Source organism: Phyllobates terribilis, unplaced genomic scaffold (genome assembly GCF_046119375.1).
Source record: "Phyllobates terribilis strain yellow unplaced genomic scaffold, ASM4611937v1 Scaffold_75__1_contigs__length_6962009, whole genome shotgun sequence".
Lineage (NCBI taxonomy): Eukaryota > Metazoa > Chordata > Amphibia > Anura > Dendrobatidae > Phyllobates > Phyllobates terribilis.
This window is the reverse complement of record NW_027362835.1, coordinates 4,053,749-4,197,927: the sequence shown is the minus strand read 5'-3', so window position 1 is coordinate 4,197,927 and position 144,179 is coordinate 4,053,749.

Sequence of the window (144,179 nt, the reverse complement as noted above, 5' to 3'; positions counted from 1 at the left end):
ACATCACCGTTGCCAAGACGACCATTATGACAACATCGTCGTCATGATAACCATTATGACATCATCGTCGCCATGACGACCATTATGACATCATCGTCGCCATGACGACCATTATGACATAACCATTGCCATGACGACCAATATGACTTCACCGTTGCCATGACGACCATTATGACTTCATCGTTGCCATTACCACCATTATAACATCATCGTCACCAAGACGACCAATATGACATCATCATCGCCATGAGGACCATTATGACATGATCGTCGCCATGACAACTGTTATGACATCACCGTTTCCATGACGACTATTATGACATCATCGTCGCCATGATGACCATTATGACATCATCGTCGCCATCACATCCTTTATGACATCATCGTCGCCATGATGACCCTATGACATCACCGTCGCCATGACGTCCATTATGACATCATCGTCGCCATTTCGAGTTTATGATGTCACCGTCGCCATGACGACAATTATGACATCATCGTCGCCATTTCGAGTCTATGATGTCACTGTCGCCATGACGACCATTATGACATCATCGTCGCCATGACGACTATTATGACATCATCATTGCCATGACGACCATTTTGACAACACCGTTGCCATAACGACCGTTATGACATCGCCGTTGCCATGACGACCATTATGACATCGCCGTTGCCATGATGACCATTATGACATCATCGTCACCATGATGACCATTATGACATCATCGTCGCCATGATGACCATCATAACATCTTCGTCGCCATGATGACAATTATGACATCATCGTAGTCATGACGACCAATATGACATCATCATTGCCATGACGACAATTATGACATGACCGTCACCATGACGACCATTATGAAATCACCATCACCATGACAACCATTATGAAATCACCGTCGCCATGACGACCAATATGACATCACCGTCGTCATGACGACCATTATGACATCATTGTTGCCATGGCAACCATTATGACATCACCGTCGCCTTGGCGAGCATTATGACATCACCATTACCATGACGACCATTATGACATCACCGTCGCCATGACGACCATTATGACATAACCATTGCCATGACGACCAATATGACTTCACCGTTGCCATGACGACCATTATGACTTCATCGTTGCCATTACCACCATTATAACATCATCGTCACCAAGACGACCAATATGACATCATCATCGCCATGAGGACCATTATGACATGATCGTCGCCATGACAACTGTTATGACATCACCGTTTCCATGACGACTATTATGACATCATCGTCGCCATGATGACCATTATGACATCATCGTCGCCATCACATCCTATATGACATCATCGTCGCCATGATGACCCTATGACATCACCGTCGCCATGACGTCCATTATGACATCATCGTCGCCATTTCGAGTTTATGATGTCACCGTCGCCATGACGACAATTATGACATCATCGTCGCCATTTCGAGTCTATGATGTCACTGTCGCCATGACGACCATTATGACATCATAGTCGCCATGACGACTATTATGACATCATCATTGCCATGACGACCATTTTGACAACACCGTTGCCATAACGACCGTTATGACATCGCCGTTGCCATGACGACCATTATGACATCGCCGTTGCCATGATGACCATTATGACATCATCGTCACCATGATGACCATTATGACATCATCGTCGCCATGATGACCATCATAACATCTTCGTCGCCATGATGACAATTATGACATCATCGTAGCCATGACGACCAATATGACATCATCATTGCCATGATGACAATTATGACATGACCGTCACCATGACGACCATTATGAAATCACCATCACCATGACAACCATTATGAAATCACCGTCGCCATGACGACCAATATGACATCACCATCGTCATGACGACCATTATGACATCATTGTTGCCATGGCAACCATTATGACATCACCGTCGCAATGATGACCATTATGACATCATCGTCACCATGATGACCAATATGACTTCACCGTTGCCATGACGACCATTATGACATCATCGTCGCAATGATGACCATTATGACATCACCGTCGCCATGACGAGCATTATTACATCACCATTGCCATGACGACCATTATGACATCACCGTTGCCAAGACGACCATTATGACATCATCGTCGCCATGACGAACATTATGACATGACTGTCGCCATGACGACCATTATGACATAATCGTCGCCATGACGACCATTATGACATCACCGTTGCAATGACGAACATTATGACAACATCGTCATCATGATAACCATTATGACATCATCGTCACCATGATGACCAATATGACATCACCGTCGCCATGACGAACATTATGATATCATCGTCGCCATGATGACCATTATGACATCACCGTCGCCATGACGACCATTATGACATCACTGTCGCCATGACGACCATTATGACATCACCATCACCATGACGACCATTATGACATCATCGTCGCCATGACGACAATATGACTTCACCGTTGCCATGATGACCATTATGACTTCATCGTTGCCATTACCACCATTATAACATCATCGTCACCAAGACGACCAATATGACATCATCAGCGCCATGAGGACCATTATGACATCATCGTCACCATTTCAAGTCTATGACATCACCGTCGACATTACAACCATGACGACCATTATGACATCATCGTCGCCATGACAACCATTATGACATAACCATCGCCATGACGACCATTATGACATAACCGTTGCCATGATGACCAATATGACTTCACCGTTGTCATGACGACCATTATGACATCACCGCCGCCATGATGACCATTATGACATCATCGTCGCCATGACGACCATTATGACATAACCGTTGCCATGATGACCAATACGACTTCACCGTTGCCATGACGAACATTATGACATCACCATTGCCATGGCGACCCATTTGATGTTGCAGTTGCCATGACGACAATTATGACATCGTCGTCGCCATCACGACCATTATGACATCACCGTCACAATGACGACCAATATGACATCATCATCGCCATGAGGACCATTATGACATCATTGTCGCCATGACGACCATTATGACATCATCGTCGCCATGACGACTATTATGACATCAACGTTTCCATTTCGACCATTATGACATCATCGTCGCCATGATGACCATTATGACATCATCGTCGCAATCACATCCTTTATGACATCATCGTCGCCATGATGACCCTATGACATCACCGTCGCCATGACGACCATTATGACATCATCGTCGCCATTTCGAGTTTATGATGTCACCGTCGCCATAACGACCATTATGACATCATCGTCGCCATTTCGAGTCTATGATGTCACTGTCGCCATGAGGACCAGTATGACATCATCATCGCCATGACTACTATTATGACATCATCTTTGCCATGACGACCATTTTGACAACACCGTTGCTATGACGACCATTATGACATCGCCGTTGCCATGACGACCATTATGACTTCATTGTAGCCATGATGACCATTATGACATCATCGTCGCCATGACGACCATTATGAAATCGCCGTCGCCATGACAACCATTATGAAATCACCGTCGCCATGACGACCAATATGACATCACAATCGCCATGATGACCATTATGACATCATGACATCATCATCGTCGCCATGACAACCATTATGACATCATCGTCGCCATGACGACCATTATGACATCATCGTCGCCATGACGAACATTATGACATCATCGTCGCCATTTCGAGTGTATGATGTCACTGTCGCCATGACGACCATTATGACATCATCATCGCCATGACGACCATTATGACTTCACCGTTGCCATGACGACCATTATGACATCATCGTTGCCATGACGACTATTATGACATCACCGTTTCCATGACGACCATTATGACATCATCGTCGATATGATGACCATTATGACATCATCGTCGCCATCACACCCTTTATGACATCATCGCCGCCATTATGACCCTATGACATCACCGTCGCCATGACAACCATTATGACATCATCGTCACCATGACGACCATTATGACATCATCGTCACCATGACGACCATTAGGATCTCACCGTCGCCATGACTACCATTATGACATCTTCGTCGCCATGACCACCATTAAGATATCATCGTCGCCATGACGACCATTATGACATCATCGTCGCCATTTCGAGTTTATGATGTCACCGTCGAAATGACGACCATTATGACATCATCGTCGCCATTTCGAGTCTATGATGTCACTGTCGCCATGACGGCCATTATGACATCATCGTCGCCATGACGACCATTATGACATCGCCGTTGCCATGGCGACCATTATGACATCATCGTCGCCATGATGACATTATGATTTTGTCGTCGCCATGACGACCATTATAACATCTTCGTTGCCATGATGACCATTATGACATCATCGTCGCCATGATAACCATTATGACATCATCGTTGCCATGGCAACCATTATGACATCACCGTCGCCATGCCAAGCATTATGACATCACCGTCGCCATGACGAGCATTATGACATCACCGTCGCCATGACGAGCATTATGACATCACCATTGCCATGACGACCATTATGACATCATCGTCGCCATGACGACCATTATGACATCATCGTCACCATGACGACCATTATGAAATCATCGTCGCCATGACAACCGTTATGACATCACCATCGCAATGATGACCATTATGACATCATTGTCGCCATAACGACCATTATGACATAACCGTCGCCATGACGACCAATATGACTTCACCGTTGCCATGACGACCATTATGACATCACCGTTGCCAAGACGACCATTATGACATCATCATCGCCATGACGACAATTATGACATGACCGTCGCCATGATGACCATTATGACATTATCGTCGCCATGACGACCATTATGACATCACCGTTGCCAAGACGACCATTATGACATCATCGTCGCCATGACGACCATTATGACATGACCGTCGCCATGACGACCATTATGACATGACCGTCGCCATGACGACCATTATGACATCACCGTTGCCAAGACGAACATTATGACATCATCGTCACCATGATGACCAAGATGACATCACCGTCGCCATGACGACCATTATGACATCATCGTCGCCATGATGACCATTATGACATCACCGTCGCCATGACGACCATTATGACATCAACGTCGCCATGACGACCATTATGACATCACCGTTGCCATGACGACCATTATGACACCACTGTCGGCATGACGACCATTATGACATCACCGTCGCCATGACGACCATTATGACTTCACCGTTGCCATGACGACCATTATGACTTCATCGTTGCCATTAACACCATTATAACATCATCTTCACCAAGACGACCAATATGACATCATCATCGCCATGAGGACCATTATGACATCATCGCCACCATTTCAAGTCTATGACATGACCGTCGACATTACAACCATGACGACCATTATGACATCATCGTCGCCATGACAACCATTATGAAATAACCGTTGCCATGATGACCAATATGACTTCACCGTTGCCATGACGACCATTATGACATAACCGTTGCCATGATGACCAATATGACTTCACCGCTGCCATGACGACCATTATGACAACACCATTGCCATGACGACCCATATGACATCGCAGTTGCCATGACGACAATTATGACATAGTCGTCGCCATCACGACCATTATGACATCGTCGTTGCCATGACAACCATTATGACATCATCATCGCCATGACGACAATTATGACATGACCGTCGCCATGACGACCATTATGAAATCGCCGTCGCCATGACAACCATTATGAAATCGCCGTCGCCATGACGACCATTATGACATCACTGTCGCCATGACGACTATTATGACATCACCGTCGCCATGATGACCATTATGACACCACCGTCGCCATGACGACCATTATGACATCATCGTCGCCATGACGACCAATATGACTTCACCGTTGCCATGACGACCATTATGACTTCATCGTTGCCATTACCACCATTATAACATCATCGTCACCAAGAAGACCAATATGACATCATCATCGCCATGAGGACCATTATGACATCATCGTCGCAATGATGACTATTATGACATCACCGTTTCCATGACGACCATTATGACATCATCGTCGCCATGATGACCATTATGACATAATCGTCGCCATCACATCCTTTATGACATCACCGTCGCCATGTGGACCATTATGACATCATCATCGCCATGACGACCATTATGACATAACCGTCGCCATGACGACCAATATGACTTCACCATTGCCATGACGACCATTAAGACATCATCGTTGCCATTACCACCATTATAACATCATTGTCACCAAGACGACCAATACGACATCATCATCGCTATGAGGACCATTATGACATCATCGTCGCCATGACGACCATTATGACATCATCGTCGCCATGACGACTATTATGACATCACGTTTCCATTTCGACCATTATGACATCATCGTCGCCATGATGACCATTATGACATCATCGTCGCCATCACATCCTTTATGACATCCTCGTCGCCATGATGACCCTATGACATAACCGTCGCCATGACGCCCATATGACATCATCGTCGCCATTTCGAGTTTATGATGTCACCGTCGCCATGACGACCATTATGACATCATCGTCGCCATTTCGAGTCTATGATGTCACTGTCGCAATGAGGACCATTATAACATCATCATCGCCATGACGACTATTATGACATCATCATTGCCATGACGACCATTTTGACAACACTGTTGCCATGACGACCATTATGACATCGCCGTTGCCATGACGACCATTATGACATCATCAACGCCATGATGACTATTATGAAATCATCGTCGCCATGATGACCATTATAACATCTTCGTCGCCATGATGACCATTATGACATCATCGTTGCAATGACGACCAATATGACATCATCATTGCCTCGACGACCATTATGACATGACCGTCGCCATGACGACCATTATGAAATTGCCGTCGCCATGACAACCATTATGAAATCGCCGTCGCCATGACGACCATTATGACATCACTGTCGCCATGACGACCATTATGACATCACCGTCGCCATGATGACCATTATGACACCACCGTTGCCATGACGACCATTTTGACATCATCGGCGCTATGACGACCAATATGACTTCACCGTCACCATGATGACCAATATGACTTCACCGTTGCCATGATGACCATTATGACTTCATCGTTGCCATTACCACCATTATAACATCATCGTCACCAAGAAGACCAATATGACATCATCATCGCCATGAGGACCATTATGACATCATCGTCGCCATGACGACTATTATGACATCACCGTTTCCATGACGACCATTATGACATCATCGTCGCCATGATGACCATTATGACATAATCGTCGCCATCACATCCTTTATGACATCATCGTCGCCATGATGACCCTATGACATCACCGTCGCCATGACGTCCATTATGACATCATCGTCGCCATTTCGAGTTTATGATGTCACTGTCGCCATGACGACCATAATGACATCATCGTCGCCATTTCGAGTCTATGATGTCACTGACGCCATGACGACCATTATGACATCATTGTTGCCATGGCAACCATTATGACATCACCTTCGCCATGACGAGCATTATGACATCACCATTGCCATGACGAACCTTATGACATCATTGTCGCCATGACGACCATTATAACATCACCGTCGCCATGACGAGCATTATGACATCACCATTGCCATGACGACCATTATGACATCATCGTCGCCATGACGACCATTATGACATCATCGTCACCATGACGACCATTATGAAATCATCGTCGCCAAGGCAACCGTTATGACATCACCGTCGCAATGATGACCATTATGACATCATCGTCGCCATAACGACCATTATGACATAACTGTCGCCATGACGACCAATATGACTTCACCGTTGCCATGACGACCATTATGACATCACCGTTGCCAAGACGACCATTATGACATCATCGTCGCCATGACGACCATTATGACATGACCGTCGCTATGACGACCATTATGACATTATCGTCGCTATGACGACCATTATGACATTATCGTCGCCATGACGACCATTATGACGTCACCGTTGCCAAGACGACCATTATGACATCATCGTCGCCATGACGACCATTATGACATCATCGTCGCCATGACGACCATTATGACATTATTTTCGCCATGACGACCATTATGACATCATCGTCACCATGACGACCATTATGAAATCATCGTAGCCAAGGCAACCGTTATGACATCACCGTCGCAATGATGACCATTATGACATCATCGTCGCCATAACGACCATTATGACATAACTGTTGCCATGACGACCAATATGACTTCACCGTTGCCATGACGACCATTAGGACATCACCGTTGCCAAGACGACCATTATGACATCATCGTCGCCATGACGACCATTATGACATGACCGTCGCTATGACGACCATTATGACATTATCGTCGCTATGACGACCATTATGACATTATCGTCGCCATGACGACCATTATGACGTCACCGTTGCCAAGACGACCATTATGACATCATCGTCGCCATGACGACCATTATGACATCATCGTCGCCATGACGACCATTATGACATTATTTTCGCCATGACGACCATTATGACATCATCGTCACCATGACGACCATTATGAAATCATCGTAGCCAAGGCAACCGTTATGACATCACCGTCGCAATGATGACCATTATGACATCATCGTCGCCATAACGACCATTATGACATAACTGTTGCCATGACGACCAATATGACTTCACCGTTGCCATGACGACCATTAGGACATCACCGTTGCCAAGACGACCATTATGACATCATCGTCGCCATGACGACCATTATGACATGACCGTCGCTATGACGACCATTATGAAATTATCGTCGCTATGACGACCATTATGACATTATCTTCGCGATGACGACCATTATGACGTCACCGTTGCCAAGACGACCATTATGACATCATCGTCGCCATGACGACCATTATGACATGATCGTCGCCATGACGACCATTATGACATTATCGTCGCCATGATGACCATTATGACATCACCGTTGCCAAGACGAACATTATGACAACATCGTCACCATGATGACCAATATGACATCACCGTCGCCATGACGACCATTATGACATCTTCGTCGCCATGATGACCAATATGACATCACCGTCGCCATGACGACCATTATGACATCAACGTCGCCATGACGACCATTATGACATCACCGTTGCCATGACGACCAATATGACTTCACCATTGCTGTGACGAACATTATGACATCACCATTGCCATGACGACCCATATGACATTGCAATTGCCATGACGATCATTATGACATCATCGTCGCCATGACGACCATTATGACATCACTGTCGCCATGACGACCATTATGACATCACTGTCGGCATGACGACCATTATGACATCACCGTCGCCATGACGACCATTATGACATCATCGTCGCCATGACGACCAATATGACTTCACCGTCGCCATGAGGACCAATATGACTTCACCGTTGCCATGACGACCGTTATGACTTCATCGTTGCCATTACCACCATTATGATATCACCTTCGCCATGACGACCATTATGACATCATCGTCACCATGACGACCATTAGGATCTCACCGTCGCCATGACTACCATTATGACATCTTCGTCGCCATGACCACCATTAAGATATCATCGTCGCCATGACGACCATTATGACATCATCGTCGCCATTTCGAGTTTATGATGTCACCGTCGAAATGACGACCATTATGACATCATCGTCGCCATTTCGAGTCTATGATGTCACTGTCGCCATGACGGCCATTATGACATCATCGTCGCCATGACGACCATTATGACATCGCCGTTGCCATGGCGACCATTATGACATCATCGTCGCCATGATGACATTATGATTTTGTCGTCGCCATGACGACCATTATAACATCTTCGTTGCCATGATGACCATTATGACATCATCGTCGCCATGATAACCATTATGACATCATCGTTGCCATGGCAACCATTATGACATCACCGTCGCCATGCCAAGCATTATGACATCACCGTCGCCATGACGAGCATTATGACATCACCGTCGCCATGACGAGCATTATGACATCACCATTGCCATGACGACCATTATGACATCATCGTCGCCATGACGACCATTATGACATCATCGTCACCATGACGACCATTATGAAATCATCGTCGCCATGACAACCGTTATGACATCACCATCGCAATGATGACCATTATGACATCATTGTCGCCATAACGACCATTATGACATAACCGTCGCCATGACGACCAACATGACTTCACCGTTGCCATGACGACCATTATGACATCACCGTTGCCAAGACGACCATTATGACATCATCGCCATGACGACAATTATGACATGACCGTCGCCATGATGACCATTATGACATTATCGTCGCCATGACGACCATTATGACATCACCGTTGCCAAGACGACCATTATGACATCATCGTCGCCATGACGACCATTATGACATGACCGTCGCCATGACGACCATTATGACATGACCGTCGCCATGACGACCATTATGACATCACCGTTGCCAAGACGAACATTATGACATCATCGTCACCATGATGACCAAGATGACATCACCGTCGCCATGACGACCATTATGACATCATCGTCGCCATGATGACCATTATGACATCACCGTCGCCATGACGACCATTATGACATCAACATCGCCATGACGACCATTATGACATCACCGTTGCCATGACGACCATTATGACACCACTGTCGGCATGACGACCATTATGACATCACCGTCGCCATGACGACCATTATGACTTCACCGTTGCCATGACGACCATTATGACTTCATCGTTGCCATTAACACCATTATAACATCATCTTCACCAAGACGACCAATATGACATCATCATCGCCATGAGGACCATTATGACATCATCGCCACCATTTCAAGTCTATGACATGACCGTCGACATTACAACCATGACGACCATTATGACATCATCGTCGCCATGACAACCATTATGAAATAACCGTTGCCATGATGACCAATATGACTTCACCGTTGCCATGACGACCATTATGACATAACCGTTGCCATGATGACCAATATGACTTCACCGCTGCCATGACGACCATTATGACAACACCATTGCCATGACGACCCATATGACATCGCAGTTGCCATGACGACAATTATGACATAGTCGTCGCCATCACGACCATTATGACATCGTCGTTGCCATGACAACCATTATGACATCATCATCGCCATGACGACAATTATGACATGACCGTCGCCATGACGACCATTATGAAATCGCCGTCGCCATGACAACCATTATGAAATCGCCGTCGCCATGACGACCATTATGACATCACTGTCGCCATGACGACTATTATGACATCACCGTCGCCATGATGACCATTATGACACCACCGTCGCCATGACGACCATTATGACATCATCGTCGCCATGACGACCAATATGACTTCACCGTTGCCATGACGACCATTATGACTTCATCGTTGCCATTACCACCATTATAACATCATCGTCACCAAGAAGACCAATATGACATCATCATCGCCATGAGGACCATTATGACATCATCGTCGCAATGACGACTATTATGACATCACCGTTTCCATGACGACCATTATGACATCATCGTCGCCATGATGACCATTATGACATAATCGTCGCCATCACATCCTTTATGACATCACCGTCGCCATGTGGACCATTATGACATCATCATCGCCATGACGACCATTATGACATAACCGTCGCCATGACGACCAATATGACTTCACCATTGCCATGACGACCATTAAGACATCATCGTTGCCATTACCACCATTATAACATCATTGTCACCAAGACGACCAATACGACATCATCATCGCTATGAGGACCATTATGACATCATCGTCGCCATGACGACCATTATGACATCATCGTCGCCATGACGACTATTATGACATCACGTTTCCATTTCGACCATTATGACATCATCGTCGCCATGATGACCATTATGACATCATCGTCGCCATCACATCCTTTATGACATCCTCGTCGCCATGATGACCCTATGACATAACCGTCGCCATGACGCCCATATGACATCATCGTCGCCATTTCGAGTTTATGATGTCACCGTCGCCATGACGACCATTATGACATCATCGTCGCCATTTCGAGTCTATGATGTCACTGTCGCAATGAGGACCATTATAACATCATCATCGCCATGACGACTATTATGACATCATCATTGCCATGACGACCATTTTGACAACACTGTTGCCATGACGACCATTATGACATCGCCGTTGCCATGACGACCATTATGACATCATCAACGCCATGATGACTATTATGAAATCATCGTCGCCATGATGACCATTATAACATCTTCGTCGCCATGATGACCATTATGACATCATCGTTGCAATGACGACCAATATGACATCATCATTGCCTCGACGACCATTATGACATGACCGTCGCCATGACGACCATTATGAAATTGCCGTCGCCATGACAACCATTATGAAATCGCCGTCGCCATGACGACCATTATGACATCACTGTCGCCATGACGACCATTATGACATCACCGTCGCCATGATGACCATTATGACACCACCGTTGCCATGACGACCATTATGACATCATCGGCGCTATGACGACCAATATGACTTCACCGTCACCATGATGACCAATATGACTTCACCGTTGCCATGATGACCATTATGACTTCATCGTTGCCATTACCACCATTATAACATCATCGTCACCAAGAAGACCAATATGACATCATCATCGCCATGAGGACCATTATGACATCATCGTCGCCATGACGACTATTATGACATCACCGTTTCCATGACGACCATTATGACATCATCGTCGCCATGATGACCATTATGACATAATCGTCGCCATCACATCCTTTATGACATCATCGTCGCCATGATGACCCTATGACATCACCGTCGCCATGACGTCCATTATGACATCATCGTCGCCATTTCGAGTTTATGATGTCACTGTCGCCATGACGACCATAATGACATCATCGTCGCCATTTCGAGTCTATGATGTCACTGACGCCATGACGACCATTATGACATCATTGTTGCCATGGCAACCATTATGACATCACCTTCGCCATGACGAGCATTATGACATCACCATTGCCATGACGAACCTTATGACATCATTGTCGCCATGACGACCATTATAACATCACCGTCGCCATGACGAGCATTATGACATCACCATTGCCATGACGACCATTATGACATCATCGTCGCCATGACGACCATTATGACATCATCGTCACCATGACGACCATTATGAAATCATCGTCGCCAAGGCAACCGTTATGACATCACCGTCGCAATGATGACCATTATGACATCATCGTCGCCATAACGACCATTATGACATAACTGTCGCCATGACGACCAATATGACTTCACCGTTGCCATGACGACCATTATGACATCACCGTTGCCAAGACGACCATTATGACATCATCGTCGCCATGACGACCATTATGACATGACCGTCGCTATGACGACCATTATGACATTATCGTCGCTATGACGACCATTATGACATTATCGTCGCCATGACGACCATTATGACGTCACCGTTGCCAAGACGACCATTATGACATCATCGTCGCCATGACGACCATTATGACATCATCGTCGCCATGACGACCATTATGACATTATTGTCGCCATGACGACCATTATGACATCATCGTCACCATGACGACCATTATGAAATCATCGTCGCCAAGGCAACCGTTATGACATCACCGTCGCAATGATGACCATTATGACATCATCGTCGCCATAACGACCATTATGACATAACTGTTGCCATGACGACCAATATGACTTCACCGTTGCCATGACGACCATTAGGACATCACCGTTGCCAAGACGACCATTATGACATCATCGTCGCCATGACGACCATTATGACATGACCGTCGCTATGACGACCATTATGAAATTATCGTCGCTATGACGACCATTATGACATTATCTTCGCGATGACGACCATTATGACGTCACCGTTGCCAAGACGACCATTATGACATCATCGTCGCCATGACGACCATTATGACATGATCGTCGCCATGACGACCATTATGACATTATCGTCGCCATGATGACCATTATGACATCACCGTTGCCAAGACGAACATTATGACAACATCGTCACCATGATGACCAATATGACATCACCGTCGCCATGACGACCATTATGACATCTTCGTCGCCATGATGACCAATATGACATCACCGTCGCCATGACGACCATTATGACATCAACGTCGCCATGACGACCATTATGACATCACCGTTGCCATGACGACCAATATGACTTCACCATTGCTGTGACGAACATTATGACATCACCATTGCCATGACGACCCATATGACATTGCAATTGCCATGACGATCATTATGACATCATCGTCGCCATGACGACCATTATGACATCACTGTCGCCATGACGACCATTATGACATCACTGTCGGCATGACGACCATTATGACATCACCGTCGCCATGACGACCATTATGACATCATCGTCGCCATGACGACCAATATGACTTCACCGTCGCCATGACGACCAATATGACTTCACCGTTGCCATGACGACCGTTATGACTTCATCGTTGCCATTACCACCATTATGATATCACCTTCGCCATGACGACCATTATGACATCATCGTCACCATTTCAAGTCTATGACATCACCGTCGACATTTCAACCATGATGACCATTATGACATCATCATCGCCATGACAACCATTATGACATTACCGTCGCCATGACGACCATTATGAAATAACCGTTGCCATGATGACAAATATGACTTCACCGTTGCCATGACGACCATTATGACATCACCGCCGCCATGACGACCATTATGACATCATCGTCGCCATGACGACCATTATGACATAACCGTTGCCATGACGAACATTATGACATCACCGTCGCCATGACAACCATTATGACATCATCGTCACCATGACGACCATTATGACATCATCGTCACCATGACGACCATTAGGATCTCACCGTCGCCATGACTACCATTATGACATCTTCGTCGCCATGACGACCATTAAGATATCATCGTCGCCATGACGACCATTATGACATCATCGTCGCAATTTCGAGTTTATGATGTCACCGTTGCCATGACGACCATGATGACATCATCGTCGCCATTTCGAGTCTATGATGTCACTGTCGCCATGATGACCATTATGACATCATCGTCGCCATGACGACCATTATGACATCGCCGTTGTCATGACGACCATTATGACATCATCGTCGCCATGATGACCATTATGATATTGTCGTCGCCATGACGACCATTATAACATCTTCGTTGCCATGATGACCATTATGACATCATCGTCGCCATGACGACCATTATAACATCTTCGTCGCCATGATAACCATTATGACATCATTGTTGCCATGACGTCAACTATGACATGACAGTCACCATGACGACCATTATAAAATCACCGTCGTCATGACAACTATTATGAAATCACTGTCGCCATGATGACCAATATGACATCATCATCGCCATGAGGACCATTAAGACATCATCTTCGCATTGACGACCATTATAATTTCAGCGTCGCCATGGCGACTATTATGACATCATCGTCACCATTTCAAGATTATGACATCACCGTCGACATGACAATTATGAAGACCGTTATGACATCATCGTCGCCCTGACAACCATTATGACATAACCGTCGCCATGACGACCAATATGAATTCACCGTTGAAATGACGACCATTATGACATCATCATTGCCATGACGACCCATATGACATCGCAGTTGCCATGACGACCATTATGACATCATCGTCGCCATCACGACCATTATGACATCACCGTTGCCAAGACGACCATTATGACAACATCGTCGCCATGATAAACATTATGACATCATCGTCTCCACGATGACCAATATGACATTACCGTCGCCATGATGACCATTATGACATCATCGTCTTCCCATGACGGCCAGTATAACATCACCGTCGCCATGACAACCATTATGACATCATCGTCGCCATGACGACCATTATGACATAACCGTTGCCATGACGACCAATATGACTTCACCGTTGCCATGACAAACATTATGACATCACGATTGCCATGCCGACCCATATGACATCGCAGTTGCCATGACGACCATTATGACATCACATTCGCCATGACGACCATTATGACGTCACCATCGCAATGACGACCATTATGACATCATCGTCGCCATGACGACCAATATGACTTCACCGTCGCCAAGACGACCAATATGACTTCACCGTTGCCATGACGACAATTATGAATTCATTGTTACCATTACCACCATTATAACATCATCGTCACCAAGACGACCAATATGACATCATAATCGCAATGAGGACCATTGTGACATCATCGTTGCCATGACGACTATAATGACATCACCGTTTCCATGACGACCATTATGACATCATCGTCGCCATGATGACCATTATGACATCATCGTCGACATCACATCCTTTATGACATCATCGTCGCCATGATGACCCTATGACATCACCGTCGCCATGACGACCATTTTGACATCATCGTCGCCATTTCGAGTTTATGATGTCACTGTCGCCATGACGACCATTATGACATCATCGTCGCCATTTCGAGTCTATGATGTCACTGTCGCCATGATGACTATTATGACATCATCATTGCCATGACGACCATTTTGACAACACCTTTGCCATGACGACCATTATTACATCGCCGTTGCCATGATGACCATTATGACATCATCGTCGCCATGATGACCATTATGACATCATCGTCGCCATGACGACCATTATAACATCTTCGTCGCCATGATGACCATTATGACATCATCGTTGCCATGACGACCAATATGACTTCACCGTTGCCATGACGAATATTATGACATCACCATTGCCATATGATATCACAGTTGCCATGACGACCATTATGAAATCACCGTCGCCATGACAACCATTACGAAATCACCGTCGCCATGACATCCAATATGACATCACCATCGCCATGACGACCATTATGACATCATTGTTGCCATGGCGACCATTATGACATCACCGTCGCCATGACGACCATTATGACATCACCGTCGCCATGACGACCATTATGACATCACCATTTCCATGACGACCATTGTGACATCATCGTCGCCATGATGACCATTATGACATCATCATCGCCATCACATCCTTTATGACATCATCGTCGCCATGATGACCCTATGACATCACCGTCGACATGACGACCATTATGACATCATCGTCGCCATTTCGAGTTTATGATGTCTCCGTCGCCATGACGACCATTATGACATCATCGTCGCCATTTCGAGTCTATGATGTCACTGTCGCCATGATGACCATTATGACATCATCGTCGCCATGACGACTACTATGACATCCTCATTGCCATGTCGACCATTTTGACAACGCCGTTGCCATGACGACCATTATGACATCGCCGTTGCCATGACGACCATTATGACATTGCTGTTGCCATGACGACCATTATGACATCATCGTCACCATGATGACCATTATGACATCATCGTCGCCATGACGACCATTATGACATCATCATCGCCATGACGACCATTATGACATCACCGTCACCATGACGACCAATATGACATCACCTTCGCCATGACGACCATTATGAAATCACCATCGCCATGACGACCATTATGACATCATTGTCGCCATGACGACCATTATTACATAACCGTCGCCATGACGACCAATATGACTTCACCGTTGCCATGACGACCATTATGACATCATCGTTGCCATTATCACCATTATAACATCATGGTCACCAAGACGACCATTATGACATCACTGTCACCATGACGACCAATATGACATCACCTTCGCCATGACGACCATTATGAAATCACCATCGCCATGACGACCATTATGACATCATTGTCGCCATGGCGACCATTATGACTTAACCGTCGCCATGAGGAGCAATATGACTTCACCGTTGCCATGACGACCATTATGACATCATCGTCGCCATGACGACTATTATGACATCACCGTTTCCATGACGACCATTATGACTTCATCGTCGACATGATGACCATTATGACATCATCGTCGCCATCACATCCTTTATGACATCATCGTCGCCATTATGACCCTATGACATCACCGTCGCCATGACGACCATTATGACATCATCGTCGCCATTTCGAGTTTATGATGTCACCGTCGCCATGACGACCATTATGACATCATCGTCGCCATTTCAAGTCTATGATGTCACTGTCGCCATGACGACCATTATGACATCATCGTTGCCATGACGACCAATATGACATCATCATTGCCATGACGACCATTATGACATGAACATTAAGAAATCACCGTCGCCATGACAACCATTATGAAATCACCGTCGCCATGACGACCAATATGACATCACCATCGCCATGACGACCATTATGATATCATTGTTGCCATGACAACCATTATGACATCACCGTCGCCATGACGAGCATTATGACATCACCGTTGCCAAGACGACCATCATGACAACATCGTCACCATGATAACCATTATGACATCATCGTCACCATGATGACCAATATGACATTACCGTCGCCATGACGACCATTATGACATCACCATTGCCATGACGACCCATATGACATCGCAGTTGCCATGACGAACATTATGATAGCATCGTCGCCATGACGACCATTATGACATAACCGTCGCCATGATGACCAATATGACTTCACCGTTGCCATGACGAATATTATGACATCACCATTGCCATATGATATCACAGTTGCCATGACGACCATTTTGACATCATCGTCGCCATTACGACCAATATGACATCATCGTCACCATGACGACCATTATGACATCACCGTTGCCAAGACGACCATCATGACAACATCGTCGCCATGATAACCATTATGACATCATCGTCACCATGATGACCAATATGACATTACCGTCGCCATGACGACCATTATGACATCATCGTCGTCATGACGACCATTATGATATCACCATTGCCATGACGACCCATATGACATCGCAGTTGCCATGTTGACCATTATGACATCAACGTCGCCATGACGACCATTATGACATCACCGTCGCCATGACGACCATTATGACATCACCGTCGCCATGACGACCATTATGAAATCATCGTCGCTATGACGACCATTATGACATCATCGTCGCAATGACAGCCATTATGACATCACCGTCGCCATGACGACCATTATGACATCATCGTCGCCGTAACGACCATTATGACATAACCGTCGCCATGACGACCAATATAACTTCACCGTTGCCATGACGACCATCATGACATCACCGTTGCCAAGACGACTATTATGACATCATCGTCGCCATGACGACCATTATGACATCACCGTCGCCATGACGACCATTATGACATCATCGTCGCCATGACGACCATTATGACATCACCGTCGCCATGACGACCATTATTACATCACCGTCGCCATGACGACCATTATGACATCACCGTTGCCAAGACGACCATTATGACAACATCGTCGCCATGATAAACATTATGACATCATCGTCTCCACGATGACCAATATGACATTACCGTCGCCATGATGACCATTATGACATCATCGTCTTCCCATGACGGCCAGTATAACATCACCGTCGCCATGACAACCATTATGACATCATCGTCGCCATGACGACCATTATGACATAACCGTTGCCATGACGACCAATATGACTTCACCGTTGCCATGACAAACATTATGACATCACGATTGCCATGCCGACCCATATGACATCGCAGTTGCCATGACGACCATTTTGACATCACATTCGCCATGACGACCATTATGACGTCACCATCGCAATGACGACCATTATGACATCATCGTCGCCATGACGACCAATATGACTTCACCGTCGCCAAGACGACCAATATGACTTCACCGTTGCCATGACGACAATTATGACTTCATTGTTACCATTACCACCATTATAACATCATCGTCACCAAGACGACCAATATGACATCATAATCGCAATGAGGACCATTGTGACATCATCGTTGCCATGACGACTATAATGACATCACCGTTTCCATGACGACCATTATGACATCATCGTCGCCATGATGACCATTATGACATCATCGTCGACATCACATCCTTTATGACATCATCGTCGCCATGATGACCCTATGACATCACCGTCGCCATGACGACCATTTTGACATCATCGTCGCCATTTCGAGTTTATGATGTCACCGTCGCCATGACGACCATTATGACATCATCGTCGCCATTTCGAGTCTATGATGTCACTGTCGCCATGATGACTATTATGACATCATCATTGCCATGACGACCATTTTGACAACACCTTTGCCATGACGACCATTATTACATCGCCGTTGCCATGACGACCATTATGACATCATCGTCGCCATGATGACCATTATGACATCATCGTCGCCATGACGACCATTATAACATCTTCGTCGCCATGATGACCATTATGACATCATCGTTGCCATGACGACCAATATGACATCATCATTGCCATGACGAGCATTATGACATGGCCGTCGCCATGATGACCATTATGACATGACCGTCACAATGACAACCATTATGAAATCACCGTCGCCATGACAACCATTATGAAATCACCGTCGCCATGACAACCAATATGACATCACCATCGCCATGACGACCATTATGACATCATTGTTGCCATGGCGACCATTATGACATCACCGTCGCCATGACGACCATTATGACATCACCGTCGCCATGACGACCATTATGACATCACCATTTCCATGACGACCATTGTGACATCATCGTCGCCATGATGACCATTATGACATCATCATCGCCATCACATCCTTTATGACATCATCGTCGCCAAGATGACCCTATGACATCACCGTCGACATGACGACCATTATGACATCATCGTCGCCATTTCGAGTCTATGATGTCACTGTCGCCATGATGACCATTATGACATCATCGTCGCCATGACGACTACTTTGACATCCTCATTGCCATGTCGACCATTTTGACAACGCCGTTGCCATGACGACCATTATGACATCGCCGTTGCCATGACGACCATTATGACATTGCTGTTGCCATGACGACCATTATGACATCATCGTCACCATGATGACCATTATGACATCATCGTCGCCATGACGACCATTATGACATCATCATCGCCATGACGACCATTATGACATCACCGTCACCATGACGACCAATATGACATCACCTTCGCCATGACGACCATTATGAAATCACCATCGCCATGACGACCATTATGACATCATTGTCGCCATGACGACCATTATTACATAACCGTCGCCATGACGACCAATATGACTTCACCGTTGCCATGACGACCATTATGACATCATCGTTGCCATTACCACCATTATAACATCATCGTCACCAAGACGACCATTATGACATCACTGTCACCATGACGACCAATATGACATCACCTTCGCCATGACGACCATTATGAAATCACCATCGCCATGACGACCATTATGACATCATTGTCGCCATGGCGACCATTATGACTTAACCGTCGCCATGAGGAGCAATATGACTTCACCGTTGCCATGACGACCATTATGACATCATCGTCGCCATGACGACTATTATGACATCACCGTTTCCATGACGACCATCATGACATCATCGTCGACATGATGACCATTATGACATCATCGTCGCCATCACATCCTTTATGACATCATCGTCGCCATTATGACCCTATGACATCACCGTCGCCATGACGACCATTATGACATCATCGTCGCCATTTCGAGTTTATGATGTCACCGTCGCCATGACGACCATTATGACATCATCGTCGCCATTTCAAGTCTATGATGTCACTGTCGACATGACGACCATTATGACATCATCGTCGCCATGACGACTATTATGACATCATCATTGCCATGACGACCATTTTGACAACACCTTTGCCATGACGACCATTATGACATCGCCGTTGCCATGACGACCATTATGACATCATCGTCGCCATGATGACCATTATGACATCGTCGTCACCATGACGATCATTATAACATCTTCGTCATCATGATGACCATTATGTCATCATCGTCGCCATGACGACCATTATAACATCTTTGTCGCCATGATGACCATTATGACATCATCGTTGCCATGACGACCAATATGACATGACAGTCGCCATGACGACCATTATGAAATCACCGTCGCCATGACAACCATTATGAAATCACCGTCGCCATGACGACCAATATGACATCACTATCGCCATGACGACTATTATGACATCATAATTGCCATGACGACCATTTTGACAACACCGTTACCATGACGACCATTATGACTTTGCCGTTGCCGTGACGACCATTATGACATCATCGTCGACATGACGACCATTATGACATCATCATCGTCATGACGACCATTATGACATCACCGTCACAATGACGACCAATATGACATCACCGTCGTCATGACGACCATTATGACATCATCGTCGCCATGACGAACATTATGACATCACTGTCGCCATGACGACCATTATGACATAACCGTCGCCATGACGACCAATATGACTTCACCATTGCCATGACAACCATTATGACATCATCGTTGCCATTACCACCATTATAACATCATCGTCACCAAGACGACCAATATGACATCATAATCGCCATGAGGACCATTATGACATCATCGTCGCCATGACGGCCATTATGACATCATCGTCGCCATGACGACCATTATGACATCATCGTCGCCATGACGACTATAATGTCATCACCTTTTCCATGATGACCATTATGACATCATCGTCGCCATGATGACCATTATGACATCATCGTCGCCATGACATCCTTTATGACATCATAGTCGCCATGATGACCCTATGACATCACCGTCGCCATGATGACCATTATGACATCATCGTCGCCATTTCGAGTTTATGATGTCACCGTCGCCATGACGACCATTATGACATCGTCGTCACCATGACGACCATTATAACATCTTCGTCGCTATGATGACCATTATGACATCATCGTCGCCATGACGACCATTATAACATCTTTGTCGCCATGATGACCATTATGACATCATCGTTGCCATGACGACCAATATGACATCATCATTGCCATGACGAGCATTATGACATGACCGTCGCCATGACAACCATTATGACATGACCGTCGCAATGACGACCATTATGAAATCACCATCGCCTTGACAACCATTATGAAATCACCGTCGCCATGACAACCAATATGACATCACCATCGCCATGACGACCATTATGACATCATTGTTGCCATGGCAACCATTATGACACCACCGTCACCATGACGACCATTATGACATCACCGTCGCCATGACGACCATTATGACATCACCGTTTCCATGACGACCATTATGACATCATCATCGCCACCACATCCTTTATGACATCATCATCGCCATGACGACCATTATGACATCACCGTCACCATGACGACCAATATGACATCACCTTCTTCATGACGACCATTGTGAAATCACCATCGCCATGACGACCATTATGACATCAGTGTCGCCATGACGACCATTATGACATAACCGTCGCCATGACGACCAATATGTCTTCACCCTTGCCATGACGACCATTATGACATCATCGTTGCCATTACCACCATAATAACATCATCGTCACCAAGACGACCAATATGACATCATCATCGCCATGAGGACCATTATGACATCATCGTCGCCATGACGACCATTATGACATCATCGTCGCCATGACGACTATTATGACATCACCGTTTCCATGACTACCATTATGACATCATCGTCGATATGATGACCATTATGACATCATCGTCGCCATCACATCCTTTATGACATCATCGTCGCCACTATCACCCTATGACATCACGGTCGCCATGACGACCATTATGACATCATCGTCGCCATTTCGAGTTTATGATGTCACCGTCGCCATGACGACCATTATGACATCATCGTCGCCATTTCAAGTCTATGATGTCACTGTCGCCATGACGACCATTATGACATCATCGTCGCCATGACGACTATTATGACATCATCGTTGCCATGACGACCAATATGACATCATCATTGCCATGACGACCATTTTGACAACACCGTTGCCATGACGACCATTATGACATCGCTATTGCCATGACGACCATTATGACATCATTGTCGCCATGATGACCATTATGACATCGTCGTCACCATGACGACAATTATAACATCTTCGTCGCCATGATGACCATTATGACATCATCGTCGCCATGACGACCATTATTACATCTTTGTCGCCATGATGACCATTATGACATCATCGTTGCCATGACGACCAATATGACATCATCATTGCCATGATGACCAATATGACATCATCATGGCCATGACGACCATTATGACATGACAGTCGCCATGACGACCATTATGAAATCACCGTCGCCATGACAACCATTATGAAACCACCGTCGCCATGACGACCAATATGACATCACCATCGCCATGACGACTATTATGACATCATCATTGCCATGACGACCATTTTGACAACACCGTTACCATGACGACCATTATGACTTTGCCGTTACCATGACGACCATTATGACATCATCGTCGCCATGACGACCATTATGACATCATCATCGTCATGACGACCATTATGACATCACCGTCACAATGACGACCAATATGACATCACCGTCATCATGACGACCATTATGAAATCATCGTCGCCATGACGACCAGTATGACATCACCGTCGCCATGACGACCATTATGACATAACCGTCGCCATGACGACCAATATGACTTCACCATTGCCATGACGACCATTATGACATCATCGTTGCCATTACCACCATTATAACATCATCGTCACCAAGACGACCAATATGACATCATCATCGCCATGAGGACCATTATGACATCATCGTCGCCATGACGGCCATTATGACATCATCGTCGCCATGACGACCATTATGACATCATCGTCGCCATGATGACTATTATGTCATCATCGTTTCCATGACGACCCTTATGACATCATCGTCGCCATGATGACCATTAAGACATCATTGTCGCCATCACATCCTTTATGACATCATAGTCGCCATCATGTCCCTATGACATCACCGTCGCCATGATGACCATTATGACATCATCATCGCCATTTCGAATTTATGATGTCACCGTCGCCATGACGACCATTATGACATCGTCGTCACCATGACGACCATTATAACATCTTCGTCGCCATGATGACCATTATGACATCATCGTCGCCATGATGACCATTATAACATCTTTGTCGCCATGATGACCATTATGACATCATCGTTGCCATGACGACCAATATGACATCATCATTGCCATGACGACCATTATGACATGACAGTCGCCATGACGACCATCATGAAATCACCGTCGCCATGACAACCATTATGAAATCACCGTCGCCATGACGACCAATATGACATCACCATCGCCATAACGACTATTATGACATCATCATTGCCATGACGACCATTTTGACAACACCGTTACCATGACGACCATTATGACTTCGCCGTTGCCATGACGACCATTATGACATCATCGTCGCCATGACGACCATTATGACCTCACCGTCACAATGACGACCAATATGACATCACCGTCGTCATGACGACCATTATGACATCATCGTCGCCATGACGACCATTATGACATCACCGTCGCCATGACGACCATTATGACATAAGCGTCGCCATGACGACCAATATGACTTCACCATTGCCATGACGACCATTATGACATCATCGTTGCCATTACCACCATTATAATATCATCGTCACCAAGACGACCAATATGATATCATCATCGTCATGAGGACCATTATGACATCATCGTCGCCATAACGGCCATTATGACATCATCGTCGCCATGACGACCATTATGACATCATCGTCACCATGACGACCATTATGACATCATCGTCGCCATTTCGAGTTTATGATGTCACCGTCGCCATGACGACTATTATGACATCATCATTGCCATGACGACCAATTTGACTACACCATTGCCATGACGACCATTATGACATCGCCGTTGATATGACGACCATTATGACATCATCGTCGCCATGACGACCATTATAACATCTTCGTCGCCATGATGACCATTATGACATCATCGTTGCCATGACGACCAATAAAACATCATCTTTGCCATGACGACCATTATGACATGACCGTCGCCATGACGACCATTATGAAATCACCGTCGCCATGACAACCATTATGAAATCACCGTCGCCATGACGACCAATATGACATCACCATCGCTATAACGACGATTATGACATCATTGTTGCCATGGCAACCATTATGACATCAACGTCGCCATGACGAGCATTATGACATCACCATTGCCATGACGACCATTATGACATCAAGACATCATCGTCGCCATGACAACCATTATGACATCATCGTCGCCATGACGACCATTATGACATCATCATCTTCGCAATGACGACCATTATGATTTCAGCGTCGCCATGACGACCATTATGACATCATCGTCACCATTTCAAGTCTATGACATCACCGTCGACATGACAACCATGACGACCATTATGACATCATCGTCGCCATGACAACCATTATGACATAACCGTCGCCATGATGACCAATATGACTTCACAGTTGCCATGACGACCATTATGACATCATCATTGCCATGACGACCCATATGACATCGCAGTTGCCATGACGACAATTGTGACATCATCGTCGCCATCACCACCATTATGACATCGTCGTTGCCATGTCGACCATTATGACATCATCGTCGCTATTACTACCATTATGACATCATCGTCGAAATGGCGACCATTATGACTTCACCGTCGCCATGACGACCATTATGACATCATCGTCGCCATGACGACCATTATGACATCACCGTCGCCATGACGACCATTATGACATAGCCGTCGCCATGACGACCAATATGACTTCACCATTGCCATGATGACCATTATGACATCACCGTCGCCATGACGACCATTATTACATCACCGTTGCCATGACGACCATTATGACATCACCGTTGCCAAGACGACCATTATGACAACATCGTCGCCATGATAAACATTATGACATCATCGTCTCCACGATGACCAATATGACATTACCGTCGCCATGACGACCATTATGACATCATCGTCGCTATTACGACCATTATGACATCATCGTCGAAATGGCGACCATTATGACTTCACCGTCGCCATGACGACCATTATGACATCATCGTCGCCATGACGACCATTATGACATCACCGTCGCCATGACGACCATTATGACATAGCCGTCGCCATGACGACCAATATGACTTCACCATTGCCATGACGACCATTATGACATCACCGTCGCCATGATGACCATTATGACATAGCCGTCGCCATGACGACCAATATGACTTCACCATTGCCATGATGACCATTATGACATCACCGTCGCCATGACGACCATTATTACATCACCGTCGCCATGACGACCATTATGACATCACCGTTGCCAAGACGACCATTATGACAACATCGTCGCCATGATAAACATTATGACATCATCGTCTCCACGATGACCAATATGACATTACCGTCGCCATGACGACCATTATGACATCATCGTTGCCATGACGGCCAGTATAACATCACCGTCGCCATGACAACCATTATGACATCATCGTCGCCATGACGACCATTATGACATAACCGTTGCCATGACGACCAATATGACTTCACCGTTGCCATGACAAACATTATGACATCACGATTGCCATGCCGACCCATATGACATCGCAGTTGCCATGACGACCATTATGACATCACATTCGCCATGACGACCATTATGACGTCACCGTCGCAATGACGACCATTATGACATCATCGTCGCCATGACGACCAATATGACTTCACCGTCGCCATGACGACCAATATGACTTCACCGTTGCCATGACGACAATTATGACTTCATCGTTACCATTACCACCATTATAACATCATCGTCACCAAGACGACCAATATGACATAATCATCGCCATGAGGACCATTGTGACATCATCGTTGCCATGACGACTATAATGGCATCACCGTTTCCATGACGACCATTATGACATCATCGTCGCCATGATGACCATTATGACATCATCGTCGACATCACATCCTTTATGACATCATCGTCGCCATGATGACCCTATGACATCACCGTCACCATGACGACCATTATGACATCATCGTCGCCATTTCGAGTTTATGATGTCACCGTCGCCATGACGACCATTATGACATCGTCGCAATTTCGAGTCTATGATGTCACTGTCGCCATGATGACTATTATGACATCATCATTGCCATGACGACCATTTTGACAACACCTTTGCCATGACCACCATTATTACATCGCCGATGCCATGATGACCATTATGACATCATCTTCGCCATGATGACCATTATGACATCATCGTCGCCATGACGACCATTATAACATCTTCGTCGCCATGATGACCATTATGACATCATCGTTGCCATGACGACCAATATGACATCATCATTGCCATGACGAGCATTATGACATGACCGTCGCCATGACGACCATTATGACATGACCGTCGCAATGACGACCATTATGAAATCACCGTCGCCATGACAACCATTATGAAATCACCGTCGCCATGAAAACCAATATGACATCACCATCGCCATGACGACCATTATGACATCATTGTTGCCATGGCAACCATTATGACATCACCGTCGCCATGACGACCATTATGACATCACCGTCGCCATGACGACCATTATGACATCACCGTTTCCATGACGACCATTGTGACATCATCGTCGCCATGATGACCATTATGACATCATCGTCGCCATCACATCCTTTATGACATCATCGTCGCCATGATGACCCTATGACATCACCGTCGACATGACGACCATTATGACATCATCGTCGCCATTTCGAGTTTATGATGTCTCCGTCGCCATGACGACCATTATGACATCATCGTCGCCATTTCGAGTCTATGATGTCACTGTCGCCATGATGACCATTATGACATCATCGTCGCCATGACGACTACTATGACATCCTCATTGCCATGTCGACCATTTTGACAACGCCATTGCCATGACGACCATTATGACATCATCGTCGCCATGACGACCATTATAACATCTTCGTCGCCATGATGACCATTATGACATCATCGTTGCCATGACGACCAATAAAACATCATCGTTGCCATGACGACCATTATGACATGACCGTCGCCATGACGACTATTATGAAATCACCGTCGCCATGACAACCATTATGAAATCACCGTCGCCATGACGACCAATATGACATCACCATCGCTATAACGACGATTATGACATCATTGTTGCCATGGCAACCATTATGACATCAACGTCGCCATGACGAGCATTATGACATCACCATTGCCATGACGACCATTATGACATCAAGACATCATCATCGTCGCCATGACAACCATTATGACATCATCTTCGCAATGACGACCATTATGATTTCAGCGTCGCCATGACGACCATTATGACATCATCGTCACCATTTCAAGTCTATGACATCACCGTCGACATGACAACCATGACGACCATTATGACATCATCGTCGCCATGACAACCATTATGACATAACCGTCGCCATGATGACCAATATGACTTCACAGTTGCCATGACGACCATTATGACATCATCATTGCCATGACGACCCATATGACATCGCAGTTGCCATGACGACAATTGTGACATCATCGTCGCCATCACCACCATTATGACATCGTCGTTGCCATGTCGACCATTATGACATCATCGTCGCTATTACGACCATTATGACATCATCGTCGAAATGGCGACCATTATGACTTCACCGTCGCCATGACGACCATTATGACATCATCGTCGCCATGACGACCATTATGACATCACCGTCGCCATGACGACCATTATGACATAGCCGTCGCCATGACAACCAATATGACTTCACCATTGCCATGACGACCATTATTACATCACCGTCGCCATGACGACCATTATGACATAGCCGTCGCCATGACGACCAATATGACTTCACCATTGCCATGATGACCATTATGACATCATCGTCGCCATGACGACCATTATGACATCACCGTCGCCATGACGACCATTATTACATCACCGTCGCCATGACGACCATTATGACATCACCGTTGCCAAGACGACCATTATGACAACATCGTCGCCATGATAAACATTATGACATCATCGTCTCCACGATGACCAATATGACATTACCGTCGCCATGACGACCATTATGACATCATCGTTGCCATGACGGCCAGTATAACATCACCGTCGCCATGACAACCATTATGACATCATCATCGCCATGACGACCATTATGACATAACCGTTGCCATGACGACCAATATGACTTCACCGTTGCCATGACAAACATTATGACATCACGATTGCCATGCCGACCCATATGACATCGCAGTTGCCATGACGACCATTATGACATCACATTCGCCATGACGACCATTATGACGTCACCGTCGCAATGACGACCATTATGACATCATCGTCGCCATGACGACTAATATGACTTCACCGTCGCCATGACGACCAATATGACTTCACCGTTGCCATGACGACAATTATGACTTCATCGTTGCCATTACCACCATTATAACATCATCGTCACCAAGACGACCAATATGACATCATCATCGCCATGAGGACCATTGTGACATCATCGTTGCCATGACGACTATAATGACATCACCGTTTCCATGACGACCATTATGACATCATCGTCGCCATGATGACCATTATGACATCATCGTCGACATCACATCCTTTATGACATCATCGTCGCCATGATGACCCTATGACATCACCGTTGCCATGACGACCATTATGACATCATCGTCGCCATTTCGAGTTTATGATGTCACCGTCGCCATGACGACCATTATGACATCATCGTCGCCATTTCGAGTCTATGATGTCACTGTTGCCATGATGACTATTATGACATCATCATTGCCATGACGACCATTTTGACAACACCTTTGCCATGACGACCATTATTACATCGCCGTTGCCATGATGACCATTATGACATCATCTTCGCCATGATGACCATTATGACATCATCGTCGCCATGACGACCATTATAACATCTTCGTCGCCATGATGACCATTATGACATCATCGTTGCCATGACGACCAATATGACATCATCATTGCCATGACGACCCATATGACATCGCAGTTGCCATGACGACAATTGTGACATCATCGTCGCCATCACCACCATTATGACATCGTCGTTGCCATGTCGACCATTATGACATCATCGTCGCTATTACGACCATTATGACATCATCGTCGAAATGGCGACCATTATGACTTCACCGTCGCCATGACGACCATTATGACATCATCGTCGCCATGACGACCATTATGACATCACCGTCGCCATGACGACCATTATGACATAGCCGTCGCCATGACAACCAATATGACTTCACCATTGCCATGACGACCATTATTACATCACCGTCGCCATGACGACCATTATGACATAGCCGTCGCCATGACGACCAATATGACTTCACCATTGCCATGATGACCATTATGACATCATCGTCGCCATGACGACCATTATGACATCACCGTCGCCATGACGACCATTATTACATCACCGTCGCCATGACGACCATTATGACATCACCGTTGCCAAGACGACCATTATGACAACATCGTCGCCATGATAAACATTATGACATCATCGTCTCCACGATGACCAATATGACATTACCGTCGCCATGACGACCATTATGACATCATCGTTGCCATGACGGCCAGTATAACATCACCGTCGCCATGACAACCATTATGACATCATCATCGCCATGACGACCATTATGACATAACCGTTGCCATGACGACCAATATGACTTCACCGTTGCCATGACAAACATTATGACATCACGATTGCCATGCCGACCCATATGACATCGCAGTTGCCATGACAACCATTATGACATCACATTCGCCATGACGACCATTATGACGTCACCGTCGCAATGACGACCATTATGACATCATCGTCGCCATGACGACTAATATGACTTCACCGTCGCCATGACGACCAATATGACTTCACCGTTGCCATGACGACAATTATGACTTCATCGTTACCATTACCACCATTATAACATCATCGTCACCAAGACGACCAATATGACATCATCATCGCCATGAGGACCATTGTGACATCATCGTTGCCATGACGACTATAATGACATCACCGTTTCCATGACGACCATTATGACATCATCGTCGCCATGATGACCATTATGACATCATCGTCGACATCACATCCTTTATGACATCATCGTCGCCATGATGACCCTATGACATCACCGTTGCCATGACGACCATTATGACATCATCGTCGCCATTTCGAGTTTATGATGTCACCGTCGCCATGACGACCATTATGACATCATCGTCGCCATTTCGAGTCTATGATGTCACTGTTGCCATGATGACTATTATGACATCATCATTGCCATGACGACCATTTTGACAACACCTTTGCCATGACGACCATTATTACATCGCCGTTGCCATGATGACCATTATGACATCATCTTCGCCATGATGACCATTATGACATCATCGTCGCCATGACGACCATTATAACATCTTCGTCGCCATGATGACCATTATGACATCATCGTTGCCATGACGACCAATATGACATCATCATTGCCATGACGAGCATTATGACATGACCGTCGCCATGACGACCATTATGACATGACCGTCGCAATGACGACCATTATGAAATCACCGTCGCCATGACAACCATTATGAAATCACCGTCGCCATGACAACCAATATGACATCACCATCGCCATGACGACCATTATGACATCATTGTTGCCATGGCAACCATTATGACATCACCGTCGCCATGACGACCATTATGACATCACCGTCGCCATGACGACCATTATGACATCACTGTTTCCATGACGACCATTGTGACATCATTGTCGCCATGATGACCATTATGACATCATCGTCGCCATCACATCCTTTATGACATCATCGTCGCCATGATGACCCTATGACATCACCGTCGACATGACGACCATTATGACATCATCGTCGCCATTTCGAGTTTATGATGTCTCCGTCGCCATGACGACCATTATGACATCATCGTCGCCATTTCGAGTCTATGATGTGACTGTCGCCATGATGACCATTATGACATCATCGTCGCCATGACGACTACTATGACATCCTCATTGCCATGTCGACCATTTTGACAACGCCGTTGCCATGACGACCATTATGACATCGCCGTTGCCATGACGACCATTATGACATCGCTGTTGCCATGACGACCATTATGACATCATCGTCACTGTAACGGGTCCGGGAGGCGGAACCTCTGAGCTACTATACAAGGGGGCGGCCCTTGTAAGGGAGCGGGTGGCAGTCTCTGGGTGAACGGACAGGGAGTTACGGCAAGTGATCAGGGCAGTCTCTGGGTAAGGGGTAGGTACGACCTGTGATGGCAGAGCCTCCGGGTAGGCTAGCAGGCAGATGGTAGATGTGTGCTCCCAGGTGAGCAAGCGAGAGTCTCTGGAATAGCAGGTGGTCACGGCACGTGACGGCGGAACCTCCGGGCTGGCAGGCAGGTAGGTAACGGAGAAGCGCTCCCAGGTGAGCGGGCAAGAGTCTCTGGAAAAGCTGGTGGTCACCGCACGTGACAACGGGACCTCCGGGCTGGCAAGCAGGCAGGTAACGGAGATGCGCTCCCAGGTGAGCGGGCAAGAGTCTCTGAGATAGCTGGTGGTCACAGCACGTGACAACGGAGCCTCCGGGCTGGCAAGCAGGCAAGTAGCGGAGAAGCGCTCCCAGGTGAGCGGGCAAGCTGGTCCATAGACAGACTGACCGGAGTTGTAAGGCAGACCGTCGGACCTCAGGCAGGCAGGCAGGTAACAAGTATTCAGGCAGGAATCAGGCAGGTAACTAGCAGGAAACTGGCAGGAAACTGGCAGGAAACTGGCAGGTAACTGGCAACGGGACCTGAGGGCTGAAGCACAGGTGAGACACAGGTGCAAACAACATTGCTCGGGCACCTCCATTTTGGAGGAGGTGCCTTATATATGATGAAGTCCTCCGGCCATTGGCCGGGGACTCCTTAGGACGGCGCGCGCGGCCCCTTTAAGAGGAGGGGAGCGCGCCCGCGCGCGCCCTAAGCACAGGGGCCGGGAAGGAGCGCGCGCTGAGAGCAGAGCGGGAGGAGGACACCGGGAAGGAGCGCGCGCTGACAGCAGAGCGGGGAGAGGACGCCGGGCACGGAGCAGAGCGGTGAGGGGAGCAGCGTCCCTGCCTAGCAGAGGGCAGGGACGCCAGCGCTACAGTACCCCCCCCTTTAGGCCCCCCCTTTTTTAGGCCAGACAGAAATTTAGCTAGGATGAGAGGGGCATGGATGTTCTCCCGGGGCTCCCATGTTCTCTCCTCAGGACCAAACCCCTTCCAATCTACCAGAAAAAAGGTCTTTCCTCTTACCCTTTTGGTGGCAAGAATGTTCTCTACCTCAAACTCGTCCTCAGCAGAAACCGGAGCAGGAGGCGTACCTGTAGACTTGGAAAAAGAGTTAAGCACCACAGGTTTGAGGAGAGACACATGGAAGGAGTTAGGGATCCGTAAGTTGGCCGGGAGTTTCAATTTATAGGCCACCGGGTTGATCTGACTGATGACCTCCAGTGGGCCGATGAACCGAGGCCCTAACTTATAGGAAGGGATCTTGAGCCGGACATATTTGGACGAGAGCCAGACTTTATCCCCAGGGCGGAATTGAGGAGGGTCCAGACGTTTTTTGTCAGCGTGTCTTTTCATACGCTCGGAAGACAGAAGGAGTGCGGACCGGGTACTCTCCCATATGGAGGAAAATTTGTTAACAAGAGATTCCGCAGCCGGATTGTCCGCCGAGGTGGAGACGGGAAACGGGATCCGAGGATGCTGACCGTAGACTACAAAAAACGGGGATTTGGAGGAAGACTCGCTCTCGTGATTGTTGTACGAGAATTCGGCCCATGGCAGGAGATCCACCCAGTCAGAATGGTGGGCATTAACGAAGTGCCGAAGGTAACTGGTCAGGTTCTGATTGATCCGCTCCACTTGACCATTAGACTGTGGGTGGTAAGCGGAGGAGAAGTCCAGGGTGACGTCCAGCAATTTACAAGTGGCTCTCCAGAAACGGGAAGTGAACTGTACCCCACGATCCGACACGATGTGACGGGGCAGGCCATGAAGACGGAAGATGTGGCGGATAAAGTCTTTAGCCAGCTCGGGTGCAGACGGAAGACCTGGCAGTGGAATGAAGTGAGCCATCTTGGAGAAGCGGTCAGCGACCACCCAAATGGCCGTACAACCGGCAGAGACGGGTAGATCAGTAATGAAGTCCATCGCTATATGCTGCCAGGGGGCAGCAGGTACTGGCAGAGGTAGGAGGCGGCCGGCCGGCAGGTGTCTCGGAACTTTGTTGCGGGCGCAGGACACACAGGCAGAAACAAAGTCTATTACATCCTTGTGCAGGTTAGGCCACCAGTAGTGCCGGGTAATAAGCTGGAGGGTCTTTTTCTGACCGGCGTGGCCAGCTAGTTTAGACGAATGACCCCAGTGTAGGATCTTCTCCCGATCAGGTACTGGTACGAACGTCTTACCAGGAGGAAGACGATTTAGACTCACGGGAGCCACCTGCATTACTCTGGCGGGATCGATGATATGTTTCGGATCCTCCTCGAGATCAGACACCAGAAAGGACCGAGACAAGGCGTCCGCCTTGACGTTTTTGTCAGCCGGGCGAAAATGAAGGACAAAATCAAAACGAGCAAAAAACAAGGACCACCGGGCTTGGCGCGGGTTAAGTCTCTGGGCATGCTGGAGGTAAGCCAAGTTCTTGTGGTCAGTGTAAATTATTACCGGGTGAAGAGCCCCCTCGAGCAGGTAACGCCACTCCTCCAATGCCAGTTTGATGGCCAATAACTCTCGGTCTCCTATGGAATAGTTGCGCTCAGAGGAGGAGAAGAGTTTAGAGAAGAAGCCACAAGTTACCATCCTCCCGGAAGATGATTTTTGAGTAAGTACCGCTCCGGCTCCAGAGGAGGAGGCGTCAACTTCCAGGAAGAACTGTTTGTTGCCATCTGGGCGATGCAGCACCGGGGCGGAAGAGAAGGCCTGTTTAAGGGAAAGAAAGGCCTCCTCTGCTTCGGGTGGCCACTCTTTGGGATTAGTACCTTTACGGGTGAGCGCAGAAATTGGGGCCGTCCGGGAAGAGAAGTGTGGTATGAAGAGGCGGTAGTAGTTGGCGAAGCCCAGGAATCGCTGAATGGCCTTCAACCCCTCCGGTCGGGGCCATTTCTCGATGGCAGACAGTTTCTCAGGATCCATTTGTAGGCCGGTCTGAGAGATAATGTAGCCCAGAAACGGAAGCGAGGTCTGCTCAAAGAGGCACTTCTCAAATTTAGCGTAGAGATGGTTCTGCCTTAGCCTGAGCAGGACCTGACGAACGTCCCTCCGGTGAGTCTGGAGATCCGGAGAGAAGACCAAGATGTCGTCCAGGTACACCACTACGCAGGAGTAGAGAAGGTCCCGGAAGATGTCATTGACCAACTCTTGAAAGACGGCAGGAGCGTTACAGAGACCAAAGGGCATTACCAGGTATTCATAGTGGCCGTCCCGGGTGTTGAATGCCGTCTTCCATTCATCCCCCTGACGAATACGAACCAGGTTGTACGCCCCACGAAGGTCCAGTTTGGTGAAGATCCTAGCCCCCTTCAGGCGATCAAATAATTCTGGAATGAGCGGAAGGGGGTACTTATTCTTCACCGTGATCAGGTTTAGGCCTCTATAGTCTATACAGGGACGGAGAGAGCCGTCCTTCTTTTTGACGAAAAAGAAGCCTGCTCCCGCCGGGGAGGTAGATTTCCGGATGAATCCTCTGGCCAGATTCTCCTCAATATATTCGGACATTGACCGGGTCTCAGCAGCGGATAAAGGATAGATACGCCCACGGGGAGGAGTAGTACCGGGTAGCAGATCGATGGGACAGTCGTATGGTCTATGTGGTGGTAATGTCTCTGCCTCCTTTTTATTAAAGACATCTGCATAAGACCAATAAGGAATCGGAAGTCCAGGTAGATTAGCTGGGGTAGGAGAGGGACGGACGGGATGGACGGGAACCAGGCAGGTTTTATGACAGTCTTGTCCCCAGCGAAGGACCTCTCCGGTTTGCCAGTCTAGCACGGGTGCATGTCTCTGGAGCCAGGGCAGACCTAGCAAGAGGGCGTGAGAGAGTCCAGGCAGAACATGAAAGGAGATACTTTCAGAATGCAGCATTCCCACCTGCAGGGTAATGGATTCGGTGATGAGTTGAATGGGGCGAGGTAAGAGGCCCCCATCCACGGCAGCGACAGACAAGGGTACAGCCAGAGGTTTGGTGGGGATGCGGTATTTCTCAACCAGGGACTGTGAAATAAGGTTCCCGGCTGCTCCAGAGTCAAGTTGGGCTAGTTCGAAATAACGGTTCTCCCCGTAGATGATCGAAACTGACAACAGCAGGGATGGAGAGGATTTATTCTTGTCTAGGTGGACCTCTCTGAGCGAACCTAGACACAGGCGTTTCCCGACCTCTCCGGGCAGGCACGGATCCGGTGCTCCTTACTGCCACAGTAGAAGCAGCTCCCCTCGGCACGGCGTGAGTCCTGACGGGTTTTGACCATCTTGGTCTGGTCGACCTGCATAGGCTCAGGAGAGTGTACCTGGGGAGAGATGGAGGGAATGACGGGTTTCTGGAAAGTAGGAGCTAAACGTGGAATCCTTCTCTCACGGGTGACCTCTTTGGCACGCTCCTGGAACCGTAGGTCAATCCGGGTGGCAAGGGTTATTAGATCATCGAGAGAGGTAGGAATGTCCCGACCAGCAAGTTCATCTTTAATACGACCGGACAGACCCTCCCAGAGGACGGATACCAGAGCGTCGTTATCCCAGGCCAGCTCCGAGGCAAGGGTGCGGAACCGTATGGCATATTGGCCCACGGTGAGACCCTCCTGACGGAGGCGTAGCAGAGAGGATGCGGATGAGGTCTTCCGTCCGGGTTCGTCGAAGACTTTCCGGAAAGCCGAGAGAAAAGCAGGCAAGTTGGACACCAGGGGGTCTCCTCTCTCCCATAGAGGATTTAGCCAGGCCAGGGCCTCCCCGGTGAGATGGGACATGATAAAGGCAATTTTGGCCCGGTCGGAATTAAACTGATGGGACAAAAGTTCAAAGTGCAGGGTGCACTGATTTATGAAGCCCCGAGCCTGGACGGGGTCGCCTCCGAAGCGAGGAGGTGCAGAGAGCCGGGGTCCGGGGTAGGATACCATAGTATTAGTGGGCAGCGGAGCTGCCGGATTGCAAGATATGGCACTGGCGGAGGTTGTTGGTGGATCAGACAGAGTGTTCAGGCGAGTATTAACATTCCGCAGGTGACCCAGGATGGCCTCCTGTTGGGACCTCTGACGGGACAGTTCAAGACAGAGGTCCGAGAGCGAGGGAGCTTGGGTGCCACCGGGTTCCATGGCCCGAGCAAACTGTAACGGGTCCGGGAGGCGGAACCTCTGAGCTACTATACAAGGGGGCGGCCCTTGTAAGGGAGCGGGTGGCAGTCTCTGGGTGAACGGACAGGGAGTTACGGCAAGTGATCAGGGCAGTCTCTGGGTAAGGGGTAGGTACGACCTGTGATGGCAGAGCCTCCGGGTAGGCTAGCAGGCAGATGGTAGATGTGTGCTCCCAGGTGAGCAAGCGAGAGTCTCTGGAATAGCAGGTGGTCACGGCACATGACGGCGGAACCTCCGGGCTGGCAGGCAGGTAGGTAACGGAGAAGCGCTCCCAGGTGAGCGGGCAAGAGTCTCTGGAAAAGCTGGTGGTCACCGCACGTGACAACGGGACCTCCGGGCTGGCAAGCAGGCAGGTAACGGAGATGCGCTCCCAGGTGAGCGGGCAAGAGTCTCTGAGATAGCTGGTGGTCACAGCACGTGACAACGGAGCCTCCGGGCTGGCAAGCAGGCAAGTAGCGGAGAAGCGCTCCCAGGTGAGCGGGCAAGCTGGTCCATAGACAGACTGACCGGAGTTGTAAGGCAGACCGTCGGACCTCTGGCAGGCAGGCAGGTAACAAGTATTCAGGCAGGAATCAGGCAGGTAACTAGCAGGAAACTGGCAGGAAACTGGCAGGAAACTGGCAGGTAACTGGCAACGGGACCTGAGGGCTGAAGCACAGGTGAGACACAGGTGCAAACAACATTGCTCGGGCACCTCCATTTTGGAGGAGGTGCCTTATATATGATGAAGTCCTCCGGCCATTGGCCGGGGACTCGTTAGGACGGCGCGCGCGGCCCCTTTAAGAGGAGGGGAGCGCGCGCGCGCCCTAAGCACAAGGGCCGGGAAGGAGCGCGCGCTGAGAGCAGAGCGGGAGGAGGACACCGGGAAGGAGCGCGCGCTGACAGCAGAGCGGGGAGAGGACGCCGGGCACGGAGCAGAGCGGTGAGGGGAGCAGCGTCCCTGCCTAGCAGAGGGCAGGGACGCCAGCGCTACAGTCACCATGATGACCATTATGACATCATCGTCGCCATGACGACCATTATGACATCATCGTCGCCATGACGACCATTATGACATCATCGTCGCCATGACGACTATTATGACATCACCGTTTCCATGACGACCAGTATGACATCATCGTCGATATGATGACCATTATGACATCATCGTCGCCATCACATCCTTTATGACATCATCGTCGCCACTATCACCCTATGACATCACGGTCGCCATGACGACCATTATGACATCATCGTCGCCATTTCGAGTTTATGATGTCACCGTCACCATGACGACCATTATGACATCATCGTCGCCATTTCAAGTCTATGATGTCACTGTCGCCATGACGACCATTATGACATCATCGTCGCCATGACGACCATTATGACATCATCGTTGCCATGACGACCAATATGACATCATCATTGCCATGACGACCATTTTGACAACACCGTTGCCATGACGACCATTATGACATCGCTGTTGCCATGACGACCATTATGACATCATTGTCGCCATGATGACCATTATGACATCGTCGTCACCATGACGACAATTATAACATCTTCGTCGCCATGATGACCATTATGACATCATCGTCGCCATGACGACCATTATTACATCTTTGTCGCCATGATGACCATTATGACATCATCGTTGCCATGACGACCAATATGACATCATCATTGCCATGATGACCTATATGACATCATCATGGCCATGACGACCATTATGACATGACAGTCGCCATGACGACCATTATGAAATCACCGTCGCCATGACGACCATTATGAAATCACCGTCGCCATGACAACCATTATGAAATCACCGTCGCCATGACGACCAATATGACATCACCATCGCCATGACGACTATTATGACATCATCATTGCCATGACGACTATTTTGACAACACCGTTACCATGATGACCATTATGACTTTGCCGTTACCATGACGACCATTATGACATCATCGTCGCCATGACGACCAATAAAACATCATCGTTGCCATGACGACCAATAAAACATCATCGTTGCCATGACGACCAATAAAACATCATCGTTGCCATTACCACCATTATAACATCATCGTCACCAAGACGACCAATATGACATCATCATCGCCATGAGGACCATTATGACATCATCGTCGCCATGACGGCCATTATGACATCATCGTCGCCATGACGACCATTATGACATCATCGTCGCCATGATGACTATTATGTCATCATCGTTTCCATGACGACCCTTATGACATCATCGTTGCCATGATGACCATTATGACATCATCGTCGCCATCACATCCTTTATGACATCATAGTCGCCATGATGACCCTATGACATCACCGTCGCCATGATGACCATTATGACATCATCATCGCCATTTCGAATTTATGATGTCACCGTCGCCATGACGACCATAATGACATCGTCGTCACCATGACGACCATTATAACATCTTCGTCGCCATGATGACCATTATGACATCATCGTCGCCATGACGACCATTATAACATCTTTGTCGCCATGATGACCATTATGACATCATCATTGCCATGACGACCATTATGACATGACAGTCGCCATGACGACCATCATGAAATCACCGTCGCCATGACAACCATTATGAAATCACCGTCGCCATGACGACCAATATGACATTACATTCGCCATAACGACTATTATGACATCATCATTGCCATGACGACCATTTTGACAACACCGTTACCATGACGACCATTATGACTTCGCCGTTGCCATGACGACCATTATGACATCATCGTCGCCATGACGACCATTATGACCTCACCGTCACAATGACGACCAATATGACATCACCGTCGTCATGACGACCATTATGACATCATCGTCGCCATGACGACCATTATGACATCACCGTCGCCATGACGACCATTATGACATCATTGTCGCCATGATGACCATTATGACATCGTCGTCACCATGACGACAATTATAACATCTTCGTCGCCATGATGACCATTATGACATCATCGTCGCCATGACGACCATTATTACATCTTTGTCGCCATGATGACCATTATGACATCATCGTTGCCATGACGACCAATATGACATCATCATTGCCATGATGACCTATATGACATCATCATGGCCATGACGACCATTATGACATGACAGTCGCCATGACGACCATTATGAAATCACCGTCGCCATGACAACCATTATGAAATCACCGTCGCCATGACGACCAATATGACATCACCGTCGCCATGACGACCATTATGACATCATCGTCACCATTTCGAGTTTATGATGTCACCGTCGCCATGACGACTATTATGACATCATCATTGCCATGACGACCAATTTGACTACACCATTGCCATGACGACCATTATGACATCGCCGTTGATATGACGACCATTATGACATCATCGTCGGCATGATGACCATTATGACATCATCGTCGCCATGACGACCATTATAACATCTTCGTCGCCATGATGACCATTATGACATCATCGTTGCCATGACGACCAATAAAACATCATCGCTGCCATGACGACCATTATGACATGACCGTCGCCATGACGACCATTATGAAATCACCGTCGCCATGACGACCAATATGACATCACCATCGCTATAACGACGATTATGACATCATTGTTGCCATGGCAACCATTATGACATCAACGTCGCCATGACGAGCATTATGACATCACCATTGCCATGACGACCATTATGACATCAAGACATCATCATCGTCGCCATGACGACCATTATGACATGACCGTCGCCATGACGACCATTATGAAATCACCGTCGCCATGACAACCATTATGAAATCACCGTCGCCATGACGACCAATATGACATCACCATCGCTATAACGACGATTATGACATCATTGTTGCCATGGCAACCATTATGAGATCACCGTCGCCATGACGACCATTATGACATCACCGTCGCCATGACGACCATTATGACATCACTGTTTCCATGACGACCATTGTGACATCATCGTCGCCATGATGACCATTATGACATCATCGTCGCCATCACATCCTTTATGACATCATCGTCGCCATGATGACCCTATGACATCACCGTCGACATGACGACCATTATGACATCATCGTCGCCATTTCGAGTTTATGATGTCTCCGTCGCCATGACGACCATTATGACATCATCGTCGCCATTTCGAGTCTATGATGTCACTGTCGCCATGATGACCATTATGACATCATCGTCGCCATGACGACTACTATGACATCCTCATTGCCATGTCGACCATTTTGACAACGCCGTTGCCATGACGACCATTATGACATCGCCGTTGCCATGACGACCATTATGACATCGCTGTTGCCATGACGACCATTATGACATCATCGTCACCATGATGACCATTATGACATCATCGTCGCCATGACGACCATTATGACATCATCGTCGCCATGACGACCATTATGACATCATCGTCGCCATGACGACTATTATGACATCACCGTTTCCATGACGACCATTATGACATCATCGTCGATATGATGACCATTATGACATCATCGTCGCCATCACATCCTTTATGACATCATCGTCGCCACTATCACCCTATGACATCACGGTCGCCATGACGACCATTATGACATCATCGTCGCCATTTCGAGTTTATGATGTCACCGTCACCATGACGACCATTATGACATCATCGTCGCCATTTCAAGTCTATGATGTCACTGTCGCCATGACGACCATTATGACATCATCGTCGCCATGACGACCATTATGACATCATCGTTGCCATGACGACCAATATGACATCATCATTGCCATGACGACCATTTTGACAACACCGTTGCCATGACGACCATTATGACATCGCTGTTGCCATGACGACCATTATGACATCATTGTCGCCATGATGACCATTATGACATCGTCGTCACCATGACGACAATTATAACATCTTCGTCGCCATGATGACCATTATGACATCATCGTCGCCATGACGACCATTATTACATCTTTGTCGCCATGATGACCATTATGACATCATCGTTGCCATGACGACCAATATGACATCATCATTGCCATGATGACCTATATGACATCATCATGGCCATGACGACCATTATGACATGACAGTCGCCATGACGACCATTATGAAATCACCGTCGCCATGACAACCATTATGAAATCACCGTCGCCATGACGACCAATATGACATCACCATCGCCATGACGACTATTATGACATCATCATTGCCATGACGACTATTTTGACAACACCGTTACCATGATGACCATTATGACTTTGCCGTTACCATGACGACCATTATGACATCATCGTCGCCATGACGACCAATAAAACATCATCGTTGCCATGACGACCAATAAAACATCATCGTTGCCATGACGACCAATAAAACATCATCGTTGCCATTACCACCATTATAACATCATCGTCACCAAGACGACCAATATGACATCATCATCGCCATGAGGACCATTATGACATCATCGTCGCCATGACGGCCATTATGACATCATCGTCGCCATGACGACCATTATGACATCATCGTCGCCATGATGACTATTATGTCATCATCGTTTCCATGACGACCCTTATGACATCATCGTCGCCATGATGACCATTATGACATCATCGTCGCCATCACATCCTTTATGACATCATAGTCGCCATGATGACCCTATGACATCACCGTCGCCATGATGACCATTATGACATCATCATCGCCATTTCGAATTTATGATGTCACCGTCGCCATGACGACCATAATGACATCGTCGTCACCATGACGACCATTATAACATCTTCGTCGCCATGATGACCATTATGACATCATCGTCGCCATGACGACCATTATAACATCTTTGTCGCCATGATGACCATTATGACATCATCATTGCCATGACGACCATTATGACATGACAGTCGCCATGACGACCATCATGAAATCACCGTCGCCATGACAACCATTATGAAATCACCGTCGCCATGACGACCAATATGACATTACATTCGCCATAACGACTATTATGACATCATCATTGCCATGACGACCATTTTGACAACACCGTTACCATGACGACCATTATGACTTCGCCGTTGCCATGACGACCATTATGACATCATCGTCGCCATGACGACCATTATGACCTCACCGTCACAATGACGACGAATATGACATCACCGTCGTCATGACGACCATTATGACATCATCGTCGCCATGACGACCATTATGACATCACCGTCGCCATGACGACCATTATGACATCATTGTCGCCATGATGACCATTATGACATCGTCGTCACCATGACGACAATTATAACATCTTCGTCGCCATGATGACCATTATGACATCATCGTCGCCATGACGACCATTATTACATCTTTGTCGCCATGATGACCATTATGACATCATCGTTGCCATGACGACCAATATGACATCATCATTGCCATGATGACCTATATGACATCATCATGGCCATGACGACCATTATGACATGACAGTCGCCATGACGACCATTATGAAATCACCGTCGCCATGACAACCATTATGAAATCACCGTCGCCATGACGACCAATATGACATCACCGTCGCCATGACGACCATTATGACATCATCGTCACCATTTCGAGTTTATGATGTCACCGTCGCCATGACGACTATTATGACATCATCATTGCCATGACGACCAATTTGACTACACCATTGCCATGACGACCATTATGACATCGCCGTTGATATGACGACCATTATGACATCATCGTCGGCATGATGACCATTATGACATCATCGTCGCCATGACGACCATTATAACATCTTCGTCGCCATGATGACCATTATGACATCATCGTTGCCATGACGACCAATAAAACATCATCGCTGCCATGACGACCATTATGACATGACCGTCGCCATGACGACCATTATGAAATCACCGTCGCCATGACAACCATTATGAAATCACCGTCGCCATGACGACCAATATGACATCACCATCGCTATAACGACGATTATGACATCATTGTTGCCATGGCAACCATTATGACATCAACGTCGCCATGACGAGCATTATGACATCACCATTGCCATGACGACCATTATGACATCAAGACATCATCATCGTCGCCATGACGACCATTATGACATGACCGTCGCCATGACGACCATTATGAAATCACCGTCGCCATGACAACCATTATGAAATCACCGTCGCCATGACGACCAATATGACATCACCATCGCTATAACGACGATTATGACATCATTGTTGCCATGGCAACCATTATGAGATCACCGTCGCCATGACGACCATTATGACATCACCGTCGCCATGACGACCATTATGACATCACTGTTTCCATGACGACCATTGTGACATCATCGTCGCCATGATGACCATTATGACATCATCGTCGCCATCACATCCTTTATGACATCATCGTCGCCATGATGACCCTATGACATCACCGTCGACATGACGACCATTATGACATCATAGTCGCCATTTCGAGTTTATGATGTCTCCGTCGCCATGACGACCATTATGACATCATCGTCGCCATTTCGAGTCTATGATGTCACTGTCGCCATGATGACCATTATGACATCATCGTCGCCATGACGACTACTATGACATCCTCATTGCCATGTCGACCATTTTGACAACGCCGTTGCCATGACGACCATTATGACATCGCCGTTGCCATGACGACCATTATGACAACGCTGTTGCCATGACGACCATTATGACATCATCGTCACCATGATGACCATTATGACATCATCGTCGCCATGACGACCATTATGACATCATCGTCGCCATGACGACCATTATGACATCATCGTCGCCATGACGACTATTATGACATCACCGTTTCCATGACGACCATTATGACATCATCGTCGATATGATGACCATTATGACATCATCGTCGCCATCACATCCTTTATGACATCATCGTCGCCACTATCACCCTATGACATCACGGTCGCCATGACGACCATTATGACATCATCGTCGCCATTTCGAGTTTATGATGTCACCGTCACCATGACGACCATTATGACATCATCGTCGCCATTTCAAGTCTATGATGTCACTGTCGCCATGACGACCATTATGACATCATCGTCGCCATGACGACCATTATGACATCATCGTTGCCATGACGACCAATATGACATCATCATTGCCATGACGACCATTTTGACAACACCGTTGCCATGACGACCATTATGACATCGCTGTTGCCATGACGACCATTATGACATCATTGTCGCCATGATGACCATTATGACATCGTCGTCACCATGACGACAATTATAACATCTTCGTCGCCATGATGACCATTATGACATCATCGTCGCCATGACGACCATTATTACATCTTTGTCGCCATGATGACCATTATGACATCATCGTTGCCATGACGACCAATATGACATCATCATTGCCATGATGACCTATATGACATCATCATGGCCATGACGACCATTATGACATGACAGTCGCCATGACGACCATTATGAAATCACCGTCGCCATGACAACCATTATGAAATCACCGTCGCCATGACGACCAATATGACATCACCATCGCCATGACGACTATTATGACATCATCATTGCCATGACGACTATTTTGACAACACCGTTACCATGATGACCATTATGACTTTGCCGTTACCATGACGACCATTATGACATCATCGTCGCCATGACGACCAATAAAACATCATCGTTGCCATGACGACCAATAAAACATCATCGTTGCCATGACGACCAATAAAACATCATCGTTGCCTTTACCACCATTATAACATCATCGTCACCAAGACGACCAATATGACATCATAATCGCCATGAGGACCATTATGACATCATCGTCGCCATGACGGATATTATGACATCATCGTCGCCATGACGACCATTATGACATCATCGTCGCCATGATGACTATTATGTCATCATCGCTTCCATGACGACCCTTATGACATCATCGTCGCCATGATGACCATTATGACATCATCGTCGCCATCACATCCTTTATGACATCATAGTCGCCATGATGACCCTATGACATCACCGTCGCCATGATGACCATTATGACATCATCATCGCCATTTCGAATTTATGATGTCACCGTCGCCATGACGACCATTATGACATCGTCGTCACCATGACGACCATTATAACATCTTCGTCGCCATGATGACCATTATGACATCATCGTCGACATGACGACCATTATAACATCTTTGTCGCCATGATGACCATTATGACATCATCGTTGCCATGACGACCAATATGACATCATCATTGCCATGACGACCATTATGACATGACAGTCGCCATGACGACCATCATGAAATCACCGTCGCCATGACAACCATTATGAAATCACCGTCGCCATGACGACCAATATGACATTACATTCGCCATAACGACTATTATGACATCATCATTGCCATGACGACCATTTTGACAACACCGTTACCATGACGACCATTATGACTTCGCCGTTGCTATGACGACCATTATGACATCATCGTCGCCATGACGACCATTATGACCTCACCGTCACAATGACGACCAATATGACATCACCGTCGTCATGACGACCATTATGACATCATCGTCGCCATGACGACCATTATGACATCACCGTCGCCATGACGACCAATATGACTTCACCATTGCCATGACGACCATTATGACATCATCGTTGCCATTACCACCATTATAATATCATCGTCACCAAGACGACCAATATGATATCATCATCGCCATGAGGACCATTATGACATCATCGTCGCCATAACGGCCATTATGACATCATCGTCGCCATGACGACCATTATGACATCATCGTCGCCATAACGGCCATTATGACATCATCGTCGCCATGACGACCATTATGACATCATCGTCGCCTTGACGACTATTATGTCATCACCGTTTCCATGACGACCATTATGACATCATCGTCGCCATGATGACCATTATGACATCATCGTCGCCATCACATCCTTTATGACATCATAGTTGCCATGATGACCCTATGACATCACCGTCGCCATGACGACCATTATGACATCATCGTCACCATTTCGAGTTTATGATGTCACCGTCGCCATGACGACTATTATGACATCATCATTGCCATGACGACCAATTTGACTACACCATTGCCATGACGACCATTATGACATCGCCGTTGATATGACGACCATTATGACATCATCGTCGGCATGATGACCATTATGACATCATCGTCGCCATGACGACCATTATAACATCTTCGTCGCCATGATGACCATTATGACATCATCGTTGCCATGACGACCAATAAAACATCATCGCTGCCATGACGACCATTATGACATGACCGTCGCCATGACGACCATTATGAAATCACCGTCGCCATGACAACCATTATGAAATCACCGTCGCCATGACGACCAATATGACATCACCATCGCTATAACGACGATTATGACATCATTGTTGCCATGGCAACCATTATGACATCAACGTCGCCATGACGAGCATTATGACATCACCATTGCCATGACGACCATTATGACATCAAGACATCATCATCGTCGCCATGACAACCAGTATGACATCATCGTCGCCATGACGACCATTAAGACATCATCTTCGCAATGACGACCATTATGATTTCAGCGTCGCCATGACGACCATTATGACATCATCGTCACCATTTCAAGTCTATGACATCACCGTCGACATGACAACCATGACGACCATTATGACATCATCGTCGCCATGACAACCATTATGACATAACCGTCGCCATGATGACCAATATGACTTCACAGTTGCCATGACGACCATTATGACATCATCATTGCCATGACGACCCATATGACATCGCAGTTGCCATGACGACAATTGTGACATCATCGTCGCCATCACCACCATTATGACATCGTCGTTGCCATGTCGACCATTATGACATCATCGTCGCTATTACGACCATTATGACATCATCGTCGAAATGGCGACCATTATGACTTCACCGTCGCCATGACGACCATTATGACATCATCGTCGCCATGACGACCATTATGACATCACCGTCGCCATGACGACCATTATGACATAGCCGTCGCCATGACGACCAATATGACTTCACCATTGCCATGACGACCATTATGACATCATCGTCGCCATGACAACCATTATGACATCATCGTCGCCATAACGACCATTATGACATAACCGTCGCCATGACAACCAATATGACCTCACCATTGCCATGACGACCCATATGACATCGCAGTTGCCATGACGACCATTGTGACATCATCGTCGCCATCACCACCATTATGACATCGTCGTTGCCATGACGACCATTATGACATCATCGTCGCTATTACGACCATTATGACATCATCGTCGAAATGGCGACCATTATGACTTCACCGTCGCCATGACGACCATTATGACATCATCGTCACCATGACGACCAATATGACTTCACCATTGCCATGACGACCATTATGACATCACCATTTCCATATGATATCACAGTTGCCATGATGACCATTTAGACATCATCGTCGCCATTACGACCATTATGACATCATCGTCACCATGATGACCATTATGACATCACCGTTGCCAAGACGACCATTATAACAACAACGTCGTCAAGATAACCATTATGACATCATCGTCACCATGATGACCAATATGACATCACCGTCGCTACGACGACCATTACGACATCTTCGTCGCCATGACGACCATTATGACATCACCGTCGCAATGACGACCATTGTGACATCATCATCGCCATGACGACCATTATGACATTAACCGTTGCCATGACGACCAATATGACTTCACCTTTGCCATGACGAACATTATGACAACACCATTACCATGACGACCCATATGACATCGCAGTTGCCATGACGACCATTATGACATCCTCGTCGCCATGACGACCATTATGACATCACCGTCGCCATGACGACCATTATGACATCATTGTCGCCATGACGACCATTATGACATCACTGTCGCCATGACGAACATTATGACATCACCGTCGCCATGATGACCATTATGACATCACCGTCGCCATGACGACCATTATGACATCATCGTCGCCATGACGACCAATATGACTTCACCGTCACCATGACGACCAATATGACTTCACCGTTGCCATGACGACCATTATGACATCACTGTCGCCATGACGACCATTATGACATCACCGTCGCCATGATGACCATTATGACATCACCGTCGCCATAACGACCATTATGACATCATCGTCGCCATGACGACCAATATGACTTCACCGTCACCATGACGACCAATATGACTTCACAGGTGCCATGACGACCATTATGACTTCATCGTTGCCATTACCACCATTATAACATCATCGTCACCAAGACGACCAATATGACATCATCATCGCCATGAGGACCATTATGACATCATCGTCGTCATGACGACTATTATGACATCACCGTTTCCATGACGACCATTATGACATCATCGTCGCCATGATGACCATTATGACATCATCGTCGCCACCACATCCTTTATGACAATGATCGTCGCCATGATGACCCTATGACATCACCATCGCCATTATGTCCATTATGACATCATCGTCGCCATTTCGAGTTTATGATGTCACCGTCGCCATGACGACCATTATGACATCATCGTCGCCATTTCGATTCTATGATGTCACTGTCGCCATGACGACCATTTTGACATCATCGTCGCCATGACGACTATTATGACATCATTATTGCCATGACGACCATTTTGACAACACCGTTGCCATGACGACCATTATGACATCGCCGTTGCCATGACGACCATTATGACATGACAGTCGCCATGACGACCATCATGAAATCACCGTCGCCATGACAACCATTATGAAATCACCGTCGCCATGACGACCAATATGACATTACATTCGCCATAACGACTATTATGACATCATCATTGCCATGACGACCATTTTGACAACACCGTTACCATGACGACCATTATGACTTCGCCGTTGCCATGACGACCATTATGACATCATCGTCGCCATGACGACCATTATGACCTCACCGTCACAATGACGACCAATATGACATCACCGTCGTCATGACGACCATTATGACATCATCGTCGCCATGACGACCATTATGACATCACCGTCGCCATGACGACCAATATGACTTCACCATTGCCATGACGACCATTATGACATCATCGTTGCCATTACAACCATTATAATATCATCGTCACCAAGACGACCAATATGATATCATCATCGCCATGAGGACCATTATGACATCATCGTCGCCATAACGGCCATTATGACATCATCGTCGCCATGACGACCATTATGACATCATCGTCGCCATGACGACTATTATGTCATCACCGCTTCCATGACGACGATTATGACATCATCGTCGCCATGATGACCATTATGACATCATCGTCGCCATCACATCCTTTATGACATCATAGTTGCCATGATGACCCTATGACATCACCGTCGCCATGACGACCATTATGACATCATCGTCACCATTTCGAGTTTATGATGTCACCGTCGCCATGACGACTATTATGACATCATCATTGCCATGACGACCAATTTGACTACACCATTGCCATGACGACCATTATGACATCGCCGTTGATATGACGACCATTATGACATCATCGTCGGCATGATGACCATTATGACATCATCGTCGCCATGACGACCATTATAACATCTTCGTCGCCATGATGACCATTATGACATCATCGTTGCCATGACGACCAATAAAACATCATCGCTGCCATGACGACCATTATGACATGACCGTCGCCATGACGACCATTATGAAATCACCGTCGCCATGACAACCATTATGAAATCACCGTCGCCATGACGACCAATATGACATCACCATCGCTATAACGACGATTATGACATCATTGTTGCCATGGCAACCATTATGACATCAACGTCGCCATGACGAGCATTATGACATCACCATTGCCATGACGACCATTATGACATCAAGACATCATCATCGTCGCCATGACAACCATTATGACATCATCGTCGCCATGACGACCATTAAGACATCATCTTCGCAATGACGACCATTATGATTTCAGCGTCGCCATGACGACCATTATGACATCATCGTCACCATTTCAAGTCTATGACATCACCGTCGACATGACAACCATGACGACCATTATGACATCATCGTCGCCATGACAACCATTATGACATAACCGTCGCCATGATGACCAATATGACTTCACAGTTGCCATGACGACCATTATGACATCATCATTGCCATGACGACCCATATGACATCGCAGTTGCCATGACGACAATTGTGACATCATCGTCGCCATCACCACCATTATGACATCGTCGTTGCCATGTCGACCATTATGACATCATCGTCGCTATTACGACCATTATGACATCATCGTCGAAATGGCGACCATTATGACTTCACCGTCGCCATGACGACCATTATGACATCATCGTCGCCATGACGACCATTATGACATCACCGTCGCCATGACGACCATTATGACATAGCCGTCGCCATGACGACCAATATGACTTCACCATTGCCATGACGACCATTATGACATCATCGTCGCCATGACAACCATTATGACATCATCGTCGCCATAACGACCATTATGACATAACCGTCGCCATGACAACCAATATGACCTCACCATTGCCATGACGACCCATATGACATCGCAGTTGCCATGACGACCATTGTGACATCATCGTCGCCATCACCACCATTATGACATCGTCGTTGCCATGACGACCATTATGACATCATCGTCGCTATTACGACCATTATGACATCATCGTCGAAATGGCGACCATTATGACTTCACCGTCGCCATGACGACCATTATGACATCATCGTCACCATGACGACCAATATGACTTCACCATTGCCATGACGACCATTATGACATCACCATTTCCATATGATATCACAGTTGCCATGATGACCATTTAGACATCATCGTCGCCATTACGACCATTATGACATCATCGTCACCATGATGACCATTATGACATCACCGTTGCCAAGACGACCATTATAACAACAACGTCGTCAAGATAACCATTATGACATCATCGTCACCATGATGACCAATATGACATCACCGTCGCTACGACGACCATTATGACATCTTCGTCGCCATGACGACCATTATGACATCACCGTCGCAATGACGACCATTGTGACATCATCATCGCCATGACGACCATTATGACATTAACCGTTGCCATGACGACCAATATGACTTCACCTTTGCCATGACGAACATTATGACAACACCATTGCCATGACGACCCATATGACATCGCAGTTGCCATGACGACCATTATGACATCCTCGTCGCCATGACGACCATTATGACATCACCGTCGCCATGACGACCATTATGACATCATTGTCGCCATGACGACCATTATGACATCACTGTCGCCATGACGAACATTATGACATCACCGTCGCCATGATGACCATTATGACATCACCGTCGCCATGACGACCATTATGACATCATCGTCGCCATGACGACCAATATGACTTCACCGTCACCATGACGACCAATATGACTTCACCGTTGCCATGACGACCATTATGACATCACTGTCGCCATGACGACCATTATGACATCACCGTCGCCATGATGACCATTATGACATCACCGTCGCCATAACGACCATTATGACATCATCGTCGCCATGACGACCAATATGACTTCACCGTCACCATGACGACCAATATGACTTCACAGGTGCCATGACGACCATTATGACTTCATCGTTGCCATTACCACCATTATAACATCATCGTCACCAAGACGACCAATATGACATCATCATCGCCATGAGGACCATTATGACATCATCGTCGTCATGACGACTATTATGACATCACCGTTTCCATGACGACCATTATGACATCATCGTCGCCATGATGACCATTATGACATCATCGTCGCCACCACATCCTTTATGACAATGATCGTCGCCATGATGACCCTATGACATCACCATCGCCATTACGTCCATTATGACATCATCGTCGCCATTTCGAGTTTATGATGTCACCGTCGCCATGACGACCATTATGACATCATCGTCGCCATTTCGATTCTATGATGTCACTGTCGCCATGACGACCATTTTGACATCATCATCGCCATGACGACTATTATGACATCATTATTGCCATGACGACCATTTTGACAACACCGTTGCCATGACGACCATTATGACATCGCCGTTGCCATGACGACCATTATGACATCGCCGTTGCCATGACGACCATTATGACATCATCGTCACCATGATGACCATTATGACATCATTGTCGCCATGACGACCATGATGACATCATCGTCGCCATGACGACCATTATAACATCTTCGTCGCCATGATGACCATTATGACATCATCGTTGCCATGACGACCAATATGACATCATCATTGCCATGACGACCATAATGACATGACCGTCACCATGACGACCATTATGAAATCACTGTCGCCATGACGACCATTATGACATCATCGTCACCATGATGACCATTATGACATCATCGTCGCCATGACGACCATTATGACATCATCGTCGCCATGACGACCATTATAACATCTTCGTCGCCATGATGACCATTATGACATCATCGTTGCCATGACGACCAATATGACATCATCATTGCCATGACGACCATAATGACATGACCGTCACCATGACGACCATTATGACATCACTGTCGCCATAACGACCATTATGACATCATCGTCGCCATAACGACCAATATGACTTCACCGTCACCATGACGACCAATATGACTTCACAGTTGCCATGACGACCATTATGACTTCATCGTTGCCATTACCACCATTATAACATCATCGTCACCAAGACGACCAATATGACATCATCATCGCCATGAGGATCATTATGACATCATCGTCGTCATGACGACTATTATGACATCACCGTTTCCATGACGACCATTATGACATCATCGTCGCCATGATGACTATTATGACATCATCGTCGCCACCACATCCTTTATGACAATGATCGTCGCCATGATGACCCTATGACATCACCGTCGCCATGACGTCCATTATGACATCATCGTCGCCATTTTGAGTTTATGATGTCACCGTCGCCATGACGACCATTATGACATCATCGTCGCCATTTCGAGTCTATGATGTCACTGTCGCCATGACGACCATTTTGACATCATCGTCGCCATGACGACTATTATGACATCATTGTTGCCATGACGACCATTTTGACAACACCGTTGCCATGACGACCATTATGACATCGCCGTTGCCATGACGACCATTATGACATCGCCGTTGCCATGACGACCATTATGACATCATCGTCACCATGATGACCATTATGACATCATCGTCGCCATGACGACCATTATGACATCATCGTCGCCATGACGACCATTATAACATCTTCGTCGCCATGATGACCATTATGACATCATCGTTGCCATGACGACCAATATGACATCATCATTGCCATGACGACCATTATGACATGACCGTCACCATGACGACCATTATGAAATCACCATCGCAATGACAACCTTTATGAAATCACCGTCGCCATGACGACCAATATGACATCACCATCGCCATGACGACCATTATGACATCATTGTTGCCATGGCAACCATTATGACATCACCGTCGCCATGACGAGCATTATGACATCACCATTGCCATGACGACCATTATGACATCACCGTCGTCATGACGACCATTATGACATCACCGTCACCATGACGAGCATTATGACATAACCGTTGCCATGACGACCATTATGACATCATCGTCACCATTTCAAGTCTATGACATCACCGTCGACATGACAACCATGACGACCATTAGACATCATCGTCGCCATGACAACCATTATGACATAACTGTCGCCATGATGACCAATATGACTTCACAGTTGCCATGACGACCATTATGACATCATCATTGCCATGACGACCCATATGACATCGCAGTTGCCATGATGACCATTATGACATCATCGTCACCATCACGACCATTATGACATCGTCGTTGCCATGATGACCATTATGTCATCATCGTCGCCATGACGACCATTATGACATCATCACCATGACAACCATTATGACATCATCGTCGCCATGACGACCATTATGACATAACCGTCGCCATGACAACCAATATGACATCACCATTGCCATGACAACCCATATGACATCGCAGTTGCCATGACGACCATTGTGACATCATCGTCGCCATCACCACCATTATGACATCGTCGTTGCCATGACGACCATTATGACATCATCGTCGCTATTACGACCATTATGACATCATCGTCGAAATGGCGACCATTATGACTTCACCGTCGCCATGACGACCATTATGACATCATCGTCATCATGACGACCAATATGACTTCACCATTGACATGACGACCATTATGACATCACCATTTCCATATGATATCACAGTTGCCATGATGACCATTTTGACATCATCGTCGCCATTACGACCAATATGACATCATCGTCACCATGATGACCATTATGACATCACCGTTGCCAAGACGACCATTATGACAACATCGTCGTCATAACCATTATGACATCATCATCACCATGATGACCAATATGACATCACCGTCGCCATGACGACCATTATGACATCTTCGTCGCCATGACGACCATTATGACATCACCGTCGCCATGACGACCATTGTGACATCATCGTCGCCATGACGACCATTATGACATTAACCGTTGCCATGACGACCAATATGACTTCACCTTTGCAATGACGAACATTATGACAACACCATTGCCATGACGACCCATATGACATCGCAGTTGCCATGACGACCATTATGACATCACTGTCGCCATGACGAACATTATGACATCACCGTCGCCATGATGACCATTATGACATCACCGTCGCCATGACGACCATTATGACATCATCGTCGCCATGACGACCAATATGACTTCACCGTCACCATGACGACCAATATAACTTCACCGTTGCCATGACGACCATTATGACATCACTGTCGCCATGACGACCATTATGACATCACCGTCGCCATGATGACCATTATGACATCACCGTCGCCATAACGACCATTATGACATCATCGTCGCCATGACGACCAATATGACTTCACCGTCACCATGACTACCAATATGACTTCACAGTTGCCATGACGACCATTATGACATCATCGTCACCATTTAAGTCTATGACATCACCGTCGACATGACAACCATGACGACCATTATGACATCATCGTCGCCATGACAACCATTATGACATAACCGTCGCCATGATGACCAATATGACTTCACAGTTGCCATGACGACCATTATGACATCATCATTGCCATGACTACCCATATGACATCGCAGTTGCCATGATGACCATTATGACATCATCGTCACCATCACGACCATTATGACATCGTCGTTGCCATGACGACCATTATGACATTATCGTAGCCATGACGACCATTATGACATCACCGTTGCCATGATGACCATTATGACAATAATCGTCGCCATGACAACCATTAAGACATCATCGTCGCCATAACGACCATTATGACATAACCGTCGCCATGACAACAAATATGACATCACCATTGCCATGACGACCCATAGGACATCGCAGTTGCCATGACGACCATTGTGACATCATCGTCACCATTATGACATCGTCGTTGCCATGACGACCATTATGACATCATCGTCGCTATTACGACCATTATGACATCATCGTCGAAATGGCGACCATTATGACTTCACCGTCGCCATGACGACCATTATGACATCATCGTCGCCATGACTACCATTATGACATCACCGTCGCCATGACGACCATTATGACATAGCCGTCGCCATGACGACCAATATGACTTCACCATTGCCATGACGACCATTATGACATCACCATTTCCATATGATATCACAGTTGCCATGATGACCATTTTGACATCATCGTCGCCATTACGACCATTATGACATCATCGTCACCATGACGAACATTATGACATCACCGTTGCCAAGACGACCATTATGACAACATCGTCGTCATGATAACCATTATGACATCATCGTCACCATGATGACCAATATGACATCACCGTCGCCATGACGACCATTATGACAACACGATTGCCATGACGACCCATATGACATCGCAGTTGCCATGACGACCGTTATGACATCCTCGTCGCCATGACGACCATTATGACATCACAGTCGCCATGTTGACCATTATGACATCACCGTCGCCATGATGACCATTATGACATCACCGTCGCCATGACGACCATTATGACATCATCGTCGCCATGACGAACAATATGACTTCACCGTCACCATGACGACCAATATGACTTCACCGTTGCCATGACGACCATTATGACATCACTGTCGCCATGACGACCATTATGACATCACCGTCGCCATGATGACCATTATGACATCACCGTCGCCATAACGACCATTATGACATCATCGTCGCCATGACGACCAATATGACTTTACCGTCACCATGACGAACAATATGACTTCAAAGTTGCCATGACGACCATTATAACTTCATCATTGCCATTACCACCATTATAAAATCATCGTCACTAAGACGACCAATATGACATCATCATCGCCATGAGGACCATTATGACATCATCGTCGTCATGACGACTATTAAGACATCACCGTTTCCATGACGACCATTATGACAATTATCGTCGCCATGATGACCATTATGACATAATCGTCGCCATCACATCCTTTATGACATCATCGTCGCCATGATGACCCTATGACATCACCGTCGCCATGACGTCCATTATGACATCATCGTCGCCATTTCGAGTTTATGATGTCACCGTCGCCATGACGACCATTATGACATCATCGTCGCCATTTCGAGTCTATGATGTCACTGTCGCCATGACGACCATTTTGACATCATCGTCGCCATGACGACTATTATGACATCATTATTGCCATGACGACCATTTTGACAACACCGTTGCCATGACGACCATTATGACATCGCCGTTGCCATGACGGCCATTATGACATCATCGTCACCATGATGACCATTATGACATCATCGTCGCCATGACGACCATTATGACATCATCGTCGCCATGACGACCATTATAACATCTTCGTCGCCATGATGACCATTATGACATCATCGTTGCCATGACGACCAATATGACATCATCATTGCCATGACGACCATTATGACATGACCGTCACCATGACGACCATTATGAAATCACTATCGCCATGACAACCTTTATGAAATCACCGTCGCCATGACGACCAATATGACATCACCGTCGCCATGACGAGCATTATGACATCACCATTGCCATGACGACCATTATGACATCACCGTCGCCATGACGAGCATTATGACATCACCGTCACCATGACGACCATTATGACATCATCGTCACCATGACGACCATTATGAAATCATCGTCGCCAAGGCAACCATTATGACATCACCATCGCAATGATGACCATTATGACATCATCGTCGCCATGACAACAATTATGACATAACCGTCGCCATGACGACCAATATGACTTCACCGTTGCCATGACGACCATTATGACATCACCGTTGCCAAGACGACCATTATGACACGACCGTCGCCATGACGACCATTAAGACATGACCGTCGCCATGACAACCATTATGACATCATCGTCGCCATGATGACCATTATGACATCAACGTTGCCATGACTACCATTATGACATAACCTTTGCCATGACGACCAATATGACTTCACCATTGCTGTGACGAACATTATGACATCACCATTGCCATGACGACCCATATGACATTGCAGTTGCCATGACGACCATTATGACATCATCGTCGCCATGACGACCAATATGACTTCACCGTCGCCATGAAGACGAATATGACTTCACCGCTGCCATGACGACCATTATGACTTCATCGTTGCCATTACCACCATTATAACATCATCGTCACCAAGACGACCAATATGACATCATCATCGCCATGAGGACCATTATGACATCATCGTCACCATTTCAAGTCTATGACATCACTGTCGACATTACAACCATGACGACCATTATGACATCATCGTCGCCATGACAACGATTATGACATAACCGTCGCCATGATGACCATTATGAAATAACCGTTGCCATGATGACCAATATGAATTCACCGTTGCCATGATGACCAATATGACTTCACCGTTGCCATGACGAACATTATGACATCACCATTGCCATGACGACCCATATGACATCGCAGTTGCCATGACGACAATTATGACATCGTCGTCGCCATCACGACCATTATGACATCGTCGTTGCCATGACAACCATTATGACATCATCATCGCCATGACGACCATTATGACATCATCATCGCCATGACGGCCATTATGACATCACCGTTGCCATGACGACCAATATGACATCACCGTCACCATGACGACCATTATGACATCACCGTCGCCATGAGGACCATTATGACATCATCGTCGCCATGACAACCATTATGACATAACCATCGCCATGACGACCAATATGACTTCACCGTTGCCATGACGACCATTAAGATATCATCGTTGCCATTACCACCATGATAACATCATTGTCACCAAGACGACCAATTTGACATCATCATCGCCATGAGGACCATTATGACATCATCGTCGCCATGACGACCATTATGACATCATCGTCGCCATGACAACTATTATGACATCACCGTTTCCATTTCGACCATTATGACATCATCGTCGCCATGATGACCATTATGACATCATCGTCGCCATCACATCCTTTATGACATCATCGTCGCCATGATGACCCTATGACATCACCGTCGCCATGACGACCATTATGACATCATCGTCGCCATTTCGAGTTTATGATGTCACCGTCGCCATGACGACCATTATGACATCATCATCGCCATTTCGAGTCTATGATGTCACTGTCGCCATGAGGACCATTATGACATCATCATCGCCATGACGACTATTATGACATCATCATTGCCATGACGACCATTTTGACAACACCGTTGCCATGATGACCATTATGACATCATCAACGACATGATGACCATTATGACATCATCGTCTTCATGAAGACCATTATAACATCTTCGTCGCCATGATGACCATTATGACATCATCGTTGCCATGACGACCAATATGACATCATCATTGCCATGACGACCATTATGACATGACCGTCGCCATGACGACCATTATGAAATCGCCGTCGCCATGACAACCATTATGAAATCGCCGTCGTCATGACAACCATTATGAAATCACCGTCACCATGACGACCAATATGACATCACAATCGCCATGACGACCATTATGACATCATTGTTGCCATGGCAACCATTATGACATCACCGTCGACATGACGAGCATTATGAGATCACCATTGCCATGACGACCATTATGACATCATCATCGTCGCCATGACAATCATTATGACAACATCTTCGCCATGACGACCATTATGACATCATCGTCGCCATGGCGACCATCATAACATCATTGTTGTTAAGATGACCATTATGACATCATCGTCGCCATGACGAGCATTATGACATCATCGTCGCCATTTCGAGTCTATGATGTCACTGTCGCCATGACGACCATTATGACATCATCTTCGCCATGACGAATATTATGACATCATCATTGCCATGACGACCATTTTGAAACACCGTTGCCATGACGACCATTATGACATCGCCGTTGCCATGACGACTATTATGACATCATCGTCGCCATGACGACCATTATGACATCGTCGTTGCCATGACGACCATTATGACATCATCATCGCCATGACGACCATTATGACTTCACCGTTGCCATGATGACCATTATGACATCATCGTCGCCATGACGACTATTATGACATCACCGTTTCCATGACGACCATTATAACATCTTCGTCGCCATGATGACCATTATGACATGACAGTCGCCATGATGACCATTATGAAATCGCCATCGCCATGACAACCATTATGAAATCACCGTCGCCATGACGACCAATATGACATCATCATCGCCATGAGGACCATTAAGACATCATCTTCGCAATGACGACCATTATGATTTCAGCGTCACCATGACGACCATTATGACATCATCGTCACCATTTCAAGTCTATGACATCACCGTCGACATGACAACCATGAAGACCTTTATGACTTCATCGTCGCCATGACAACCGTTATGACATAACCGTCGCCATGACGACCAATATGAATTCACCGTTGCCATGACGATCCTCTATGACATCATCATTGCCATGACGACCCATATGACATCGCAGTTGCCATGACGACCATTATGACATCAATGTCGCCATCACGACCATTATGACATCGTCGTTGCCATGACGACCATTATGACATCATCGTCGCCATGACGACCATTATGACATCACCGTTGCCATGATGACCATTATGACATCATCGTCGCCTTAACAACCATTATGACATCACCGTCGCCATGACGACCATTATGACATAACCGTCGCCATGACGACCATTATGACATAACCGTCGCCATGACGACCAATATGACTTCACCGTTGCCATGACAACCATTATGACATCAACATTGCCATGACTACCCATATGACATTGCAGTTGCCATGACGAACATTATGACATCATCGTCGCTATTACGACCATTATGACATCATCGTCGCCATGACGACCATTATGACTTCAGCGTTGCCATGACGACCATTATGACATCATCGTCGCCATGATGAACATTATGACATCACCGTTGCCATGACGAAACTGATGACATAACCGTCGCCATGACGACCAATATGACTTCACCGTTGCCATGACGACCATTATGACATCACCATTGCCATATGATATCACAGTTGCCATGACGACCATTTTGATATCATCGTCGCCATTACGACCATTATGACATCACCATTGCCATGACGACCCATATGACATCGCAGTTGCCATGACGACCATTATGACATCAACGTCACCATGACAACCATTATGACATCACTGTCGTCATGCCGACCATTATGACATCACCGTCGCCATGATGACCATTATGACATCACCGTCGCCATGACGACCATTATGACTTCACCGTCGCCATGACGACCAATATGACTTCACCGTTGCCATGACGACCATTATGACTTCATCATTGCCATTACCACCGTTATAACATCATCGTCACCAAGGCGACCAATATGACATCATCATCGCCATGAGGACCATTATGACATCATCATCGCCATGATGACCATTATGACATCATCGTCGCCATCACATCCTTTATGGCATCATCTTCGCCATCACATCCTTTATGACATCATCGTCACCATGATGACCCTATGACATCACCGTCGCCATGACGACCATTATGACATCATCGTCGCCATGACGACCATTAAGATATCATCGTCGCCATGATGACCATTATGACATCATCGTCGCCATTTCGAGTTTATGATGTCACCATCGCCATGACGACCATTATGACATCATCGTCGCCATGACGACCATTATGACAACGCCGTTGCCATGACGACCATTATGACATCATCGTCGCCATGACGACCATTATAACATCTTCGTCACCATGATGACCATTATGACATCATTGTTGCCATGACAACCATTATGACATCAGCGCCGACATGACGAGCATTCTGACATCACCATTGCCATGACGACCATTATGACATCACCGTCGCCATGACGACCATTATGACATCACAGTAGCCATGACGAGCATTATGACATCACCATTGCCATGACGACCATTATGACATCATCGTCGCCATGACAGCCATTATGACATCACCATCGCCATGACGACCATTATGACATCATCGTCGCCGTAACGACCATTATGACATCACCGTCGCCATGACGACCAATATGACGTCACCGTTGCCATGACGACCATTATGACATCACCGTTGCCAAGACGACCATTATGACATCATCGTCGCCATGACGACCATTATGACATCATCGTCGCCATGACGACCATTATTACATCACCGTCGCCATGACGACCATTATGACATCACCGTTGCCAAGACGACCATTATGACAACATCGTCGCCATGATAAACATTATGATATCATCATCACCATGATGACCAATATGACATCACCGTCGCCATGACGACCATTATGACATCATCGTTGCCATGACGGCCATTATGACATCACCGTCGCCATGACGACCATTATGACATCACCGTCGCCATGACGACCATTATGACATCATCGTCGCCATGACGACCATTATGACATAACCATTGCCATGGCGACCAATATGACTTCACCGTTGCCATGACGACAATTATGACTTCATCTTTACCATTACCACCATTATAACATCATCGTCACCATGATGACCAATATGACATCACCGTTGCCATGACAAACATTATGACATCACCATTGCCATGACGACCCATATGACATCACAGTTGCCATGACGACCATTATGACATCACAGTCGCCATGACGACCATTATGACATCACCGTCGCAATGACGACCATTATGACAACATCGTCGCCATGACAACCAATATGACTTCACCGTCGCCATGACGACCAATATGACTTCACCGTTGCAATGACGACAATTATTACTTCATCGTCACCATTATAACATCATCGTCACCAAGACGACCAATATGACATCATCATCGCCATGATGACCATTATGACATCATCGTCGCCATCACATCCTTTATGACATCATCGTCGCCATGATGACCCTATGACATCACCGTCGCCATGACGACTATTATGACATCATCGTCGCCATTTCGAGTTTATGATGTCACCGTCGCCATGACGACCATTATGACATCATCGTCGCCATTTCGAGTCTATGAGGTCACTGTCGCCATGATGACTATTATGACATCATCATTGCCATGACGACCATTTTGACAACACCGTTGCCATGACGACCATTATGACATCGCCGTTGCCCTGACGACCATTATGACATCATCGTCGCTATGATGACCATTATGATATCATCGTCGCCATGACGACCATTATAACATCTTCATCGCCATGATGACCATTATGACATGACCGTCGCCACGACGACCATTATGAAATCACCGTCGCCATGACAACCATTATGAAATCACCGTCGCCATGACAACCAATATGACATCACCATCGCCATGACGACCATTATGACATCATTGTTGCCATGGCAACCATTATGACATCACCATCGCCATGACGACCATTATGACATCGCCGTTGCCATGACGACCATTATGACATCATCGTCGCCATGACGACTATTATGACATCACCGTTTCCATGACGACCATTATAACATCTTCGTCGCCATGATGACCATTATGACATGACAGTCGCCATGATGACCATTATGAAATCGCCATCGCCATGACAACCATTATGAAATCACCGTCGCCATGACGACCAATATGACATCATCATCGCCATGAGGACCATTAAGACATCATCTTCGCAATGACGACCATTATGATTTCAGCGTCACCATGACGACCATTATGACATCATCGTCACCATTTCAAGTCTATGACATCACCGTCGACATGACAACCATGAAGACCTTTATGACTTCATCGTCGCCATGACAACCATTATGACATAACCGTCGCCATGACGACCAATATGAATTCACCGTTGCCATGACGATCCTCTATGACATCATCATTGCCATGACGACCCATATGACATCGCAGTTGCCATGACGACCATTATGACATCAATGTCGCCATCACGACCATTATGACATCGTCGTTGCCATGACGACCATTATGACATCATCGTCGCCATGACGACCATTATGACATCACCGTTGCCATGATGACCATTATGACATCATCGTCGCCTTAACAACCATTATGACATCACCGTCGCCATGACGACCATTATGACATAACCGTCGCCATGACGACCATTATGACATAACCGTCGCCATGACGACCAATATGACTTCACCGTTGCCATGACAACCATTATGACATCAACATTGCCATGACTACCCATATGACATTGCAGTTGCCATGACGAACATTATGACATCATCGTCGCTATTACGACCATTATGACATCATCGTCGCCATGACGACCATTATGACTTCAGCGTTGCCATGACGACCATTATGACATCATCGTCGCCATGATGAACATTATGACATCACCGTTGCCATGACGAAACTGATGACATAACCGTCGCCATGACGACCAATATGACTTCACCGTTGCCATGACGACCATTATGACATCACCATTGCCATATGATATCACAGTTGCCATGACGACCATTTTGACATCATCGTCGCCATTACGACCATTATGACATCACCATTGCCATGACGACCCATATGACATCGCAGTTGCCATGACGACCATTATGACATCAACGTCACCATGACAACCATTATGACATCACGGTCGTCATGCCGACCATTATGACATCACCGTCGCCATGATGACCATTATGACATCACCGTCGCCATGACGACCATTATGACTTCACCGTCGCCATGACGACCAATATGACTTCACCGTTGCCATGACGACCATTATGACTTCATCATTGCCATTACCACCGTTATAACATCATCGTCACCAAGGCGACCAATATGACATCATCATCGCCATGAGGACCATTATGACATCATCATCGCCATGATGACCATTATGACATCATCGTCGCCATCACATCCTTTATGGCATCATCTTCGCCAACACATCCTTTATGACATCATCGTCACCATGATGACCCTATGACATCACCGTCGCCATGACGACCATTATGACATCATCGTCGCCATGACGACCATTAAGATATCATCGTCGCCATGACGACCATTATGACATCATCGTCGCCATTTCGAGTTTATGATGTCACCATCGCCATGACGACCATTATGACATCATCGTCGCCATGACGACCATTATGACAACGCCATTGCCATGACGACCATTATGACATCATCGTCGCCATGACGACCATTATAACATCTTCGTCGCCATGATGACCATTATGACATCATCGTCGCCATGACGACCATTATAACATCTTCGTCACCATGATGACCATTATGACATCATTGTTGCCATGACAACCATTATGACATCAGCGCCGACATGACGAGCATTCTGATATCACCATTGCCATGACGACCATTATGACATCACCGTCGCCATGACGACCATTATGACATCACAGTAGCCATGACGAGCATTATGACATCACCATTGCCATGACGACCATTATGACATCATCGTCGCCATGACAGCCATTATGACATCACCATCGCCATGACGACCATTATAACATCATCGTCGCCGTAACGACCATTATGACATCACCGTCGCCATGACGACCAATATGACGTCACCGTTGCCATGGCGACCATTATGACATCACCGTTGCCAAGACGACCATTATGACATCATCGTCGCCATGACGACCATTATGACATCATCGTCGCCATGACGACCATTATTACATCACCGTCGCCATGACGACCATTATGACATCACCGTTGCCAAGACGACCATTATGACAACATCGTCGCCATGATAAACATTATGATATCATCGTCACCATGATGACCAATATGACATCACCGTCGCCATGACGACCATTATGACATCATCGTTGCCATGACGGCCATTATGACATCACCGTCGCCATGACGACCATTATGACATCACCGTCGCCATGACGAACATTATGACATCATCGTCGCCATGACGACCATTATGACATAACCATTGCCATGACGACCAATATGACTTCACCGTTGCCATGACGACAATTATGACTTCATCTTTACCATTACCACCATTATACCATCATCGTCACCATGATGACCAATATGACATCACCGTTGCCATGACAAACATTATGACATCACCATTGCCATGACGACCCATATGACATCACAGTTGCCATGACGACCATTATGACATCACAGTCGCCATGACGACCATTATGACATCACCGTCGCAATGACGACCATTATGACAACATCGTCGCCATGACAACCAATATGACTTCACCGTCGCCATGACGACCAATATGACTTCACCGTTGCAATGACGACAATTATTACTTCATCGTCACCATTATAACATCATCGTCACCAAGACGACCAATATGACATCATCATCGCCATGATGACCATTATGACATCATCGTCGCCATCACATCCTTTATGACATCATCGTCGCCATGATGACCCTATGACATCACCGTCGCCATGACGACTATTATGACATCATTGTCGCCATTTCGAGTTTATGATGTCACCGTCGCCATGACGACCATTATGACATCATCGTCGCCATTTCGAGTCTATGATGTCACTGTCGCCATGATGACTATTATGACATCATCATTGCCATGATGACCATTTTGACAACACCGTCGCCATGACGACCATTATGACATCGCCGTTGCCCTGACGACCATTATGACATCATCGTCGCTATGATGACCATTATGATATCATCGTCGCCATGACGACCATTATAACATCTTCATCGCCATGATGACCATTATGACATGACCGTCGCCACGACGACCATTATGAAATCACCGTCGCCATGACAACCATTATGAAATCACCGTCGCCATGACAACCAATATGACATCACCATCGCCATGACGACCAATATGACATCATTGTTGCCATGGCAACCATTATGACATCACCATCGCCATGACGACCATTATGACATCGCCGTTGCCATGACGACTATTATGACATCATCGTCGCCATGACGACCATTATGACATCGTCGTTGCCATGACGACCATTATGACATCATCATCGCCATGACGACCATTATGACTTCACCGTTGCCATGATGACCATTATGACATCATCGTCGCCATGACGACTATTATGACATCACCGTTTCCATGACGACCATTATAACATCTTCGTCGCCATGATGACCATTATGACATGACATTCGCCATGATGACCATTATGAAATCGCCATCGCCATGACAACCATTATGAAATCACCGTCGCCATGACGACCAATATGACATCATCATCGCCATGAGGACCATTAAGACATCATCTTCGCAATGACGACCATTATGATTTCAGCGTCACCATGACGACCATTATGACATCATCGTCACCATTTCAAGTCTATGACATCACCGTCGACATGACAACCATGAAGACCTTTATGACTTCATCGTCGCCATGACAACCATTATGACATAACCGTCGCCATGACGACCAATATGAATTCACCGTTGCCATGACGATCCTCTATGACATCATCATTGCCATGACGACCCATATGACATCGCAGTTGCCATGACGACCATTATGACATCAATGTCGCCATCACGACCATTATGACATCGTCGTTGCCATGACGACCATTATGACATCATCGTCGCCATGACGACCATTATGACATCACCGTTGCCATGATGACCATTATGACATCATCGTCGCCTTAACAACCATTATGACATCACCGTCGCCATGACGACCATTATGACATAACCGTCGCCATGACGACCATTATGACATAACCGTCGCCATGACGACCAATATGACTTCACCGTTGCCATGACAACCATTATGACATCAACATTGCCATGACTACCCATATGACATTGCAGTTGCCATGACGAACATTATGACATCATCGTCGCTATTACGACCATTATGACATCATCGTCGCCATGACGACCATTATGACTTCAGCGTTGCCATGACGACCATTATGACATCATCGTCGCCATGATGAACATTATGACATCACCGTTGCCATGACGAAACTGATGACATAACCGTCGCCATGACGACCAATATGACTTCACCGTTGCCATGACGACCATTATGACATCACCATTGCCATATGATATCACAGTTGCCATGACGACCATTTTGACATCATCGTCGCCATTACGACCATTATGACATCACCATTGCCATGACGACCCATATGACATCGCAGTTGCCATGACGACCATTATGACATCAACGTCACCATGACAACCATTATGACATCACGGTCGTCATGCCGACCATTATGACATCACCGTCGCCATGATGACCATTATGACATCACCGTCGCCATGACGACCAATATGACTTCACCGTTGCCATGACGACCATTATGACTTCATCATTGCCATTACCACCGTTATAACATCATCGTCACCAAGGCGACCAATATGACATCATCATCGCCATGAGGACCATTATGACATCATCATCGCCATGATGACCATTATGACATCATCGTCGCCATCACATCCTTTATGGCATCATCTTCGCCATCACATCCTTTATGACATCATCGTCACCATGATGACCCTATGACATCACCGTCGCCATGACGACCATTATGACATCATCGTCGCCATGACGACCATTAAGATATCATCGTCGCCATGACGACCATTATGACATCATCGTCGCCATTTCGAGTTTATGATGTCACCATCGCCATGACGACCATTATGACATCATCGTCGCCATGACGACCATTATGACAACGCCGTTGCCATGACGACCATTATGACATCATCGTCGCCATGACGACCATTATAACATCTTCGTCGCCATGATGACCATTATGACATCATCGTCGCCATGACGACCATTATAACATCTTCGTCACCATGATGACCATTATGACATCATTGTTGCCATGACAACCATTATGACATCAGCGCCGACATGACGAGCATTCTGACATCACCATTGCCATGACGACCATTATGACATCACCGTCGCCATGACGACCATTATGACATCACAGTAGCCATGACGAGCATTATGACATCACCATTGCCATGACGACCATTATGACATCATCGTCGCCATGACAGCCATTATGACATCACCATCGCCATGACGACCATTATGACATCATCGTCGCCATGAGGACCATTATGACATCATCATCGCCATGATGACCATTATGACATCATCGTCGCCATCACATCCTTTATGGCATCATCTTCGCCATCACATCCTTTATGACATCATCGTCACCATGATGACCCTATGACATCACCGTCGCCATGACGACCATTATGACATCATCGTCGCCATGACGACCATTAAGATATCATCGTCGCCATGACGACCATTATGACATCATCGTCGCCATTTCGAGTTTATGATGTCACCATCGCCATGACGACCATTATGACATCATCGTCGCCATGACGACCATTATGACAACGCCGTTGCCATGACGACCATTATGACATCATCGTCGCCATGACGACCATTATAACATCTTCGTCGCCATGATGACCATTATGACATCATCGTCGCCATGACGACCATTATAACATCTTCGTCACCATGATGACCATTATGACATCATTGTTGCCATGACAACCATTATGACATCAGCGACGACATGACGAGCATTCTGACATCACCATTGCCATGACGACCATTATGACATCACCGTCGCCATGACGACCATTATGACATCACAGTAGCCATGACGAGCATTATGACATCACCATTGCCATGACGACCATTATGACATCATCGTCGCCATGACAGCCATTATGACATCACCATCGCCATGACGACCATTATGACATCATCGTCGCCGTAACGACCATTATGACATCACCGTCGCCATGACGACCAATATGACGTCACCGTTGCCATGACGACCATTATGACATCACCGTTGCCAAGACGACCATTATGACATCATCGTCGCCATGACGACCATTATGACATCATCGTCGCCATGACGACCATTATTACATCACCGTCGCCATGACGACCATTATGACATCACTGTTGCCAAGACGACCATTATGACAACATCGTCGCCATGATAAACATTATGATATCATCGTCACCATGATGACCAATATGACATCACCGTCGCCATGACGACCATTATGACATCATCGTTGCCATGACGGCCATTATGACATCACCGTCGCCATGACGACCATTATGACATCACCGTCGCCATGACGACCATTATGACATCATCGTCGCCATGACGACCATTATGACATAACCATTGCCATGACGACCAATATGACTTCACCGTTGCCATGACGACAATTATGACTTCATCTTTACCATTACCACCATTATAACATCATCGTCACCATGATGACCAATATGACATCACCGTTGCCATGACAAACATTATGGCATCACCATTGCCATGACGACCCATATGACATCACAGTTGCCATGACGACCATTATGACATCACAGTCGCCATGACGACCATTATGACATCACCGTCGCAATGACGACCATTATGACAACATCGTCGCCATGACAACCAATATGACTTCACCGTCGCCATGACGACCAATATGACTTCACCGTTGCAATGACGACAATTATTACTTCATCGTCACCATTATAACATCATCGTCACCAAGACGACCAATATGACATCATCATCGCCATGAGAACCATTATGACATCATCGTCGCCATGATGACTATTATGACATCACCGTTTCCATGACGACCATTATGACATCATCGTCGCCATGATGACCATTATGACATCATCGTCGCCATCACATCCTTTATGACATCATTGTCGCCATGATGACCCTATGACATCACCGTCGCCATGACGACTATTATGACATCATCGTCGCCATTTCGAGTTTATGATGTCACCGTCGCCATGACGACCATTATGACATCATCGTCGCCATTTCGAGTCTATGATGTCACTGTCGCCATGATGACTATTATGACATCATCATTGCCATGACGACCATTTTGACAACACCGTTGCCATGACGACCATTATGACATCGCCGTTGCCCTGACGACCATTATGACATCATCGTCGCTATGATGACCATTATGATATCATCGTCGCCATGACGACCATTATAACATCTTCATCGCCATGATGACCATTATGACATGACCGTCGCCACGACGACCATTATGAAATCACCGTCGCCATGACAACCATTATGAAATCACCGTCGCCATGACAACCAATATGACATCACCATCGCCATGACGACCATTATGACATCATTGTTGCCATGGCAACCATTATGACATCACCATCGCCATGACGACCATTATGACATCAAGGTCGCCATGACGACCATTATGACATCACCGTCGCCATGACGAGCATTATGACATCACCATTGCCATGACGACCATTATGACATCATCGTCGCCATGACGACCATTATGACATCATTGTCGCCATGACGACCATTATGACATCATCGTCGCCATGACAACCATTATGACATCACCGTCGCCATGACGACCATTATGACATCATCGTCGCCATAACGACCATTATGACATAACCGTCGCCATGACGACCAATATGACTTCACCGTTTCCATTTCGACCATTATGACATCAACGTCGCCATGATGACCATTATGACATCATCGTCGCCATCACATCCTTTATGACATCATCGTCGCCATGATGACCCTATGACATCACCGTCGCCATGACGACCATTATGACATCATCGTCACCATTTCGAGTTTATGATGTCACCGTCGCCATGACGACCATTATGACATCATCGTCGCCATTTCGAGTCTATGATGTCACTGTCGCCATGAGGACCATTATGACATCATCATCGCCATGACGACTATTATGACATCATCATTGCCATGACGACCATTTTGACAACACCGTTGCCATGACGACCATTATGACATCATCAACGCCATGATGACCATTATGACATCATCGTCTTCATGATGACCATTATAACATCTTCATCGCCATGATGACCATTATGACATCATCGTTGCCATGACGACCAATATGACATCATCATTGCCATGACGACCATTATGACATGACCGTCGCCATGACGACCATTATGAAATCGCCGTCACCATGACAACCATTATGAAATCACCGTCACCATGACGACCAATATGACATCACAATCGCCATGACGACCATTATGACATCATTGTTGCCATGGCAACCATTATGACATCACCGTCACCATGACGAGCATTATGACATCACCATTGCCATGACGACCATTATGACATCATGACATCATCATCGTTGCCATGACGACACTATGACATCAATGTCGCCATGACGACAATTTTGACATCATCGTCGCCATGACAACCATTATGACATCATCTTCGCCATGACGACCATTATGACATCATCGTCGCCATGGCGACCATCATAACATCATTGTTGTTAAGACGACCATTATGACATCATCGTCGCCATGACGACCATTATGACAACGCCGTTGCCATGACGACCAGTATGACATCATCGTCGCCATGACGACCATTATAACATCTTCGTCGCCATGATGACCATTATGACATCATCGTCGCCATGACGACCATTATAACATCTTCGTCGCCTTGATGACCATTATGACATCATCGTCGCCATGACGACCATTATAACATCTTCGTCGCCATGATGACCTTTATGACATCATCGTCGCCATGACAACCATTATGACATAACCGTCGCCATGACGACCAATATGAATTCACCGTTGCCATGACGATCATTATGACATCATCATTGTCATGACGACCCATATGACATCACAGTTGCCATGACGACCATTATGACATCAATGTCGCCATCACGACCATTATGACATCGTCGTTGCCATGACGACCATTATTACATCATCGTCGCCATGACGACCATTATGACATCACCGTTGCCATGATGACCATTATGACATCATCGTCGCCTTACCAACCATTATGACATCACCGTCGCCATGACGACTATTATGACATAACCGTCGCCATGACGACCAATATGACTTCACCGTTGCCATGACGACCATTATGAATTCACCGTTGCCATGACGATCATTATGACATCATCATTGCCATGACGACCCATATAACATCGCAGTTGCCATGACGACCATTATGACATCAATGTCGCCATCACGACCATTATGACATCGTCGTTGCTATGACGACCATTATTAGATCATCGTCGCCATGACGACCATTATGACATCACCGTTGCCATGATGACCATTATGACATCATCGTCGCCTTACCAACCATTATGACATCACCGTCGCCATGACGACTATTATGACATAACCGTCGCCATGACGACCAATATGACTTCACCGTTGCCATGACGACCATTATGACATCAACATTGCCATGACTACAAATATGACATTGCAGTTGCCATGACGAACATTATGACATCATCGTCGCTATTACGACCATTATGACATCATCGTCGCCATGATGACCATTATGACTTCAGCGTTGCCATGACGACCATTATGACATCATCGTCGCCATGATGAACATTATGACATCACCGTCGCCATGACGAAACTTATGACATAACCGTCGCCATGACGACCAATATGACTTCACCGTTGCCATGACGACCATTATGACATCACCATTGCCATATGATATCACAGTTGCCATGACGACCATTTTTACATCATCGTCGCCATTACGACCATTATGACATCATCGTCACCATGACGAACAATATGACATCACCGTTGCGAAGACGACCATCATGACAACATCGTCGCCATGATAACCATTATAACATCATCGTCACCATGATGACCAATATGACATTACCGTCGCCAGGATGACCAATATGACATTACCGTTGCCATGACGACCATTATGACATCATCGTCGCCATGACGACCATTATGACATCACCATTGCCATGACGACCCATATGACATCGCAGTTGCCATGACGACCATTATGACATCAACGTCGCCATGACGACCATTATGACATCACCGTCGCCATGACGACCATTATGACATCACCGTCGCCATGACGACCATTATGACATCACCGTCGCCATGATGACCATTATGACATCATCGTCGGCATGACGACCAATACGACTTCACCGTCGCCATGACGACCAATATGACTTCACCGTTGCCATGACGACCATTATGACTTCATCATTGCCATTACCACCGTTATAACATCATCGTCACCAAGGGGACCAATATGACATCATCATCGCCATGAGGACCATTATGACATCATCATTGCCATGATGACCATTATGACATCATCGTCTCCATCACATCCTTTATGACATCATCGTCGCCATCACATCATTTATGACATCATCGTCCCCATGATGACCCTATGGCATCACCTTCGCCATGACAACCATTATGACATCATCGTTGCCATTTCGAGTTCATGATGTCACCGTCGCCTTAACGACCATTATGACATCATCGTCGCCATTTTGAGTCTATGATGTCACTGTCGCCATTACGACCATTATGACATCATCATTGCCATGACGACCATTATGACATGACCATCGCCATGACGACCATTATGAAATCACCGACGCCATGACAACCATTATAAAATCACCGTCGCCATGACGACCAATATGACATCACCATCGCCATGATGACCATTATGACATCATTGTTGCCATGACAACCATTATGACATCACCGCCGACATGACGAGCATTCTGACATCACCATTGCCATGACGACCATTATGACATCACCGTCGCCATGACGACCATTATGACATCACAGTAGCCATGACGAGCATTATGACATCGCAGTTGCCATGACGACCATTATGACATCACAGTCGCCATGACGACCATTATGACATCACCGTCGCAAAGACGACCATTATGACATCATCGTCGCCATGACAACCAATATGACTTCACCGTCGCCATGACGATCAATATGACTTCACCGTTGCCATGACGACAATTATGACTTCATCGTCACCATTATAACATCATCGTCACCAAGACGACCAATATGACATCATCGTCGCCATGAGGACTATTATGACATCATTGTTTCCATGACGACCATTATGACATAATCGTCGCCATGATGACCATTATGACATCATCGTCGCCATCACATCCTTTATGACATCATCGTCGCCACGATGACCCTATGACATCACCGTCGCCATGACGACCATTATGACATCATCGTCGCCATTTCGAGCTTATGATGTCACCGTCGCCATGACGACCATTATGACATCATCGTCGCCATTTCGAGTCTATGATGTCACTGTCGCCATGATGACTATTATGACATCATCATTGCCATGACGACCATTTTGACAACACCGTTGCCATGACGACCATTATGACATCACCATTGCCATATGATATCACACTTGCCATGACGACCATCATGACAACATCGTCGCCATGATAACCATTATAACATCATCGTCACCATGATGACCAATATGACATTACCGTCGGCATGACGACCATTATGACATCATCGTCGCCATGACGACCATTATGACATCACCATTGCCACGACGACCCATATGACATCGCAGTTGCCATGACGACCATTATGACATCAACGTCGCCATGACGACCATTATGACATCACCGTCGCCATGACGACCATTATGACATCACCGTCGCCATGACGACCATTATGACATCACCGTCACCATGACGACCATTATGACATCATCGTCGCCATGACGACCAATATGACTTCACAGTTGCCATGACGACCATTATGACTTCATCATTGCCATTACCACCGTTATAACATCATCGTCACCAAGGCGACCAATATGACATCATCATCGCCATGAGGTCCATTATGACATCATCATCGCCATGATGACCATTATGACATCATCGTCGCCATCACATCCTTTATGACATCATCGTCGCCATCACATCATTTATGACATCATCGTCCCCATGATGACCCTATGGCATCACCTTCGCCATGACAACCATTATGACATCATCGTTGCCATTTCGAGTTCATGATGTCACCGTCGCCTTAACGACCATTATGACATCATCGTCGCCATTTTGAGTCTATGATGTCACTGTCGCCATTACGACCATTATGACATCATCATTGCCATGACGACCATTATGACATGACCATCGCCATGACGACCATTATGAAATCACCGTCGCTATGACAACCATTATAAAATCACGGTCGCCATGACGACCAATATGACATCACCATCGCCATGATGACCATTATGACATCATTGTTGCCATGACAACCATTATGACATCACCGCCGACATGACGAGCATTCTGACATCACCATTGCCATGACGACCATTATGACATCACCGTCGCCATGACGACCATTATGACATCACAGTAGCCATGACGAGCATTATGACATCACCATTGCCATGACGACCATTATGACATCATCGTCGCCATGACGACCAATATGACATCATCGTCGCCATGACAGCCATTATGACATCACCGTCGCCATGACGACCATTATGACATCATCGTCGCCGTAACGACCATTATGACATAACCGTCGCCATGACGACCAATATGACGTCACCGTTGCCATGACGACCATTATGACATCACCGTTGCCATGACGACCATTATGACATCATCGTCGCCATGACGACCATTATGACATCATCGTCGCCATGACGACCATTATTACATCACCGTCGCCATGACGACCATTATGACATCACCGTTGCCAAGACGACCATTATGACAACATCGTCGCCATGATAAACATTATGATATCATCGTCACCATGATGACCAATATGACATCACCGTCGCCATGACGACCATTATGACATCATCGTTGCCATGACGGCCATTATGACATCACCGTCGCCATGACGACCATTATGACATCATCGTCGCCATGACGACCATTATGACATAACCATTGCCATGACGACCAATATGACTTCACCGTTGCCATGACGACAATTATGACTTCGACTTTACCATTACCACCATTATAACATCATCGTCACCATGATGACCAATATGACATCACCGTTGCCATGACAAACATAATGACATCACCATTGCCATGACGACCCATATGACATCGCAGTTGCCATGACGACCATTATGACATCACAGTCGCCATGACGACCATTATGACATCACCGTCGCAATGATGACCATTATGACATCATCGTCGCCATGACAACCAATATGACTTCACCGTCGCCATGACGACCAATATGACTTCTCCGTTGCCATGACGACAATTATGACTTCATCGTCACCATTATAACATCATCGTCACCAAGACGACCAATATGACATCATCATCGCCATGAGGACCATTATGACATCATCGTCGCCATGATGACTATTATGACATCACCGTTTCCATGACGACCATTATGACATCATCGTCGCCATGATGACCATTATGACATCATCGCCGCCATCACATCCTTTATGACATCATCTTCGACATGATGACCCTATGACATCACCGTCGCCATGACGACCATTATGACATCATCGTCACCATTTCGAGCTTATGATGTCACCGTCGCCATGACGACCATTATGACATCATCGTCGCCATTTCGAGTCTTTGATGTCACTGTCGCCATGATGACTATTATGACATCATCATTGCCATGACGACCATTTTGACAACACCGTTGCCATGACGACCATTATGACATCGCCGTTGCCCTGACGACCATTATGACATCATCGTCGCTATGATGACCATTATGATATCATCGTCGCCATGACGACCATTATAACATCTTCATCGCCATGATGACCATGATGACATCATCGTTGCCATGACGACCAATATGACATCATCATTGCCATGACGACCATTATGACATGACCGTCGCCATGACGACCATTATGAAATCACCGTCGCCATGACAACCATTATGAAATCACCGTCGCCATGACAACCAATATGACATCACCATCGCCATGACGACCATTATGACATCATTGTTGCCATGGCAACCATTATGACATCACCATCGCCATGACGACCATTATGACATCACCGTCGCCATGACGACCATTATGAAATCACCGTCGCCATGACGAGCATTATGACATCACCAGTGCCATGACAACCATTATGAAATCATTGTCGTCATGACGACCATTATGACATCATCGTCGCCATAACGACCATTATGACATAACCGTCGCCATGACGACCAATATGACTTCACCGTTTCCATTTCGACCATTATGACATCATCATTGCCATGATGACCATTATGACATAATCGTCGCCATCACATCCTTTATGACATCATCGTCGCCATGATGACCCTATGACATCACCGTCGCCATGACGACCATTATGACATCAACGTCGCCATTTCGAGTTAATGATGTCACCGTCGCCATGACGACCATTATGACATCATCGTCGCCATTTCGAGTCTATGATGTCACTGTTGCCATGAGGACCATTATGACATCATCATCGCCATGACGACTATTATGACATCATCATTGCCATGACGACCATTTTGACAACACCGTTGCCATGACGACCATTATGACATCATCAACGCCATGATGACCTTTATGACATCATCGTCTTCATGATGACCATTATAGCATCTTCGTCGCCATGATGACCATTATGACATCATCGTTGCCATGACGACCAATATGACATCATCTTTGCCATGACGACCATTATGACATGACCGTCGCCATGACGACCATTATGAAATCGCCGTCGCCATGACAACCATTATGAAATCGCCGTCGTCATGACAACCATTATGAAATCACCGTCACCATGACGACCAATATGACATCACAATCGCCATGACGACCATTATGACATCATTGTTGCCATGGCAACCATTATGACATCACCGTCGCCATGACGAGCATTATGACATCACCATTGCCATCACGACCATTATGACATCATGACATCATCATCGTCGCCATGACAACCATTATGACATCATCTTCGCCATGACGACCATTATAACATCATTGTCGCCATGGCGACCATCATAACATCATTGTTGTTAAGACGACCATTATGACATCATCGTCGCCATGACGACCATTATGACAACGCCGTTGCCATGACGACCAGTATGACATTATCGTCGCCATGACGACCATTATAACATCTTCGTCGCCATGATGACCATTATGACATCATCGTCGCCATGACGACCATTATAACATCTTCGTCGCCATGATGACCATTATGACATCATCGTCGCCATGACGACCATTATAACATCTTCGTCGCCATGATGACCTTTATGACATCATCGTCGCCATGACAACCATTATGACATAACCGTCGCCATGACGACCAATATGAATTCACCGTTGCCATGACGATCATTATGACATCATCATTGCCATGACGACCCATATGACATCGCAGTTGCCATGACGACCATTATGACATCAATGTCGCCATCACGACCATTATGACATCGTCGTTGCCATGACGACTATTATGACATCATCGTCGCCATGACGACCATGATGACATCACCGTTGCCATGATGACCATTATGACATCATCGTCGCCTTAACAACCATTATGACATCACCGTCGCCATGACGACCATTATGACATAACCGTCGCCATGACGACCATTATGACATAACCATCGCCATGACGACCAATATGACTTCACCGTTGCCATGACGACCATTATGACATCAACATTGCCATGACCACCCATATGACATTGCAGTTGCCATGACGAACATTATGACATCATCGTCGCTATTACGACCATTATGACATCATCGTCGCCATGACGACCATTATGACTTCAGGATTGCCATGACGACCATTATGACATCATCATCGCCATGATGAACATTATGACTTCACCGTCGCCATGACGAAACTTATGACATAACCGTCGCCATGACGACCAATATGACTTCACCGTTGCCATGACGACCATTATGACATCACCAATGACATATGATATCACAGTTGCCATGACGACCATTTTGACATCATCGTCGCCATTACGACCATTATGACATCATCGTCACCATGACGAACAATATGACATCACCGTTGCGAAGACGACCATCATGACAACATCGTCGCCATGATAACCATTATAACATCATCCTCACCATGATGACCAATATGACATTACTTTCGCCATGATGACCAATATGACATTACCGTCGCCATGACGACCATTATGACATCATCGTCGCCATGACGACCATTATGACATCACCATTGCCATGACGATGCATATGACATCGCAGTTGCCATTACGACCATTATGACTAGTGTTGAGCCACCCCCGTAGTGTTCGAGTTCGGTTCGGTTCGTCGAACACCCGTGTGTTCGCCGAACTGTTCGTCGAACACCTTCGAACACCGTTAAAACCAATGGCAGGCAAACAAAAACACATAGAAACACATAGAAAACACATTCAAAGGTGTCCAAAAGCTGACAAACTGCTCAGAAGACATAACTAACACATGGAAAAGTGACAAGTACATATAGTCATGCGAAAATAAAAGAGGTGGAGGAGTAAAAGGAGGGGGAGACACAGATATAGGCATGTCATGCCCTTCTAAAATCCAAAAAGTGAGAAGCCGACACGGCCAGTCCGCTCCTGCCCGTGCCACCTCTGTGTCGCCGGGTTTGTGCCAGAGCCGCGGTGAACCCTGACGGCCAGCCCCCCTCTCCCAATACTGGTGCCTGTCCGCTGGTGGGTCGAGCGAGCCCCCGTGTGGTGGAGGCAGCTCTAAGCTTTTTAATTTAAATTGTCTCTCTAATTTGAATGAATACACTTTAAATCCATTTACAAGGATCTATTGGAGGGCAAGTCTCATGCCAGCAGCCGCGGTAATTCCAGCTCCAGTAGCGTCCACTAAAGCTGCTGCAGTTAAAAAGCTTTTATAAGGATCGAGCTCGGCTGTCCACCGCAAGGCATCCTACTGCCAGTCCCAGCCCCTATGCCTTGGGGTGCCTCCTGATGCTCTTCACTAAGTTTCCCATGGTCCCGAAGCATTTCCTTTGAAAAAATTAAGTGTCTAAACTACAGGTGGTGTAGCTTGCTTAACAGCCGGGATAATCCGCTGACTAGCAGACACTGCTACTAGGCACAAAGTATTTCCTGGGCTAGATGCAGTTAAAAATTTGTAATTAGATACTCTCGTTGGATGCTAAGAAAGCATTCCATAGAGTCTCTTGGCACGCCATATATGATTCTCTTAAAAAGCTTGGGGTAGGGGTCTAGGGGACCCTTTTATAGCCAAAATCACGGCCCTGTATCGCAATACGTCACCTAGGCTGAAGATAAATGGAACTGTAGCACCCTGAGGGCTCGGTTGCTACAGACGTATTGCACCTCACCCAGAGGTGTGATATCTCACTCTCAGGTAAGGATGGAGTGTGGATCAGGACCCGACACCTGCATGCATTACACCACATTGCCGTGGGGCAGGGCGACCAATATGCCCCTGAGATGGGCACGACAGTCCCTGGCTGGAGTGGGGGGAGGGAACACTGAGGAAGGGGAACCCTGTAGTGCAGGAGCAGGGAGGAAGCAGTTCCTGGGTGCATTGAGAAGGGAGTATAAAAGGTGGGCACCATCTTAGTTCAGTGCAGAGAAGTCTGAGCAGAAGTGGCAGGGAGCAGGGGCTCTGCATGAGCTCTGCTCCGGAGGCGGGCCTAGTAACAGAGGCCCAGGCCTGGAAGAGGGAGAAGGAAGGAAGAGGAGCGGAGAAGGCTCCAGGAACGAGGAATGAAGGGATCCCAGGGGTGCGGACGGGCGAGTCGCCACCGCACGCCCGAATCCACCTGCGTGGAGGGGTCAGGCCAAAGGGGGAGACCGGTCCCCGAACTAGTGGAGGCAGGAAACGACCCTCAGCTAGAAACCGGAGGCTCTGACATTTTATGTGGCGCAGCCCCTCGCTACACCCGCTAGGAAGGCACCACATAGGGTCAGGGAAACTGGCGCCAAGTTTACCAAGAGGAGGCCCGAGGCAGCCGGACAGAAGTGTTGGTAAGAAAGGCCAGACAAAGGACACACAAAGGGGGTCCTGTGAAGTGCTCCAAAGTTATCTGGGAGTTGTCTGAGCCCCTCACCTGGTGAGCACAGTACGACGTGGGCAGCCGTTACCTGCAGACGTGGTCTGGATAATAAGAACTGTGAGTAAAGGCCCTGAACTGCATCACTGACTCCGTGTCATTACTGCTGCTGCCCTGCACCATCACCCCCATCCTCCGCATACACTGCCCTGAGGCTATACTCCTCCCGTGGGGAGTTATGCTACGCTCTGCTGCACCCACAACACCAGCCTCAGCGGTCTGCCCTGTAGTGGCGGTTCACTCTGACCGCAATCCACGGGTGGCGTAGCCGGACATTTAAACATCAAAACCACATAAATAGTTCCGCCACTGGTTTGACCGCCCTGAGCCACGGAACCGGGTCGCGGCCACGAAGACTACAACCACCAGCATCCACCAAAAAGGGTCCGGCTCCGGGTGTCCCAAGGCCCAGGGGGTGCGTCAGAACATTTTCATCACCTTTCACAATCACCAATGGGACAAGGCAGTGATGTCCTCTGTCCCCTCTCTTATACATCCTAGTGACGGAGCACCTGCTCTCATCAATTCGCCATAACCCCAATATTAGGTGGATTGAGGTGGGAGGCACCGAGTACAAGTGCTCTCTATTTGCTGATGATGTCCTAGTATATATCACTGAATCACATATATCCATCCATGCTGTTATGGCTGAAATAGATCACTTTGTTACATGGTAAAATTTTAAAATGAATGCAGCGAAGTCTGAGTCCCTCGATGTCTCCCTCCCCAAATCCATATAGGATTCCATCCAGTCCAACTTTCCCTTTGCCTGGCCCTCACAGGGTATCAAATACTTAGGAATTCCTATTCATAGAGACCTCTCCCATCTATGTTATCTTAATTTTGGGCCCTTTATTGAACAACTCCATACAGACCACGGTTGGCAAGTTAGAACTGTAAGATTCACTACGTGAACCACTGGTGTTTTGTGGAAAAGCACATGTACACTGCTTTCCAAATTATTATGCAAAAAGTGTTTAGGAGTGATAAGGGAAGAATTTGTTTGTCAGTTAAACTCATTGATGGTGATGTGTGTCAGGGCTCTTTATATCACTGTAAGCAATTGCAGACACCTGTGCTAATTAGTTTGGCAGGTGTGTCCAATGAAAGGCAAGACTACTTAAGAAGGCTCTCTCACATTATTAAGCAGCCTACATTTTCTGCCAAAATGGGAAAGAAAAAGGATGTGTCGGCTGCTGAGAAGCAACAAATTGTGGAGTGTTTAGGTCAAGGCATGACTACAATCAACATTGTGCGATGATCAGGATGAAGTGTCTTGGCAATCAAGAAGTATGTAGCTGATTCACAGTACACACGTGTGCGTGCTGATAAGGGCAAATTGAGGACTCTTTCCTACAGGCAATTACGTCAGGTTGAAAGAGCAGCGGCAAAAAAGCCTTGTCATAGCAGCAGACAAGTTTTTGAAGCTGCTTGTGCCTCCAACGTCCCCCGAACAACAAGATGCAGGGTCCTTCAGAGGTTTGCAGCTGTGCATGCGCCATTCTGTCGACCTCCTCTATCCACTTCACACAAGCAGAAACGGCTCCAGTGGGCCAAACATTACATGAAGACTGATTTCAAAACTGTTTTGTTCACGGATGAGTGCCGTGCAGCGCTCGATGGTCCAGATGGATGGAGTGGAGGATGGCTCGTTGATGGACACCCCACGCAAACACGGCTAAAGCGCCAACAAGGAGGAGGTGGAGTAATGTTTTGGGCTGGAATCATGGGGAGAGAGATTGTCGGCCCCTTTAGGATCCCTGAAGGCGCTAAAGATGAACTCCATAATGTATGTGGATTTTCTCAAACAGCACTTCCTGCCATGGTTCAAGAAGAAGAACCGTGTATTTCACAGCAAGATCATTTTTCTGCATGATAATGCACCATCTCATGCTGCACATAAAACATCTGCATCTCTGGCTGATATGGGCATAAAAGGGGACAAACTTATGGTGTGACCCCCATGCTCCCCTGACCTCTACCCCATTCAGAACCTTTGGAGCATCATTAAAAGGAGTGTCTATGATGGCGGGAGGCAGTTCACATCTAAGCAACAGCTCTGGGAGGGTATTCTGTCCTCATGCAAAACAATTGAAGCAGAAACCATCCAAAACCTGACAAATTCAATGGACGAGAGAGTTCAGAAGCTCCTTTCGAACAAGGGGTCCTATGTGAAAACGTAACATCACCTAGAATAAAGTTTTGAGTTGAAAACTGTTTGATTTCAGTTTCTAACAACCAGATAATGCTTATAATTTCAAAAATGACCATTTTTTTGGTCTTTATTAAAATGAAAAGGTTGATCGAAAAGTTTGGGGGATCTAAGAGTGTGGCAACCCAGTAGTCATGATTACTTCGAATTCTGACAATATGAGGGTCATGCTGCAGGTAGTGCAGCAAGAAGGCACTTATGTGCCTTGCGCATCTCGGAGCCCCAAAATTATTTTCCGGGCTAGATGCAGCTAAAAATTATTTTAAATTTTAAATCTGGTGAAGCTTTAGTATAGATGGCCTAATAGGATCAGTGCTGCACACTGCTACAAAGCCCAAATTATTTTCCAGTCAAGATACAGATAAACATGATTAGTAATTTGAAAGCTTAAAACGGTTGGTAGGGTGATTTTAACCAATCATCAAGCTTTTACTCTCCCCAGGATGACACAGGGGTAGAAAAGTCGTTTCGGATCCATGATTTGTTCATCTTTATGAATGTGAGTCTGTCTACATTATCAGTGGAGAGCCGCGTGCGCTTATCTGTCAGCACACGACCAGCAGCGCTGAACACACGTTCAGACAGAACGCTGGCTGCGGGGCATGACAAGATCTCCAAGGCGTAAGTGGCTAGCTCCGGCCATTTATCCAGATTGGAAGCCCAAAAAGAGCAAGGGTCCAGTGACACAGTCGTGGCTTCAATGTTTACTTGGAGATACTCCTGTACCATCGTCTCTAGGCGTTGACTATGTGTCAGACTTCTTGTCTCCTGTGGCCTTGCAAAGGATGGGCTAAAAAAGTGGTGAAATGATTCCGCAAAATTGATGTTACCAGCAGATACTGTGGTTCTGTTACGGTTTGAGTGCTGAACACTTGACGGTCCCACGGTTGGCAAGTTGGAACTGTGAGATTAACTACGTGCACCACTGGTATTTTGTGGAAAAGCACATGTAAGATTCTGCAACAGTCTCTGCTGATACTCCTGCATGCGTGCATCCCTTTCTATGGCAGGAATAATTTCTGCAAATTTACTTTTGTACCGGGGATCTAACAGTGTAGCAACCCAGTAGTCAGGATTATTTCTAATTCTCACAATTCGAGGGTCATGTTGCAGGTAGTGTAGCAAGAAGGCACTCATGTGTGTTGCGCATCCAGGAGCACCAAGTCCCTGTTGTGTTGGTGGCGAGGTAACAATCATGCTTCCTTCCTCTGTCCTCTCCCCCCAACCTCGCACAACAGAAATGTGATCAAGGTCTCCCTCATCTGATGAGTCTTCCATCAGTTCGTCCTCCACTTCTTCCTGGGCTCCTGCACCTTCCTCACTAGTTTGGCTGCTACCATGCGCCCTGGTAAAACCATCTCCCCCACCCTCACATGCCTGCCGCCTTGGTGCTGCCGACCGTCTGGACCTTGCAGATGTTAGCCCTTCCGCATACAACTCCTCCTCCTCTACTTCCTCCACCTCCTCTTGTGCCACCACCTGACTCCGAATTCTGTTTAACATGTGCTCCAGCATGTAAATCACCGGAATAGTCATGCTGATAATGGCATCGTCAGCACTAAACATCTTCGTCGCCATTTCAAAACTGTGCAGAAGGGTGCATAGGTCCCTGATCTGAGACCACTCCTCCAGCGTGATTTGCCCCACCTCTGAATCTCGTTGGCCCAGGCTATACGTCAGAACGTATTGCACCAGGGCTTGTCGGTGCTGCCACTGTCGCTGCAACATGTTCAGAGTTGAATTCCACCGGGTAGGCATATCGCATTTTAGCCGGTGAAGTGGCAGGCCCAACGACTTCTGTAGAGATGTAAGTCGCTGAGCTGCGGGATGCGAACGGCGGAAGTGAGCACACAGCGACCGTGCCCTCTGCAGAAGGCCATCTAGTCTGGGATAGTGGACTAAAAATTGCTGGACAACCAGGTTCAACACGTAAGCCATACAAGGCACGTGTGTGACATTGCCCCGGCGAAGGGCCGCACCCAGGTTTGCAGCATTGTCGCACATGGCCTTCCCTGGTTTCAGGTCCAGTGGAGACAACCATTCATGAAATTGGTTCTCCAGAGCTGACCACAACTCCTCAGCTGTGTGACTCACATTTCTCAGACATTTCAATGTAAAAACCGCCTGATGACGTTGAGCCCTACTGCCAGCATAGTAAGGAGGTGTGCAGGATCCCTTCGGCGCAGTCAGAAAGCTTGTGGCATGACCAGACAGGCTTTGGGTGCAGGTGGAAGACCGAGAGGAGGTTGAGGAGGCAGAAGCAGTGGAGGAACTTTGACATAAAGAGGATTGACGCACAACTCGTGGGGACGGCAAGACTTGGACAGCAGCCCCTTGTCCTGCTGTCACCATAGTTACCCAGTGCCCAGTCAGCGACATGTAACGCCCCTGTCCATGCCTACTCGTCCAAGTGTTTGTGGTGAAATGCACCCTTTCACACACAGAGTTTCTCAAAGAAGCGGTGATGTTATGTGCGACATGCTGGTGGAGCGCAGGCACACCTTTCTTTGAGAAGTAGTGCCGACTGGGCATCTGGTACTGGGGCACTGCGACGGACATAAGGTCTCGAAAATCCTCTGTGTCCACCAGGCGGAAAGGCAGCATTTCTGTAGCCAAGAGCTTGCAGATGGTGAAATTCAACCTCTTAGCTTTCTCATGGCTAGGAGGAAATGGTCTTTTACTTGTCCACATCTGAGGGACCGAGGGCTGGCTATTGTGCTTAGACGGGGTTGATAAGGGTGTCCCCGGCAAACTGCCGGTCTGTGAGGAAGATGCAGGCGGACATGTTAGGTTGCCTTGATCCAAAGGTGGTGCTATCGATGTCGGACAGCGCTCAACACCAGCTGGTGTTACCACCTCCAAAGAAAATGATGACCTGCCAATCACGCTGGCTGTTGCGGGTAAAGAGGTGGCAGGTCTGCGCCCCAAAACAGGTGTGACTGCTGTCCCCCCAGTCACAGAGGATGAAGAGGCCGCAGATGCACAAGATATGGCAGACGGGGGTTGGCCCGGCCGGCTAGGCCGCATTGTAGCACACTGAGCTTCCCACTGCAACTTATGCTTCATGTCCATGTGCCGGTTCATGCATGAAGTACTCAAACTATGTATTTTTTGGCCTCTACTTAGCTTTTGCTGACAAATGTTACAGATAACACGAGTTGGGTCATCTTTATCGATCTGAAAAAATGCCCAGGCTATGCAAGGCTTAGCACCCATGCGACCTGAAGAGCCACCACGACTTGTGGTGAGAGGCAGAGTTGTGTTTGAGGATGCAGTTGTTGACGTGCTTCCAGTACTACGTCTCTGTCCAGGAAGGCGCAACCTGACCTCGTCGTCACTAGCATCTTCCTCCACCTCCTCTGCTGACCTCATCTCTTGGCTGACTGTGGGTTGACAGTAAGTGGGATCTCCGACCTCATCATCATCACCCTTTGCGTTATCACACCCGTCGTCCTCAGAGCCAACCTGTTCCTGCCCTGACAAAAAACTAAAGTTGTCGCTCCAATCCGGTATTTGAGTCTTATCATCGTCTTCCTCATTGTCTCCACCAACAGGAGTTACAGTTTGGGAATGAGGGTCTACATTATGGTCAGAACCTTCTGCGTCTGGTCCTGGATCCGACTCATAAAGATTCTGGGCATCAGTGCAGATCATTTCCTCGTCTGGATTCACAGAAGCGCTGGAGTCGACCTCTGATTCCCAGGCTATAGTATGAGTAAACAGCTCTGCAGACTCAACCATCTGTTCTACCTCATACTCAGACGGGCAGCTGGAGATTTGGGAGCTGTGAGGAAGCAAGTGCGATTTGGGTGACACCTCTGAGGACTGGAGTATTTGTGATGTTGAAGTTGATGTGGAGGAGAGCCCACTTAAAGGAGCACTTGATATCCGTTGAAGCACCTGCTGTTTTTGTGCCTCATCTGGAATTTGTAGCGATTGGCGTGGCCGTAAGAAAGGGATCTTATCACATTGTCCGCTAAAAGAAGTAGACATTTTAGTTTGGCTGGAAGATGGTCTTTCTTCTGCAGATGTTACTGTTGCTTTAACACCTACCCCACGGACACAACCTTTTTTCCCCTTCCCAACATGCCTATTCCCCTTTCCACCAGCAGCAGGCCTTTTTCCATTGATTTTGGTGGTTAACTAATTCACAACTCTGGAGTTGTTTGCACAAAAAAACAATGGATGGTAACCGAGCAGAGCTGAGTGGCCAAACTGTGGTATTAGGCCAAAACTATTGGCTGGGTTAGATGCAGAAAAAAATTATTTTGAATTTGCAACCTGATGGAGGCCAGTATAGATGGACTAATACAACAAGTCCCACACACAGCTAGAAGCCCAAATATTTTTTCAGAGTTACTGTAGATGCAGATAAAAATTTGTTTTAATTTGCAACCTGATGGAGGTCAGTATAGATGGACTAATAGAGAAAGTCCGACACACTACTAGAAGGCCAAATATTTTTTCAGAGCTAGATGCAGAAAAAAATTATATTCAGTTTGCAACCTGATGGAGGTCAGTATAGATGGACTAATAGAGAAAGTCCGACACACTACTAGAAGGCCAAATATTTTTTCAGAGCTAGATGCAGAAAAAAATTATATTCAGTTTGCAACCTGATGGAGGTCAGTATAGATGGATTAATAGAACAAGACCCACACACAGCTAGAAGCCCAATATTTTTTCAGAGGTAGATGCAGAAAAAAATATATTTAGTTTGCAACCTGATGGAGGTCAGTATAGATGGACTAATACAACAAGTCCCACACACAGCTAGAAGCCCAATATTTTTTCAGAGGTAGATGCAGAAAAAAATATATTCAGTTTGCAACCTGATGGAGGTCAGTATAGATAGACTAATACAACAAGTCCCACACACAGCTAGAAGCCCAAATATTTTTTCAGAGGTACTGTAGATACAGATAAAAATTAGTTTTAATTTGCAACCTGATGGAGGTCAGTATAGATGGACTAATAGAGAAAGTCCGACACACTACTAGAAGGCCAAATATTTTTTCAGAGGTAGATGCAGAAAAAAATATATTCGGTTTGCAACCTGATGGAGGTCAGTATAGATGGACTAATAGAGAAAGTCCGACACACTACTAGAAGGCCAAATATTTTTTCAGAGCTAGATGCAGAAAAAAATTATATTCAGTTTGCAACCTGATGGAGGTCAGTATAGATGGACTATTAGAGAAAGTCCGACACACTACTAGAAGGCCAAATATTTTTTCAGAGCTAGATGCAGAAAAAAATTATATTCAGTTTGCAACCTGATGGAGGTCAGTATAGATGGATTATTAGAACAAGACCCACACACAGCTAGAAGCCCAATATTTTTTCAGAGGTAGATGCAGAAAAAATATATTCAGTTTGCAACCTGATGGAGGTCAGTATAGATGGACTAATATAACAAGTCCCACACACAGCTAGAAGCCCAATATTTTTTCAGAGGTAGATGCAGAAAAAAATATATTCAGTTTGCAACCTGATGGAGGTCAGTATAGATGGACTAATACAACAAGTCCCACACACAGCTAGAAGCCCAAATATTTTTTCAGAGGTACTGTAGATGCAGATAAAAATTAGTTTTAATTTGCAACCTGATGGAGGTCAGTATAGATGGACTAATAGAGAAAGTCCGACACACTACTAGAAGGCCAAATATTTTTTCAGAGCTAGATGCAGAAAAAAATTATATTCAGTTTGCAACCTGATGGAGGTCAGTATAGATGGACTAATAGAGAAAGTCCGACACACTACTAGAAGGCCAAATATTTTTTCAGAGCTAGATGCAGAAAAAAATTATATTCAGTTTGCAACCTGATGGAGGTCAGTATAGATGGATTAATAGAACAAGACCCACACACAGCTAGAAGCCCAATATTTTTTCAGAGGTAGATGCAGAAAAAAATATTTTTAGTTTGCAACCTGATGGAGGTCAGTATAGATGGACTAATACAACAAGTCCCACACACAGCTAGAAGCCCAATATTTTTTCAGAGGTAGATGCAGAAAAAAATATATTCAGTTTGCAACCTGATGGAGGTCAGTATAGATGGACTAATAGAGAAAGTCCGACACACTACTAGAAGGCCAAATATTTTTTCAGAGCTAGATGCAGAAAAAAATTATATTCAGTTTGCAACCTGATGGAGGTCAGTATAGATGGATTATTAGAACAAGACCCACGCACAGCTAGAAGCCCAATATTTTTTCAGAGGTAGATGCAGAAAAAAATATATTCAGTTTGCAACCTGATGGAGGTCAGTATAGATGGACTAATACAACAAGTCCCACACACAGCTAGAAGCCCAAATATTTTTTCAGAGGTACTGTAGATGCAGATAAAAATTAGTTTTAATTTGCAACCTGATGGAGGTCAGTATAGATGGACTAATAGAGAAAGTCCGACACACTACTAGAAGGCCAAATATTTTTTCAGAGCTAGATGCAGAAAAAAATTATATTCAGTTTGCAACCTGATGGAGGTCAGTATAGATGGACTAATAGAGAAAGTCCGACACACTACTAGAAGGCCAAATATTTTTTCAGAGCTAGATGCAGAAAAAAATTATATTCAGTTTGCAACCTGATGGAGGTCAGTATAGATGGATTAATAGAACAAGACCCACACACTACTAGAAGGCCAAATATTTTTTCAGAGCTAGATGCAGAAAAAAATTATATTCAGTTTGCAACCTGATGGAGGTCAGTATAGATGGACTAATAGAGAAAGTCCGACACACTACTAGAAGGCCAAATATTTTTTCAGAGCTAGATGCAGAAAAAAATTATATTCAGTTTGCAACCTGATGGAGGTCAGTATAGATGGATTAATAGAACAAGACCCACACACAGCTAGAAGCCCAATATTTTTTCAGAGGTAGATGCAGAAAAAAATATATTTAGTTTGCAACCTGATGGAGGTCAGTATAGATGGACTAATACAACAAGTCTCACACACAGCTAGAAGCCCAATATTTTTTCAGAGGTAGATGCAGAAAAAAATATATTCAGTTTGCAACCTGATGGAGGTCAGTATAGATGGACTAATAGAGAAAGTCCGACACACTACTAGAAGGCCAAATATTTTTTCAGAGCTAGATGCAGAAAAAAATTATATTCAGTTTGCAACCTGATGGAGGTCAGTATAGATGGATTATTAGAACAAGACCCACACACAGTTAGAAGCCCAATATTTTTTCAGATGTAGATGCAGAAAAAAATATATTCAGTTTGCAACCTGATGGAGGTCAGTATAGATGGACTAATACAACAAGTCCCACACACAGCTAGAAGCCCAAATATTTTTTTAGAGGTACTGTAGATGCAGATAAAAATTAGTTTTAATTTGCAACCTGATGGAGGTCAGTATAGATGGACTAATAGAGAAAGTCCGACACACTACTAGAAGGCCAAATATTTTTTCAGAGCTAGATGCAGAAAAAAATTATATTCAGTTTGCAACCTGATGGAGGTCAGTATAGATGGACTAATAGAGAAAGTCCGACACACTACTAGAAGGCCAAATATTTTTTCAGAGCTAGATGCAGAAAAAAATTATATTCAGTTTGCAACCTGATGGAGGTCAGTATAGATGGATTAATAGAACAAGACCCACACACAGCTAGAAGCCCAATATTTTTTCAGAGGTAGATGCAGAAAAAAATATATTTAGTTTGCAACCTGATGGAGGTCAGTATAGATGGACTAATACAACAAGTCCCACACACAACTAGAAGCCCAATATTTTTTCAGAGGTAGATGCAGAAAAAAATATATTCAGTTTGCAACCTGATGGAGGTCAGTATAGATGGACTAATAGAGAAAGTCCGACACACTACTAGAAGGCCAAATATTTTTTCAGAGCTAGATGCAGAAAAAAATTATATTCAGTTTGCAACCTGATGGAGGTCAGTATAGATGGATTATTAGAACAAGACCCACACACAGTTAGAAGCCCAATATTTTTTCAGAGGTAGATGCAGAAAAAAATATATTCAGTTTGCAACCTGATGGAGGTCAGTATAGATGGACTAATACAACAAGTCCCACACACAGCTAGAAGCCCAAATATTTTTTTAGAGGTACTGTAGATGCAGATAAAAATTAGTTTTAATTTGCAACCTGATGGAGGTCAGTATAGATGGACTAATAGAGAAAGTCCGACACACTACTAGAAGGCCAAATATTTTTTCAGAGCTAGATGCAGAAAAAAATTATATTCAGTTTGCAACCTGATGGAGGTCAGTATAGATGGACTAATAGAGAAAGTCCGACACACTACTAGAAGGCCAAGTATTTTTTCAGAGCTAGATGCAGAAAAAAATTATATTCAGTTTGCAACCTGATGGAGGTCAGTATAGATGGATTAATAGAACAAGACCCACACACAGCTAGAAGCCCAATATTTTTTCAGAGGTAGATGCAGAAAAAAATATATTCAGTTTGCAACCTGATGGAGGTCAGTATAGATGGACTAATACAACAAGTCCCACACACAGCTAGAAGCCCAATATTTTTTCAGAGGTAGATGCATAAAAAAATATATTCAGTTTGCAACCTGATGGAGGTCAGTATAGATGGACTAATACAACAAGTCCCACACACAGCTAGAAGCCCAATATTTTTTCAGAGGTAGATGCAGAAAAAAATATATTCAGTTTGCAACCTGATGGAGGTCAGTATAGATGGACTAATAGAGAAAGTCCGACACACTACTAGAAGGCCAAATATTTTTTCAGAGCTAGATGCAGAAAAAAATTATATTCAGTTTGCAACCTGATGGAGGTCAGTATAGATGGATTATTAGAACAAGACCCACACACAGTTAGAAGCCCAATATTTTTTCAGAGGTAGATGCAGAAAAAAATATATTCAGTTTGCAACCTGATGGAGGTCAGTATAGATGGACTAATACAACAAGTCCCACACACAGCTAGAAGCCCAAATATTTTTTCAGAGGTACTGTAGATGCAGATAAAAATTAGTTTTAATTTGCAACCTGATGGAGGTCAGTATAGATGGACTAATAGAGAAAGTCCGACACACTACTAGAAGGCCAAATATTTTTTCAGAGCTAGATGCAGAAAAAAATTATATTCAGTTTGCAACCTGATGGAGGTCAGTATAGATGGACTAATAGAGAAAGTCCGACACACTACTAGAAGGCCAAATATTTTTTCAGAGCTAGATGCAGAAAAAAATTATATTCAGTTTGCAACCTGATGGAGGTCAGTATAGATGGATTAATAGAACAAGACCCACACACAGCTAGAAGCCCAATATTTTTCAGAGGTAGATGCAGAAAAAAATATATTCAGTTTGCAACCTGATGGAGGTCAGTATAGATGGACTAATACAACAAGTCCCACACACAGCTAGAAGCCCAATATTTTTTCAGAGGTAGATGCAGAAAAAAATATATTCAGTTTGCAACCTGATGGAGGTCAGTATAGATGGACTAATACAACAAGTCCCACACACAGCTAGAAGCCCAAATATTTTTTCAGAGGTACTGTAGATGCAGATAAAAATTAGTTTTAATTTGCAACCTGATGGAGGTCAGTATAGATGGACTAATAGAGAAAGTCCGACACACTACTAGAAGGCCAAATATTTTTTCAGAGCTAGATGCAGAAAAAAATTATATTCAGTTTGCAACCTGATGGAGGTCAGTATAGATGGACTAATAGAGAAAGTCCGACACACTACTAGAAGGCCAAATATTTTTTCAGAGCTAGATGCAGAAAAAAATTATATTCAGTTTGCAACCTGATGGAGGTCAGTATAGATGGATTAATAGAACAAGACCCACACACAGCTAGAAGCCCAATATTTTTTCAGAGGTAGATGCAGAAAAAAATATATTTAGTTTGCAACCTGATGGAGGTCAGTATAGATGGACTAATACAACAAGTCCCACACACAGCTAGAAGCCCAATATTTTTTCAGAGGTAGATGCAGAAAAAAATATATTCAGTTTGCAACCTGATGGAGGTCAGTATAGATGGACTAATAGAGAAAGTCCGACACACTACTAGAAGGCCAAATATTTTTTCAGTGCTAGATGCAGAAAAAAATTATATTCAGTTTGCAACCTGATGGAGGTCAGTATAGATGGATTATTAGAACAAGACTCACACACAGTTAGAAGCCCAATATTTTTTCAGAGGTAGATGCAGAAAAAAATATATTCAGTTTGCAACCTGATGGAGGTCAGTATAGATGGATTAATACAACAAGTCCCACACACAGCTAGAAGCCCAAATATTTTTTTAGAGGTACTGTAGATGCAGATAAAAATTAGTTGTAATTTGCAACCTGATGGAGGTCAGTATAGATGGACTAAGAGAGAAAGTCCGACACACTACTAGAAGGCCAAATATTTTTTCAGAGCTAGATGCAGAAAAAAATTATATTCAGTTTGCAACCTGATGGAGGTCAGTATAGATGGACTAATAGAGAAAGTCCGACACACTACTAGAAGGCCAAATAGTTTTTCAGAGCTAGATGCAGAAAAAAATTATATTCAGTTTGCAACCTGATGGAGGTCAGTATAGATGGATTAATAGAACAAGACCCACACACAGCTAGAAGCCCAATATTTTTTCAGAGGTAGATGCAGAAAAAAATATATTCAGTTTGCAACCTGATGGAGGTCAGTATAGATGGACTAATACAACAAGTCCCACACACAGCTAGAAGCCCAATATTTTTTCAGAGGTAGATGCAGAAAAAAATATATTCAGTTTGCAACCTGATGGAGGTCAGTATAGATGGACTAATACAACAAGTCCCACACACAGCTAGAAGCCCAAATATTTTTTCAGAGGTACTGTAGATGCAGATAAAAATTAGTTTTAATTTGCAACCTGATGGAGGTCAGTATAGATGGACTAATAGAGAAAGTCCGACACACTACTAGAAGGCGAAATATTTTTTCAGAGCTAGATGCAGAAAAAAATTATATTCAGTTTGCAACCTGATGGAGGTCAGTATAGATGGACTAATAGAGAAAGTCCGACACACTACTAGAAGGCCAAATATTTTTTCAGAGCTAGATGCAGAAAAAAATTATATTCAGTTTGCAACCTGATGGAGGTCAGTATAGATGGATTAATAGAACAAGACCCACACACAGCTAGAAGCCCAATATTTTTTCAGAGGTAGATGCAGGAAAAAAATATATTCAGTTTGCAACCTGATGGAGGTCAGTATAGATGGACTAATACAACAAGTCCCACACACAGCTAGAAGCCCAAATATTTTTTCAGAGGTACTGTAGATGCAGATAAAAATTAGTTTTAATTTGCAACCTGATGGAGGTCAGTATAGATGGACTAATAGAGAAAGTCCGACACACTACTAGAAGGCCAAATATTTTTTCAGAGGTAGATGCAGAAAAAAATATATTCAGTTTGCAACCTGATGGAGTTCAGTATAGATGGACTAATAGAGAAAGTCCGTCACACTACTAGAAGGCCAAATATTTTTTCAGAGCTAGATGCAGAAAAAAATTATATTCAGTTTGCAACCTGATGGAGGTCAGTATAGATGGACTAATAGAGAAAGTACGACACACTACTAGACGGCCAAATATTTTTTCAGAGCTAGATGCAGAAAAAAATTATATTCAGTTTGCAACCTGATGGAGGTCAGTATAGATGGATTAATAGAACAAGACCCACACACAGCTAGAAGCCCAATATTTTTTCAGAGGTAGATGCAGGAAAAAAATATATTCAGTTTGCAACCTGATGGAGGTCAGTATAGATGGACTAATACAACAAGTCCCACACACAGCTAGAAGCCCAAATATTTTTTCAGAGGTACTGTAGATGCAGATAAAAATTAGTTTTAATTTGCAACCTGATGGAGGTCAGTATAGATGGACTAATAGAGAAAGTCCGACACACTACTAGAAGGCCAAATATTTTTTCAGAGCTAGATGCAGAAAAAAATTATATTCAGTTTGCAACCTGATGGAGGTCAGTATAGATGGACTAATAGAGAAAGTCCGACACACTACTAGAAGGCCAAATATTTTTTCAGAGCTAGATGCAGAAAAAAATTATATTCAGTTTGCAACCTGATGGAGGTCAGTATAGATGGACTAATAGAGAAAGTCCGACACACTACTAGAAGGCCAAATATTTTTTCAGAGCTAGATGCAGAAAAAAATTATATTCAGTTTGCAACCTGATGGAGGTCAGTATAGATGGACTAATAGAGAAAGTCCGACACACTACTAGACGGCCAAATATTTTTTCAGAGCTAGATGCAGAAAAAAATTATATTCAGTTTGCAACCTGATGGAGGTCAGTATAGATGGATTAATAGAACAAGACCCACACACAGCTAGAAGCCCAATATTTTTTCAGAGGTAGATGCAGGAAAAAAATATATTCAGTTTGCAACCTGATGGAGGTCAGTATAGATGGACTAATACAACAAGTCCCACACACAGCTAGAAGCCCAAATATTTTTTCAGAGGTACTGTAGATGCAGATAAAAATTAGTTTTAATTTGCAACCTGATGGAGGTCAGTATAGATGGACTAATAGAGAAAGTCCGACACACTACTAGAAGGCCAAATATTTTTTCAGAGCTAGATGCAGAAAAAAATTATATTCAGTTTGCAACCTGATGGAGGTCAGTATAGATGGACTAATAGAGAAAGTCCGACACACTACTAGAAGGCCAAATATTTTTTCAGAGCTAGATGCAGAAAAAAATTATATTCAGTTTGCAACCTGATGGAGGTCAGTATAGATGGATTAATAGAACAAGACCCACACAGCTAGAAGCCCAATATTTTTTCAGAGGTAGATGCAGGAAAAAAATATATTCAGTTTGCAACCTGATGGAGGTCAGTATAGATGGACTAATACAACAAGTCCCACACACAGGTAGAAGCCCAAATATTTTTTCAGAGGTACTGTAGATGCAGATAAAAATTAGTTTTAATTTGCAACCTGATGGAGGTCAGTATAGATGGACTAATAGAATGATGCTATGCCCAAAAGATTTTACTTCACTAGGTGCAGTAAAAAAATTGGTATTCTATACACAGGTGGTATATCTTGCAACACAGATAGGCTACTCCACTGACTAACACACTCTGCAATAGGCCAAAAAGGATTAGCTTTGCTAGATTCAGCCAAATGCTGTGAAAAAAACTTGCACAGCACTGGCACAGACCTGCCTGGCAAAAACTGATAGGAACTGATGTAACCTAGTCCTGAAAAGGACTCCAATTACAATTAGTCTTTACTCCCACAACCTATCTATTTAAGAGCACAGACCTCCCTGATAAAAGTCGTAGGAAATGCTGTAACCTAGTCCTTTATAGGACTGCAATCACAACTATTCCCTACTGCCAAGCTATCTGTATATTTGTGCGAAAACTGGCTTGAAATTAACAAGGTATAGCGCACACAGCAACAGCGGTGCCGTCTAACACGCAGCTGCAGCAGTGAGAAAATGGTGGCGACGGGGAAAATGGCTTGGTCTTATAGGGCAAGGACATGTGACATACACTGCCAATGACACATGTCCTTGCTTGTGTGAAAAAAAGCACTTCGCTCCGTGTGTGCGCTGCTGATAGGCTGACAGATTGCACCTCCCCACTGCAAATGCGGGAAAGAGAAAAAAAAATGGAGATCTTCATTGTTCCTGCAGAGATCCATCCCCTGCCCCTCCCCCCACCCCGCTGTACACTCAAACTGCGTATTAACATTAATTTTCATCACTACTGAGAAAAAATCCAGTTATGATTTTGGTGCACGAACAGTTATTGAACACAACCTCGAACAGCCTAATTTTTCTCAAATTGTTCGTGTTCGCCGAACGGCTCGAACACCGCCCAAAACAGCTCGAATTTGAGATTGGCGAACAGTTCGAGTAGAACAACGCTCATCTCTAATTATGACATCACCGTCGCCATGACGACCATTATGACACCACCGTCGCCATGACGACCATTATGACACCACCGTCGCCATGACGACCATTATGACATCACCGTCGCCATGACGACCATTATGACATCATCGTCGCCATGACGACCAATACGACTTCACCGTCGCCATGACGACCAATATGACTTCACCGTTGCCATGACGACCAATATGACTTCACCGTTGCCATGACGACCATTATGACTTCATCATTGCCATTACCACCGTTATAACATCATCGTCACCAAGGCGACCAATATGACATCATCATCGCCATGAGGAGAATTATGACATCATCATCGCCATGATGACCATTATGACATCATCGTCGCCATCACATCCTTTATGACATCATCGTCGCCATCACATCATTTATGACATCATTGTCCCCATGATGACCCTATGGCATCACCTTCGCCATGACAAACATTATGACATCATCGTTGCCATTTCGAGTTCATGATGTCACCGTCGCCTTAACGACCATTATGACATCATCGTCGCCAATTTGAGTATATGATGTCACTGTCGCCATTACGACCATTATGACATCATCATTGCCATGACGACCATTATGACATGACCATCGCCATGACGACCATTATGAAATCACCGTCGCCATGACAACCATTATAAAATCACCGTCGCCATGACGACCAATATGACATCACCATCGCCATGATGACCATTATGACATCATTGTTGCCATGACAACCATTATGACATCACCGCCGACATGACGAGCATTCTGACATCACCATTGCCATGACGACCATTATGACATCACCGTCGCCATGACGACCATTATGACATCACAGTAGCCATGACGAGCATTATGACATCACCATTGCCATGACGACCATTATGACATCATCGTCGCCATGACGACCATTATGACATCATCGTCGCCATGACAGCCATTATGACATCACCGTCGCCATGACAGCCATTATGACATCACCGTCGCCATGACGACCATTATGACATCATCGTCGCCGTAACGACCATTATGACATAACCGTCGCCATGACGACCAATATGACGTCACCGTTGCCATGACGACCATTATGACATCACCGTTGCCAAGACGACCATTATGACATCATCGTCGCCATGACGACCATTATGACATCATCGTCGCCATGACGACCATTATTACATCACCGTCGCCATGACGACCATTATGACATCACCGTTGCCAAGACGACCATTATGACAACATCGTCGCCATGATAAACATTATGATATCATCATCACCATGATGACCAATATGACATCACCGTCGCCATGACGACCATTATGACATCATCGTTGCCATGACGGCCATTATGACATCACCGTCGCCATGACGACCATTATGACATCATCGTCGCCATGATGACCATTATGACATAACCATTGCCATGACGACCAATATGACTTCACCGTTGCCATGACGACAATTATGACTTCATCTTTACCATTACCACCATTATAACATCATCGTCACCATGATGACCAATATGACATCACCGTTGCCATGACAAACATTATGACATCACCATTGCCATGACGACCCATATGACATCGCAGTTGCCATGACGACCATTATGACATCACAGTCGCCATGACGACCATTATGACATCACCGTCGCAATGACGACCATTATGACACCATCGTCGCCATGACAACCAATATGACTTCACCGTCGCCATGACGACCAATATGACTTCACCGTTGCCATGACGACAATTATGACTTCATCGTCACCATTATAACATCATCGTCGCCAAGACGACCAATATGACATCATCATCGCCATGAGGACCATTATGACATCATCGTCGCCATGATGACTATTATGACATCATCGTTTCCATGACGACCATTATGACATCATTGTCGCCATGATGACCATTATGAAATCATCGTCGCCATCACATCCTTTATGACATCATCGTCGCCATGATGACCCTATGACATCACCGTCGACATGACGACCATTATGACATCATCGTCGCCATTTCGAGCTTATGATGTCACCGTCGCCATGACGACCATTATGACATCATCGTCGCCATTTCGAGTCTATGATGTCACTGTCGCCATGATGACTATTATGACATCATCATTGCCATGACGACCATTTTGACAACACCGTTGCCATGACGACCATTATGACATCACCGTCGCAATGACGAGCATTATGACATCACCATTGCCATGACAACCATCATGACATCATCGTCGCCATGACGACCATTATGACATCATTGTCGCCATGACGACCATTATGACATCATCGTCGCCATGACAACCATTATGACAGCACCGTCGCCATGACGAACATTATGACATCATCGTTGCCATAACGACCATTATGACATAACCGTCGCCATGACGACCAATATGACTTCACCGTTTCCATTTCGACCATTATGACATCATCATCGCCATGATGACCATTATGACATCATCGTCGCCATCACATCCTTTATGACATCATCGTCGCCATGATGACCCTATGACATCACCGTCGCCATGACGACCATTATGACATCATCGTCGCCATTTCAAGTTTATGATGTCACCGTCGCCATGACGACCATTATGACATCATCGTCGCCATTTCGAGTCTATGATGTCACTGTCGACATGAGGACCATTATGACATTATCATCGCCATGACGACTATTATGACATCATCATTGCCATGACGACCATTTTGACAACACCGTTGCCATGACGACCATTATGACATCATCAACGCCATGATGACCATTATGACATCATCGTCTTCATGATGACCATTATAACATCTTCGTCGCCATGATGACCATTATGACATCATCGTTGCCATGACGACCAATATGACATCATCATTGCCATGACGACCATTATGACATGACCGTCGCCATGACGACCATTATGAAATCGCTGTCGCCATGACAACCATTATGAAATCGCCGTCGTCATGACAACCATTATGAAATCACCGTCACCATGACGACCAATATGACATCACAATCGCCATGACGACCATTATGACATCATTGTTGCCATGGCAACCATTATGACATCACCGTCGCCATGACGAGCATTATGACATCACCATTGCCATGACGACCATTATGACATCATGACATCATCATCGTCGCCATGACAACCATTATGACAAGATCTTCGCCATGACGACCATTATGACATCATCGTCGCCATGGCGACCATCATAACATCATTGTTGTTAAGACGACCATTATGACATCATCGTCGCCATGACGACTATTATGACAACGCCGTTGCCATGACGACCATTATGACATCATCGTCGCCATGTCGACCATTATAACATCTTCGTCGCCATGATGACCATTATGACATCATCGTCGCCATGACGACCATTATAACATCTTCGTCGCCATGATGACCATTATGACATCATCGTTGCCATGACGACCATTATGACATGACAGTTGCCATGACGACCATTATGAAATCGCCGTCGCCATGACGCCCATTATGAAATCACCGTCGCCATGACGACCAATATGACATCATCATCGCCATGAGGACCATTAAGACATCATCTTCGCAATGACGACCATTATGATTTCAGCGTCACCATGACGACCATTATGACATCATCGTCACCATTTCAAGTCTATGACATCACCGTCGACATGACAACCATGAAGACCTTTATGACATCATCGTCGCCATGACAACCATTATGACATAACCGTCGCCATGACGACCAAGATGAATTCACCGTTGCCATGACGATCATTATGACATCATCATTGCCATGACGACCCATATGACATCGCAGTTGCCATGACGACCATTATGACATCAATGTCGCCATCACGACCATTATGACATCACCGTTGCCATGATGACCATTATGACATCATCGTCGCCTTAAAAACCATTATGACATCACCGTTCCCATGACGACCATTATGACATAACCGTCGCCATGACGACCATTATGACATAACCGTCGCCATGACGACCAATATGACTTCACCGTTGCCATGACGACCATTATGACATCAACATTGCCATGACTACCCAGATGACATTGCAGTTGCCATGACGAACATTATGACATCATCATCGCTATTACGACCATTATGACATCATCGTCGCCATGACGACCATTATGACTTCAGCGTTCCCATGACGACCATTATGACATCATCGTCGCCATGATGAACATTATGACATCAGCGTCACCATGACGAAACTTATGACATAACCGTCGCCATGACGACCAATATGACTTCACCATTGCCATGACGACCATTATGACATCACCATTGCTATATGATATCACAGTTGCCATGACGACCATTTTGACATCATCGTCGCCATTACGACCATTATGACATCATCGTCACCATGACGAACAATATGACATCACCGTTGCGAAGACGACCAACATGACAACATCCTCGCCATGATAACCATTATAACATCATCCTCACCATGATGACCAATATGACATTACCGTCGCCTTGACGACCATTAAGACATCATCATCGCCATGACGACCATTATGACATCACCATTGCCATGACGACCCATATGACATTGCAGTCGCCATGACGACCATTATGACATCACCGTCGCCATGACGACCATTATGACATCACCGTCGCCATGACGACCATTATGACATCACCGTCGCCATGACGACCATTATGACATCATCGTCGCCATGACGACCAATACGACTTCACCGTCGCCATGACGACCAACATGACTTCACCGATGCCATGACGACCATTATGACTTTATCATTGCCATTACCACCGTTATAACATCATCGTCACCAAGGCGACCAATATGACATCATCATCGCCATGAGGACCATTATGACTTCATCATCGCCATGATGACCATTATGACATCATCGTCGCCATCACATCCTTTATGACATCATCGTCGCCATCACATCATTTATGACATCATCGTCCCCATGATGACCCTATGGCATCACCTTCGCCATGACAAACAATATGACATCATCGTTGCCATTTCGAGTTTATGATGTCACCGTCGCCTTAACGACCATTATAACATCATCGTCGCCATTTTGAGTCTATGATGTCACTGTCGCCATGACGACCATTATAACATCATCATTGCCATGACGACCATTATGACATGACCATCGCCATGACGACCATTATGAAATCACCGTCGCCATGACAACCATTATAAAATCACCGTCGCCATGATGACCAATATGACATCACCATCGCCATGATGACCATTATGACATCATCGTCGCCATGACGACCATTATGACATCATCGTCGCTATGACAGCCATTATAACATCACCGTCGCCATGACGACCATTATGACATCATCGTCGCCGTAACGACCATTATGACATAACCGTCGCCATGACGACCAATATGACGTCAACGTTGCCATGACGACCATTATGACATCACCGTTGCCAAGACGACCATTATGACATCATCGTCGCCATGACGACCATTATGACATCATCGTCGCCATGACGACCATTATTACATCACCGTCGCCATGACGACCATTATGACATCATCGTTGCCATGACGGCCATTATGACATCACCGTCGCCATGACGACCATTATGACATCATCGTCGCCATGACGACCATTATGACATAACCATTGCCATGACGACCAATATGACTTCACCGTTGCCATGACGACAATTATGACTTCATCTTTACCATTACCACCATTATAACATCATCGTCACCATGATGACCAATATGACATCACCGTTGCCATGACAAACATTATGACATCACCATTGCCATGACGACCCATATGACATCGCAGTTGCCATGACGACCATTATGACATCACAGTCGCCATGACGACCATTATGACATCACCGTCGCAATGACGACCATTATGACATCATCGTCGCCATGACAACCAATATGACTTCACCGTCGCCATGACGACCAATATGACTTCACCGTTGCCATGACGACAATTATGACTTCATCGTCACCATTATAACATCATCGTCACCAAGACGACCAATATGACATCATCATCGCCATGAGGACCATTATGACATCATCGTCGCCATGATGACTATTATGACATCACCGTTTCCATGACGACCATTATGACATCATCGTCGCCATGATGACCATTATGACATCATCGTCGCCATCACATCCTTTATGACATCATCGTCACCATGACGAACATTATGACATCACCGTTGCCATGACGACCATTATGACATCACAGTAGCCAAGACGACCATTATGACAACATCGTCGCCATAATAACCATTATGACATCATCGGCACCATGACGACAAATATGACATCACCGTTGCCATGACGACCATTATGACATCATCGTCGCCATGACGACCATTGAGACATCTCCGTCGCCATGACGACCATTATGACATCATCGTCGCCATGTCGACAATTATGACTTCACCGTTGCCATGACTACCATTATGACATCACCATTGCCATGACGACGTATATGACATCGCAGTTGCCATGACGAATATTATGACATCATCGTCGCCATCACGACCATTATGACATCGTCTTTGCCATGACGACCATTATGACATCATCATCGCTATGATGACCATTATGACATCATCATCGCCATGACGACCATTATGACATGACAGTCACCATGATGACCAATATGACATCACCATCGCCATGACGACCATTATGACATCATCGTCGCCATGACGACCATTATGACATCACCGTCGCCATGACGACCAATATGACATCACCATCGCCATGACGACCATTATGACATCATCGTCACCATGATGACAAATATGACATCACCGTTGCCATGATGACCATTATGACATCATCTTCGCAATGACGACCATTATGACATCACAGTCGCCATGACGACCATTATGACAACATCATCGCCATGACGACCATTATGACTTCACTGTTGCCATGACGACCATTATGACATCAACATTGCCATGACGACCTATATGACATCGCAGTTGCCATGAAGACCATTATGACATCATCGTCGCCATCTCGACCATTATGACATCGACTTTGCCTTGACGACCATTATGACATCATCATCGCTATGACGACCATTATGACATCATCATCACCATGACGACCATTATGACATCACCGTCACAAAGACGATCAATATGACATCACCATCGCCATGACGACCTATATGACATTGCAGTTGCCATGACGTCCATTATGACATCATCATCGCCATTACGACCATTATGACATCATCGTCGCCATGACGACCATTATGACTTCATCGTTGCCATGACGACCATTATGACATAACCGTGGCCATGACGACCAATATGACATCGCAGTTGCCATGACGACCATTATGACATCATCGTCGCCATCACGACCATTATGACATCGCCTTTGCCTTGACGACCATTATGACATCATCATCGCTATGACGACCATTATGACATTATCATCACCATGATGACCATTATGACATCACCGTCACAAAGACGATCAATATGACATCACCATCGCCATGACGACCTATATGACATTGCAGTTGCCAAGACGACCATTATGACATCATCCTCGCCATTACGACCATTATGACTTCATCGTCGCCATTACGACCATTATGACTTCACGGTTGCCATGACGACCTTATGACATAACCGTCGCCATGACGACCAATATGACATCATTGTCGCCATTACGACCATTATTACATCATCGTCACCATGATGACCATTATGACATCACCGTTGCCATGACGACCATTATGACATCACGGTTGCCAAGAAGTCCATTATGATAACATCGTCGCCATGATAACCATTATGACATCATCGTCAACATGACGACAAATATGACATCACCGTCGCCATGTTGGCCATTATGACATCATCGTCGCCATCATGACCATTATGACATCGTCTTTGCCATGATGACCATTATGACATCATCATCGCCATGACGACCATTATGAGAACACCTTCACCATGACGACCAATATGACATCACCTTCGCCATGACGACCATTATGACATCTTCGTCGCCATGACGACCATTATGACATCACCGTCGCCATGATGACCATTATGACATCACCGTCGCCATGACGACCATTATGACATCACGTTTGCCAAGACGACCATTATAACAACATCGTCGCCATGATAACTATTATGACATCATCGTCACAATGTCGACAAATATGACATCACCGATGCCATGACGACCATTATGACATCATCGTCACCATGATGACCATTATGACATCATCGTCGCCATGACGACCATTATAACATCTTCGTCGCCATGATGACCATTATGACATCATCGTTGCCATGACGACCAATATGACATCATCATTGCCATGACGACCATTATGACATGACCGTCGCCATGGCGACCATTATGACATAATCGTTGCCATGACGTCCAATATGATATCACCATCGCCATGACGACCATTATAACATAATTGTTGCCATGGCAACCATTATGACATCACAGTCGCCATGACGAGCATTATGACATCACTATTGCCATGGCGACCATTATGACATCATCATCGTCGCCATGACAACCATTATGACATCATCGTCAACATGACGACCATTATGACATCATCGTCGCCATGGCGACCATCATGACATCATTGTTGTCAAGACGACCATTATGACATCATCGTCGCCATGACGACCATTAAGACATCATCTTCGCAATGACGACCATTATGATTTCAGCGTCGCCATGACGACCATTATGACATCATCGTCACCATTTCAAGTCTATGACATCACCGTCGACATGACAACCATGACGACCATTATGACATCATCGTCACCATGACAACCATTTTGACATAACAGTCACCTTGACGACCAATATGACTTCACCGTTGCCATGACGACCATTATGACATCATCATTGCCATGCCGACCCATATGACATCGCAGTTGCTATGACGACCATTATGACACTATCGTCGCCATAACGACCATTATGACATCGTCGTTGCCATGACGACCATTATGACATCATCGTCGCCATTAAGACCATTATGATATCAACGTCGCCATGATGACCATTATGACATCATCGTCGCCATGACAACCATTATGACATCACTGTCGCCATGACGACCATTATGACATCATCATCGCCATAACGACCATTATGACATACCCGTCGCCATGACGAACAATATGACTTCTCCGTTGCCATGACGACCATTATGACATCACCATTGCCATGACGACCCATATGACATCGCAGTTGCCATGACGAACATTATGACATCATCGTTGCCATGACGACCATTATGACATCATCGTCGCCATTACGACCATTATGACATCATCGTCGCCATTACGACCATTATGATATCATCGTCGCCATAACGACCATTATGACTTCACCGTTGCCATGACGACCATTATGACATAACCGTCACCATGACGACCAAAATGACATCGCAGTTGCCATGACGACCATTATGACATCATAATTGCCTTGACGACCCATATGACATCGCAGTTGCCATGACGACCATTATGACATCATCGTCGCCATTACGACCATTATGACATCATCGTCGCCATTACGACCATTATGATATCATCGTCGCCATAACGACCATTATGACTTCACCGTTGCCATGACGACCATTATGACATAACCGTCACCATGACGACCAAAATGACATCGCAGTTGCCATGACGACCATTATGACATCATAATTGCCTTGACGACCCATATGACATCGCAGTTGCCATGACGACCATTATGACACCATCGTCGCGATCACGACCATTATGACATCGTCGTTGCCATGACGACCATTATGACATCATCGTCACCATTATGACATCATCGTCGCCATGACGACCATTATGACATCACCATTGTCATGATGATGTATATGACATCGCAGTTGCCATGACGACCATTGTGACATAATCGTCGCCATCACGACCATTATGACATCGTCGTTGCCATGACGACCTTTATGACATCATCGTCGCTATTACGACCATTATGACATCATCGTCGCCATGATGACCATTATGACTTCAAGGTTGCCATGACGACCATTATGACATAACCGTCGCCATGACGACCAATATGACATCGCAGTTGCCATGACGACCTCTATGACATCATCATTGCCATGACAACCCATATGACATCGCAGTTGCCATGACGACCATTATGACAACATCGTCGCGATCACGACCATTATGACATCGTCATTGCCATGACGACCATTATGACATCGTCGTCGCCATTACGACCATTATGACATCATCATCGCCATGATGACCAATATGACATCGCAGTTGCCATGACGACCTCTATGACATCATCATTGCCATGACAACCCATATGACATCACCGTTGCCATGATGACCATTATGACATCACAGTTACCAAGACGACCATTATGACAACATCGTCGCCATGACGACAATTATGACTTCACTTTGCCATGACGACCATTATGACATCACCATTGCCATGGCGACGTATATGACATCGCAGTTGCCATGACGACTATTATGACATCATCGTCGCCATCACGACCAATATGACATCGTCTTTGCCATGACGACCATTATGACATCATCATCGCCATGACGACCATTATGACATCATCGTCGCCATGACGACCAATATGACTTCACTGTTGCCATGACGACCAATAAGACATCAACATTGCCATATGATATCACAGTTGCCATGAAGACCATTTTGACATCATCGTCGCCATTACGACCATTATGACATAATCATCACCATGACGACCATTATGACCTCACAGTTGCCAAGATGACCATTATGACAGCATCGTCGCCATGATAACCATTATGACATCTTCGTCACTATGATGACCAATATGACATCACCGTCGCCATGACGACCATTATGACATCATAGTCGCCATGACGACCAATTTGACATCACCGTCGCCATGATGACCATTATGACATCATCGTCGCCATGACGAACATTATGACATCACCATTGCCATGACGACCCATATGACATCGCAGTTGCCATGACGACCATTATGACATCATCATCACCATGACGAACATTATGACATCACCGTCGCCATGACGACCATTATGACATAAATGTCGCCATGACGACCAATATGACGTCACCGTTGCCATGACGAATATTATGACTTCATTGTTGTCAATACCACCATAATAACATCATCGTCACCAAGACGACCAATATGACATCCTCATCACCATGAGCACCATTATGACATCATCGTCGATATGACGACCATTATGACATCATCGTCGCAGTGACGACTATTATGACATCATCGTTTCCATGACGACCATTATGACATCATCGTCGCCATGATGACCATAATGACATAATCGTTACCATCACATCCTTTATGACATCATCGTCGCCATGGTGACCCTATGACATCACATTCGCCATGACGACCATTATGACATCGTCGTCGCCATTTCGAGTTTATGATGTCACCGTCGCCATGACGACCATTATGACATCATCGTCGCCATTTCGAGTCTGTGATGTCACTGTCGCCATGACGACCATTATGACATCATCGTCACCATGACGACTATTATGACATCATCATTGCCATGACGACCATTTTGACAACAGCGTTGCCATGACGACCATTATGACATCGCCGTTGCCATGACGACCATTATGACGTCATCGTCGCCATGATGACCATTATAACATCATCGTCGCCATAACGACCATTATAACATCTTCGTCGCCATGATTACCATTATGACGTCATCGTCGCCATGATGACCAATATGACATCATCGTCGCCATGACGACCATTTTAACATCTTTGTCGCCATGATGACCATTATGACATCATCGTTGCCATAACGACCAATATGACATCCTCATCACCATGAGCACTATTATGACATCATCTTCGCCATGACGACCATTATGACATCATCGTCGCTATGATGACTATTATGACATTATCGTTTCCATGACGACCATTATGACATCATCGTCGCCATGATGACCATTATGACATCATTGTCACCATCACATCCTTTATGACATCATCGTCACCATGATGACCCTATGACATCACCTTCGCCATGACGACCATTATGACATCATCGTCTCCATTTCGAGTTTATGATGTCACCGTCGCCATGACGACCATTATGACATCATCGTCGCCATTTCGAGTCTATGATGTCACTGTCGCCATGACGACCATTGTGACATCATCGTCGTCATGACGACTATTATGACATCATCATTGCCATGACGACCATTTTGACATCGCCGTTGCCATGACGACCATTATGACGTCATCGTCGCCATGATGACCATTATGACATGATCGTCGCCATGACGACCATTATAACATCTTCGTCGCCATGACGACCATTATAACATCTTCGTCGCCATGATGACCATTATGACGTCATCATCGCCATGATGACCATTATGACATCATCGTCGCCATGACGACCATTATAACGTCTTCGTCGCCATGATGACAATTATGACATCATCGTTGCCATGACGACCAATATGACATCATCATTGCCATGACGACCATTATGACATCACCGTCGCCATGACAACCATTATGACATCATCGTCGTCATGACGACCAATATGACTTCACCGTCGCCATGGCGACCATCATGACATCATTGTTGTCAAGACGACCATTATGACATCATCATCGCCATGACGACCATTAAGACATCATCTTCGCAATGACGACCGTTATGATTTCAGCGTCGCCATGACGACCATTATGACATCATCGTCACCATTTCAAGTCTATGACATCATCGTCGCCATGACAACCATTATGACATAACCGTCGCCATGACGACCAATATGACTTCACCGTTGCCATGATGACCATTATGACATCATCATTGACATGACGACCCATATGACATCGCACTTGCCATGACGACCATTATGACATCATCGTCGCCATCACGACCATTATGACATCGTCATTGCCATGACGACCATTATGACATCATCGTCGCCATGAAGACCATTATGACATCACCGTTGCCATGATGACCATTATGACATCATCGTCGCCATGACAACCATTATGACATCACCGTCGCCATGACGACCATTATGACATCATCGTCGCCATAACGACCATTATGACATAACCGTTGCCATGACGACCATTATGACATCACCATTGCCATGACGACCCATATGACATCGCAGTTGCCATGACGACCATTATGACTTCATCGTCGCCATCATGACCATTATGACATCGTCGTTGCCATGACGACCATTATGACGTCATCGTCACTATTACGACCATTATGACATCATCGTCGCCATGACTACCATTATGACTTCACCGTTGCCATGACAACCATAATGACACATCCGTCGCCATGACGACCAATATGACATCGCACTTGCCATGACGACCATTATGACATCATCATTGCCATGACAACCCATATGACATCGCAGTTGCCATGACGACCATTATGACGCCATCGTCGCGATCACGACCATTATGACATCGTCATTGCCATGACGGCCATTATGACATCGTCGTCGCCATTACGACCATTATGACATCATCGTCACCATGGCGAACATTATGACATCACCGTTGCCATGACGACCATTATGACATCACAGTTGCCAAGACGACCATTATGACAACATCGTCGCCATAATAACCATTATGACATCATCGGCACCATGACGACAAATATGACATCACCGTTGCCATGATGACCATTATGACATCATCGTCGTCATGACGACCATTATGACATCACAGTCGCCATGACGACCATTATGACATCATCGTCGCCATGTCGACAATTATGACTTCACCATTGCCATGACTACCATTATGACATCACCATTGCCATGACGACGTATATGACATCGCAGTTGCCATGACGAATATTATGACATCATCGTCGCCATCATGACCATTATGACATCGTCTTTGCCATGACGACCATTATGACTTCATCATCGCTATGATGACCATTATGACATCATCATCGCCATGACGACCATTATGACATCACCGTCACCATGACGACCATTATGACATCACCGTCACCATGACGACCAATACGACTTCATCGTCGCCATGACGACCAATATGACTTCACCGTTGCCATGACGACCATTATGACATCATTGTCGCCATTACGACCATTATGACATCATCGTCGCCATGACGACCATTATGACATCACCGTTGCCATGACGACCATTATGACATCACGGTTGCCAAGAAGACCACTATGATAACATCGTAGCCATGATAGCCATTATGACATCATCGTCAACATGACGACAAATATGACATCACCGTCGCCATGATGGCCATTATGACATCATCGTCGCTATGACGACCAATATGACTTCACCATTGCCATGACGACCATTATGACATCACCATTGCCATGACGACCCATATGACATCGCAGTTGCCATGACGACCATTATGACATCACCGTCGCCATCACGACCATTATGACATCGTCGTTGCCATGACAACCATTATGACATAATCATCGCTATGACGACCATTATGACATCACCATCGCCATGACGAACTATATGACATCGCAGTTGCCATGACGACCATTATGACATCATCATTGCCATGACGACCAATATGACATCGCAGTTGCCATGACGACCATTATGACTTCATCGTCGCCATCACGACCATTATGACATCGTCGTTGCCATGACGACCATTATGACATCATCGTCACTATTACGACCATTATGACATCATCGTCGCCATGACTACCATTATGACTTCACCGTTGCGATGACAACCATAATGACATAACCGTCGCCATGACGACCAATATGACATCGCAGTTGCCATGACAACCATTATGACATCATCATTGCCATGACGACCCATATGACATCGCAGTTGCCATGACGACCATTATGATGCCATCGTCGCGATCACGACCATTATGACATCGTCATTGCCATGACGGCCATTATGACATCGTCGTCGCCATTACGACCATTATGACATCATCGTCACCATGACGAAGATTATGACATCACCGTTGCCATGACGACCATTATGACATCACAGTTACCAAGACGACCATTATGACATCATCGTCGCCATGTCGACAATTATGACATCATCGTCACCATGACGACAAATATGACATCACCGTTGCCATGACGACCATTATGACATCATCGTCGCCATGACGACCATTATGACAACTTCGTCGCCATGACTACCATTATGACATCACCATTGCCATGACGACGTATATGACATCGCAGTTGCCATGACGAATATTATGACATCATCGTCGCCATCACGACCATTATGACATCGTCTTTGCCATGACGACCATTATGACATCATCATCGCTATGATGACCATTATGACATCATCATCGCCATGACGACCATTATGACATCACCATCACCATGATGATCAATATGACATCACCGTCGCCATGACGACCATTATGACATCATCGTCACCATGACGACAAATATGACATCACCGTTGCCATGACGACCATTATGACATCATCGTCGCCATGACGACCATTATGACAACTTCGTCGCCATGACGACCGTTATGACTTCGCCGTTGCCATGACGACCATTATGACATCACCATTGCCATGACGACCTATATGACATCGCAGTTGCCATGACGACCTTTATGACATCATCGTCGCCATCACGACCATTATGACATTGACTTTGCCTTGACGACCATTATGACATCATCATCGCTATGACGACCATTATGACATCATCATCACCATGATGACCATTATGACATCAACGTCACAAAGACAATCAATATGACATCACCATCGCCATGATGACCCATATGACATTGCAGTTGCCAAGACGACCAATATGACATCATCGTCGCCATAACGACCATTATGACATCATCGTCGCCATGACGACCATTATGACTTCACCTTGCCATGACGACCTTATGACATAACCGTCGCCATGACGACCAATATGACATCGCAGTTGCAATGACGACCATTATGACATCATCGTCGCCATCACGACCATTATGACGTCGTCGTTGCCATGACGACCATTATAACATCATTGTCGCCATTACGACCATTATGACATCATCGTCGCCATGACGACCAGTAGGACATCACCGTTTCCATGACGACCATTATGACATCACGGTTGCCAAGAAGACCATTATGACATCATCGTCGCCATGACGACCATTATGACATCGACTTTGCCTTGACGACCATTATGACATCATCATCGCTATGACGACCATTATGACATCATCATCACCTTGATGACCATTATGACATCACCGACACAAAGACGATCAATATGACTTCACCATCGCCATGATGACCTATATGACATTGCAGTTGCCAAGACGACCATTATGACATCATCGTCGCCATTACGACCATTATGACATCATCGTCGCCATGACGACCATTATGACTTCACCGTTACCATGACGACCTTATGACATAACCGTCGCCATGACGACCAATATGACATCGCAGTTGCCATGACGACCATTATGACATCATCGTCGCCATCACGACCATTATGACGTCGCCTTTGCCATGACGACCATTATGACATCATTGTCGCCATTACGACCATTATGACATCATCGTCGCCATGTCGACAATTATGACTTCACCGTTGCCATGACTACCATTATGACATCACCATTGCCATGACGACGTATATGACATCGCAGTTGCCATGACGAATATTATGACATCGTCGTCGCCATCACGACCATTATGACATCATCTTTGCCATGACGACCATTATGACATCATCATCGCTATGATGACCATTATGACATCTTCATCGACATGACGACCATTATGACATCACCGTCACCATGACGACCAATATGACATCACCATTGCCATGACGACCATTATGACATCATCGTCGCCATGACGACCATTATGACATCACCGTCGCCATGACGACCATTGTGACATCATCGTCACCATGACGACAAATATGACATCACCAGTGCCATGATGACCATTATGACATCATCGTCGCAATGACGACCATTATGACATCACAGTCGCCATGATGACCATTATGACAACATCGTCGCCATGACGACCATTATGACTTCACCGTTGCCATGACGACCATTATGACATCACCATTGCCATGACGACCTATATGACATCGCAGATGCCATGACGACCATTATGACATAATCGTCGCCATCACGACCATTATGACATCGACTTTGCCTTGACGACCATTATGACATCATCATCGCTATGAAGACCATTATGACATCATCATTACTATGACGACCATCATGACATCACCGTCACAAAGACGTTCAATATGACATCACCATCGTCATGACGACCTATATGACATTGCAGTTGCCATGACGTCCATTATGACATCTTCATCGCCATTACGACCATTATGATATCATCGTCGCCATGACGACCATTATGACTCCACCGTTGCCATGACGACCATTATGACATAACCGTGGCCATGACGACCAATATGACATCGCAGTTGCCATGACGACCATTATGACATCATCGTCGCCATCACGACCATTATGACATCGACTTTGCCTTGACGACCATTATGACATCATCATCGCTATGAAGACCATTATGACATCATCATCACCATGATGACCATTATGACATCACCGTCACAAAGACGATCAATATGACATCACCATCGCCATGACGACCAATATGACATTGCAGTTGCCAAGACGACCATTGTGACATCATCGTCGCCATGACGACCATTATGACTACATCGTCGCCATGACGACCATTATGACATAACCGTTGCCATGACGACCTTATGACATAACCGTCGCCATAACGACCATTATGACATCATCGTTGCCATGATGACCATTATGACATCACCGTTGCCATGACGACCATTATGACATCACGGTTGCCAAGAAGTCCATTATGATAACATCGTCACCTGATAACCCTTATGACATCATCGTCAACATGACGACAAATATGACATCACCGTCGCCATGATGGCCATTATGACATCATCGTCGCCATGACGACCAATATGACTTCACCGTCGCCATGACGAGCATTATGTCATCATCGTCGCCATGACGTCCATTATGACATCATCGTCGCCATGAAGACCATTATGACATCACCGTCGCCATGATGACCATTATGACATCATCGTCGCCATGACAACCATTATGACATCACTGTCGTCATGACGACCATTATGACATCATCGTCGCCATAACGACCATTATGACATACCCGTCGCCATGACGAACAATATGACTTCACCGTTGCCATGACGACCATTATGACATCACCATTGCCATGACGACACATATGACATCGCAGTTGCCATGACGACCATTATGACATTATCGTCGCCATAACGACCATTATGACATCGTCGTTGCCATGACGACCATTATGACATCATCGTCGCCATTACGACCATTATGACATCATCGTCGCCATTACGACCATTATGATATCATCGGCGCCATGACGACCGTTATGACTTCACCGTTGCCATGACGACCATTATGACATAACCGTCGCCATGACGACCAAAATGACATCGCAGTTGCCATGACGACCATTATAACATCATAATTGCCATGACGACCCATATGACATCGCAGTTGCCATGACGACCATTATGACACCATCGTCGCGATCACGACCATTATGACATCGTCGTTGCCATGACGACCATTATGACATCATCGTCGCCATTACGACCATTATGACATCATCGTCGCCATGACGACCATTATGACATCATCGTCGCCATGACGACCACTCCGACATCATCGTCGCTATGACGATCATTATGACTTCACCGTTTCCATGACGACCATTATGACATCACCATTGCCATGATGATGTATATAACATCGCAGTTGCCATGACGACCATTGTGACATCATCGTCGCCATCACGACCATTATGACATCGTCGTTGCCATGACGACCTTTATGACATCATCGCCGCTATTACGACCATTATGACATCATCGTCGCCATGACGACCATTATGACTTCAAGGTTGCCATGACGACCATTATGACATAACCGTCGCCATGACGACCAATATGACATCGCAGTTGCCATGACGACCTCTATGACATCATCATTGCCATGACGACCCATATGACATCGCAGTTGCCATGACGACCATTATGACACCATCGTCGCGATCACGGCCATTATGACATCGCCATTGCCATGACGACCATTATGACATCGTCGTCGCCATTACGACCATTATGACATCATCGTCACCATGACGACCATTATGACATCACCGTTGCCATGACGACCATTATGACATCACAGTTACCAAGACGACAATTATGACAACATCGTCGCCATAATTACCATTGTGACATCATCGTCACCATGACGACGAATATGACATCACCTTTGCCATGACGACCAGTATGACATCACTGTCGCCATGACGACCATTATGACATCATCGTCGCCATGACGACAATTATGACTTCACTTTGCCATGACGACCAATATGACATCACCATTGCCATGACGACGTATATGACATCGCAGTTGCCAAGACGTCTAATATGACATCATCGTCGCCATCACGACCAATATGACATCGTCTTTGCCATGACGACCATTATGACATCATCATCGCCATGACGACCATTATGACATCACCGTCACCATGACGACCAATATGACATCACCATCGCCATGACGACCATTATGACATCACCGTCGCCATGACGACCATGATGACATCATCGTCACCATGACGACAAATATGACGTCACCGTTGCCATGACGACCATTATGACATCATCGTCGCCATGACGACCATTATGACATCACCGTTGTCATGACGACCATTATGACAACTTCGTCGTCATGACGACCATTATGACAACTTCGTCGCCATGACGACCATTATGACTTCACCGTTGCCATGAGAACCTATATGACATCGCAGTTGCCATGACGACCATTATGACATCATCGTCGCCATCACGACCATTATGACATCGACTTTGCCTTGACGACCATTATGACATCATCATCGCTATGACGACCATTATGACATCATCATCACCATGATGACCATTGTGACATCACCGTCACGTGGCGATCAATATGACATCACCATCGCCATGACGACCTATATGACATTGCAGTTGCCAAGACGACCATTATGACATCATCGTCGCCATTACGACCATTATGACATCATCGTCGCCATGACGACCAATATGACATCGCAGTTGCCATGACGACCATTATGACATCATCGTCGCCATCACGACCATTAAGACGTCGTCGTTGCCATGACGACCATTATGACATCATTGTCGCCATCACGACCATTATGACATCATCGTCGCCATGACGACCATTATGACATCACCGTTGCCACGACGACCATTATGACATCTCGGTTGCCAAGAAGACCATTATGACATCATCGTCGTCATAACGACCATTATGACAAACCCGTCGCCACGACGACCAAAATGACATCGCAGTTGCCATGACGACCATTATGACACCATCGTCGCGATCACGACCATTAAGACATCGTCGTTGCCATGACGACCATTATGACATCATCGTCGCCATTACGACCATTATGACATCATCGTCGCCATGACGACCATTATGACATCATCGTCGCCATGACGACCATTATGACTTCACCGTTTCCATGACGACCATTATGACATCACCATTGCCATGATGACGTATATGACATCGCAGTTGCCATGACGACCATTATGACAACATCGTCGCCATCACCACCATTATGACATAGTCTTTGCCATGACGATCATTATGACATCATCATCACTATGACGACCTTTATGACATCATCGTCGCCATGACGACCATTATGATATCACCGTCGCCATGACGACCATTATGACATCATCGTCGCCATTACGACCATTATGACTTCACCGTTGCAATGACGACCATTATGACATCACCTTTGCCATGACGACCTATATGACATCGCAGTTGCCATGACGACCATTATGACATCATCGTCGCCATGACGACCATTATGACATCATCGTCGCCATGACGACGTATATGACATCGCAGTTGATATGACGACCATTATGACATCATCGTCGCCATGACGACCATTATGACATCACTGACGCCATGACGACAAATATGACATTTCCGATGCCATGATGACCATTATGACATCATCGTCACCATGACGACCATTATGACATCACCGTCGCCATGACGACCATTATGACATCATCATCGCCATTACGACCATTATGACTTCACTGTTGCCATGACGACCATTATGACATCACCATTACCATGACGACCTATATGACATCGCAGTTGCCATGACGACCATGACATCATCATCACCATGACAACCATTATGACATCACCATTGCCATGACGACGTATATGACATCGCAGTTGCCATAACGACCATTATGACATCATCGTCGCCATCACGACAATTATGACATCGTCTTTGCCATGACGACCATTATGACATCATCATCGCTATGACGACCATTATGACATCATCATCGCCATGATGACCATTATGACATCACCGTCACCATGACTACCAATATGACATCACCATCGCCATGATGACCATTATGACATCATCGTCGCCATGACGACCATTATGACATCATCGTCACCATGATGACAAATATGACACCACCGATGCCATGACGACCATTATGACATCATCGTCGCCATTACAACCATTATGACATCACGGTCGCCATGATGACCATTATGACATCATCGTCGCCATTACGACCATTGTGACTTCACCATTGCCATGACGACTATTATGACATCACCATTGCCATGACGACCTATATGACATCGCAGTTGCCATGACGACCATTATGACATCTTCGTCTCCATGATGACAATTATGGCAATCGTCTTTGCCATGACGACCATTATGACATCATCATCGCTATGACGACCATTATGACATCATCATCGCCATGACGAACATTATGACATTGCCGTCACCATGACGACCAATATGAAATCACCATCGCCATGACGACCTATATGACATCGCAGTTGCCATGACGACCATTATGACATCATCGTCGCCATTACGACCATTATGACATAATCGTCGCCAAGACGACCATTATGACTTCACCGTTGCCATGACGACCATTAAGATATAACCGTCGCCATGACTACCAATATGACATCACAATTGCCATTACGACAATTATGACATCATTATTGCCATGACGACCAATATGACATCGCAGTTGCCATGACCACCATTATGACATCATCGTCGCCATCACCACCATTATGACATCGTCGTTGCCATGACGACCATTATGACATCATCGTCGCAATGACGACCATTATGACATCACCGCTGCCATGATGAACATTATGACATCATCGTCGTCATGACAACCATTATGACATCACAGTCGCCATGACGACCATTATGACATTATCGTCGCCATAACGACCATTATGACACAACCGTCGCCACGACGAACAATATGACTTCACCGTTGCCATGTCGACCATTATGACATCATCGTCGCCATGACGACCATTATGACATCACCATTGCCATGACGACGTATATGACATCGCAGTTGCCATGACGACCATTATGACAACATCGTCGATATCACGACCATTATGACATCGTCTTTACCATGACTACCATTATGACATCATCATCGCTATGACGACCAATATGACATCGTAATCGCCATGACGGCCATTATGACATCATCGTCGCCATTACGACCATTATGACTTTACCGTTGCCATGACGACCATTATGACATCACCATTGCCATGACGACCTATATGACATCGCAGTTGCCATGACGACCATTATGACATTATCGTCGCCATGACGACCATTATGATATCACCATTGCCATGAGGACGAATATGACATCGCAGTTGCCTTGACGACCATTATGACATCATCGTCGCCACCACGACCATTATGACATCATCTTTGCCATGACGACCATTATGAAATCATAGCTTTGACGACCATTATGACATCATCATTGCCATGATGACTATTATGACATCACCGTCACCATGATGACAAATATGACATCACCGATGCCATGACGACCATTATGACATCATCGTCGCCATGACGACCATTATGGCATCATCGTCGCCATGACGACCATTATGACTTCACCGTTGCCATGACGACCATTATGACATCACCATTGCCATGACGACCTATATGAAATCGCAGTTGACATGACGACCGTTATGACATCATCGTCGCCATGACGACCATTATGACATCACCATTGCCATGACGACCATTATGACATCATCATCGCTATGACGACCATTATGACATCATCATCGCCATGAGGACCATTACGACATCACCGTCACAATGACGACCAACATGACATCACCATCGCCATGACGACCTATATGACATAGTTGCCATGACGAGCATTATGACATCATCGTCGCCATGACGACCATTATGACTTCACCGTTGCCATGACGACCATTATGATATAACCGTTGCCATGATGACCAATATGACATCGCAGTTGCCATGACGACCATTATAACATCATCATTGCCATGACGACCCCTATGACATCGCAGTTGCCATGACAACCATTATGACATCACTGTCACCATGACGACCATTATGACTTCATCGTCGCCATTACGACTATTATGACATCATCGTCGCCATGACGACGAATATGACTTCACCGTTGCCATTACGACCATTATGACATCACCGCCGCCATGACGACCATTATGACATCATCATCGCCATGACGACCATTATGACATCACCGTCACCATGACGACCAATATGACATCACCATCGCCATGACGACCTATATGACATCGCAGTTGCCATGACGACCATTATGACATCATCGTCGCCATTACGACCATTATGACATCATCGTCGCCATGACGACCACTATGACTTCACCGTTGCCATGACGACCATTATGATATAACCGTTGCCATGACGACCATTATGACATCATCGTCGCGATCACGACCATTATGACATCGTCGTTGCCATGATCACCATTATCACATCACCATCTCCATGACGCATATTATGACATCACCATCGCCATGACGACCAATATGACATCATTGTCGCCATGACGACCATTATGACTTCACCGTTGCCATGACGACGATTATGACATCACCATTGCCATGACGACGTATATGACATCGCAGTTGCCATGATGAACATTATGACATCATCGACGCCATCACAACCATTATGACATCACCGTCGCCATGACGACCATAATCACATAATCTTCGCCATAACGACCATTATGACATAACCGTCGCCATGACGAACAATTTGACTTCACCGTTGCCATGACGACCATTATGACATCACCATTGCCATGACGACCCATATGACATCGCAGTTGCCATGACGACCATTATGACATTATCGTCGCCATCACGACCATTATGACATTCTTGTTGCCAGGACGACCATTATGACATCATCGTCGCCATTACGACCATTATGACATCATCATCGCCATGACGACCATTATGACATCACCGTTGCCATGACGACCATTATGACATCAAGGTTGCCAAGACAACCATTATGACAACATCGTCGCCATGATAACCATTATGACATCATCGTCACCATGACGACAAATATGACATCACCGTTGCCATGATGACCATTATGACATCATCATCGCCATGACGACCATTATGACTTCATCGTCGCCATGACGACCATTATGACATCACCATTGCCATGATGACATCACCGTCACCATGACGACGTATATGACCTCGCAGTTGCCATGACGACCATTATGACATCATTGTCGCCATGACGACCATTATGACATCACCGTCGCCATGACGACCATTATGACGTCATCGTCGCCATGACGACGAATATGAAATCACCGTTGCCATGACGACCATTATGACATCATCGTCGCCATGACGACCATTATGACATCATCGTCGCCATGACGACCATTATGACATCACCGTCGCCATGACGACCATTATGACATCACCGTCGCCATGACGACCATTATGATATCACCATTGCCATGACGACGTATATGACATAGCAGTTGCCATAACGATCATTATGACATCATCGTCACCATCACGACCATTATGACATCGTCTTTGTCATGACGACCATTATGACATCATCGTTATGACGAACATTATGACATCATCATCGCCATGATGACCATTATGACATCACCGTCACCATGACGACCAATATGACATCACCATCGCCATGACGACCATTAGGACATCATCGTCGCCATGACGACCATTATGAAATCACCGTCGCCATGACGACCATTATGACATCGTCACCATGACGACAAATATGACATCACCGTTGCCATGACGACCATTATGAAATAACCGATGCCATGACAACCATTATGACATCATCGTCGCCATCATGACGATTATGACATCGTATTTGCCATGACGACCATTATGACATCATCATCGCCATGACGACCATTATGACATCACCGTCACCATGACGACCAATATGATATCACCGTCGCCATAACGACCATTATGACATCATCATCGCCATGACGACCATTATGACATCACCTTCGCCATGACGAACATTATGACATCACCGTCGCCATGACGATCATTATGACATCATCGTCCCCATGACGACCATTATGACATCACGGTTGCCAAGACGACCATTATGACAACATTGTCACCATGATAACCATTATGACATCATCGTCACCATGACGACAAAAAAGACATCACCGTTGCCATGACGACCATTATGACATCATCGTCGCCATGACGACCATTATGACTTCACCATTGCCATGACGACCATTATGACATCACCATTGCCATGACGACCTATATGACATCACAGTTCCAATGACGACCATTATGACATCTTCGTCGCCATGACGACCATTATGACATCGTCTTTGCCATGACGACCATTATGACATCATCATCGCTGTGATGACCATTATGACATCATCATCGCCATGACGACCATTCTGACATCACCGTCAACATGACGACCAATATGACATCACCATCTCCATGACGACCTATATGACATCGCAGTTGCCATGATGACCATTATGACATAATCGTCGCCATTACGACCATTATGACATCATCGTCGCCATGACAACCATTATGACTTCACCGTTGCCATGATGACCATTATGACATCATCATTGCCATGACGACCCATATGACATCGCAGTTGCCATGACGACCATTATGACATCATGGTCGCCATGACGACCATTATGACATCGTCTTTGCCGTGACGACCATTATGACATCATCATCGCTATGACGACCATTATGACACCATCATCGCCATGACGACCATTATGACATCACAGTTCAAATGACGACCATTATGACATCTTCGTCGCCATGACGACCATTATGACATCGTCTTTGCCGTGACGACCATTATGACATCATCATCGCTATGACGACCATTATGACATCATCATCGCCATGACGACCATTATGACATCACAGTCACCATGACGACCAATATGACATCACCATCGCCATGACGACCTATATGACATCGCAGTTGCCATGACGACCATTATGACATCATCGTCGCCATCACGATCATTATGACATCATCGTCGCCATGACGACCATTATGACTTCACCGTTGCCATGATGACCATTATGATATAGCTGTCGCCATGACGACCAATATGACATCGCAGTTGCCATGACGACCATTATGACATCACCGTCGCCATGATGACCATTATGACATCATCGTCGCCATGACGACCATTATGACTTCACTGTTGCCATGACGACCATTATGACATCACCATTGCCATGACGACCTATATGACATCGTCTTTGCCATGACGACCATTATGACATCATCATCGCTATGACGACCATTATGACATCATCATCGCCATGAGGACCATTACGACATCACCGTCACAATGACGACCAATATGACATCACCATCGCCATGACGACCTATATGACATAGTTGCCATGACGAGCATTATGACATCATCGTCGCCATGACGACCATTATGACTTCACCGTTGCCATGACGACCATTATGATATAACCGTTGCCATGACGACCAATATGACATCGCAGTTGCCATGACGACCATTATAACATCATCATTGCCATGACGACCCCTATGACATCGCAGTTGCCATGACGATCATTATGACATCATCGTCGCCATGACGACCAGTATGACATCGTCTTTGCCATGACGACCATTATGACATCATCGTCGCTGTGACGACCATTATGAAATCACCGTTGCCATGACGACCATTATGACATCATCGTCGCCATGACGACCATTATGACATCACCGTCGCCATGACGACCATTATGACATCACCGTCGCCATGACGACCATTATGACATCACCGTCGCCATGACGACCATTATGATATCACCATTGCCATGACGACGTATATGACATAGCAGTTGCCATGACGACCATTATGACATCATCGTCGCCATCTCGACCATTATGACATCGTCTTTGTCATGACGACCATTATGACATCATCGCTATGACGAACATTATGACATCATCATCGCCATGATGACCATTATGACATCACCGTCACCATGACGACCAATATGACATCACCATCGCCATGACGACCATTATGACATCATCGTCGCCATGACGACCATTATGAAATCACCGTCGCCATGACGACCATTATGACATCGTCACCATGACGACAAATACGACATCACCGTTGCCATGACGACCATTATGAAATAACCGATGCCATGACAACCATTATGACATCATCGTCGCCATCATGACGATTATGACATCGTATTTGCCATGACGACCATTATGACATCATCATCGCCATGACGACCATTATGACATCACCGTCACCATAACGACCAATATGATATCACCATCGCCATAACGACCATTATGACATCATCATCGCCATGAAGACCATTATGACATCACCTTCGCCATGACGAACATTATGACATCACCGTCGCCATGACGACCATTATGACATCATCGTCCCCATGACGACCATTATGACATCAAGGTTGCCAAGACGACCATTATGACAACATCGTCGCCATGATAACCATTATGACATCATCGTCACCATGACGACAAATATGACATCACCGTTGCCATGACGACCATTATGACATCATCGTCGCCATGACGACCATTATGACTTCACCATTGCCATGACGACCATTATGACATCACCATTGCCATGACGACCTATATGACATCGCAGTTCCAATGACGACCATTATGACATCTTCGTCGCCATGACGACCATTATGACATCGTCTTTGCCATGACGACCATTATGACATCATCATCGCTGTGATGACCATTATGACATCATCATCGCCATGACGACCATTCTGACATCACCGTCAACATGACGACCAATATGACATCACCATCTCCATGACGACCTATATGACATCGCAGTTGCCATGATGACCATTATGACATAATCGTCGCCATTACGACCATTATGACATCATCGTCGCCATAACAACCATTATGACTTCACCGTTGCCATGATGACCATTATGATATAGTCGTCGCCATGAAGACCAATATGACATCGCAGTTGGCATGATGACCATTATGACATCATCATTGCCATGACGACCCATATGACATCGCAGTTGCCATGACGACCATGATGACATCATGGTCGCCATGACGACCATTATGACATCGTATTTGCCGTGACGACCATTATGACATCACCATCGCTATGACGACCATTATGACATCATCATCGCCATGACGACCATTATGACATCACAGTCACCATGACGACCAATATGACATCACCATCGCCATGACGACCTATATGACATCGCAGTTGCCATGACGACCATTATGACATCATCGTCGCCATCACGATCATTATGACATCATCGTCGCCATGACGACCATTATGACTTCACCGTTGCCATGATGACCATTATGATATGGCTGTCGCCATGACGACCAATATGACATCGCAGTTGCCATGACGACGATTATGACATCACGGTTGCCAAGACGACCATTATGACAACATCGTCGCCATGATAACCATTATGACATCATCATCACCATGACGACAAATATGACATCACCGTTGCCATGACGACCATTATGACATCACCGTCGCCATGATGACCATTATGACATCATCGTCGCCATGACGACCAGTATGACATCGTCTTTGCCATGACGACCATTATGACATCATCATCGCTGTGACGACCATTATGACATCATCGTCGCCATGACGACCATTATGACATCACCGCTGCCATGATGACCATTATGACATCATCGTCGCCATGACAACCATTATGACATCACTGTCGCCATGACGACCATTATGACATCATCGTCGCCATTACGACTATTATGACATCATCGTCGCCATGACGACGAATATGACTTCACCGTTGCCATGACGACCATTATGACATCACCGCCGCCATGACGACCATTATGACATCATCATCGCCATGACGACCATTATGACATCACCGTCACCATGACGACCAATATGACATCACCATCGCCATGACGACCTATATGACATCGCAGTTGCCATGATGACCATTATGACATCATCGTCGCCATTACGACCATTATGACATCATCGTCGCCATGACGACCACTATGACTTCACCGTTGCCATGACGACCATTATGATATAACCGTTGCCATGACGACCTTTATGACATCATCGTCGCGATCACGACCATTATGACATCGTCGTTGCCATGATCACCATTATGACAACATCGTCGCCATGATAACCATTATGACATCAACGTCACCATGACAACAAATATGACATCACCGTAGCCATGCGACCATTATCACATCACCATCGCCATGACGCATATTATGACATCACCATCGCCATGACGACCATTATGACATCATCGTCGCCATCACGACCATTATGACATCGACTTTGCCTTGACGACCATTATGACATCATCATCGCTATGAAGACCATTATGACATCATCGCCACCATGACGACCATTAAGACATCAACGTCACAAAGACAACCAATATGACTTCACCATCGCCATGACGACCTATGTGACATCGCAGTTGCCATGACGACCTTTATGACATCATCGTTGCCATGATGACCCATATGACATTGCAGTTGCCATGACGACCATTATGACATCATCGTCGCCATCACGGCCATTATGACATCGTCGTTGCCATGACGACCATTATGACATCATCGTCGTCATGACAACCATTATGACATCACCGTCGCCATGACGACCATTATGACATAACCGATGCCAAGAAGACCATTATCATAACATCATCGCTATGATAACCATTATGACATCATCGTCAACATGACGACAAATATGACATCACGGTCGCCATGATGGCCATTATGACATCATCGTTGCCATGACGACCAATATGACTTCACCATTGCCATGACGACCATTATGACATCACCATTGCCATGACGACCCATATGAAGTCGCACTTGGCATGACCACCATTATGACATCATCGTCGCCATCATGACCATTATGACATCGTCTTTGCCATGACGACCATTATGACATCACCGTCACCATGATGACCAATATTATATCACCGTCGCCATGACTACCATTATGACATCACCGTCGCCATGACGACCATTATGACATCATCGTCGCCATGACGACCATGATGACATCATCGTCGCCATGACGACCAATATGACATCACTGTTGCCAAGACGACCATTATGACAACATCGTTGCCATGATAACCATTATGACATCACCGTCGCCATGACGACCATTATGACATCATCATCGCCATGACGACCATTATGACATCACCGTTGTCATGACGACCATTATGACATCATCGTCGCCATGACGACCATTATGACATCACCGTCGTCATGACGACCATTATGACATCATCGTCGCCATGACGACCATTATGACATCGTCTTTGCTATGACGACCATTATGACATCATCATCGCTGTGACGACCATTATGACATCATCATCGCCATGACGACCATTATGACATCAGTGTCAACATGACGACCAATATGACATCAATATCTCCATGACGACCTATATGACATCGCAGTTGCCATGACGACCAATATGACATCATCGTCGCCATGACAACCATTATGACTTCACCGTTGCCATGATGACCATTATGATATAACCGTTGCCATGAAGACCAATATGACATCATCATTGCCATGACGACCCATATGACATCGCAGTTGCCATGACGACCATTATGACACTATCGTCGCGATCACGACCCTTATGACATCGTCGTTGCAATAACGACCATTGTGACATCATCATCGCCATTACGACCATTATGACATCATCGTCGCCATGACGACCATTATGACATCACCGTCGCCATGACGACCATTATGACATCAACGTCGCCATGACGACCATTATGACTTCACCGTTGCCATGACGACCATTATGACTTCACGGTTGCCACGACGACCACTATGACATCACCATTGCCATGACGACCATTATGACATCATGGTCGCCATGACGACCATTATGACATCGTATTTGCCGTGACGACCATTATGACATCATCATCGCTATGACGAACATTATGACATCATCATCGCCATGACGACCATTATGACATCACCGTCACCATGACGACCAATATGACATCACCATCGCCATGACGACCTATATGACATCGCAGTTGCCATGACGACCATTATGACATCATCGTCGCCATTACGATCATTATGACATCATCGTCGCCATGACGACCATTATGACTTCACCGTTGCCATGATGACCATTATGATATAACGGTCGCCATGATGACCAATATGAAATCGCAGTTGCCATGATGACCATTATGACATCATCATTGCCATGACGACCCATATGACATCGCAGTTGCCATGATGACCATTATGACACCATCGTCGCGATCACGACCATTATGACATCGTCGTTGCAAAAACGACAATTATGACATCATCGTCGCCATTACGACCATTGTGACATCATTGTCGCCATGACGACCATTATGACATCACCGTTGCCATGACGACCATTATGACATCACGGTTGCCAAGACGACCATTATGACACAATAGTCGCAATGATAACCATTATGACATCATCGTCACCATGACGACAAATATGACATCACCGTTGCCATGAAGACCATTATGACATCATCATCGCCATGACGACCATTATGACATCATCGTCGCCATGACGACCATTATGACTTCACCGTTGCCATGACGACCATTATGACTTCACCATTGCCATGACAACCATTATGACTTCACCGTTGCCATGAAGACCACTTTGACATCACCATTGCCATGACGACCATTATGACATCATGGTCGCCATGACGACCATTATGACATCGTATTTGCCATGACGACCATTATGACATCATCATCGCTATGACGACCATTATGACATCAACATCACCATGACGACCATTATGACATCACCGTCACCATGACGACCAATATGACATCACCATCGCCATGACGACCTATATGACACCGCAGTTGCCATGACGACCATTATGACATCATCGTCGCCATTACGACCATTATGACATAACCGTCGCCATGACGAACAATATGACTTCACCGTTGCCATGACGACAATTATGACATCACCATTGCCATGACGACCCATATGACATCGCAGTTGCCATGACGACCATTATGACAGTATCGTCGCCATCACGACCATTATGACATTGTCGTTGCCATGATGACCATCATGACATCATCGACACCATTACGACCATTATGACATCATCTTTGCCATGACGATCATTATGACTTCATCGTTGCCATGACGACCATTATGACATAACCGTCGCCATGACGACCAATATGACATCGCAGTTGCCATGAAGACCATTATGACACCATTGTCGCGATCACGACAATTATGACATAGTCGTTGCCATGACGACCATTATGACATCATCGTTGCCATTACGACTATTACGACATCATCGTCGCCATGACGACCATTATGAAATCATCGTCGCCAAGATGACCATTATGACATCATCGTCACCATGACGACAAATATGACATCACCGTTGCCATGACGACCATTATGACATCATCATCGCCATCACTACGATTATGACATCGTCTTTGCCATGACGACCATTATGACATCATCATCGCTATGACGACCATTATGACATCATCATCACCATGATGACCATTATGACATCACCATCACCATGACGACCAATATGACATCACCACCGCCATGATGACCATTATGACATCATCGTCGCCATGACGACTATTATGAAATCACCGTCGCCATGACGACCATTATGAAATCACCGTCGCCATGACGACCATTATGACATCATCGTCACCATGACGACAAATATGACATCACCGTTGCCATGACGACCATTGTGACATCATCGTCGCCATGACGCTCATTATGACATCACCATCACCATGCCGACCATTATGACTTCATCGTCGCCATGACGACCATTATGACTTCACCGTTGCCATGACGACCATTATGACATCACCATCGCCATGACGACCTATATGACATCGCAGTTGCCATGACGACAATTATGACATCATCGTCGCCATCACGACCATTATGACATCATCATCGCTATGACGACCATTATGACATCATCGCCGCCATGTCGACCATTATGACATCAACATCACAAAGACAACCAATATGACATCACCATCGCCATGACGACATATATGACATCGCAGTTGCCATGACGACCATTATGACATCATCGTCGCCATGACACCATTATGACTTCACCGTTGCTATGACCACCATTATGACATAACCGTCGCCATGATGACCAATATGACATCGCAGTTGAAATGACGACCATTATGAAATCATCATTGCCATGACGACCCATATGACATCGCAGTTGCCATGACGACAATTATAACATCATCGTCGCCATCATGGCCATTATGACATGGTCGTTGCCATGACGACCATTATGACATCACCGTTGCCATGACGACCATTATGACATCACCGTTGCCAAGAAGACCATTATGATAACATCGTTGCTATGATAACCATTATGACATCATCGTCAACATGACGACAAATATGACATCACGTTGCCATGAAGACCATTATGACATCACCGTCGCCATGACGACCATTATGACATCATCGTCGCCATGTGACCATTATGACTTCACCGTTGCCATGATGACCATTATGACATCACCATCGCCATAACGACCTATATGACATCGCAGTAGCCATGACGACCATTATGACATCATCGTCGCCATCACGACCATTATGACATCGACTTTGACTTGACGACCAATATGACATCATTATCGCTATGACGACCATTATGACATCATCGACGCCATGACGACCATTATAACATCAACGTCACAAAGACAACCAATATGACATCACCATCGCCATGACGACCTATATGACATCGCAGTTGCCATGACGAACATTATGACATCATCGTCGCCATGACGACCATTATGACTTCACCGTTGCCATGATGACCATTATGACATAACAGTCGCCATGACAACCAATATGACATCGCAGTTGCCATGACGACCATTATGACATCATCGTCACCATCACGGCCATTATGACATCGCACTTGCCATGACCACCATTATGACATCATCGTCGCCATGACGACCATTATGACATCACCGTCGCCATGACGAGCATTATGACATCACCGTCGCCATGACGAGCATTATGACATCATCGTCGCCATGACGGCCATTATGACATCACAGTTGCCAAGACGACCATTATGACAACATCATCGCCATGATAACCATTATGACATCATCGTCACCATGACGACAAATATGACATCACCGTTGCCATGACGACCATTATGACATCATCGTTTCCATGACGACCATTATGACATCACCGTCACCATGACGACCAATATGACATCACCATCTCCATGACGACCAATATGACATCACCATCTCCATGACGACCTATATGACATCGCAGTTGCCATGACGACCATTATGACATCATCGTCGCTATTACGACCATTATGACATCATCGTCGCCATGACGACCATTATGACTTCACCGTTGACATGTTGACCATTATGATATAACCGTCGCCATGACGACCAATATGACATCGCAGTTGCCATGACGACCATTATGATATCATCATTGCCATGACGACCCATATGACATCGCAGTTGCCATTACGACCATTATGACATCATCGTCGGCATGACGACCATTATGACATCACCGTTGCCATGACGAACATTATGACATCACGGTTGCCAAGACGACCATTATGATAACATCGTCGCCATGATAACCATTATGATGTCATCGTCAACATGACGACAAATATGACATCACCGTCGCCATGATGACCAATATGACTTTACCGTTGCCATGACGACCATTATGACATCACCATTGCCATGACGACCCATATGACATCGCAGTTGCCATGACGACAATTATGACACCATCGTCGCGATCACGACCATTATGACATCGTCGTTGCAAAAACAACCATTATGACATCATCGTCGCCATTACGACCATTGTGACAACATCGTCACCATGACGACCATTATGACATCACCGTTGCCATGACGACCATTATGACATCACGTTTGCCAAGACGACCATTATGACAACATCGTCGCCATGATAACCATTATGACATCATCGTCACCATGACGACAAATATGACATCACCGTTGCCATGAAGACCATTATGACATCATCGTCGCCATGATGACCGTTATGACATCACAGTCGCCATAACGACCATTATGACATCAACGTCGCCATGACGACCATTATGACTTCACCGTTGCCATGACGACCATTATGACGTCACCGTTGCCATGACGACCACTATGACATCACCATTGCCATGACGACCATTATGACATCATGGTCGCCATGACGACCATTATGACATCGTATTTGCCATGACGACCATTATGACATCATCATCGCTATGACGACCATTATGACATCATCATCACCATGACGACCATTATGACATCACCGTCACCATGACGACCAATATGACATCACCATCGCCATGACGACCTATATGACATTGCAGTTGCCATGACGACCATTATGACATCATCGTCGCCATTACGACCATTATGACATAACCGTCGCCATGACGAACAATATGACTTCACCGTTGCCATGACGACCACTATGACATCACCATTGCCATGACGACCAATATGACATCGCAGTTGCCATGACGACCATTATGACTTCACTGTTGCCATGACGACCAATATGACTTCACCGTTGCCATGACGACCACTAAGACATCACCATTGCCATGACGACCAATATGACATCGCAGTTGCCATGACGACCATTATGACACCACTGTCGCGATCACGACCATTATGACATCGTCGTTGCCATGACGACCATTATGACATCATCGCTGCCATTACGACCATTATGACATCATCGTCGCCATGACGACCATTATGAAATCATCGTCGCCAAGACGACCTTTATGAAATCACCGTCACCATGACGACCATTATGACATCATCGTCACCATGACGACAAATATGACATCACCGTTGCCATGACGACCATTATAACATCGTCTTTGCCATGACGACCATTATGACATCATCATCGCTATGACGACCATTATGACATCAGCGTCAGCATGACGACCAATATGACATCATCATCGCCATGACGACCTATATGACATCGCAGTTGCCATAACGACCATTATGACATCATCGTCGCCATTATGACCATTGTGACATCATCATCGCCATGACGACCATTATGACTTCACAATTGCCATGACGACCAATATGATATAACAGTCGCCATGACGACCAATATGACATCGCAGTTACCATGACGACCATTATAACATCATCATTGCCATGACGACCCCTATGACATCGCAGTTGCTATGACGACCATTATGACATCATCGTCGCCATCACGACCATTATTACATCATCGTTGCCATGACAACCATTATGACATCATCATCGCCATGACGACCATTATGACATCACCGCTACCATGATGACCATTATGACACCATCGTCGCCATGACAACCATTATGACATCACCGTTGCCATGACGACCATTATGACATCACCGTCGCCATGACGACCATTATGACATCATCGTCGCCATGATGACGATTATGACTTCACCGTTGCCATGATGACCATTATGACATCACCATCGCCATGACGACCTATATGACATCGCAGTTGCCATGACGACCATTATGACATCATCGTCGCCATCACGGCCATTATGACATCGCACTTGCCATGACCACCATTATGACATCATCGTCGCCATGACGACCATTATGACATCACCGTCGCCATGACGACCATTATGACATCACCGTCGCCATGACGACCATTATGACATCATCGTCGCCATGACGGCCATTATGACATCACGGTTGCCAAGACGACCATTATGACAACATCATCGCCATGATAACCATTATGACATCATCGTCACCATGACGACAAATATGACATCACCGTTGCCATGACGACCATTATGACATCATCGTCGCCATGACGACCATTATGACATCACCGTCACCATGACGACCAATATGACATCATCATCTGCATGACGACCTATATGACATCGCAGTTGCCATGACGACCATTATGACATCATCGTCGCTATTACGACCATTATGACATCATCGTCGCCATGACGACCATTATGACTTCACCGTTGCCATGTTGACCATTATGATATAACCGTCGCCATGACGACCAATATGACATCGCAGTTGCCATGACGACCATTATGACATCATCATTGCCATGACGACCCATATGACATCGCAGTTGCCATTACGACCATTATGACATCATCGTCGCCATGACGACCATTATGACATCACCGTTGCCATGACGAACATTATGACATCACGGTTGCCAAGACGACCATTATGATAACATCGTCGCCATGATAACCATTATGATGTCATCGTCAACATGACGACAAATATGACATCACCGTCGCCATGATGACCAATATGACTTTACCGTTGCCATGACGACCATTATGACATCACCATTGCCATGACGACCCATATGACATCGCAGTTGCCATGACGACCATTATGACACCAACGTCGCGATCACGACCATTATGACATCGTCGTTGCAAAAACGACCATTATGACATCATCTTCGCCATTACGACCATTGTGACAACATCGTCGCCATGACGACCATTATGACATCACCGTTGCCATGACGACCATTATGACATCACGTTTGCCAAGACGACCATTATGACAACATCGTCGCCATGATAACCATTATGACATCATCGTCACCATGACGACAAATATGACATCACCGTTGCCATGAAGACCATTATGACATCATCGTCGCCATGATGACCGTTATGACATCACAGTCGCCATAACGACCATTATGACATCAACGTCGCCATGACGACCATTATGACTTCACCGTTGCCATGACGACCATTATGACTTCACCGTTGCCATGACGACCACTATGACATCACCATTGCCATGACGACCATTATGACATCATGGTCGCCATGACGACCATTATGACATCGTATTTGCCATGACGACCATTATTACATCATCATCGCTATGACGACCATTATGACATCATCATCACCATGACGACCATTATGACATCACCGTCACCATGACGACCAATATGACATCACCATCGCCATGACGACCTATATGACATCGCAGTTGCCATGACGACCATTATGACAACATCGTCGCCATTACGACCATTATGACATAACCGTCGCCATGACGAACAATATGACTTCACCGTTGCCATGACGACCACTATGACATCACCATTGCCATGACGACCAATATGACATCGCAGTTGCCATGACGACCATTATGACTTCACCGTTGCCATGACGACCATTATGACATAACCGTTGCCATGACGAACAATATGACTTCACCGTTGCCATGACGACCACTATGACATCACCATTGCCATGACGACCAATATGACATCGCAGTTGCCATGACGACCATTATGACACCATTGTCGCGATCACGACCATTATGACATCGTCGTTGCCATGACGACCATTATGACATCATCGTTGCCATTACGACCATTATGACATCATCGTCGCCATGACGACCATTATGAAATCATCGTCGCCAAGACGACCTTTATGAAATCACCGTCACCATGACGACCATTATGACATCATCGTCACCATGACGACAAATATGACATCACCGTTGCCATGACGACCATTATAACATCGTCTTTGCCATGACGACCATTATGACATCATCATCGCTATGACGACCATTATGACATCACCGTTACCATGACGACCAATATGACATCATCATCGCCATGACGACCTATATGACATCGCAGTTGCCATAACGGCCATTATGACATCATCGTCGCCATTATGACCATTGTGACATCATCATCGCCATGACGACCATTATGACTTCACAATTGCCATGACGACCAATATGATATAACAGTCGCCATGACGACCAATATGACATCGCAGTTACCATGACGACCATTATAACATCATCATTGCCATGACGACCCCTATGACATCGCAGTTGCCATGACGACCATTATGACATCATCGTCGCCATCACGACCATTATTACATCGTCGTTGCCATGACAACCATTATGACATCATCATCGCCATGACGACCATTATGACATCACCGCTACCATGATGACCATTATGACACCATCGTCGCCATGACAACCATTATGACATCACCGTTGCCATGACGACCATTATGACATCACCGTCGCCATGACGACCATTATGACATCATCGTCGCCATGATGACCATTATGACTTCACCGTTGCCATGATGACCATTATGACATCACCATCGCCATGACGACCTATATGACATCGCAGTTGCCATGACGACCATTATGACATCATCGTCGCCATCACGACCATTATGACATCGACTTTGCCTTGACGACCATTATGACATCATCATCGCTATGACGACCATTATGACATCATCGCCGCCATGACGACCATTATGACATCAACGTCACAAAGACAACCAATGTGACATCACCATCGCAATGACGACCTATATGACATCGCAGTTGCCATGACGAACATTATGACATCATCGTCGCCCTGACCACCATTATGACTTCACCGTTGCCATGACGACCATTATGACATAACCGTCGCCATGACGACCAATATGACATCGCAGTTGCCATGACGACCATTATGACATCATCATTGCCATGACGACCCATATGACATCGCAGTTGCCATTACGACCATTATGACATCATCATCGCCATCACGCCCATTATGACATCACCGTCGCCATGACGACCATTATGACATCACCGTTGCCATGACGACCATTATGGCATCACGGTTGCCAAGAAGACCATTATGATAACATCGTCGCTATGATAACCATTATGACATCATCAACATGACGACAAATATGACATCACCGTCGCCATGATGGCCATTATGACATCATCGTCGCCATGATGACAAATATGACTTCACCATTGCCATGACGACCATTATGACATTACCATTGCCATGACGACCCATATGACATCGCACTTGCCATGACCACCATTATGACATCATCGTCACCATTATGACCATTATGACATCGTCTTTGCCATGACGACCATTTTAACATCATCATCGCCATGATGACCATTATGACATCACCGTCACCATGACGACCAATATGATATCGCCGTCGCCATGACGACCATTATGACATCATCGTCGCCATGACGACCATTATGACATCACCGTCGCCATGACGACCATTATGACATCACCGTCGCCATGACGACCATTATGACATCATCGTCGCCATGACGACCATTATGACATCACCGTCAACATGACGACCAATATGACATCACCATCTCCATGACGACCTATATGACATCGCAGTTGCCATGACGACCATTATGACATCATCGTCGCCATTACGACCATTATGACATCATCGTCGCCATGACGACCATTATGACTTCACCGTTGCCATGTTGACCATTATGATATAACCGTCGCCATGACAACTAATATGACATCGCAATTGCCCTGACGACCATTATGACATCATCATTGCCATAATGACCCATATGACATCGCAGTTGCCATGACGACCAATATGACATCATCGTCACCATTACGACCATTATGACATCATCGTCGCCATGACGATCATTATGACATCGAGGTTGCCATGACGACCATTATGACATCATCGTCGCCATTACGACCATTATGACATCATCGTCGCCATGACGACCATTATGACATCACCGTTGCCATGACGACCATTATGACATTACGGTTGCCAAGACGACCATTATGATAACATCGTCGCCATGATAACCATTATGACATCATCGTCAACATGACAACAAATATAACATCACCGTCGCCATGATGGCCATTATGACGTCATCGTCGCCTGACGCCCAATATGACTTTACCGTTGCCATGACGACCATTATGACATCACCATTGCCTTGACGACCTATATGACATCGCAGTTTCCATGACGACCATTATGACTAGTGTTGAGCCACCCCCGTCGTGTTCGAGTTCGGTTCGGTTCGTCGAACACCCGTGTGTTCGCCGAACTGTTCGTCGAACTGTTCGTCGAACACCTTCGAACACCGTTAAAACCAATGGCAGGCAAACAAAAACACATAGAAACACATAGAAAACACCTTCAAAGGTGTCCAAAAGCTGACAAACTGCTCAGAAGACACAACTAACACATGGAAAAGTGACAAGTACATATAGTCATGCGAAAAGAAAAGAGGTGGAGGAGTAAAAGGAGGGGGAGACACAGATATAGGCATGTCATGCCCTTCTAAAATCCAAAAAGGGAGAAGCCGACACGTTCAGTCCGCTCCTGCCCGTGCCACCTCCGTGTCGCCGGGTTTGTGCCAGAGCCGCGGTGAACCCTGACGGCCAGCCCCCCTCTCCCAATACTGGTGCCTGTCCGCTGGTGGGTCGAGCGAACCCCCCTGTGGTGGAGGCAGCTCTAAGCTTTTTAATTTAAATTGTCTCTCTAATTTGAATGAATACACTTTAAATCCATTTACAAGGATCTATTGGAGGGCAAGTCTCATGCCAGCAGCCGCGTATTTCCAGCTCCAGTAGCGTCCACTAAAGCTGCTGCAGTTAAAAAGCTTTTATAAGGATCGAGCTCGGCTGTCCACCGCAAGGCATGCTACTGCCAGTCCCAGCCCCTATGCCTTGGGGTGCCTCCTGATGCTCTTCACTGAGTATCCCGTGGTCCCGAAGCATTTCCTTTGAAAAAATTAAGTGTCCAAACTACAGGTGGTGTAGCTTGCTTAACAGCTGGGATAATCCGCTGACTAGCAGACACTGCTACTAGGCACAAAGTATTTCCTGGGCTAGATGCAGTTAAAAATTTGCAATTAGATACTC